A 138049-nucleotide genomic window follows, 5' to 3' on the forward strand; every position below is an offset into this window, starting at 1 on the left:
ACAACTCAAATGTCGAGTTGTCGTGTCTGTATTTGTCTGCATAATTAGCCGGCTGTGTTACTCTAATTGAGTGGTAAACAAGGGATTTGTAAGTGATAATTCAGTAAATCGACAACCTTATTTAACAGCTGACTGATCAGTGTTTGGAGCTGTTTGTGCGTGTTTTGACACCTGTGGGTGAACCACATTCTGCTGGAGGCAACGTGCGTGTGCATTTGTGTGTGCGCATGCAAAGTTGATACATTTTAAGATCCAGTCAGTGTGCAGAGGCAAGCACTTCCCACTGGGAGATGGATGGAGGTCAGGAAGCTGTAGGGCTCCCCTGCCCACCCAGGGATGATTTTATTGGGGATAGGAGGGCTGCCACGAGCTGCTTTACCATACCAGGATGCAGATTCCTGCCAAGATTCATGATTGCCCTTTACAGGAATGTGGTCAGGCAAATGAAGTGTGTGTTCGTGTCTGTATGTGCCTGCGCGTGTGTTTGTCATTAGGGGTGTGTTTATGAAGGACAAGCACATTCTTTTTATTCATGTGGCTCCTTTGGCGGTTGATTAATCCGATTATATGTTTGCATTAGCCCACGTCTCCTAAAACTGGATGGAGGGCTGACACTGAGAGATGACTTAGAAGGAAATGAAAGGCAGTTGGGCCTTGTCTTGTAAAAAGTACAAATTTGTGATGAGGGAGAGACGAACAAGCATTAGCGAGGAACGTTGACCAGAGCAGCTTTATTACTGCCAGAGATTTACACTCTACTTTATTTCCAACTGTCACTCGTAAAACTAAAAGAGAGAAGAAGAGACTAGAGGGAGTGGATGATATACTAGTGCGGCCCTATATGATAATCAAATGCGAGCAGGAAATCAAGCATGGAGGAGGATGTCATCATGCAGCTGGATGAGGGCAAATATTTTGATTGTCTTTTCACCTTCAATCACTTTGCCCCTGAGCTGTCTTTCCAGCAATCCCATTTGTCATTGAATCTATAGTGTAAAAAGAAATGCAAAGCAAAAGCTTTAATCATTATATATCTGTACCGTTGACTGCACGAATATACACCCAGTTCACCATGTGATTATCAACCGCTCTATAAGATAAACCTTCCCTGTCCCCACCACACACAAATAGTGTCATCTTCAGGGGACATCCACTCAAGTGATCTGTGAAAAAAATATTTTGACGACTTGAAGAATTTGAAAAAGTGTCCCGGGGTGTGTTTCTGAGAGAGAGAGAGAGAGAGAGAGAAAAAAAGATAAGATAAACCGTTGGAGGAGTTCAATGGGGCATTCAGGGAGATCCTCCCCGTTGATAAACTGAAACAGCAGAGATAGTGTAGGTATGTTTTGAGATAGTCAGATTTAGGTGATGCAGTTGGCAGGTTTTGTGTACTAGATTGTTGTTAGATTACTATACTCGATAGAGCAAGTGTCATTTGTGAGTGTTACTTGAGCCTGTGTAAGTGGCTGTGTGCTGTTGGTTAGCCACGCTTGGCTATACAGGCCCCCTCTCGGACTGCATTGTAAAATCACATTGATCTAGCCTGACAAGGCGTTGAGTCTTATCCCCGCAGCGCAAGCTTAGAGGTTGACGCTGCCGGCTGAGGAGCATAGCAGCGGTGGATAAGATGAGGGAGAAGCGAGAAGATCCTCTGCCTCATCGGCTGCATTAAGAGATGGGAGGAATCTAAAGTGTAAAATCGTCCTCTTTTGCGATCACTTGGGATTTAGTGCAAGTTTGTGGCAGTCGGCTCCAGAACTGAGTTCTCCCTCCTGACAGGGTAATCGCCCAAGGGCTTAACGCCACAGGAAGAACAATACGTCCCACTTCTTCTCATCTCATCTCACGGATGATCTGGACAAAGTACCCGTCGTCCACATCGACCATACTGTATCTGCAGCGGCGAAGCAGCCAAAGAGGAGGTTGACAGGCCGAAGCCTGAGAGAATCCTCTCAAGTCCACCAGCGTCCAGCATGTAGCATGTTTGTTTGTCTGGGGGGGGGGGGGGGGGTGACACTAACTTCTTTTAGTTTGTGTTTGTGCACATTCTATCCATCTTTATAAAACTCCTTCATCCACACGTGCGTGTGAGTGTTAGGATGTGTATTAAGAAACATCAACAGCATCTATGCAAGATCCACGGGGGTCAGTGCTAATCTTCCTCTGGTTTTAGTATCTAGAATCCCTCCTGTTCCCATTAATAAGCACCCTAAATAAAGCTTTATCTCTGACACATGCAAATGAACAGATGCAGCCGTAAAAAAAAAAGATCAAAAGATGAAAAGGCTGCTATTACAGTAATCTACCTTGGCAGAGATGAGAGGCTTTTATCTGTCCTAAATTAACTAGCTGATCCACAGTCCATCATCTGCCGGTCAGAAGGCGTCAGGTAACGGAGCACTGCACAAATGTGTTTAACATAAAGCACTACACAGCAAGTGGTCTGCTTTTATCAGCTAACACTGTTAAAGGAGTAAACTCATCTCCATTTTTAGTTTTTGCTTAGATTTCAAGCCGGAGGCTTTGTGGAGGACTTCATCATCAAAGCCGTGCAACTGCTGTAGTTGTAAAATGTAAATGGGAATGCAGACTGCTGGTCAACTTTTTCTCTAGTTTTCTCGACTCTACCCGTCTAGAATGTTGTTATATGTCTTTGATCGGGGCGGACATGCGTTCCAGCTCTCCTCGTTCCTCTCTGTCCAGGTGTAGGGCTTCACAGAGTGTCATAATCAGTTAAGCACAGTCTCACTGCTTTCTGTTTAGCTCCATGATAAGGAGCACGGTTTCCTGTCGCTACCTCACGCAGACAATCTCACATAACCCAGCGTTTATTTCCTATCATTGAGGTGTATTTTACCTGATATAAGTACTGTGAGAGCCTCTCTTTCTCTTCCCTCTCTATTTCTTTGTCTCTTGAAGTCCTGAATATGAGTGACTGTTGTGAAAAAACATCGACTGTAGGATATGTTTCGACAGACTGGCCCTTTTCACAAGGAGCTTAAAAATGACTGAATTTACAGTTATTACATGCCAGGCAAGGTACGTGTCCACCAGTGTACGGCGGTACCTTGACTTTTCAGCTTAATTGGTTGCACGACCAATGCTGTTGTCATACAAATGAGAGGCAACAACATCAAGTTTATTTCCTGCATTTCCGTTCAAAATGGTCCCTTTTAAAGGGCCACTTAGCTACGGTATAGCGGCCATTTTTACGACGAATGGCTGTTGCACTTAGCAGCTTGGTGCCAGGCTCTCGTATCACAAGTGCGCTCAACACAAAAGCTCCCCATTGTGCGCCTAAAACAATCAGGGGTAATTAAATGATCGTAAACAGATGACCCTCAGAGCGGGGGGGCGGCTGAAGTGAAAGTGTGTTGTTTTTACATGCATAAATCACCAACTCGCACACAACCATAATTATGTGCACACATGCGCATACGCTCAGTGATGTAACACAGCCTTAGGCTGAGACCTTTGCCCCGAAGGAGCTGCTAATATGGCCAAATGACATCTGCCTAGCACCAGTCAACTAGCACCGCAAATGGCCACCAGAGGTCCTGCCTGTCTATGTGTGGCCACATGCTTGCAGGTGAGACCTTAGTTCATCCACTGTAGAAAAAAAAAAAAAAAACATACATGTGCTTCATTAGAGTCTGACTGCTACATGTATTATTCCTGGGCATTACCTGACTACTTTGACTGGAAACTGTCACTGTCTCTGTCTAATCGGATTCGGAGAACACCAGCGGCTAATACGGCCTGCTGCCATCAAGTCTTCCTTTTAAAGCAGCTCTGATCTGATTGCTGGAGTTTATTGGAAAATAGAGAGCGCAGGGGCAGGACCAAGCTCCCTCTGTTCCTCTCAATCTAGACCTTTTCCCAAAGTGCTTCAGCTTTTACCTAGTTACCACTCTTATCAGTCATTGTGAGTTTGGGGTCACTTTGGACAAGGACCTAGAGGGAGATGTTTAATGTAATTTCACTGACAGGAAATGGTACTTTGAATGTAATTAAGTACTTGTGGGACAGGTAGAGGAGAAGTGAAGCGCTGTTTGGACTTTGTTTAAAAGCCATTTGAATGTGCAGGTTGCTGTCCTTGTATCACTTGCAATCAGCCCCAATCGCACAAACACACTTCTCTTCATGTCATATAGGGTAACTGCACTTCAACCTATCATTTGGTCTCAGCATGACTCTCCGCACCATCCGTTTGTTTTCATTTTCGCCAGAGGAGTGAGGGGAATAGTCAAAGGTAATCTAAAATCACACACTACAAATCTTCCTGACACATTTTCTGTGAGAAAACAAACTGAGTGTTTGGTGTTCTTAGCAAAAAAAACGAAAAAAAAAAGGTTCCTTTTTACATGCTCGAGAGACTTCAAATGGAAAGTGTTCTTTCGTGACATTCAAGTGAGTGAAAGTGTGGACAAAACATTTTCGAATGCCCACCTCCCCCATCTTTGACTCAACCCTCCCCCACTGTTCGCTTTGCAGCCACCACTCTCCAGTCTGTGTCACCGTGCGATTTTATCTCACTTCTTCTGATTTCATTTGACCGTCGCCGGCTAATCAGAGGCCAACATCTGGCTGTTTCCAATGGCAACCGACTGAACCAAATATCCCAGACCTCCAAAGGTGGGTTGAGATCTGAGGGGGGAGGCAATGAGAAATGTCCACAGATTGACAGCTCTGATGGACAGAAAGGAACAGAGGCCCAAATGGCATGACACTGCCACTGTTTTTGATTTGAATGTGTGCCTTGGTGGGTGTGTATGTGTTACCTCATTTCCCCTGAGTCCACTGCTCATCCCAGGGAGCCTAGTAGTAAAGGGTGGAGTTGGGGGGCTGTTTACTTGGCAGTCTGTGACTGGGAGAGGGGCTTTAGATGGGGCTATTTTGTAGCCACCAAAAGAGCCTTATTTTCCATAAACGTGGTTAACCTATAAATACTGTACATTCACAAGTGTTCTCGCAGTTGTAGAACAGAAGAAGTGCACTGTGCAGTATTTAGACGTCAAAGTTGAGTCAGTAATGCGGTAGCAGTACCGTAGCTTCATCCAAATGTGTTTAACTACAGCTCGAGGTGTATTTGTTTCCTTCCTCATTGTTTGTCTTTGAATTGGATAGTTTGACATCTGGTTAGTGAATTGACATATCACTTAACCTGTGAATTATTGTCACTGTTCGTGCATCACATCCTGTCCACGCAACTCTTCCTGGCCTTACTCTCTCCTTTATGTGTTCATTTAGCTGGCTCCATTAAAGTTTGCGTCCCCAGGGCAAGTAAAAACCTCATTTACCACAGCCTGGCCTGCCAAGTCGGGAAACGCCAGACCCCCTCAGCCCTAATTGGATTAGGAACCAGCCAACGGACAGAACTCCCTGGTCCAAGCACTTAAGAACACGCTACACTAAAATAGAGCCGTGTGGGATGTGAGGGGATCGATACAGTAGGCAGTGGGGGGTGGAATACTGACTAATTTCCACTGTAATAAGGTGAATCCGGATAGTATTAAGTTGCAAATTGTCAGGTCATACTGGACACATGCAGATCACTTTATCAGCTGCACTTGTAAAGTCTAATACGATCCTTGACAACAGCCCAAACTTTGAATCTGGAATGAATTGAACATGTTCATTGTATTGATACAGGCGATACAAGCATATTGTCATCACTTTTCAATACAAGGTACTTCAGTGCAACACCGCCAAACGCTACAACCTCAAAATTTGTTATAAATATCCCCCACTGACGAACTGACAATTTGGAATGTTGCATCAAAAGGAGAATTATTTACTATACATCCATCCAACCATCCCTCTATTAATACAGTATACAGTGATACAGTGATACATTGATATTGAGATGCAGCATACGACTAAATTGAAAGTAGAAAGCAAAATATAATACTGTGACCTTAATTGAAATAACAGGTGGATGAACAGGTGAATGCAATTACAGAGAAACACAAATACTGTATATGTAAAAAGAAAAGAAAAAGAAAATAACTGAGCAGAAAACAACAATCCAAACCGTAAAGTATCAACAAAGATTCCTTCACAAATTGTTGACATTTCATCTTGTTCTTTTTTTTTTTCTAGTGAAATGCAACATGGCTGCACATCTTCAGGAGAGTAAACTTTAATAAAACAACTCGAGAAAGGAAATGAAAACTGCTCTCAGCATATGGGCACAGAGGGGCCACAAGCAAAGGTTTGGAGGCACTGCAATTGTTTTTCATCCTTGTCTTTGTTCTTGTGTTTCTTTAAAGGTGTAAAACTTCACAACTCTAAATTGTGCTCATATTTCAGGGCATTCATAATGGTTACCTTATTGTCTAATTATGTAAAAATAGATTACACTAATTGCAGAGTTTAGTTTAGTTAGGTCCAGAAATATTTGGACAATGACTGAGTTTTTTTTTGTGTGTTTTTTTTCAGATTTTGTCATGATGCTACACAACATTAATTTAAAGGTCCCGTATTTTGGCTATTTAGACCTACGTAGAGTGAGGACTTAGTATAAAAGTGTCAATTTCATTTTAAAAAACATCATACGAGTGTCCAGAAAACGCCCCTCTGACAGCTACTTCTGTTTGACCCAGTTTTGTATCCGGTTTGTCCGATTGAACTAAGACCGTCCCCTTTCCTCTGATTTGTTGCCTCCGTGTAGAAGACCCACTTGTGAGAGCACACGTGTTTGTTATGTTGACAGCGCTGGCTCGGGAGCGGAGACGTAGGTGCAGATCTTCGCTAGTGACTCGAGATAAGCTTGAGAAATTCGAATGACCTGATTTCAGGCCTCTTGGCAGAAAAATGTCTGGAGCTCACGAATGGACCATTTTAATTCTTATTTCACGTTTACTGAGGCACCATAGAGTCAATATTACATCCCAAATAATAGAAAAAGTTGTTTTGGCAAAATAGGTCCCCTTTTTGTATTCGGAAATACAGACATTTTTGTGTTTAAGTTATGTGGCAAGTGTTATAATTGTATCTTTTCTAACCCTCCCTCAGTGTTCTTCTAAACTACCTCTCTCAATTTTAGGACCATTCTCAAATGATTTACGTATCTTTCCAAAGAGGCAGAAAAAGATCAAACATCAGTACAAGTCTGAACACCGTTATGTTCCGTGTTAGTCATGTGGGACGTTTTATTCTGCTGGTGGGCATCAGTGTGTGTTTCAAACAAACAAGTCATTTTCAAATAGTGTTTTCCTTTAGTTTACTTTTTGGCACTGAGTAGTCCTCTTTTTCTTCTTCTTTTTTTTTGGCCTCTGTAACATTGTCATGCTCTGGAGTTAAAGGTGGGGTAAATCGTTGGAGCCAGAGATAGGTTGGGACATTCCTTATCGAGCCTGGCATACCAAGACAAGAAGATGCAAAGATGAAGGGAGGAAAAAAAGAACACATTTTAGTAAGCCACTATCAAGATATTTTATCCTTTAACAATAAATTAAAACCGATAATCCTCCCTCTATGCCTTACTTGGCGTTTGTACCCAAATCGAGGTCATCATTTCCTTGCTAACCTTGACAGCATTGCCTTGGAGTACAAATGACAATAATTTAATATGCTGTTTGTGTTGAGGTCCCAAATATCTGTGATGAAATTTGGGTAATTGAATATCCTGCAGAGAAATGTGACTATTCATTGTGGAATTACATCATTGATGTTTGCAACTTTTCTATAATCCTGTGCTAAATGATGCTCCGCTCCGATATTCAGTATATTTACCATTTGCTATCTAATAACCCACAATCCAAAGCAAAATTAGGCCCTGTTTAAGCATGGACCATTTATAATGTAGTGCCCGGCAAAATCTGAATTAATTGTAAAGAGCACATTATTAGCCATTAAAATGCATTAACCCTGCCAACACCAGGCGGTCCCCACAAATGCTACCGTTAGAGTTATACCCCAGGGATCCCGAAGGACAGAGAATGGGGGTGATAACAGGAGAAATGGGGGAATAGCAGTAGAATGGGAATGTCATTAAATATCAGGGGAGTTGTATGGATCTGTTATGGTCTTGTTATAATTAAGAGGGACAAACAATGTGTAGAGGGAGTGTAGTGGGGTGTAAATGCATTAGAGCTGCTTAACCACACAGCCTGTTGGGATCAATAAGTATCCATTCACATCAAGCTGGACTGGAGCTGTCCAGCTCTCGCAGTGCTGAGGCACAGTTGCCCAATTGAAATAGGTAAACTAAAATGATAAATAATAAATATTATGAATTGCTCATTGTTGATCTTTCACACCAGACACCTGTTGAATGAAGCAAAGAGTCAGAGGTAACAGGCGGCGAGGATTATGATAGAAATGATCAAGTGAACATAAATGGGTTCCCTCATTGAGAAGATGATGACAGAAGAAGAGAAGGCTACTGATCACCTTGCTGGTTTAAAAGCTTCCTCTAGAGTTTAATCAGAGATCCCAATTACAAAGACAAGTTCACAATGTCCCCCCACGTCCAGCCACCTGATGTCCGCCAATGATAAACAGCTTTATTAATTAAAAGGCCCCAATTGAATCTGATCTGTGTCTGCTGGGAATCTTCGCAACTATTAGCTACAAGACCTGACAGCTTATTTCTGTGTCATGATCGACTATTTTGATAAATGAAGAGAGACAAGGTAACACACCGTCCACCTTGCTTCTCGCATGACATTGAATTAAACTCGGTGAGAGAAATTTTAATTTATTTGCAATTGTCCAAAACAGTACACATATCAACAATTGCTACTTCATTTTGAATTTACATTAGAGAAAGTGTAATGAGGGGCAGCAGGGTGAATGAGTGGTTAGCATGTCTGCCTCCCGGTTCTGAGGTTCGCAGTTTGAATCTGGGCTCCGACCTTCCCACGTGGAGCTTAGAGTACCCGTGAGAGTCTGTACTCTTTTCAAACCTTTTCTCAAGACATGGCTGGCAAAACGACAACAAAACGAATTTGAATACATTCATGTTCACATTACTTAAAAAAATGTGTTTGAAGGAAAAGTAACATTTTGCACTAGATAGGTAGGTAGGCAGGTAGGTAGGCAGGTAGGTAGGTAGGTAGGTAGGTAGGTAGGTAGGCAGGTAGGTAGGTAGATAGTAGATAGATAGGTAGATAGATAGATAGATAGATAGATAGATAGATAGATAGATAGATAGATAGATAGATAGATAGATAGATAGATAGATAGATAGATAGATAGATAGATAGATAGATAGATAGACTCTCCTTTTATTTTATTAATTTACAACTTCATTTTGGCACAGAATTGCATTACAAATTTCCCCACCGGAGCAACTTAATGCTCGCTGTGCTTTCTTCCTGTTGAAGATATCCTGGGGAATACACTGTGGTCAACTCGAACCATATGTTTTTATTCTTCCTAGTCCTCAAAGGTATAAACTGTAAAAGTTACAGAATGTTAGTTTTTTTGGCTATCCATCCAACCATTTTCCATACCACTTGTCCTTATTAAGGTCACAAGAGAGCTGGAGCCTATCCCAGTTTACTTTGGGTAAGAGAGAGGGTACACCCCGGGATGGTTGCCAGCCAATTGCAGGCTATTATGGCTATAATCAGGTCATTTTCATTGTTTAAGTACAGCATATCTCAACCACATGATCTATCTGGACTTTGTGTATTTGTATTCACTTCACCTCATACCTGCACACTTACTGTTGTAGTAGCTTGCACGTCACGGGAGGAAGGTTCTGTGAGGTCAGACACTTAACTGTTTATAGCGAGGTATGTGACCATGGCTTGGCTTGGCTTGGCTTGGCTTGGCTGGGAATGCTACCTCTTTAACCCGCCCCTGAGGGATCAGATATGACTGGGTTCCCAGATCAGGGTCAAACTGACAGTTGAGTGGCGGGGGAAGAGTGATGGGCTTGGGATTGAGCGGAGATCCCTTCTGTTTGAAAGGCCCTCAGGGACCTTTTGAGGCCGCCGTATATGTTGACTCTAATGATACATAGCACTTGATTAGGTGGAAATCTGGATATCATTGTTACATCGTTGTTTGGGCTTTACCTGGATGGCACTGGACACTCATCCTCATTTGCGAATTACGTACTACAATTGTATCCCCAAGCGTTTGCTTCTGACAGAACACGATATTTTTTGCTGTTGAGATTTGAACTTTACAGCAAAATTCTAGAGTCTCCTGGGACAGTACCTCTTCATTGTCTACGAGGGGACAAGATGGTGGCATATTGGGAGCTGGAGTTGTGGTTGATTCCCACATTTGTTCTGACCATTGATGAAGTGATACATTTTTAACAGGGGTCAAAGCGTAAATGAATGATTTTATCTAGAAAAAACTGGGAATCACCCTCAGGGCCGCACAAAAGTAGCCAAAAGATCTGGTTAAATGGCTAGAATGGTAATTAAAGCAAAAATAAAAGAAATAGTAATGCATTTGTTTGTCTTGAATAAACAAATATATTTCCTTTGACTTCATGGTGCTAAAAATGCCTTCTGAATTGTTCATGATAAGAGACACTTGATGAAAGCCGGAATATCCTTTTATCCCGCTTGCAAAATTCCTGCGCATCGATTCTGGGAATGGACTCGTATCGAAAAGAAAAACAAGGATGCCTTTGCAAGGCCATCAAGGACTCCTCTGGGGCATCTAACTTAACCAGAGAAGAAATGTTGTTGCAGACAGTGACTGTATTATTGTCTTTAGCCCACAGGCAACCTTTCACATATTTTCCCTTCTGGGTATTGATGCTTTGAGACTTCATGTCTCTGCTGGAACCGCACACAAACACACGCACACATACTGTACACTCACACAATTAGATCCTCTGTATCCATGAGCTGACCTATTAACCCAGTACATCGAAACATTTACATTCAGTCACACGCACTCACGTATTATTAGACACTATAATTGCATTGTGTGCACATGCAGACATTTGCAGAGACACTCGTGCTGTTTCCCTCAGCCACACTTCTCAGTAGAAACCTATACTTCGTTAGTCAGGCAGACTATCTGGCTCTCTTAATTGAGTAGAGTGTGTGGCCTTGTGTGACCCTGGCCTGACCCCTCTGTAACCAGGGACACCACTGAGCCTCTGCTTTGATACATTTGATACGGTTTAAGTGAGGAATGAAGACCTAAGTCTGTTTACATTTGAACTGGATTAGTGTTGGGGTGATGGCGCAGCAACTGAAGGGGTAAAATGAGATTGGGGAAAAGTAAAAGTGTTCAGTCACATGACAGAAGTCGTTTTTGAGAAGGAAGAGTCATGTTTACCAGTTTGTTTGCATTCCTTTGACTACAGAAATACAGTGTGAGCTTGTGGTGTAAACACAGTATGTTACGTCTTTAATTTAAGTTGAATAAAATCACAGTGTTGGATCTAGGGACGGAAACAGTGGTTAACACATCTGCCTTACAATTCTGAGGTTTGGGGTTCGAATCTGTGTGGAGTTTGTATGTTCTCCCCATGCTTGCATGGGTTTTCTCTGGGCATGCTGGCTTCGTCCCACATTTCGAAAACATGCATGTTCGGTCCTTCGAAGCCACTTTATTGTGTGAATGTGATAGGATACTATTGCAATATTTTGTAAACAAAAAACACATCACAACATCCAACTGAAAAAGGGAACACTTGTAAACAGTTTTCTCAGCATACTTGACTATTCAAGAACTGAAAAAAATACTGATTTCTCTCTTAACATTTGCATAAAAAATATAATCCAATGATAAACAAATCAAGTCAACACTAAGATTTTTTATAAAACAGAACACACATACTTATTTATTTACAATTGCAGTTGTTTGAATTACAATCAGAAGTGTTTTTTCATCACAGTATGTTTGATGTTTTCATTTGATAGCCTTCAGAAAGGTCGGCACGGTTGCCGACTGGTTAGAGCATCCGCCTCACAGTTCTGAGGACTGGGGTTCAATCCCCGGCCCCGCCTGTGTGGAGTTTGCATGTTCTCCCCGTGCCTGCGTGGGTTTTCTCCACGCACTCCTGTTTCCTCCCACATCCCAAAAACATGTATGGTAGGTTAATTGACAACTCTAAATTGCCCGTAGGTATGAATGTTAGTGCGAATGGTTGTTTGTTTGTATGTGCCCTGCGATTGGCTGGCAAGCAGTTCAGGGTGTACCCCGCCTCCTGCCCGATGATAGCTGGGATAGGCTCCAGCACGCCCGCAACCCTAGTGAGGAGAAGCAGCTCAGAAAATGGATGGATGGATGGATCCTTCAGAAAGTATGCATAGAAATTGTTTCTATTAGTGTTTCACTAAATACAGTGCCATGAAAAAGTATTGGTCCCCTTCTCCAATTCTTATGTTTTTGCATAGTTTCCCCACTTTGTTTAAGATAATCAAAAAGAATGTTCACATTGTCTGTTTCCACACCAGCCAAGAGCAGTGACAGTGCTCCTGTCATGCAGGGATCGCTGCAATTATGCATCATCCTCTTCCGCACAAAGTTGTCTCTGTCGAGACTTTCATTGTGCCACATTTAAAGGGATTGAGAGGAGCTACTTCGATTGGCGGCGAATGAAGTCTGGTGTAAACACACCCTGCCACACAGTTGCGCCGCCTGCCGTGCCGGATTTATGCCATTCACGAAAATAGGGCCCATTACGTTATCAGTGTAATGGCTTTGTAGATTACATTTTATATCACAAGTCATGGCTTTTCTGTAAAAATAAAGCTTTTTTTTATAGCTCAAAACATTACGTTCATTATCCCAGAAAGTTGTATTTTTTTTCTTTTTGGGGTTACAAGGAACAAGGAACGGCACAAAGTAAACAGCTGGACAGTATATTTGCATGTAAAACGCGTTTTCATTGGTCATTAGATGTGCTGTGTTGACAGTACATGGAAGAGAATGTGAAGATTAATTTCAGATAAAAAAAAAAAACTCAACTGCATGACGTTACAGTCTGTGTTGATTCTATGCATGATGTTAGACAGCAAAAGTATCTGATGTTTGAGTGCAATTAAATCGCAAGCGCGCCAGAAAAAACAAATACCGAATCAGAATTTTTGTATTCCAAACACAACGAAACAAAGAACAACATACTACTTACTTAATTTCTGACAAGAGTTGCCATGCTGCCATGCCGCAATTCCTTTCGTTATGGCTGCTGCCATTTGGACTCACTACCTATGCGCAGTTTAAAGTAGCTACTGTAGTCCTGAAACTGATCATGAATCAAGGATGCTCGTAGCCATCTCCACCGAGACTATCTCTGCAGAACAAGGCATCCAATGGCCGTGCTCAAGGAGCTGCACGGATATTCATGGCAGACTGACACCACGGTAGAATAAAGTAAAGTAAATAAAGTGGATACATTTGTGCAAGATTCATTCAACACGTCAAAAAAAAAAAAGTGCGTTTTGGAGGTTGTGAAAACGCATCAGCCAAAATGCCTCAGCGTGCTCTCGTTCTGGTGTTAAGTCAAAATCTGCGACCCAAAAATACTGCGACCAGGACGTAACCAGGGGGCTATGGATATTTTTCAAAAATCAAACTGGATTTTTCTTTTGTCGGACATGTCTTTATTTTGGAATAGTACAAGGAGTAATGATTCTATTCTTATTCATTCGTCATTCGTTGCCTGTCAATGCAAATAGTGAATGGGGATTTAGAATGCAGATTTTCGTCCCACCCCTAATGTGAAAGCATATTAGTACTGTTAGCTACTTTGATTCCATGTCCAACAAGACCATATAAGAGGATGAAGTATTTATTATATATATATATATATATATATATATATATATATATATATATATATATATGTGTGTATGTGTGTGTGTGGGTGGGTGGGTGGCTGGGTGTGTTTATTTCTTTATTTCTTTATTTCTTTATTTTTTGTTATTAATTTATTTTCAGTCAGGGATTCTGCACAAAACGGTTATCATGAAACTATGTATACATGAAATAAAATGTGAAATGATATTGTGTCTGAAAGCAGAGAGAAATCTGATCTCTTTGTATGGCCTATTTTACTCGATTTATTTATTTATTTTATTTCTTTTTCTCGCTCAAGCCACCTATGCGTCGTTTTCTCCCTTTTCCAGAAGTAATGACTTGATGCTCCTAATGGCTTCCTAAATTTTGGAGCAGGCAGAACCAGTACAGTCTAAAGTTTCAGCCTCTGGATGCCTGCCAGAAGACGAGAAGGGTGTGTGTTTGTGTGTGGGGGGGTGTAGGTTCAGGGGAGCATAGGCTGGGTTGGATACTCTAGGTAAGGAGGTCGAGTAATGCGTATGAGTGTTTTCATCATCATGGCTCCTTTTCAACACAATCGTATTTCGTATTGTTTCAACATCTATACATCATAATGAAGGAACCCTCTGAATAAATCAAGGTACTTGTAGCCCTCAACTGTCTTCTTTCCAAGAAATATTAATGGTAACAGTATCATTAGTGACAAAGCATATATGTTGAAAATCTTGATTTATAACAAGCTTAAATTAACTTGTCGCAAAAAAGAAAAAAGAAACAGAGCCTTTATTTGGCAAGGCTTTAGCTGGTAAATCAATGATAACGTTTTGTCTTTAAGGTGTGTCTGGCCAGTACCGTCTCTAAGACGCATAGACAAGCAACGACGATACTGCCAGTAGAAATGATTCTATTGTTGAAGTGCTCCATTGCTCATTCAAGTTGGCCACATGAAAGAAGTCAATGGGAGGCAGAATGACGAATGAATGTGTTTGCGTTTCTCGTGCACAGGCTTGTACGGCCACGCTGGCTGGAGTGTGTGTGTGTGTGTGTGTGTGTGTGTGTGTGTGTGTGGTGGGTGTGTGGGTGTGTGTGTGTGTCTGGGTGTGTGAGTGCGCGCGTGCGTGTGTATGTGTGCCTACGCAGGGCATCATGTTTGTGTGTTGCTTTGCTTGTTTGTCACATGATGTCCTGTGGCAATCTCTAACTAACCGTACAGGCGCCAGTAAGGATGGGTCGGCGGGGACGAGAGACGGCCATGAGAAGATGCAGAATTGTGAAGCGGAGCCATGGAGCCATGGAGGGGGGCATTCGGGCTGACTGCTGTCACATGACGGGCATATAATGAAGGCAAACTACGTTCAAACTGTTGAATAACTGAGCCATTTACTCGTGATCTCTCCTCGCATTGTGTAAACATGTTTTGTCCTCCAAAAAAGCCACCATCCCCATGCTAGAGGATGTACTTTGGATATCACAAAGAACACATTATCACCTGTACTCCCCATTTTTACGCAATACACACCCTACCGGGTGACACACATGCAGCAGTAGTTATCGACTACATCTACTTCGTGCGTCCTTGTCTACAAATACAGCATATCATTTTTGAAATTATTGGCCTATTTTTCAATAATCATTTGGTTTTCATCAAAATTGGGACTGTTGGCCTGGGGAGTCTATTCTAGGTTGTTATCTAGGAGACGGTCAGGGTAATAAAATAAGACAATATTCCAATTTCTTACCATAATGCTCAGTTAGTCAACTCATGATGATCTTAAAAGCAGAGCGCCTGTTTTTGTTGTCTCTCTATCACAGGAGCTTCTTACTGCTGTCGTACGGCATTCATCACACAGCTTGTGATTTGTGTTCACGTGTTAGTCGACACTCGATTTGTGTGTTTGTGTTTGAGGTTGTAGCATTTGCTCAGTGTATGTGCAGTGTGTGGCCGTGATAGACCACTGTGAAATGAGGCTGACAGAGGCAGTCGGTTGTGCTCGTGACTGCTTTTCTGTGTTTTTTGTTTGTTTGTAGTCTCCTTTGGCTATATATATACTGTATACTGTATGCGTCTGTGTGTGTGCGTGCCAGTGTGTCGTTCTGAGATTAATTAGAGTTTTACTTGCGTTTAACGCATTTGTGACTGATTTACAGTGGGCTCAGAGAAAGCCCTCGCATTTGACTGTATTCCTTTCATGAGGCAAGGAAAGAGGCATAATGCAGAAAAGATGAGCGAGCATGTAGTTGATGTTTGTGCGACAAAAGAGTGAGGAAAGGACAAAGAAAGAATGTTAATAGAGTAGGAGAGGGGAAATGAATCAATGGAAGGCACTGCCAGTCTGGCTTATTCAACAAGCTTCTCTCCCTGTCTGTCATCTATTTTTTCCCCTTTTCCTTGAGCTCTTGATCACTTCTCTTTCCCGTCTCCACAACATTCCGTGCAGTTTTGTCATCCTGCCAAGGAAACAAATCAGAGAGCCCGCTCTCCAGTGCCCCATTCTGCCTTTCTCCGCTTGTTCACTCTTCACCTAATGTCTCAGCACACTCCACATTGACCCTCGCAGCATGAAGTCACACCGGGTGCAAGGGCTGTAGGGATGTGATCCATAGTCACATGAGCTCGTATCCAGCAAGCATGGCTGCGTCGGAAAGGGTTTCATAGAATAATCCTTCTTCCGTTCCAGTAGACAACTTCCCTTGTTTGAATAAATTGACTCCTGTTTCAAGAATGCTGAAGTGCTTTCCTGATTTCTTATTTTGCCATTAAGCTCATACAAGTTTTTTGTATCTGCCTTTTATGATTTGTTTTTATTTGCACCAGTAATTTAATTAAGTCATTGACATGACTTACTTTTAAATTCATTTTCTAGTGTTTTTTTTTTTGCTGAAGATCACAAGATCTCCACTGAACCATAACAGTGGTACCATGTTTTAATCAGACTGACAAATTGAATAATTCTATCAGTCAATTTGGACTCGTCTTTACCTTTTATGTTGGCGACTAACTGTGTCACCAGTTGTTCGTCTGGTAGCGTGGATAAACTGGATTAGATGTTTTCCTTACGCAAATGTCAGAACGTGTACTTCTGTGTGTGTAATGTGTTCGAATGTGTGTTTGATGCCAATTTATGATGGGCTTGCAGGCTCAGAGATGATAAATGTGGCACAAAAAGGGATGGGACAATGAAAGAAACAGTATATTTTCTCACTTGACCTTCCTTTGTTGAGACAGGATCATCTTCTTCTGGTTTTCTCAGCTTCATAATTTTGCCACAGCTATGGGGATGAGATGTTTGTCCATCTATATCCTAGATATGCTGGGAGTAGGTAAAAGTCTAGTACAGTCATTCATAGGCTGGAATTACTCTGCAGGTCTTAGTGCCCAATTCCGATTTAGTGTACGTGTAGTTACATGTACATGTCAAGTAACACATATCCCAGATCACTGTTTTTACAGTCATTGCACATTCCCAGATGTCCAAAATGCAGGTAATAACTATTACTATCATGACCAGCAACAACACAGAAGGACACAAGAATTAATAGTAAATTTAAAAAATGTATCCACCTCAACATTACTCTTTTCCTTACTACTACTTCATTACAGTGTATTTGCAGGTGTGTGTTATTCACCCATAAATAGGGTCAGACTTGCATTTCACATTTGGAATCGGTCTGATATTCATATTCAATTTCATGTGTTTCTCTCTCTCTCTCTCTCTCTCTCGGGCTCTCTCGAAGAATCGGACTTGTGTCACTTGAACCATGCAGTTCTATTTTCATATACTGTAGGGCTGAATGGTTAATGGCATTTACAATAATATCGCAATATGATAAAACAGTTTGCTCATTGGAAAGGCTGCGATTTAACTGGTCATTGAGAGTGGTGTGACATAGGCAGCGAGTGAGGTCAACGCCTGTGTTTAAAGCCTGCCGAAGATTGCTGTGCTGGGTGCGTGCAATTTTCATGCACTTTTCTCTCTCACGAGGCCCTGAGGCGAATATCTAACATGTTTGTTGGATATTTTTCACCTCGCGAGGTAAAAAACCCACTGTGTGCACTACTGGAGTGCTGACCAATCAAAACACCTCCTCCGGTCAGATGATTTGAAGATGGCGCTCCCCTGCGAAGTTGTCAGCGGCAACATAGAGGATAAATTGGTGTGTATGTGGCCAGACGTTGCCTCGTCCGATTTCATGAATGAAACTGAAGACACTGACGAAGTGATGCTACTCCTCATTTAACTGATGAGGTGTCCCCAGCACCGCTTGGAATGGCTGCTGGCCTTTATCCCTGTTTTTGAAATCAGAAGATGTTACGTCATATAAGCAGGTATAAGCTTACTTGTCCTGACTGTCAATATTCTCATTGATCCAGATCATTTCATTCTCAGTTCACTGAATCGATCCCAACTGGACTGTTCCGGTTGTCTTAGAAGACGTTTCGCCTCTCATCCGAGCAAGCTTACTTTTTCTACACTTTAGTATATGTGTGTTGCCACTAACTGGAGATTGGTAAGCTTTTTTTCTTTTTTCTTTTTTTTATATATGCATATGTTATGTACTGCAATTGGCTGGCGACCAGTTCAGGGTGTACCCCGCCTCTCGCCCGAAGATAGCTGGGATAGGCTCCAGCATGCCCGCGACCCTTGTGAGGATAAGCGGTACAGAAAATGGATGGATGCATATGTTATGTACTTATTTTAGACTACTGAGATAAGTTCAGTGTTCAAGAAGAGCAGTCCACTTGTTTACATACCACTTTTCATGAAATACGAAAAGTTGGACATGTTGAAGTGGTAAAGCCACAGATTTGTTTGCATTATTGTTGAAATCTGCACTTTCTTTTGTGCGATTTATTACTTACTTATATACTTAGGTTTACGCCACTCTTGTTTGTCAGACTTGTGTTAAATCGTGGGGAACGATTACAAGACTGTAAGTTAAAGTGTTTAGTAAGTTTAAAACTGCAATTAAAGTACAAACATTTGTAGATAATAATATAAATATATTCAAATGCTTCATTTGCCTTTATTTTACCATAAGCCTAACCTATAAGGTTGAACCATGTCTGTATAGTAAATATGTCTCCGGTCACTCCGTTTTCCTCCCACATCCCAAAAACAAGCAGGGTAGGTTAATTGAAGACTCTAAATTGCCCGTAGGTGTGAATGTGATTGAGATTGATTGGTTTGTTTATATGTGCCCTGCTATTGGCTGGCAACCAGTTCAGGGTGTACCCCGCCTCTGGCCCGATGATGGCTGGGATTGGATCCAGCACTCCTGCGACCCAAGTGAGGAGAAGCGGCTCAGGAAATGGATGGATGGATGGATGGAAGTTGCACAAAATGTTTGTGTTATCCATTGCTCTTGCTCCCTCTCAATATATTAAGTTTCAGCCTGCCAACATTTTTAGGACGATATATTTTCCCAAAAACACAATAAATGATAGTATTGTTGTGGGAGGCTTTTATGCCACTGATATAATGATATTATAAAGCATAATTCAAGTACATCCTTTTTAAGAACAATTAACTTTCAATTGTAAAGAACATTTAACATTGTCATTGTAATGTTGAACAATAAATAAAATATCTTGGATAAATAAAAAAATATAAATAAATCACACTCAGGCGGCACGGTGGGCGACTGGTTAGAGCGTCAGCCTCACAGTTCTGAGGACCCGGGTTCAATCCCCGGCCCCGCCTGTGTGGAGTTTGCATGTTCTCCCCGTGCCTGCGTGGGTTTTCTCCGGGCACTCCGGTTTCCTCCCACATCCCAAAAACATGCATGAATTGGAGACTCTAAATTGCCCGTAGGCATGACTGTGAGTGCGAATGGTTGTTTGTTCCTATGTGCCCTGCGATTGGCTGGCAACCAGTTCAGGGTGTACCCCGCCTCCTGCCCGATGACAGCTGGGATAGGCTCCAGCACGCCCGCGACCCTAGTGAGGAGAAGCGGCTCAGAAAATGGATGGATGGAAATCACACTCAGGGTCTGTTTGCAAAAATTGCACTTAAACAAATATTAAACATTTGGCACATAGATATAGGGTTATTAAAGAGGCCCAAAAAATGTCTTAAAGCCTGCCAAATTTGTACAAGTTGCACAATAGGAATGGTGGATGACTGATTAGAGCTTCTACCTCACAGTTCAGTGGACCGGGGTTCAAACCACGGCCCCGCCTGTGTGGAGTTTACATGTTCTCCCCGTGCCTGCGTGGGTTTTCTCCGGGCACTCCTCCCACATCTCAAAAACATGCATGAATTGGAGACTCTAAGTTGCCCGTAGGTGTGAATGTGAGTGCGACTGGTTGTTTGTTTGTATGTGCCCTGCGATTGGGTGCCAACCAGTTCAGGGTGTACCCCCCCTCCTACCCGATGATAGCTGGGATAGGCTCCAGCACGGCCGCGACCCTAGTGAGGAGAAGTGGCTCAGAAAATGGATGGATGGATGGAGTTGTAGAGCTTATAGGTCACATACTGTATGAAGTGGTGGACAAGGTTTTGAAATGATTGCTCCTGTCTAATTTTTTTATATCAGAAAAGCCTGGCATTTGAACAGGAGGATCTATCCACGCTATGAAAATGAAGTTAAGTGTCACTCCATTGTTTGGTTGACAGAAATTCATCACTTGTATGCCATAATGGGAACAGAATTGTAAGGAAACATGAAACTAGTCTTCAATTTATCCTTCCATCACATTTTAACCAATTATCCTGTTCAGGGTCATGTTCCAGATGTCTTCCCTTGTTCTCTGTTTAAATCCACATTCATGTTAAACTAATTCATCTGAATTGATATTTTGAGTATACATGTGTTTTGGCAAATATAAACATATGCACTTTATAATCAGGTATAGAATCATGTCCATGCGAGAAAAAAAAAGTGCTTCCTTGAGTGTGTTGGACATGTCGGGCCGAAGTGCCGTCCTCGACCACTGAGTTGACACAAATAAGCAAATGATCATGGTCATGCAGAAACCACAGGGAAGTGAGTTTGTTACTGGCCCATAATTTTATTTTTATTTTTTTTTGCTCATCTTGCTCTCACCACGGTGTCTTTTCTTTCTGACAAATATGACAGATGCATATCACGCCGCAGTCTGCTCTGGAGAGATAAGGACCGGTAAGGTGCTGGGATTGCAACATCCCAGTGGGCCAATGAGTGAGCACAATGCCGTTTCATACCGATCATCGACAGATAGGCTAGCTGTGCGTGTGTAAATGCACATGATGCCACTGATAATTTCTGCCTCTGCAAAATTTCTGCACCCACTGTGTAATGGTGGCAAGTCTGCACATGCATTTTGAAACATATTTGAAAAAAAACAAACTATAGTTTTCCAGTCTGTCAATCCAGGTGATTGATGTCATTTGGCGATGGATACTTTTCCAGTCAAAACGGTATAACTGTAGTTGTGTGCAAATGAGTTTTTAAGACAACTACTCAGTTTTGTCCACTTTTGGTAATCAAATTATAGCCCTTTTTTCCATCATGATTGGCATCTCTTTCCTTGTGTTTTCCCAATAAAGTAAACCAGTGACCGAACAAAATAAAGTGGGGCTAAACACTCAGTTGTTAAGAATTGCCCTACAGCTCGGTGATAGTCGTGAACAATTGCACACTTATCCTAAGTATTTAGTAAGTAGTGAAAACAAACAAACTTTCCACTCTGTCTCCCTATGTAAATGTTGTCATCTTGTATGCGCTCAGCACAGAACCTGTTTGATGAGCAATTACACTGCTTCCCTTGCATTACCTTGCCAAAATGCAAGTTGGGTGGCCACAGGGTTCCCTGTCACAATTTTCGCATTTACATAAAGTAGTTGTGTTAACTGATGTTACTGCCAAGCAGCAAATGGCACCATGGGGGGGAGGTCATGGTGTGGAAATGCCTTAGTAGGTTACATTGTACACTACAGTTTTGGTAAAGCATTCTATCTCAGGGCATCAGTTCAATGCAGAAATATAAATTAGCCTCAAGCCCACTCTGTGTAGTGAGTCACTGTGGCGCCACTCACGGAGGAAACTCATTCCAACAATTTGTATGCACTATTTTAAAGCTTGTTACCATGGATGAGTGTCTGAATAAATCAACAAAGAAACTGAGAACACTGACCTTCCACTCGTGTTATTCACGAGATTCTTTTCAACTTCTCAAAATCAGACAATTTTCAGCTCTTCGCAACTTGTGTCACTGCCTCTTATAAAGGCAGCAGAGCACTTGCAGATACCGGTTGGCTCTGGTGACAGCATTGCTCACATTGGTCCGTTGTATTTGCAAATGATTTATTTACATGAACTTTCAGTTTAATCGCAAGAGGTCCGAACCCCCAAACCTTGCTCTGTAGTGGCCCTGTCTGGTTCCTAACTGCGCAAGCCCTTACTAGAATCCTACCGTTGTAATATTTTTACAACTACACAATTCAGTATGCAACTGTAGGATTTAAGCATCTGCAAAATGCCACATCTCCATTATTGTATCCCCTTAGACATGTCTGTTTTCGCTTTGGTCACTTGGTCTTTAAATGGAGCTGGGGCTTGTTGACAGGAAGTGCTATGAAAGAGGTAAGCTTGAAAATGACTTCAGGAGAGCCAAAGAAAGGCCATGTTACTTAATCCCTCACAACCGTCATTAGCCTACTATAGAGAGCTGAACAAGATAGGAGCCTCAGCAAGGCACGGCAGGTCTCTGTGGGTGTCAACACCCGCCCCAATGGGAGGGGATCCAGGCAGGGGATGGTCCTCCTCTTCTCTCTCCTGGCTACAGGCCAAGCTTTCCTAAACCCACTCATGCATTTCTCCAGTTACCTGCCAGTGAAAGTGATTTGGGTGGAAGGGAGTGCTGATAATGGTGGGGGACATTATACAGGCATGTAAGAGGATGGCAAGTTCTGACTCCCTTTCCCTTGAGCCCTCCGAGACTTGAGTACTGTACTTGCGCTCTGGTCTGAATGGGCTCATTTGTCTTCAGACAATAGGGGATGGGTTTGTATGCCAGAGCAGGTGATCAGTGGGGAACGTTCAGGGGGCTCAGGATACCCCAATGAGGCCTGAATACTACCTGTCCCAGGTGAACATCCTCAATGCTGCCTGTCCACACTGAAACAAGACTGACCTCCTTTATGGCCAAAGACATGGGGGGTGGGGGATGTTCTGCATGCATACACCCTGCTCTGACAGCTACCTAGCTTGAAGTTGATTTCACACTTGACTAATCGGGAAAAAAAAGGGTGAACCGAAGAGAATGTGAAAACCAGTCATATGACCAATTCATAATGTTCTTAGTTTGAATTGCTTTAAGTGCACGTGATTGGGGAAGCAGAATTATTCATTTGAGGCAATATTGTATATGAACAGAGAACACTTATGACTGGCAGTAAGAGCCCTGTGAGCACAGCCAGGTGGATCATTATTATGACTGTACAAATAATCATCAGGACAAAACAGCCACAAATATTAATTATATGCAATCATAAATGTCATTATTAATCCACTGAACGCGCTAGAAGTGGTAGAAAGTGGTAAAGGCCACATGGGTCATCGAAGGGGAAAATGATGCAAGATCTAAAACACATTTGACTATTTCTAACTAATTTCTGACATTCAGAGCGATCGGCCGTGAGATTTGCTCTCCTAGCAGGTCAGGATGTGGTTGCTTCCTGTCAACAGAGGTCATCAATGATTATCTGCTGTCAGCTCTGCTTCTCTGAATGTCACATTTTACTGTCAAAGTTTTGTCGATTACGTCACGTTTATATGGATTGATCTGAGAACTGTTTGGAGCTCTGTAATGGAAGATTTACATGAAAGGTGTTAGGTATTTTATTCAATATGTCTGCCTTTGCATCTTCCGGATACCATGACATGGGTACTTCTATGAATGTCTCTTCGTACTTGAAATGAGGATGTTCTGTTCTATTCACGGTGACGGGTGGCCACTACCCTTGAGACAGTTAAGCGCTTAGTCAGTGCTTCATCATAGCTTAAGTAGAACTTCTGCTTTTGCACAGTGTCAATAAACCAAAAGGCAGGAAAACACGTCTTTTGTTTGTATTCTCTCGATACTGTCCTCCATTGCTCCTTTAATATCCTTCTTGGGGTCTTAGGAAGGAGCAATGCTTTTTTTAGTTAGGCCCAGGCAAAGGTCAACCCCCAAATTGAAACACACACATGAAGACCTGCATCTGAACTATACTCAACTTCCTTTCATCTTAGGCGTCCCTCTCTCCCTAACTCAACTTAGTGAAAGGATGCCCGGGATACCTCTTGATTCCTCTAATTTAATTTGATGAAAAAACAAATACTCTGGGGGAATGAGAGACAAGAAATGAGTCGGAGTTCTGGGGAGGGACAAAGAGATTGCATATATATGCATTACATCTCGGGAAAGAGTTGTGGTGGCAGTAGAGTTGTTAAGAGCAAACTGGATGTGATGGGTGGGAGGCAGAAAGGGAGGTAGGGAGTCGGAATGAGCTGAAACATCCAGTTCCAGGTTGAGGTCGTAAACCTCTCTTTGCTCTGATCTAGGTGGCCGCCATGCTCACCCCGCCAATGCATCTGAGATCTCTGTACTTCATCTGTGCTGTGTAAGGCCACTGATAGCAGAGATAAGTAACATCCTATTTTATAGCTCTTTTGTGTCACGTAATTCATGAGGTGACTTTGCAAAGGATGTCTTGTTCAGTTTATCTGTTGCTCTACAAAGAATTGCTAAATGAGTACCATAAATTATCTTATTAAATTAATTTAGTGGGGGAGAAAGTTCAGCTGTGGTTGCACATACTGACGCTTGTACAGTGGTTCCTTGGCTTACAAGTTTTGCGGGTTACGAGCAAGCTTCAGGTACGCCGCCGCTCAAGTGAATTAAAAGAAAAAGTGGAGCCAGAGACGGCAATGCACTTTGAGCCATTAATTGAATGGGACAAACTGTCAAACACACAAATGGAAAATGAGAACACTCATCAGCATCTACAGTTGGCCTGAATTCACTTCCAGGTGCTCACACATTTACTCACTTGCCAACAGGACTTGACATTACCTTTTTTGGTCACCAGCCACTGTGGCTAGTGATTTCCCAGAGTTACTAGCCACGTCACTATAGCCACTGTAGGGTAGCGGTGATGACAGAAATTAAGGGGGTGTAGATGGATATTGATGGTCCAGGCTATCATAAAAACTTGTTTTCTTTAGTTGTGGCCTTAACATTGCAATTGGTTTGTTATACAAATGTCATTTGAGAAAACCACAATTATTAGGAAGACGTTACAATACTTAATGTCAAGCCCTAGGATGCCGTCCAAACAAGGTACCTGCCGGCTGGCAGTTAGCGGCAGAGGAACATGGTAGCATTAGCAGCTATCTGGCAGTAAAGATGGAACTTCTCGATCTGTTGAAGGAAGGTCAGACAGGCACAAGGTTTATGCCTGTCCGTAGCCATTATGGTATAAATGAATCTTTGCTCCGGTTCATAAAGAGACAAAAATAATATCAAGGTGACCTACAGTATAATGCTCTTGCCGGCTTTGCAGTACAATCGGCATTAACTTCAATGCTGAGTACATTCATTTTGTATGTTGCTAATATTATGTATGCTTAAGAGTATAAGAAGTGTTTAATAGTATAGGAAATGTTTATGAGTATGGTAGAGGGTAATAAGAGTGTGGGAAAAATTCATAAGTGTGGGACTGGGGAGATTCATACAGCTTTAAAATATATACAATAAAAAGAATGCTACATCACGAAATTCACTTATTGCGGGGGTGTTCTGGAACCTAACCCCGGTGAAAAATGAGGGTCCACTGTGTATGTGTGTGTGTAGGTGTGTGTGCGTGTGTGTGTGTGTGTGTGTGTGTATATATATATATATATATATATACACACATATATATACATGAAAAAAAATCAAGTGACCAATGAAACTGGAAATTTTTATATTTTTTTGTTTCTGCAAATAATTGCTCTAAATGACAGTAAAGTATATGGAAATTAGGAGTTATGTTGTCAGTAGTTTTTATAGATTGTTTTTTCATTTTACTCAAACATATACCCATAAAGAGCAGAGAAATTAATAATTTTGCAGTGGTCTCTTGTTTCCAGAGCTGTGTGTATTGTGTGTATATATATATATATATATATATATATCCATCCATCCATTTTCTGAGCGTGGGAGCGCTGGAGCCTATCCCAGCCATCATCGGGCAGGAGGCGGGGTACACCCCGAACTGGTTGCCAGCCAATCGCATATATATATATATATATATATATATATATATATATATATATATATACTGTATATGCTTAAAAGCATACATACAACAAGGCAGTTGTTGTTGTAACTTGGTCAGTCCATTCTCTTATATTATGGTTGATTATGTTTTTATACAATGCAGTGCTCTTTTTCTTTAATATAAACACAGGACAAGCGATATGGTGGTGTTTTTTGAGGGGGCTCGAATGGATTTATGGCATTTCGATTCATTTCAATGGGCAATGTTGATTTGATACACGAGTAAATTGCATTACAAGCTTAGTCACGGTACGAATAAAACTCCTAAGCCAAGGTACCGCCATATTATTTAAGTCTTCATTTCATGTGGCTGTGTACCTACATCTTACCTAAGTAATGAAACGTTGCCCTACTTCCGGCGAACGCCGGTCTCTCACACACAGTCACATGCATGCTCACATCTGTAGAGGCGTGTGCGCCGGGGATGCCGACTCTGGCAGAATGCTATAATATTTTTTGTTGGGCTGTTCCTTCTACCCTCTGGAGGGCCCCATTGAAGAGCGCTGGCTCTCTACTACCCTATCTCAAGCTCCGGGAGTCAAGCCAAAGCCCCGCCGAGCCGGCAAGCTGGCTGCAGCTGCACACCACCCTGGTGCATTCACAGTGCTGCACTCCACACAGAAGGCAAGCATGCTTATTGGCTGTCGGCTGTTCTATTTATCCTGGTGTTGCCACCCCCTCACCCTTCACACTCCCCGAAAACTGTTGTCAAGTAGAATTGTTGGTGCGTTCATGTCGAGGATATGAACACTTGACCATTACAAAGTTATGCCACTCTTTGGACATAAAAGAGCTCACACTCCTCTGGGAAGATTTTAGGGTATCAACCATTTTCTAGACTGCTTATCCTGTTCAGGGTCATGACAGAGGCTAGAGCTTAACCCAGCTGACTGACTACACACAAGACGAAAGACACCTTGCATTGTAAACACTGCACTGCGTGAGAACTGATCCCATGCCAGCGACATGAAAGTCAGCTATGTGAACCACGACACCACCAGTGGTCCTATTTTGAATATTTTGATGGATTATTCATCCAGACGAACATTTGAGAGAAATGAGAATGTGGTCCGGGCTCGATATGTTCAACCGCACCAAACTGCGACAGTCCGTCCTCTGTGCACCGGGGCACAATCATAGAAGAAAAGAAAAGGCCTTCCCCAAACAGTTCGCACAGTGTTTAAAGCAGGCCAAAGAGAGTGTCTTAGTCTTATATTGCCAAATGTCTAATTCAAAATGAAAACACTCAGAAGGACCGTAGAGGAAATAGCCAACCGGACCTGTAGTCAACAGTCCTGACGTCACTCATTACTAGGCCACGCCCCCCCCCCCCCCCCCCTAATGACACAAGTCAACACACGAATACACAATAGCAGTGTTTCCCAGCCTTTACTGAGCCAAGGCACCCATTTTACAAAAGACAAAATCACACAGCACACCACCAAACAGAAATGTTACAAGATGTATGAATACTGTAATAATGATCTTGTCTTAATTTACCCACAAATTTACATACGCAGTTTACTATTGAACATAAAGCAGATGTACTTTGAAGAAGCCATGACTTATTATTTTGTATGAATGACAGCTGGTGGATACACATTGCACATTCTTCAATCTAATGGGAAAACATTTAAGTCTTCTGCCTGTCACTATATGTCACCAGCATAGACAGATAAACAAAGATATATTTGTCATTAATAAATAATAATTTTCAGACAAATTAAGTGAAATTCTATCATTTCCAGCAACAGCCCTGATGATCTCTCACGGATGGAACAACCACAACATTATGAACACTTGCACTATATGATGATATCCAAGAGCTATATATAGAAAATTCTTTCTTTACAAAGATAATAATGCTCAAATTTGATTGGCACTGTCAGAGATGTATTCATGTTTATCGTTATGATTGTACTTTGCAGTGGCGTAGAAGTGTACTGCATTATACTGATAGCTGTTCCTAGTTTTGTTTTCTTACTCGCCCATGTAACTAATTGAGGTGACCAATATATTTTATTAGAACTAGAACATGCAGGAGAAAAGAGAGAATAGCATTCAGTGAAACACTCCAAAAAACATCATAAATTGAAGATACGGTATTTCATCGGGCATTGTAGGAGACAACCGAGTGCATGAGAAAACTGCAAACAAAATAACACCTTTATAAATCCCTCACTCTCCATTACAGTATATCCAATTGGAACTTATCAAGCCTGTGGGAAACTCCAGCGGATCAACCTCTGCAACAGATGTGAGTCGGGTGGAGAGTTCAAGGAGGAGGGGTAATAGTCAACTTGTAGTTTAGAGTCTTTAATCGGCCAGTTTGTCTCTTGGGTGTGTGAGGGCACACTGAACTCAATGACGATGACCTCTAATTGGCCCTAATCGAGGACTCATTAATGGCTGGCTCTGCTCAAAATCTCTTCAGCCCGTTATTTTACTGTAATCTTCCAAATGAGAGAAGAGGGGGGAAAATACCAACAAAAATAGAGAAGCGTTGCCAACAAAAAAAAGTACAAAAGAAAGCAATGAGCGAGAGTGGAAAAACAAGAACAAACCAAACAAAGAGAAAGAATAAAGGATGAGATGAGGGAGAAACAGTCGACGCCTGCTTCCTGGCAGCCTCAGCTGCGTGCACATCTGTGTGTAAACGGTCAGAGCAGACCCCCACGTGTTTGCTCAGGTCGCCTGATTGCCTTTCCTTCCTCTTCTCTATCCAGCTAAAGACCCGCTGTCCTTCCTCTCACTCCAATCACCACAGCCAAGAAAGAGGGCGGCGAGCACACGGAGACAGAGCGACTCCCGCTCAAATGTTCTCATGACTCAGTATTTGTCACTGCAAATTCTAGTGTATTGTGTGTGCTTTATCTGGTTAAATAATGGTCCAAACTTTGCATATGCGAGCATGTGGATCTGTATTTCTCTCACTTTTGGAGTCTGCCTGATGAGTAAAATGGACCAGCCTGGGGCTCAGCTCCACAAAGAAGCCTTCTCTTAACAACGCGTCATCACAGATCGAGGAGGAGCCTGACCAACCCATTTCCACGCTTTAGGGATCACAGAGCTTCCCTTGATACACTGGGCATCCCTTGTGATTTTAATAATCGACCCCTCTTCGTTGTTTATTTCGGTATATAAAACGACTTTAACACCAACCTTTCTGCTACGTCAGCATCTTTCCACTTCCACTTGTCTTACTCCTAAGCACTAATCTTTTGGAATCACCTCCATCAAGGTTCAGAGGTGTAAAAATGTACAAGTTTTAGCTAGTAGAGTCATGTGGTGAAAAGGCAGGTTAAGAAAGAGAAACAGACCAAATTTAATTAGCAGTGACATATCGTTTAAGTAATAAACTTTATTTTCGTCACTTTTTGTGAGATGGAAAAATGATAAAAACGTACAGCTCGGGGAATTTTCATCTATAAGTCAGTGTTTTCTGTCGCGTCATAACCATGAAATATAACTCAGAACATTTTCCATATGTTTTTGACAAAAGCTTAAAGAGTGAAAATAAATTATTGTAGCAATAATTATAACATCAAATATAACAACCATAATAGCCATTAAGCATTTATAAACACTCTATTTACTGTGTCTTTTTTTTCCATAAAAGGCCATTCTTAAAAATGGGTGACTATTGTGTTGGTGGACAATCCAGCATGTGAAGAGAGCACGGGTTTGTGTCGCTGCTTGTGTCCAGCCACGCCTTCATTTCCAGCACCGACGCATATGAAGGGCTAGGGAGGGTGCACATGTGTCAGAATATAAGGAAATGAGGTGAAGAGACAACTTTATAAGACCTCTCGTGAGCCTTGAGGAGAGGTGGGTACCAGAGCGACTTGACTAAGCGGAAAGAATGACAAACATCGCCATTCTCTCTCCATTCCTGCAATCCTTAGTCGCAGAGAACACGCAAAGCTCCTCACAGAGTCCGCCAAAGTCCCGCTCCCTGTATTTTTCCATCCGTGGGGTCCCACTGGACTTGCCGTGCAGTTATTAAGTCCAACTGAGCGCTGCTCGGCTACAACCGCTGTACATGACGCGACAAGTCTGCTCAGCTTCCGGCTTATTGTGAGGGAGGGTGGGCCTTTAATGATAATGGCAACATGGTGGCTCAGACAGGAAGAAAAGTTCAGTGGGGCTCTGCCCAAACCGGCGAGCGGTTGGTGTGGTGGTGGGGGCCGAATGAAGGGTGAATGGGCGTGGGAGTCGGCAGCATGTGTCCCGGGTGGCTGAAGGGGGGTAAGTGACCCATGTGGGTCATGTGGCTTGTGAGACCGGGGGCAGCGCCAAAGGGAGAGGCCTTGTCCTGCATGCACTTGGTCAGCTCTTCGAAGCCGTCGCTCGGTCGCTTGTTCCTCTTGGACTTGCTCGACATCTTGCGGTTTCGCGTCTGGATGCCTTCTTTCTTCATTGTCAGAGGTCTGTTGACCTGTGAGGAGCAGCACATTAGCTTGACACGTCTCGGACAAAAGCTACACTGACATCATGAATACTACATTTTAATTGTGCCCCCACACACACACACACATGCAATTTTTAAAGCTGCATTTCTATCTCAAATGCCTAATTCAAACCAGTATACTATAAATAATGAGCAGCTGTTTTGCATAAACTATAGTTGCATTATAAGGTGAGTCGGGGGAGTGTTTGGCTTTTGTTTAATTCAAAAGCAAACAGTCGTCTTGGTCAATTTGAATACATGAGGATGAGGGCCTGGCTGGATCTGAAAGGACCAGCCTCAGACAAATCCTCATCAGTGTAACCGACGCCGTTACCCTGAATGACGATCCCACCCCACAGCCTCTCAGGGGAGTGACGCCCCCCATTGAAACAACGATGGATTAATAATACAAAAAGGAGGACGGCCAGTGGGTTCCGCTCGAAAGGGCGAGCTGGCTTTGCTTCACACTCACACTTTCTCTGCTCCTAAATCGATACAAGCTGTCCACCCACTTGACCAGTTAACGACCGTCGGAACCCCCCGACCCTCTCTAACCACGCACGGTGTGGATTTTCGGGGGGGCTACTTACGTTGTGCAGTTTAAAGTAAAGTCCGCAGGCGTTGCACACTGGGTCTCCATTGCCATTGCGCCTCCACAGGGTGGTGGTGGTGGTCTGGCAGTTTGCGCAGCAGGTGCCTGCACGTCGAGCAGCAGACTGCGGGAAGTGCCGGAAAATGCTGTCAATCATCAATTGAGGATGCAACACACTGAACACACCGGTTGATCACTCATGAAAACCTTACTGGCTAACAAAACAAAAAGCAGTCCGTCTAATGAAATGTAAACATTGTGACAAACTTCTTTTAAGTAAATGCAGCATTAATTTTTGCAACTTTTATTTAAAGCCGAATAACCCAAACTTAATAATAGATTATCCTTACAACAAGGATAACCATTTTGGGGAATTTGCGCAGTAAAAAAGGTTTTGCATTGTAATGAATGAAAATATTGTTAGCATCTTATAAAGCAGGGAATGGTGGAAACCAAGCCAGGTAAAGTCCGTGGCCCCGCCCAACATTGGCGTGCTGTGTCCATTGCAGATCAATTCTACACACATAATGAGAAACATTAACTTTACATGCGAGAACGCTGCGGGGGCTGTGTGAGCAGCATACTTTTTTTCTCTCTTTAAATTCAATCCAGGTGTAAGTGTTTCTGTTGATGTACCAACCAGTCGCATTCCTATTCATTTTTTATGCAAAATAATACAATGAAGTTAACATTTTTTTTAAAAAAGCTATGCATCCCAGTTGTGCACATAGAGAATGATAAACACGAGGGGAACATAAATCCGTGTATTTTCCAATCCCCACCCCTCTCGGTCCATCTCTTCGGAGCGCATAAGCGGCTCCTCTAGTGTTGTGATAATCTCTTTACAGTATATGTCAGTCTGGCCAGAGAGAATGCAGCGTGCTGGGTGAAGGCGGAAACAGCCGGGAGCCTGACTTCCTTATCTGGGCCGGGCAGATATCCGGATAGGAAACAACTGGATGCCCCTTTGAACGCGGCTCTGACAAACACTTGAGTTGGAAACGCAAAAGCTGCAACCGCAAAGGCCGGCCCGATGGAAAATGGACTGGACTTTTCGCCTCGGAAGACTACCTCTGCGGTCAAGGAATTTTTCATCACAAACTCCACAGTGTGTGTGTGGGAAGTCTAATGGAAACAATGTATAGCTCATTTTAACAACGCTGGCCTCAGCCTACATCATAATTAGCACGATGAATGAAAAATTAGCAGCCCAGTTTTTTTTATTTTTGTTTCATTAATAATTGAAACTATAATTTCCAATATAAATATTTCCTTTCATTTAGACATACAGCACATAACCGAGTCTGTGTTACTAATTACTTATTATTTATGCATTATTAGTTATTCCAGTTACCTTTTCAAACCAGTATTTTTTTAAATATAAATTTGCCATAACTGTGTAATGGCTCCGCAATGGTCTCTGCACCATGCGTGTGCTGTCATTTACTCCAACGTGGTGTCAACAAAAGCAACATGGGCATTGCTATCAGTAACAGTATCAGAAGTACCAGCAATAATGATAGCAGGAACAATGGCAATAGTAGCACTATTGTAACAGGCCATGTAGGTAGATCGTCAGGGGGTGAGAGCAACAAACAATTCCAGGAAGATGATAGGGAAAATATAACTTTCCTGGAATTGTGTTGACAGCATCTGCTTTTTGCTCATATTCGGATTCCTTCAGATGTACGAGCGGGACTCACCAGTCTACGTTTGGGCTTGATGAGCGGTCGGTTCTGGCCGTTCATCTTGTGGTACAGTCCGCAGGCGTTGCACAGGTAGTGGCCGGTACCATCCCGCCGCCACAGAGGAGTGGAGGTGGCACCGCAGTTCACACATTCACGGCCCTCTGCATATAATTCAAGAGGGGACAAGAAGAAATTTTATATAATTAAACGTTTCGATTGGTCAACGACACTTTGGCGGCTGTTTACTGCAGCTGGGCTGGGTGACCCAGAGGTCAGCCTAGGTCTCGTGACATGTTCATTTCAGAGTGCATATGTGTGTGTCTTTAACTTAGTCGTGGACCGCTATGTAAACAGAACCAGCTTGGGGAGGCCAGAAAGGACACATCCAGAGGTGTCACCAACAAGAAAAAATGTGGCATAGCATCAAATTAGGACTTTATCAGCAGAAGGGACCCCCCAGATAAGAAATCATGGTCAACGTGTTCACACTTATGGTCTGTTGAGAGCTGATGGTAGGCAGTCCTGTCTTTCACCTAAACCTGACGCTAAACACGCTTTTCCCCTTTTGTCTCTTCTCACATACTTCAAACGGCCTGTTGCTCAACTGTTCCTCTAATTCAAGTATCCCACTATCCCTGGAGTATCGCCTCATTATTACTGATATAATACCAGCGACACCCAATGCCCCACCCTTTCGCTCCACAATGGAATCTGACCTGAGCGAAAACCTTGTTCCTTTTGAAATGCGCCTCGGTTCTTTTATGCCTCCCTCGTCTTTTCCTTGAACGTTTCGCAAGTCCGGCGACCACGTTAAAGAGAGGTCATTACAGCTTTAAATATTCATCAGCAAGTACTGATGTCTTATGCAGCGTTTAGTGTTGAAATTAAAAATGGGAAGATGAAAGCTGTGAAAAGGCAAGGGAAGTGGAGGGGTTGAGGCTAATTCAACAGGAAGCCACTCTAAGGTATATGTGTCGACAGCTGAAATGTCAGTGTGGCATTTTGTGCACCAGTCAATCAAAATTTACCGGAGCTGCACATCCACTTGAACAGATAAGCGCCTATTAATGCCACAGCTGATATGTTCCTGATTATGGGCTAGCTTCGATTAAAATGTTACAACACATTTACAACAACATTTTTGACCTACAAACGCTCACATCAGTCAGATGATCTGAGTGGCAGCAACGCCTAGGTGAAATTATTTTATTTTATTTTTTTTAGTAAATGATGACAGGTTACATGATTACACACACTGGGGAAAAAAAAAAGTACTTAATTTGCAGTTGCACGTGATTAAAATGTGGTAAACTGATATAATTTCCCTGACTTTTTAGTTTAACACATTTTAATCACGGGCAATTGACTTTTTCACTGCACTTGGAGCATTTCTTGTGTATTATTTTAGCTAATAAGAAATGAAAAATACTATTTAATGTGAGCAGATGAAATGTGCTACTCGTTACAAAATTTTGAAACATTTGGTAAAAAAAAAAAAAAAAAGTGTTCTCGTCATAACTGTGTAATACACAGAGCTGATGCAAAGGCGATAACGCTGCTGCTGCTGTGGTCTTGCTCGCCTCCACTTTTTGTGCGCCAAGGCCGTGCTTAAGAACACAAACAGCGGGGCTCTGTCGCCTGTTCTTTGTTAGCATGCGGGGAGGCGGGGGGTGGGGGGGGGTCGTGATTTGTTCACTCGGGGGTATACAGGATATGGCAGGAGCCAGGGCGTCGTGACTCCTTCGTTTTTTAAGTGCAATGAAGGGCACGTTTAAACGAAAACAAGCCCACGGCACGACCACCGCATATCTGCTCCGATGTCACGTAGCAGACGTGCATGCATTTTGTTCCATGATATGTTGTAGCTACATGGTCTTCCTCCTAATGGGCAATTGACGGAAATGTGGGTTATTGCAATAAATGAACATCTCAATGTTTGAAATCATGTTGATATATATATTTTATTTTTTTTTTTGTAATATTTTAATTGAATTTCTTCTTTCATTTCTTGAAAATCTCCATTTTTGCCTATGTGTCCGTAAGGCACAACATGTCATTTGCCCGTTATTTTTTTCTACTACTTGGTGCCAACTTTATTTATTCATAAATACTCCATAATATGTCTCGTGTGTACATAATTAATTATAATTACGTAAGACATTTACACCCCAAAATATTCTAGTACTTTTTTAAATTGCATAAGGTTGTTTTGGACTTTGGACTACACCTTTTTTTTTTTTTTACAAGGCAAGGTGTGTGACACTGAAATATACATTTCTCGATTTTTATTTTCACTTTAGGAAATGACATTTAAAACAACATTTCGGTTCAAACAATAGTTTTTAAAGTAACATTTGCAGGTTTTTTTTTTAGTTTTTTTTTTTACAATTTTAACCGTATTGAACTCGAACTGAGTGTTCTTTTTTTCTTTCTTTTTTTTTTCAGGTTATGAAACCGAATTTGATGCGACTCGAAAATGGGTGCGGTGCGATGTGATGAAGAGACTCACCTGAGGTCGACCGGGCTTTGCTTTTGCACTTTGGCGTGAAGCCGGACGACGAGCCCAGCAGGCTGCCGGGGTGGAAGAGACTGCCGCTGTACTCGTGGTGCGTGTGCAGAGGGTAGGCCGGGTACGTGGGGATAGGGTGGTGCGTGGCCGGGCCCTGGCCGTTCATCGACGCCAGGCCGCCGCGCAGAGGGCTGCAGCTTTCCATCTTCATTCCGTCCGTCAGCTGCACTTGGTACTTGAGGGACTCCTTCTCGTCCATCCTGGTCGACGTGGAGGTGGGCGACGTGGGCCCGGGGTCCGGAGACACGTCTTTGGGCGGGGTAGGGGGGAAACTGTAGAGGTGCGGGCTGGAGTGGGTCGCCGGAGTGAGCGATGACACCGGGGCCGTGCCGGTGTTGCTGCTGCAGGGGTAGCCGGAGCTGGTTGGGTGGAGGCCGGGTTTGCTGAAGTGACTCACCGCCCATGCGTTATGGTGGTGGGCGGCGGACAGGGCTGCCTTGCCGGGATCCAGCCAGGGGATACCGGGGCTGTGGATGAGGTGTGGTCGGCAGACCTGATTCCCGGTGAGGCGAGCTGAAATTGCAGACAGCTTACTCATATTTGTTGTTGTTGTTGTTGTTGTTTTTAACGAAATGCATCCACATAAATTCAGAAAATACCTGCTGAATTATCACAATCAACCAAAGTCAACATTTACGTTTTCCCCTCCTCAAAATAATCATGCAAAAATCGAATATTTCTGCCGTTGCTAAATTATCCGTGACTTACAGAAGACGAATATTCTATGGAATAAAACAAAAATGCGCATAAGCACACACACACACACACACACACACAAAGAAAAACGTGTCGACCCTTCGGCCCAGTATCTTTACATCGCCCGCAGCTCTCGGACTAACGATTGCTATTATTCATTTTGCAGTTTTATTTTATATCCGGGAAGTGTCTCTCTCTCTCCCCTCACAAATGCCTGCCCCAGCACAGAGGGGTTAAATGACACACTTCCCTTTCCTCCTGCTGTCATAAAAATTCCTTTTATGTTGCTCAATATACACACAAACGTCACCGAGGACTTTGGGGCCGGAATGCTTGTACACTTCGTGAATTATTATTGGCCATTTTTTCCCCCCTACAAATAGGAAAGAAAAAAAATCCAACCCTTCTAAGCATCTTTTGAAAATAATATTATCATTTCTTAATTTATTTATTGCTCCATATTCCTCCAGGCACCCACTATTTAAAAAGCTGCGCGTCTTACCGTGCGCTTGGCTGTAGGTGACCCTGGCCCGAGAATTGGTGTAGTAGGGGTTCCCCTGAGAGTCCAAGTGGTTCAGAAACATGTCTACTTCGTCTTGGGGCAGCAAAGGCGCCATGGGTTCCATGTAGTTGTGGCTGAGACCGTGATGGTGCGAGTCCGGGTGCTGGCCGTTGAGCACGGCGTGGTGGTGCGCCATCCACCGGGACTGATCTGCCGCTGCGACCTCCATGTCCTCCAATGGAAGTTTAATCCTCTTGATGAAAAAATTTATAAATAAAAAAAAAAAAAAAGGTCCCAGTGCGCTCTAAAAGTCTCGATCGAGTTTATTCAGGAAAAAAAAAAAAAAAAGAATCCTCAGACAATACCGTCTTCTTTTTTCCCCAGCTCGTCGTTATTACCTAGAAAGGATAAATAACGCTATTTAAAAACAAAGCGCAAAAAATAATTTTGGCTAATGAAAGCAGATGAAATAAAGAAAGAAAGGGAGCGGCTGTTTTTCTGATACGAAAAGCAAATGCCAAATATCTCTCGTGTCCTGCTACCTGTTGCCGTTTTCGATCAGCTGACTGCGGCTTGGATGTGTCAGCCTCCTGATCCGCGCACCGCTCGGGATCGTTAATGAGATGTGGCGCGGACTTGTGCGGCTGGCGCCAGTAAATTCCCCTATCAAGCCGCGCGGGGGGCGGGGCTTGGAGCTGCGGGCCAATCCCCAGCCGCGCCGCCGCAATTGGCTCGCAGCATCCAGGCTCCTCTCTTGCCTTTCTTTCTTTCTTTCTTTCTTTCTTTCTTTCTTTCTTTCTTTCTTTCTTTCTTTCTTTCTTTCTTTCTTTCTCTCTCTCTCTCTCTCTTTCTCTCTTTCTTTCTTTCTTTCTTTCTGTCTTTCTGTCTTTCTTTCTTTCTTTCTTTCTTTCTTTCTCTCTCTCTCTCTCTCTCTTTCTCTCTCTCTTTCTTTCTTTCTTTCTTTCTTTCTGTCTTTCTTTCCTACTGGGTGCCAATTGAACTGAAAGACTTCTCAATCAGCGGCGTAATATCTGCAGTCTCTCAACAAGCTTCACAACGGAAGACGCGATCGGCCGCCGATAATCTTTTTTTTCTTCCGTGCTTTAAGACACACATTCATATCCAGCTGATCCTCCTAATATGCTTATTTAGAAAATGAAATTCCATGCAAATTGGACTCTATATACCTTGTAGAATCTTTATAGAATTTCGCACCCACTTGCAGAAAAAATCATTTCAACTGCTGCATGAGCCATACAAAGAAGGCGATAATTGTGAGTGTTGCTTTCGTATGCTGCTGTTATGTAAATACACAACGTTTTTAGCACCTCTAAAACCAACAAGAGGAGAAGTCGATTTACGACCCCGCATTCTGGCCCATTGTTCCCAGCGTCTAATTGTCTTTAATTAGTAGCAGAGCATTCCACTTGTGAAAACAGAGGGGTTTTTGTCTCGGGGACTGGGCTATCAAACACTGTTTGCATACGAATGTCGACCTTTTCTCTGCTGCTGGCATCAGGGATGGGCGCAAGGCCTCGATCACCTATATGCTGATCCTCGAAGTATCTTCATAAGGGCCCCCATTCACAGTGCCCCAAACACACACGCACACAAAAAGAGCTGCCTGCGTTTGCTTGCTTCCAAATAATATCATGATTAGTCACATTCGTCAACAAGGCCTGTAAAAATACATATTTTGTCACATGAGTATGAAATGCAATGTGTTGGGAAGATTACTTTGGAAATGTAGTTGGTAACAACAACAGTTACCCTGTTGAAAATGTAATAGTGTAACTATTTCAATTAATTTCGCACAGAAATATAACTAATTACATTTGATTACATTTAGATAACTTTTCTCAATTTTTAATGAATGTGGCAACAAAACCCTTCGGTGTTTCCCCTATAAAAAAAGGGGATTAAAATCATAAATCATTATTTAGGAATTAACCACGTATTTTGTTTTTACACGATTAATTAGATGATAACAAAACATGATCAAATGAAAATAAATATGCATATGTGTACACCATGTGGAAAACCACTATACCATACCATGTTGACCTAATGACAAATTTGCACAATTTGGACAATATCGCTTCATATGACAATCCACAGAAGTGAATGTTCCATAAAAAAGTCCAAAATTATAAACATGGAACTGTTCAAAGGTAAATGTCCCATTATGTGTTCAAAAAGTGTAACTATGAGTCTCACCTTTTCAAAATGTCAGACAAACCAATAGATTGCATCACAAGGTGGCGCGTCGATGTTCATTTGGAAAACTGTATCATGTTTGAGACTGCGAAAATTGGTACATGAACAGAGAGAGCCAGTCACAAGCGTCGGCTTTCGAAGGAAGCAAGTGACATGAAAACAAATCTGAGCTTTTGCAGCTATTTTTCAAATGTACCTAAAATTGCAATCATGGAAATTTCCGAAAGCAACTGTAATTTAATTACACATTTTCTCCCAGTAATGTAACAGATGACCACTACATACATTTTGTAATTAAATTACATAATCTCATTACATGTAATGAGTTACTCCCCAACACACGTCTTAAAAACTGGCCTTTTTGTTGCGTGAATACGGAGGCATTTGATTGACAAGGAATAATTTGGAGGGTACAAGGAGGCCGAGAATGGCCCGCCGCCACGCCGACGCCAGGGGTTTGACGTCATGTGATCACGTGGGGTGGGGGTGTGGTGTGCTTATGATACCTTGACAAATTCTTCAGGTAAAAGACCCCTTCTATCTCCCCTTCTAACGGCCAACAATCACCGTGTGTGTGTGTGTGTGTGTGTGTGTGTGTGTGTGTGTGTGTGTGTGCGTGTGTGTGTGTGTGTGTCAGTCAGCACACAGACCTTAAATTACTGGCATGTTGCCAGAGGCAGGGAGTTGATGAGCTCAACCCTAAGAGCTTGTCAACCCCTAAAACCAACAAATTAGTGCAGTATAGTGACCACCTGAATAACTCACATTCCACCGGACCACGCCACACTGACAGGTGGAGTGGGAGCTCCTTGGTTCATGCGTTTAAATATACTCCCACTTCTAAATGAGTGAATTATGATGCAGGAAAAAAGGGCTGCACTCTCCAGTCTTGCGTGAGGCCTTAGAGGGAGGGAGTGTCAGACATGCTGCTGCATTCCCATTGTCGTTGGCATGTTTGCCAAATGGATTACTCAGCGGGATTTAGCCCTCTGTCATTTCTACCTTCATTAATCCCATTTGAATCTGCACTGGAACAAAAGACGAGTGAGGGTGAAGTGATTGTGAGGGTGGTGGGGGGGGGGGGGTGTCTTTGTCAAGGACACAGCAGCATTGTTTCACATAGGGATGCTATCCTATATGAAGAGAAGGGGCAGACATGCACTATCCCTTATGCAATGGGTTGGAAGTGTGTGTAACAACTGTATCACTGCAGCCACTAATGAACAACAAGATTATCATTCCCATCCACACTGGTATTATTATTAAATGGGATTGCCTTTATCTACCTGTTTGCTCCCATTGGCCACAGTCATCCATCATTATCCAGAGTGGAGGTGTGTGGCTGTTCAAACGTGTGCACTCTTTGTATGTGTTTTGCTTTGGGGGGGGGGGGGGGGGTGAAGAGCCATGTGGGGCTTGTGAAGATAAGCAGAGAGCGAGAGAGAGAATGACACAAAGCAGCTGAAGCATTATTGTCCCCTTTACTCACGCCTAATTAGATGGAGCCAGGGCACCCAGGGGCTTTGGAGCCACCAGCACCCAGTCACAAGCGCATCTATCTGCACTGAGCGAGGCCCGGGTGGTGCTATGAGAGACCCGTCAGCTCGCCATCACACTATTTCAGAATGCAATGAACTTTGCAGCCCGAGCCTCCTGCCATTTGGCAAGGTTAACTTTTTCCTTTCGTTTCATGCACATGCAGTGGCATTCTACAAGCATGCAGAAAGTAAGAAAAGGGAGAGTGACAACATAGTGTTATTTTGCCTGCAGCCTCACGTTCTGCTCATGAAAGATGGCTACACCACTCATTATTATGCAATACGGAGCGTGACAATTGGAAGTTTTGTCGTCACTAATATTTGGATGATGATACAGTCATCTCTTTCATGATAACTATTTTTTGTTCAAGCAAAGCCCAAGGCAACATATGCATTCACTAATACAAGATTTATGGTGGGAGTTTTTTTTTTAAGTCAGGAAAATATTTTAGATATCTTATGACAAAATGCAGTCTATAATATGATCCACAAATCATATACATTACTGTATATTTAAGGTACAATAATGTATGTGTTTGTTGGTGGTCAATTGTAATAACAAATACAATTTCAGATGAATTTTTGTCAAAAACCTAAACATTGAATCCACAAATGCTCTACATACAATAAATAATACAAAAATATATGTTATATAGTTGCATTATTTTTTAGCATAAATTGAAGGGCTTCATAAAAAAGAAATGCCACCTGATAGCAATTTCAAACCCTGATAGGTAGATAGATAGAAAGAGAGAGAGAGAGAGAGTAGCATCATGAAATCAGCAAAAAAAACATCCAAGCAGCACACCCAAAATATTGAGACGAGTAGGTGGAGAATTATTATAAACGGTATAATATCTTTAAAAAGTCCGAAACATTTCATTCAAATCCTCTATAAATAATACACAATACTAAACATGGGTATGCTCTATCGTTGAATTTTGTCTTAAAATGAAGGACTTAATAAACACCGAAATGGTCAAGAATAGATAGACAGACTGACAGATCAACACACTCACCCACTGCTCCAGGCTTCTCTCTCTCTCTCTCTCTCTCTCTCTCTCTCTCTCCGTTAAATGTCATCAAAAACAAACAAACCTAAGAGACATTCAGGTTCCCCTTTTTAAACGATGCCCTGGAAGAAATGGTGTCATTGCAGCTTTGCGTCGAGCGGGTCGCGACGACGCTATGTTTCTGCATGCGCGCGTGTGATTCTGTGCGCTCAGTTCAGTGTGGCGCGTCTGTGTGCAAGGCTGGCTGCAAATAGGAGCAGGAACTTGCGCATCCATACGAGAGGCCCGTATGGCGCGTTCAGGCGCGTCAAGCAGCAGCATTCGGGCTTCCGGTGTCCGCGACGGGCCGGCTGAATTTCAGGGAACATCCACACGTCCTCAACCTTTCATGATGGCACGTCAGCATATCAACTGTACGCACTTGCAAAAAAAAAATACAAATTAAAAATTAAGGAAGCAAATGAATGTCATTGAAAGGGATACCCTCCCACCAACAAGAGTTGTGTCATACATTCTGCTAAATTAAATAAACTAACTAAACGAATTTTTTTTTTGTACTCACTACAAATACCTATAGTGACAGGCAGAAGAATTAAGCGCTCTTTAATTATAGCAGTAGTGAACTGTGTATCCAATTTTTGGGACATTTTTCTTTGGTGGTGTGCAGTGACATTTCCCCCCCCCCCTCTCCCCCAAGTACAATATGTCGTTTAATTCAATAAAGGTTGGAGGAAACACTGAACTCCAGTTGCTATATTTCTGAACGCCAAATTGGCTCATCTGGTAGGCTCGTCCAAGGGTCAAATTTTTGTCGCCATGTACAATAAACATATAGTAAAAATGTAATTGTACTGTATCTCAAAGTAAAAAAAATGTGTGTCAAAACAAGTACTTGTACCGTGACTTGACAAACTATTAAATCTTAATTGAAAAATAAACAAAAAAACTGTTTGCTGCGGGTTCTCTCTCTCTTTCCCTTTTTTTTTTGTAAAAAAAAAAAAGAAAAGGCAGTTAGTTATTGACATTTTTGTCCAAAGATCCGACCGCCTTGTTTAAGAAGAAAGACAGTTGTCCCTCCCTCCTTGTCTGCGCATGTGTGCTTTATATCCCAGAGCATCTCGCAACTTTTGTAAAACATGCAAAGCCCCTCAAATCTCCTGCACGCGACCTGCGCTCGTGCGCGTCGCTGGTTCAGGGCAGGTGCAAAAAGAGGAGCCAGCAGCCCTGCGAGCCGGGCCTGTGCTCCCCACAGTGCACGCGCTCACAAAACAGGAGAAAGAAAAGCTCAACGGCTCAGTCACAAAATGGAATACAAAGAAATGCGAGTTTCGATTGAATTAAATGCTTTTGTTTCTGGCTTTAAATTCACCAGACCAATGACAGCTCAGACTGCTAAGCAACATTGGCGCCATTGGGGCCAGGAGAGCATAATTATACAGTAAACGTACACATCTAGAGAATGAAATAATGTTTTTTTTTTTTTAAAAGCTGAAATTACAACCAAAAGTTGTTTTGCAAAAGTTTGACTTTTGAAATGCTGCACTCCACCACCAGAGGCTTGCATATTAAAAAAAAATAATAATAATAAAAATGGTAATATTGCTCCAAGTATGCAATATGACCGTTACGGTTACTGCATATATGTCTTTGACATAACATATAGAGTGCACATATATGCACTCTATATGTATAGAAAAACATCGCTCCACACATTAAATCATATACACGTACTGTATATGATTTTATATGATTATGTGTATTTCATATACATATATACAGCAAATTACTATTTTTAGTATTTCTATAACTACTACCAGTAGTACTACTACTACTACTAATAATAATAATTCTGGATGTGTGCGCCTCTTTCCTCCTGAGGTGATACTAATATACAGACTAGGCTATATGCACTGCGTCAGATGCCAGTGCACTTCTTCTCCTTCTTCTCCTTCTGATTATTACCACGGGTAATATTTCATGGGCACCACGCAATCTTTGTTCCCTGTGAAGATAATAAATGGCCTAATCGTTATCAGCAAACTACTGGGGGTGTCAGCACCGACCGAGGCTGGAAGCGGGGGTCCAAAGTGCCGCTGAATAAATTGGTGTTCCTTATCTCTCGCTCCCAGATTATCGCCGCCTTTTCAAACTTGCACAACAAATACATTGAATGCATCTAATGCATCATTTGTGCGCAGGGGGAGATCGTGTAGGTCGATAGAGACAGATAGGCGCAGAGAATGAGAAATATTTACACGGATGCGAGCTGTGCAGCCAATATAAACTGCATTTGGCGTTTATTGGCCGGGTCATCTGTGCGCACACACTTAACATATCAATACAAGCTACAGTGAATATTAAACATCACGGTGATATGATGCCTATCTTTCTGATTAGTCCCATCTCGGTTTTTGAATTTCGGTTCACCTTTTCACTGTGCGTTATAGTTTGGAGGCACAACAATGCTTTCAAAATGAGATTTATGAGCTATATTCGAATCATTATTGCACAAGCACAATTTTGCTATTTATGGAACCGATTGCCTCAAAAATATTTACTTTGGTCAGTTGATCCATTTTCCATTCCGTGTGTCATCATACGCTGTCTGCTATACCAAATCCTTTAATTGATGTCAGGCGTTCAATGAGCTGTGTGGAGGACACTCCCATTCACTCCTTCAATATGACCTTTTCCTACGACAGCGCCTTTAAATTTGTATAACATGTTGCCTGCGAGCCAAACCACTGTGCGTTTATAGTAGACCATTAGATGAAATGCACTTTTTATAGGTTGCACTTATGAAAAAAAAAATGATCTTCAAAACACACACATACACACACACACGCACACGCACACACGCGCACACCTTTTAATACCGTGGCAGCCCCGGTGGTGCTCTGATGGTCTCCTAGACAACCGAGATAACGGTGCAGCAGTTTTCCATATCGGCCCTGGAGTCTATTATAGCGCGGGATTAGCTTTTCCGAAAAGGTCAGACGCAAAGTCACCAAACCTGTTTTTTTTTTGCCCCCTTCTCCCCGCACGTCCCCAGCGCGAACCCGCATTCATAAACACTACATGTGCCATTTGATTTGATGAAATTAGACTGAAAGTGCTGTTTGTGTCCGCGTACTTGAAAGTTGACAGCGCTAAAGACACGAGCCCACTGGTATCGCAGCCCAAGGCCGCAAAACCCTGCACGAGTAAATGGCCTGTTATGTAGCGACACCTGGTGTGCAGAGTACGCAACGACACCCCTGAGGAGCAGCCAGCCATGTGTGAGATTGATTCCAGTGCACTTTATGCATGGATGTGCATGAAGGATTGAGCCATTTAGGACTTGTAACAATGAAGCGAGCCCCAGAAAAGGGGAGTGAGGCTATTACACAGCTGGAATGTTCCAGCTGGGATTCCCGGTGGCTGTACAGGAAGTTAAAGGAGCCCTGACAGGAAGTGTGCTCTCATGGAGGGTCAGCGTTTGGGCGGTGAGAGAGGGAGCGAGATGTTTCCTGTTGGCGCTCGGCACATGTTTAGACGCCTCGCTCGCAGTCTGATGGCCCTTTTGCGTTTTCAGGTCACTCAATAGCTCAACCCACCAACCTTTTACAAGCTTTGTGGTGAGTCTGCACGGTACTAGAATTGAGAAGTGCTCTGCAAAGAATCAAGAATCATCTTTATTGGCCAAGTATGTTGAATACACACAGTAGGAATCTGTCTCTAGTACTACAACAAAAAACCCCTATTACAAAACATACAACTAGGACATAAAATCACAAGTACGGAGAGTCATTGAGCAATGTAAGTGTACCAGTATTTTTTTTTTTTTAATACTGATACAATGACAGTCCGCTGCTGATGCAGAACATCACGTGAACAAACCCAGAAAACGGGATGGCGGACTTCCTGTGTATGCTACGCGAATGAACGTGACTACGGTTTGATGACATGATTGTTGCTGAAATTTAGTTTTTCTTTATGGCTGGTTTCTTCAGACAAAACTGTACAGGTATATCATTTATTTATACAAATATGATATATGTAAACACTAACGAAGGCTAAAAATCCAATATTGTAACCTTTGGTGGATCTGTGGTGACATCTTGTGTTAAAAAAAAAAGACATTGTAGACGTTTAAAGTTCCGACGGTTGCTTTGTCATGGCCCCCCTTCACCATTCACCCAAACCGGGAGGAAGTGCTTAGACCCGTTTTGATGAATGCGGAAGTATATCGCATATACCAGACTGTGCAAATGATGCAGAGAGTCGTCAGGCATGTAAGTGGCCAATAGTAATCTGCAAATCACAGAGTATGAGTGCTACAATGAGTATGGTAATAAAACAGTGCTAAACTGGTCCACTTCTGATATTTTCACATTTCAGGCCCAATTCTACCCATGAAAAATAATGGCGGCAGCATGATGAACAAGTGGTTAGCACGTCTGAGGTTTGGGAATCCAACCTCTGCCTTCTTGTGCTGTCCACGTTCTCCCTGTGCTTATGTTAGTGTTCTATATGGGTAATCCAGTTCAGGGTGTACGCCCAAAGATAGCTGGGATAGGCTCCAGCACGCACGCAACCCTAGTAAGCGGTACGGAAAACAGATGGATGGAAAAATAAATAAATAAATAAACTTGCTACATTTGTTTAAAAAAAAATGCTGCTAAATTTTGTTTAAAAACAAAAAGTTGGTTGTTACATTTATTGTGATTACCAGATGATCACATTCTGAGGACCAGTTGTCCTAGATATTCACTTTTGACGACCAGTTGTGCGTCCACCAGTTCCTGCCAACATTCCCAAAAAAATGCATGTTTTTGGAAGACTGCAAATTGCCAGTAGGTGTGAGAGTGAATGGTTGTTTGTCTTTATGTGGCCGACAATTGGCTGGGAAACAGTCAGGGTGTACTTGGCCTCTCACCCAAGGTCAGCTGGAATAGGCTCCAGCACACCTGGGACCCTAATAAGGACAAGAGCTATAGAAAATGGATGGATAAATGGATGGAATAATTTGTTCCAGGGTCAAACTATTACTATAATGAACACATTTATTAACTGTACAGTCAACGTTTTAAGTCATATTTAACATTCTTTATCACCACTGACCCACCATTTTCTATTGTGTTCCCTCCGCATATTCACAATTTGCTACTTGTGAATTCACCTATTCACAAAAGTTTCGGTAACTTATCCTCCATTATTCACTGAAAAACGTAGCTTTTCGATGTTGTCCTCTGACCAAAGCCCTGTACAGTGGAATCTTGGTTTTCATGCTTAGGACACCGAATCGATCGCAACTGGACTGTCCTGGCTTTCTTAAGCCTGCCACACACTGAGCGACGTGGCCAAACTCTTGCCCAGTGTGCAGGGTTCTGCAACTATTTTCATAAGTGGCCACAGCTTTTGCTGCGATTCAAAATTTGCTGTGAGACAGCAAGATGTCTGTGTTAAGGGGTGTACCAGTTGCGTAGGGCAGAAGAAACTGCCTGGTCATGTGTTTATATTGAATCAAGCTTAGGAGGAATTGTGAGAACCTTCTCACCAGCAGCCATCCTCATTTTATTTGAACTGTGTTTTTGCATGCAAGTTTTTATCAAATTGTATCTCTCATTATTCTCAAAGTGCTTGTCCTGTCTCTTGTGTACTAAAGGTTTGACAGTTTTCTCGTGACAAATACTTTTATTGCTTTGGCCTGAGAACAAAACTCCATAAATAGGTGAATTCACAAATATGCAGGGTTTCATTGGAGGCTACCCCACTTGTAAGGACTTGCGTGATATATCAAATCATGGTTCTACCACTGAGTTTTTGTGCAACTTTTAAGGCCTTTGGCACCACTGGAGTTTTAATAACACACATCGAGGTGGGTTGAGTCACAGGATGCAGATGTGGCCACATGAAATGAAACTCCCGGCCCATCAAAGCAGTTAGTGTCAGTTTGATGGACTCCCGATCCGCAGGCCGCAGACACAGACGAGCGAATGTTGCTTCATGCGAGAAAAATCAAGAGGAAGGGATTTATAGGAGAAGGCGAGATTCGAAGCGGAGATGTGATAGCGAGATATGTGGATTGCGAGAGGAAAAATCTCTTTGTCTCTGGTGAGCCTGGTAGACAATCAAAGTTTCCTATCAGCTGTGGAGTAGGGGAAATTGGCTGCCCTGGGAAGGAGAGGGCCACTCTCACAGCTAATGGGAAGTGCCCCTGTCACTATACTCAGGTCCGATAGAGAAAGTAGGAAATGTGTGTGTTTGTGCGTGTGTGTGCGTGTGCTTCTGATCAGAGAGCAGCCTGACAGGCTCTGCGACTGTCACGTGATCCAAGATGATACAACATCTAAAGTAGAGCTTCATCTGCCGCTTATCCTCTGCACCAAGGGACTTCTATGAGCCGCGCAGCCTTGTTTTTTCGGCCAAACTTGCCCTGAGAGGCATGACCATCGCTGCTTTGATGGAGCGCCATGTGGCAGAGATCAGTGGGTCTTAGTGGGAGTTGCAAACAAGGGCGACAAGGGAAGAGGATTACTGTCTCGTCGATACAAATCCACACCGAGAAGGAGGTTGACATCGGCGTGCGCGCTGATAGGCCAAGATCACAGTAAAAGTGTGTAAACATCCGCATTTGGGAGCAAAATGGTAGCAGGCTTTTGATGCTTGTCTTGCTCGCCTCCGTTCCCCACCTCCTCCACGCAAGACAAGAATGCGTCTCTCCACACCCGAAGGCTCAATCCTCAGCTTGAAAGTCCCATCTCCATCTCTGCACTCCTTCCTTGTGTCTGTCAGAGGTGTCTGTCAGCCCCGCTCCAGGCCGCTTCCCTCCTGCAGCTGCAACGAGGGCCACAGACGCCCTCTTTGTCCTCCCCCCGCACTCGCCGCCACGTGTCCGCACGCGGGCGGATCACACCTGCCACCTGCCACGGAGGCCGGTACCTCAGGGGCGGGCTTTTCATCCAATGCTAACCTCTCATCCCAGCAGCCTGTCACTGAGGAATGGCGGCTCACAGAGGCACTGCTGTGAGGAAAGGGCTTCGTTTTAAGCAGAGCCAGGCATACTCAACATGGCCTAGGTGTGCTGGAGGGGAAGGTTTTAGGTTCAGATTCACATTTCCCCTTTTCGTTGACATCCTTTTATGCAGGGGCGAGAAGGATTGAATGAGTGCATGTCATAGCAAGTGTGTGTGCACATAATAACACGGTGACAGTGAGGATGGTGGCTCTGTCTCAGTGATTTATGAGCGTGTGCCGTGAAGGGTCTTCTGAGCAGGATATTGTTCCCTGACTGGTGACTTCTGCCGCTCGCTTTCTTTGTGCATCTAGGTGTGTACGTGGCCATTTTCTCAGCACGAGAAAGATTAAGAAGGAAGTAGCTGCAGGTGAGCCCCGCGTGTAATCAATCACCACCACGTCACCACGGCCAAAACCTTGTGGATTACCCTTTTAGCTGCAACATAGTTTGACTCGATAGTTGCTTTTATTTTTGCATATTCATTATATCTATCAGATAAAGAAAGAGCACACACTGCATCATTACTCCGGTTCAGGAAAGGAAGATAATAATCAGTTTCATGCATGTGGGTACCTTATAGCTCAACCACATGGGCCAAGTAGTCCCACACCTTGCACTAACCCCCTCATCCACCTCAAACACACGTAAGCCACATCAGGATACAGAGCTGTACATGAATTCCGGTTTAAACAGTATTTTGCTCGACTGACGCCAACAGATAAACCGCACTTCTTCTGCGACCAGTAATCACATCCTGGACCAGAGGACCTGGCTGGAAGTGAAAAAAGGCTGCAAAGGCCTAAAATCATCAAGACGAAGCTAAGCGGAGAAGCAAAAAGCCTCACCGTCAATACTGTCAGGTGACATAAGCCTCCAGGCTGCAGTCGAGCAGGGAGTCATGCTGCAAGCGTCACTGTGACATTAAAGTGGAGGGCTTCTCTGGAGTTAGAAGGCTTTAATGTGCAAGCGCTTGATATCTACTTATCAAAGTCTGCACTTCTGAATCAGCATCGATACCAGGCTTTAGGTCAAATGTTAGAAAGACTGAAAGAAAGGGGGCCACACTGAGTAAAAGTTAGGTGACATTTAATGAATAACTGAATAAAGATAAAAATATTTTTAAATCAAATAAACAATATGGTTTTAAAAAACATGTAATTTCAATACATCCATCCATCCATTTTCTGTACCACCTTATCCTCACAAGGGTCACGGGCGTGCTGGAGCCTATCCCAGCTATATTCGGGCGAGAGGCGGGGTATACCCTGAACTGTTCACTAGCCAATCACAGGGCACAAACAACCATTTGCGCACACACATTCACACCTAAGGGGAATTTAGCGTCTTCAATCAACCGACCATGCATGTTTTTGGGATGTGGGAGGAAACCGTAGTGCCCCGAGAAAGCCCACGCAGGCACAGGAGAGAACATACAAACTCCACACAGGCGTGGTCGGGATTTGAACCCCGGTCCTCAGAACTGTGAGGCAGACGTGCTAACCAGTTACCACCGTGCCGCCATTTTGAATACATATTTCTTAAAATTTGAATACCAGCGTCCCGAGTCGAGGTCAGCAGCACCCCATCCCCACTATACACAGTGTTGATGGTGCACTGCTTCCCCTTCCTGAGACGCCGGATGGTGGACCAGAATTTCCTCGAAGCCGTCCGGAAGTCGTTCTCCATGGCCTCACCGAACTCCTCCCATGCCCGGGTTTTTGCCTCATCGACCACCAAAGCCGCATTCCGCTTGGCCAGCCGGTACCCATCAGCTGCCTAAGGAACCCCACATGCGGCCGCAAGTCCGATGACACGACCACAAAGTCGATCATCGAACTGCGACCTAGGGTGTCCTGGTGCCAAGTGCACGTGTGAACACCCTTATGCTTGAACATGGTGTTGGTTATGGACAATCCGTAGTGAGCACAGAAGTCCAATAACAGAACACTACTCGGGTTCTGATCGGGGGGGGCCGTTCCTCCCAATCACGCCCTTCCAGGTCTCACTGTCATTGCCCACGTGAGCATTGAAGTCCCCCAGCAGATCGATGGAGTCCCCAGCGGGAGCGCTCTCCAGCACCGCCTCTAAGGACTCCAAAAAGGGTGGGTACTCTGAACTGCTGTTTGGTGCATAGGCACAAATAACAGTCAGGACCCGTCCCCCCACCCGAAGGCGGAGGGAGGCTACCCTTTCATCCACCGGGTTGAACCCCAACGTACAGGTTATTACATATAAACAATGCAAATATGAATTTTAACTGACCCCATAACATCTTTGTCCTCTGACCTTTAAGGTCATTATGGTTATGGTTGGACTTTTTGGCCATAATTTCAAAAGGTAATTTTGTTGCAAACACAACACTGCTCATCACCAAAAGAACACCATGCCTACAGTGAAGCATGGTGGTGGCAGCATCATGCTTTGGGGCTGTTTTTCTTCAGCTGAAGCTGCGGCCTTCTTCAAGGTGGAGGGAATTATGAACAGTCCCAAAAAAAGTCAGTGTTAGCAGAAAACCTGTAGAAGAGTGGGCAAATATTGTCGCATCATGTCTTGCAACATACTTGGCCAATAAAGCTGATTCGGATTCTAATGCTAATTAAGATGTGCCACACTAGTAGACGCCTATCCAAAAAGACTGAGTGCCGTAATTAAAAGCCAAAGGTGCTGCATCAAAGTATTAGTTTCAGGGTGTGCATATTCAGATTTTGCTTTTCAATTGAGTTGTACATGTTATAGGTCACATTAAAGGTGAAAAAAAAGTTTTGAAATGATTAACTTGGTTTATTTTTATTTTATTTTTATTTTTTTTACATCGATAAAACCTGCCATTTGAACAGGGGTGTGTAGCCTTTTTGTATGGACTGTACATACATTTTCCATTGCGCTTGTCCTTTTTAGAGTTGCAGTTGACTGGAGCGTAATAGCTTCAGCTGACTGGCGAGAGGCGGGGTAAACCCTGGACTGGTTGCCAGTCGATCACAGGGCACATATAGACCAACATCTATCCACACTCACACCTGTGGACGATTTTGAGTCTTCAGAACTTAACATGCATGTTTTTTTGAATGTGCAAGAAAGCTGGAGTACCCAAGGAAAAGGAGAACATGCAAACTCCACATGTGATGAGATTTGAAACCCGAATCTCAGAACTGTGAGGGAGACGACCACTACTCCACTGTGCTTCTTATGATAACAAATCATTTTAATTTGTTTTATGTATCTTGTAATAAAGAAATGTATTTTTTAGAAGATTGGTATAGTTTCAGAGACATAGCCAACCTATGGACTACCAGGTTTTTATTGGGTTGAGTAAAATCAATGTTGATTTCTGAGAAAATATTTTCTTGTGAAAGAACTCTTTGACTCCTGTATGTTTAAATAATTCATGTAACTAATATTTCACATACTGTATGTGTTATTGTTGTGGGAATGCATTTTTGTAAGTTTGTGGTACGGTGAAACCAAATTTCTGATTTTGGGCCTTGAGGTGAAATGTTTAAGCCATTGTATGGAAGATTTCACCACTGTTAAGTGACTAAGTTCTGAAAAGTAATAAAGTTTGCAATCAATAAAAATACAACATTTGACTGCATTGAAAAAGATTGAATGAATGATGTTGGATGTCTTTTAGTTGTAAGCAGTAAGTCATCTTGGTCCAGTTTGGCACTGACTCAGTTTTACACATTTTGCAGTGTGTCTTTGATGGATGCCTTTGTTTCTATAATAACAGTGATACTGAAGGCTGCTGATGAATTCCGTTCATCTATTATTCCAACGTATTTTCAGTGACATGAATCATTTCTCATAGCGATCCTAATGATTAGTTTTGTCGAACGTCTTTTGAATTCCTTTTAATCACTGCTGGCAAACCCTCATAATTTGTGGGGCCAGCACTTAAGTCAGAGCGGCCTGATAGCATCAGTGCATTGCAGCAAGCAGACATGAGCTCAGTGGTCTGTCGGACATTCTCGGTCATCGCAGTGCGCGCGTTCCAGCGGCCCGCCTGCTGTGAGAATGAGTGTGCCCCATCTCCCACTGCTGCAAAAACCCTCTGGAGCGCAAACAAAACTGCCATTGTGAGCATCGGTGCGAACGGACATTGTCTTTGCCTTCCCCTGCCGTGTACTTTCAGAATGATTATTGTATGCACATACAATATGTTAACATTAGCATTGTGACAGGAAGGGGGCCTGTTATTATGGAGCAGGAAATGACCTGCCAGCACCCATGATGACCTCAGAGGGAAAGTAGTGACCTCAGATTGACCTCTGTGGGCTTGATCGGTGCCGTATTCTGCTTCACTACTCCCACAACAATGTTCTGGAAAATCCCTCTGCTGTAATGAATGCTTGCTCACGTTGTAGCAATTTTTTTATTTTTCATGGTTTTCATCCAGAAAACAAATTATCATGTCGAAATGCAGTGCAGCATACTTCTGCTCTGCAGAGGAACACAAACGTCGGTTTCGGTGTTCCTTAGCATACGTGCGCCCCCATGTGGTCATTACGACCTCTGATAAGTATTTTGTTTACTGAACTTCCAAGTTGAGGGATCGTGGTAGACTGGTTAGCACGTCTGCCCCCAAGGCTTCAACTCTTCGTAGACTGGTTAGCACATCTACCCCCAAGGGTTCAACTCTTCAATCTAAATTTGCATATTCGTGCTGTACTTGTGTGGCTAAATGGTTGTCTATTTGTGCTCTGCAACTGAATGGCATAGAAAATGGATGACTTGCTCATTAAACTAAAACTAACGATGTTAGGCCAATGTTTATTTTTTATTTCAAATTTGACAGCTTTGAATTTTTTTCCATCCCCATGTCTTCTCACACACAACCTAGTCACATATTCACTAATTTCAGTGAAAACAACCCAAAACCTCTAAAAGTAGAAAATGGGACTAAATTACAGAAACAAAAGTGACAAAACATAAAAATTCAGAGCTTTAACTATCATGGGAAAGTAGAAAAATTGTACAGTTAAGTGCAAAACCGGAGAAAATTGGCCAAGAAAACCATCATGATAACAAACTGCTTGAAAAAACGTAGTATTGGTATATGTGAGCAAAGACATGAGAGAACACATGAGCTTGACTTTTTGTTATTCGTTTTGCAAAACATGAAACCTAAATCATTAAAACAAAAGTTGAGATTTAAACAGCAAACATGTAAAGTCTGAGCATGTGACAAAGGGAGAGCTCAACAACTTGTGATGAACCAGTTTTATCACAAGGCACAACGAGTGTTTGGATAAACCCACAAGATGACACGTTACTTGCTGTACATGATGTGAAAAGTATGTTTGTCACATACATTGGTGTACACATGGTTGGCTGGCTGTGGGATGAGTGTTGACGTCTTGTTTAGAGAGCATCCAGCAGATTGTCGATACGGCCGATGAGTTCTTGCCTCTTGCTGGCCAGAGTCTTGTCGTTCTCGATGTAAGCCTCTTTCTTCACCTTGCCGGCGACCAGTCGCTCCGCCTCCTGGCTGGCACGGCACACCAGCTCTTTAACCTGGCCGTCCAGCTTCTGCACCTCCGCCACCTGGTGAGGAGATAATGACGGTCACTCTACGTCAACTTTATTTAAACGCATCCTGGCAAACATACAATCGGCACGCACCTTGTCGGCCAAGTCGGAGCCTTCGGCCTTGAGGCGAGCCTGCAGCGAGCTGATCTCGTTGGTGAGCGCACGGTGGTCCGCCTCGAGCGTCTTACGGCCGCCGTTGAGCGCGCCCGTATCACGAGATTGCTTGTAGCGGTTGACCACCTCGTCCAAGTGTCGGTACAGGCCCAGACGCTTGTTGACCAGGGTCAGCACCTGCTCAGTGATGGAAGCGACCTTCATGCGCACCTCAGCCGCTGGGTCCTAAAAAAAAAAAAAACTTCTTGCATAATCATAGGACGGTAAGGGATGGTGTATTTTTCGTCATAAGCCTTGTTGACTCCTCTTTAAACAGTGTTTATGGTTGTGACCATGAATTTTGCCCCAAGCACTCCAAATAACTTTGTTTCAGAAGTTTTAAGGCTTGTCTAGGTGCTGTTGAGCATATTGTAAGTGGGCTGTTTTGTGGCATTGGCGCATTAATGGATTTTTTTCCTGTCAACTCGATCATGCAGCCCATTTTTGTTCGAATACCTACGTATTGTGCATCTTGAAACAGCCACACGACTTTGTTTTTTTGCAGAGAAGCCTATACAGTGGGTACGGAAAGTTTTCAGACCCCCTTAAATTTTAAACTCTGTTATATTGCAGCCATTTTGAAAAATCATTTTTCTTCCCCGCCCCCTCAGTGTACACACAGCACCCCATATTGACAGAAAAAAAAACTTAATTGTTCAAATCTTTGATTTATTAAAAAAAAAGAACATTTAAATATCACATAGCCATAAGTATTCAGACCCTTTGCTGTGACACTCATATTTAACTCGGGTGCTGTCCATTTCTTCTGATCATCCTTAAAATGGTTCTAGACCTTAATTGGAGTCTAGCTGTGTTTGATTATACTGATTGGACTGGATTAGGAAACCCACACACTTGTCTATATAAGACCTTACAGCTCACAGTGCATGTCAGTGCAAATGAGAATCATGAGGTGGAAGGAACTGCCTGAAGAGCTCAGAGACAGAATCGTGGCAAGGCACAGATCTGGCCAAGGTTAGGGAGAAGAGCCTTGGTGAGAGAGGTAAAGAACCCAAAGATCACTGTGGCTGAGCTCCAGAGATGCAGTTGGATGATGGGAGAAAGTTCTAGAGAGTCAACCATCACTACAGCCCTCCACCAGTCGGGGCTTTATGGCAGTGGCCCGACGGAAGCCTCTCCTCAGTGCAAGACACATGAAAGCCCACATGGAGTTTAATTAAAAACACCTCAAGGACTCCAAGATGGTGAAAAATAAGATTCTCTGGTCTGAGGAGACCAAGATATAACTTTTTGGCCTTAATTCTAAGCGGTATGTGTGGAGAAAACCAGGCACTTTCCATTACAGTCCCAACAGTGAAGCACGGTGATGGCAGCATCATGCTATGGGGGTGTTTTTCAGCTGCAGGGACAGGTCGACCCGTTGCAATCGAAGGAAAGATGAATGCGGCCAAGTACAGGGATATCCTGGACGAAAACCTTCTCCAGAGTGCTCAGAACCTCAGACTGGGCCGAAGGTTCAACTTCCAAAAAGACAATGACCCTAAGCACACAGCTAAAATACCGAAGGAGTGGCTTCAGAACAACTCCGTGAACGTTTTTGAATGGCCCAGCCAGAGCCCTGACTTAAACCCAATTCAGCATCTCGGGAAAGACCTGAAAATGGCTGTTCACCATCCTTTGCGTACTTTCCGTACCCACTGTATATCAGCTTAAGTTGATTTTGGGTTTCACTTTACAAGCCAAACAATCTTCATGTCATGTGGCTGAAATCTTTGTTGGTCCACCTGACTTGGCTTTGGATCAACACATTTTGTCAAATTCTGCTTTGTCAAAGTTTGAACACTACCAATTGTCATTTTCAAATCTTTAAATATATTTTTATACCCTTTTCTGGATTTCTAAAGTTAAACAGCTTTTCTCACAGGTCCTTTGACAGTTCTTTTGCTTTCCGCATGGCTGACGATCCCGCAAAGTCAGTACAGACTCGGATGAAATGTGCAGGGGACTGAACACTGACTATTCATACACAAGACACTAATTACAATCCAACAATTCATGGGTGTGGAAACGTATCCTTAATATCCATTTAAACCTGCGTGTGTCAACCTGTGCATGCTATCAAACATTCAAGGGTATGTTAACTTCTGATAGGAATTTGGGGGTTTTGATTACTCATCTGCTGCACAGTCCAGTTTGCTGCTAAAAACTGGAATTCCCCCATTGTAGTATTAATAAAAGATGTTCTTCTTAGTGGCTTAAACAAACCTTCGTTATGGCAAAGTCCATACGAACATAGATGATGACGGTGAAGAAGAGAATGTAGAAAGCTGCGACTACCAAGAGAGGCTCCTGCAGCATCAAGATCTTATTGAAGTTGTAGTGAACCTGTAAATTACAAAACATGAACACTATTAATAACACTTACGTGCTTTTTCAGTGGTTGTCTTCAATAGTTGATTGTTAAATTCTTTAAAAAAAAAAAAAAACAAGTTTTTTTTTTTTTTTTTTTTTTTTAAATGTGACCCTGCAAATTGCAAAAGCATTTTTAAAAAACAACTCTACTCTATTTACATTGGTTGAATCAAGGCAACTGGACTCGTTTGTTGAAGATGTTTCAACTTTCATCCAAAAGCCTTCAGTAGTAAAGTTGAGGTGTGGAGTCACAATATAGTTGTTGTTGGTTTTACCCGCCGAAGCTGGTGAACAACCGTCCAGCATGCCAACCGGTCGTTCAGTTATCTGGTGGAAAATCAGCTTGTTTATGGCCATTCTTCCTAAGGAATGAATCTTCGGGGAAGGAATGTCAAAACATTGGAAGCAGACGACAGTGATCTGTTCAGGGGGTGCCTCTCCCGCTTAACATATAGATTGCTTCTTCCACACCTCTTTCAAACCAGCAGTCTTCCCGATCCAGAAGTTGAACATCAATGTCTTCAAAGTAATGCCTCTTCCTTTTGAGAATAAAATGAAGTGCTGGACACAGCTGCTCTACGATGTTGTGTCATGCGTTTGTGTAAAGGCATTTTGGTCCGTCCAATGTAGAGCTCATTGCACTCCTCACTATAGTGCACTGTACTGCAAAAACAACAAACACCCCAGAGGTATAAATAGGGAGAGTCCACACTTATAATTTAGAAAGGTAAACCGTCTTCAACAAACAACAGGAGTCCAGCTGCCTTGATTCAACCCTCGCGAATAACCATGACCTGGTTGACAGAAGAAAGATCAATGCATGAAGCCCTCTTCATAAAAGCAGTCTTACCACAACATCCTGAATGTGCTGCTCCACAAGGTTGTTCTTGGTGACAACCAGCACTGGTCGGCCGAAGGTATCAAGGTAAGTGTAGTGCAATTCATTTGGCATGCGATTAATTTTATATGGTGTATCCATCTGGATGTTTCTAAAGGAAGTAGTAAAATTTGAGAAATGAGCATGAAGATTAAAAAATAAATAAAAAATAAAAAAACATTCTACTCAAATGTTGTTTACTCACTTAGCTCCCTCTGGTAGGATTATTTTCACAGTCATGTTGTCAACGACCTGGTCATCATAGATGTGGTCAACCAGTCTCATCTTCAGTGCATATTGGTCCCCTAAATGAAACAGTATGTTTAGGAACATACAACAATTAAGGTTTCTGTTCAACATCAATGTAGTATTGATGAGCTCTTCCAAGCCTCCCATGGCTGTAAAGTGAAATTTTCTTATCAAACCATGTCAGACGCTAAATACACAATTGCATAGAACTAGCACAATTAATACTACTCCTCACATTTAAAACCATGCATGCTCACGTAAGAAGACAAAGAACAATTAAATCATACAAATAAGATTGTACAAGAGTGCACATATATTTATTTCCTTTGACCCTATACCCATTTGTGAGTATCTTTACACAAATACACATTACAGTGAAAGTATGTATTGTCTTGTCAGCTAATCATATCCACATAGCAAGATGCAGTCCAAGAGTAACTGCCTCAACAACTTGCAGAATAATCTAATTTCCAAGGAACTGTAACTGAAAGTGTAGTGACCAGATGGGTCTCACAAGGTTTATTAAAATTGATATAATAATTGCTCATGCACATGATTGTTCCTCTTGCCAGAGTTTACTATCAACTGGCCCCAATCGAGGTCAACCACTCACCCAAGGGCGAAGAAGTGTCACTTTTATCCAAATATATACCAGAACTGCCATCCATAAAATGGCCAAATACTAATCTAAAGTGAAGACCAGCTATTCGCAGGAGATAGGGACTGAGCCCTCCCACTAACAGTGAAAACTAGGAGTAACTGATGCCACACCAAAAGACAACTGCTTATTGATGCCAGAAGATGGCAGTAAAGCACTATTTGTCTTAATCAAACCCCTCAACTGACTTCATCATAGTGAATTGACACCAAGATGGCAGCATTGCAATAGTTTTGTCTAAATCACTACTTGGGCACCCCTCTCTGCTTCAGGAGGCTGCCGTGTGACAAGTATAAGGAGGAGCAATCTAATTCTTCACGGTTCATAAGAAAAGAAAGCTGCTTTCTGTGTAAAAAAGATACTTATTTTAACACGGTCCACATTATTTAAGCTGGATGCATTTCCAATCCACTCACCCAGAGTGTAGAGATACTCATAGCTGGGCAGGTTGTACCCAATAATGTAGTGGGTCTTCCAGCCTCCAAACAAAGGGAAGCGAGGCCTGATCTCTACCTCCACAGAGTCATCCAGAATCTGCAGGTGGGAGGTGGAGATGTTCCCAATCTCATCCCTGTAGTAAACATCTTGCGCAGAAGCAGGAAGTATAGTCTGTTAAGAAGAAGGGGAGCTCATTGTTATCACAATAAGAAACCAGTAATTAAGCGCAAGCGCGTATACCTTGAAGGACTTGATAGAAGAGATGCCACTGTCTGACTGACGCTGGTAATCGTAGCGTGAAAATGGGCCCTTCAGGATTGCTCCAGTGTGCCTCACGTCAATGGTCTCCTCCACAGCGATGTTGCCCCAGTGAGACACCTCAATGGTGCGAGTAATGCTACTGATTGTGAGGAAAGGTGTGTTGTTCTCAAAGTGGATTTTCATTGTATCCTAGACATGAGAGGACATGCACGGTTAGAACTTCATGCCACTTTCCAGCACAGATTCTCACTGTGTGATGAGCAGCACCTGGCTAAACTGGGGAATGTCACTGTATGGACCGTATTCAATTATATCATCAGTCTTGCTGGGATTGCCCAGTTTGGTGTAGCTCTCCACCGTTTTGGATGCCAGGCGAACGCGTGTTGTCTGACTCTGGGTGGGGTATGGTGAGTAGAAGTAGTGGTTGCCTTGAAAAACTACCAGCTGGCGCTCAGCCTGGGTGATGTCCGATGGGAAGGGCTGGAGGACGTGGCTGAATGTCATTTCCACTTTTAGTTTGACCTTAAGGCCCACTACCAGCTTGTACGGAAGAGTTACTTTGAAAAGGAACCCGCTGTAAAAGAGAGCAGCACAAATGACTTACTTTTCATCAACAAGGATCCTAACTGCTTCTGCTACAAATGAATAACAATAGTGCTTTACGTTAAGCCGTTAATTTGTGTCTCCTGGATGTCAAGTTGGCCATCCTCCTCTTCATCACCTTGCACCTGTAAATCAATATTGTTTTTCACTGAGAACACTTTATTTAAACGTGCCAGTATATTGTAAGAAGTATTTACAATGTAAAGATGTACCACACGTAGTTTTCCGACTATCGCTGATGGGCGAAAATTTACCGTCAGCTCCCCCACCCCCACTGTTTGATGATAGGGGGCGCCATCTTGGGTCATTACACAGGGCACCATTCAATTCACCACCACTACTGTTCACTGCTTATACAAACACCATGGATGCGAGCAGAGACTGACTGAGGCTATGTCCACACGAAAAGGCCTTGCCTCCCCTGTACGACTCCGTATGAGAAAAGACAAAGTAGTTTGACGGGTCATTTTTCTTGAGGTAAATAAATTGATCATTTAAAATGTTAATTTATTAAGGATTGTGTTTACATACACTGCTGTTAAAAGTCTGTACTTAGACAATTTCATGCTTTCCATGAAAACACACCATTGTATATACACTAATGTTAAAAAGTTTGCAGGTCACTAAGAAATATCCTAATTTTTTAAAGTGAAACACTATTTTACTACCACATTAAAATTGTCTAGACTGTTTCTCTGATAGTCATTGATTGTGTAGTGGAACATACTTTGGTGCAGGCAGTGGGTTCAGTTTCCATTCAGTGACGGTATGAATGTAACAGTGAATGGTTGTCCGTCTCCATACAGTGCCATGAAAAAATATCGTCCGCTTCTCAAATTCTTATATTTTTGCAGTTTCCCCACTAATGTTTAAGATCATCAAACAAATGTAAATAGACAACTATTACCCAAGTAACTTAAAATGCTGTTTTTTTAAAATGGTGATTTCAGTTAAGGAAAACAAACTATTAAAAGTTACCCGGCCGTGTGTAAAAAGTACATACCCCCCTTGTTAAATCATGAATTAATTTTGGCTAACCACAATTTTTGGTTCATTTTCACTGATCACACCCAAGCCTGCTTACCTCTCGACCTGTTCAATCCCAAAAAAAAATAATAAAAAAATCACTTCATCTGTTCCGACAAAATCCGATCAGACAAAAGATCTAAAAAAGCTGCAAGAAAAATCACACGATCCAAATAAATTCCATTTATCAGTCTGGAAAGGGTTGAAAAGCCAATTCTGAAGCTTTAGGATTTCAGCGAACCACAGGGAGAGCAGTTATGGATGGATGAACATGGAACAGTGGTGAACCTTCCCAGGGGTGGCCGGCCTACAAAGATTACCCTAAGAGAACAGCAATGACTCATCCAGGAGGCCACAAAGGAACTCAGGACAACTTCCAAACAACTGCAGGACTCCTTTGCCTCATGATACAACAATAAGGAAGAGACTGGGAAAAAATGGCATCCATAGCAGAGTTCCAAGGCGAAAACCACTGCTGACCAAAATGAACATAAAGGCTCAGCTTACTTTTGCAAAAAAAAAAAAAAAAAGAAAAAAAAATTAAAAATTAAAAAAATATATATATAAATAAAATAAAATAAAAACATCTGAATGATTCCCAAGACTTTTAGGAGAATGAATGAATGAAAGTTGAGCTTTTTGCAAGGTGTGTCTCTCGTTACATCGGGCGTAAATGTAGCATAGCATTTCAGAAAAAGAACATACCAACATGGTGGTGGTAGTGTGATGGTCTTGGGTTTTTTTGCTCCTTCAGGGCCTGGACAACTTGCTGTGATTGATGGAACCATGAATTCTGATCTTTAACACAATCCCGAAGGAGAACGTTCAGCCATTAGGTTGTGACCTCAAGCTGAATCGCACTCGGATTCTGCAGCAGTATAACGATCAAAAACACAACCAGCAAGTTAACTTCTAAATGGCTTACAAATACAAAATGAAGGCTTTGGAGTGGTCTCGTCAAAGTCCAGACTTAAATCCGATTGAAATGCAGTGGCATGACCTTAAAAAGGCCGTTCATGCTCGAAAACCCTCCATTGTTGCTGAATTCAAACGATTTTGAAAGGAAGAGGGGGTCAAAATATCTCCACAGCGATTTGAAAGACTCAGTGCCAGTTATATAAAACGCTTGATTTCAGTTGTTGCTGCTGAGGATGGCACAACCAGTTATTAGGTTTAGGGTGTCATTACTTTTTCCACACAGTGCCAGATAACTTTGAATATTTTTTTTCCCCTTAATTAATGAAATCATCATTTAAAAAGCGGCACGGTGGGCGATTGGTTAGAGCGTCTGCCTCACAGTTCTGAGGACCGGACAAATCCCCGGCCCCGCCTGTGTGGAGTTTGAATGTTCTCCCTGTGCCTGCGTGGGTTTTCCCCGGGCACTCCGGTTTCCTCCCACATCCCAAAAACATGCATGGTAGGTTAATTGGCAACTCTAGATTGCCCGTAGGTGTGAATGTGAGTGTGAATGGTTGTTTGTTTATATGTGCCCTGCGGTTGGCTGGCAACCAGTTCAGGGTGTACCCCGTCTCCTGCCCGATGACAGCTGGGATAGGCTCCAGCACTCCCGCGCGACCCTTGTGAGGATAAGCGGCTCAGAAAATGGATGGATCATTTAAAAACTGCATTTTATACTTTTACACCGATCTGATCGGCATCGGCCGATAATTTGCATTTTATGCTGATTGCTTAAATGTCATAATTCGACCATCTGATCAATGACGATCCGCAAGACATTTACTCCACGTCGCCATTGTGTACAGTATATTTGAATCCAAAAGCTAGTTTATTTTTAGCCTTGTTGCGTGTCTTTTGACATAGTACTGTAAACATCTGACTGCCAATAAAGTTATTTATTTTTTAAAAAAATTTAAAAAAAAACATGGCAGCAGTGCGGGACAGACAACACGTCTGAGACATGAAATCGGATCGGTTATCAGTTTTTTAAACTCGCTGATCGGTCCCAAAAATCATGATCGTGTAAAGCCTACTGCATTTTAAGTTCACTTGGGTTATATTTGTCTGATATTTACATTTGTTTGATGAACTTAAAGTGGGAAAACTATGCAAAAATATAAGAATTGGAGAAGGGGGGCCAATACTTTTTCATGGCACTGTATGTGCCCTAAGTGGTGACCAGGTTAGGGTGTCATCCGCCCGAAGTCAGCAGGGATAGGCTCCAGCTCCCCGCAACCCTGAACAGGATTTAATTTAGATTTCACATGATATTTCTAAGTGACTTCAAACTTTTTAAAGGGGGGAATTTCACTCAAAATCCCCTTATCTTCACATTATCTAAACAATTTCTCCCCATTATTTTGTTGAAGTTGATTGATGCAAGTTAATGCTGGTGAAAAACTTTCAAAGCTTGCTTGGTATCAGAACAAATAAAGCAAATCCCAGGTCAGAAAATAAGAAGATTTTACGTTAAGACCACATTGCCCAGTCCTAGATTTAACATAAGAAGCTTCTGATTCAGTAAATGTCACAAAAGACTGCACTAAGTGTCCCCAGGAAACATCCAAAATGTCTGCTAAACTAAGTGAATACAACACTGGTTGATTAATTAGTTGTTTTAATGTACATCGCAATCTCATTTATTTTGTCCAAATGGTGCAGGTTACGAGGTCGAAAAAGCATTTTTACGTCCTTAGGAAGTGGGCGGGTCCCCTGCGCAGTCGTAACCGGAAGTACGCTGCCCAGCGCATACGTGTCATTCAATCACTAGAACAAACGTGCGCCGCTGAGGAAGTTCATGTTAAGCAAATTTTAAAAATCCCCAGTACATTCACAAAATACTAATCCAAACAGAGATTTGTTTCAAAACAGTTTAATTAACTGGAGGTTAGCAATACGATACTTGAGTGGCTGTTAAACGCTAAACCCGCCGGGCCACTCACATTATTAGCTCAAGTTGCGGTTCAACACACTTAAGATTATAGATGACACAATGGTAAAGCATAATATGAACACAATACAAACTAGTTAGACTAATAAAAGATTCGGCTGAGATAGGGGAGGGCCAATCGTGTGCCATCTGGTATGAAGTAGCCGTCAAGCTAGCCTGCTACTGCTAGCATGCAAGAGCCCGTGGTTGCGCCTTGAAGTTTTATTATTCGCTCATTTTCAACTCACCGAGGCTCCCATGTGCGCCAGATGTGGGTAAAGCTCAGGATCCACGCTTAATATCAAGCTTTGGATGTCGTAGCGTCCGTGGTTAGACATCGTAATGTCCGCGGTGATCTTAGCCAAATGAGTGCTCAGATCCACTGTCCTTTTGACGTCGTCGTTCACCAAAGTGGCCGAACATAGTGCGACCATAAGCAGCAGGAGCGCGCCTCGCAGTTGCCTTCTCGACATGGCTGCGAAGGTTCAAGACGACGAAAAACGGAAGAGTGTTCGGTTCGGGATGGAGAAAGTAGAAAGGCCAACACGCCTCGCCGCTCTCACATGAGAAAAGATGACGCTTCATTCATTTGAACGTAATGACGTCACAAGAGAGGCCTGTGCCCGAAACGACTGAAGCTCTTTGGGGGGGAAGACTCGCTCTTTGGACGTACGTATTTCTTTTTTAAATGACCGCTTTTAAAATCCCTTTTATTATACTGTATCTGGCCTTTAAAAACTCGGTGTTCTGACTGCAGTTTTGCACACAGGTGTTTGGGCGTGCAGTAGTATGTAGTTGCTCCTTTATATGTAACGTGGTGAACCAGACAGACGGGCCGAAATAGCTCAGTTGGGAGAGCGTTAGACTGAAGATCTAAAGGTCCCTGGTTCGATCCCGGGTTTCGGCAGAGGGTGGCATATTTTTGCAGTAGAACCCTTAAAAGGTGAAACTCGTTACAAAATAAGCAATAGAAATCATTGTAAATTGCAAACGTGGTGATAATCTGCGTTTACAGTAAATTGAAGCACATATTGGTGTAAAACAAGACACTTGGTAAGGGTAAAATTAATGTTTTACTTCCAAAGTTCACATTTTAATAACTTGGCACAACGGTTAAAAAAAAACAAAAAACTTTGGGCACAAAATAGTTTCATTCATGAACTGGCAATTGTTTGATGTTGCCAGCGAGCCATTTTTTATGACCATTTTCAAAAGTCCAGATCATATTTTAGGCTCTCAAATTTGAATAAGCAAAACAAATAATTCATGGACATCTGTTTGAGCATAGGAAAATTGATCAACATTTTGCCCATTTTCTGAGATGTTTGGAATTAAAACACTACTCCCCCACCCCCAACTCAAAATGAGTGCCAAATTTGCCAAATTTGAAATCTAAAAATCCTCTGTGGCCCACCAAAACTTTAAAAAAAAAAACAACCAAGATGAAACAGGGATAAATAATTCCTAAAGATATAATTGTCATACCTGTGTACCATTCCATTAATACTGCAGCACAAAGTCTGAGCAGAAAGTAAGGGGGGGTTGTTTCTAGCATTACTATATTGTAATGCCCTCATATGTGGTCAAGGATGACATGGTTGGCGATGCATTTTAGATTGCTTTATTGCCACGAGCGGCTGCTATCAGCTACAACTCACGATCAAGCTAACTTGAACCAACGTTCGTTGCACTTTCATCTGAAATGTTCCTTTGTGCTTTGCTCTATCACCTTTGCTGACGTCACAACCGCCAATCAACAGGCCCGCCCTTAAACAGCCCACACTCAGAATTAGAGAATCACAGTAATATACGAACTGTTTGCGTAAATGAATACCACACAATCATATATTTTTTTTCATATTTTGATAGAGCATGACATGTAAACATTCACAGGACAGGGAAGAAAAGTAACCAAACCCATGGATTTAACAAAACTATTGCAGTTTAGCAAAATTCCTGGCATATCAGTATGAATAGCAGTGTGAATAGCTCTCTTGGAGTTCTGGTACAGCATCACAATCGGGTTGAAGTCAGAACTTTGACTGGGGCACATGTATTTTCTTCTTCTGAAGCCTATTTGTTAATTTGCTTCTGTGTTTTAGATCATTGTCCTGATGCAACACCCATCCTCTTTTGAGCTGCAACTGTTGCACAGATGCCCTCAAGTTTTTTTCTGCAAAATATTTTGATAAACTTGTGAATTCATTTTTTCATTGATTACAGAAAGGTGTCCAGGCCCAGAGGAACCAAAGCACACCCATAACATGATGCTCCCTCCACCATGCTTCACAGTTGGGATAAGATTTTTATGTTGGTGTCAGGACACCTATAATTTATACCAAAATAAATGCTTGTTGTTTCTGTATTTTGCGCATGGATTATTTGAAATAGCATGTCCTCCAATTCTGGAACGACCCAAATCCATTTGAAAAACTTATCAATTCTGTGTGAAAGCGTGCGCCTGCCTGCTGTTATTATTATTATTATTGGCTGGGCTGGATGGAGCAGCTGAGCAAGGCGTAGCCAGCGTGTGACGTCGTCGTACCCGACGGCGCTTGTTTTGGAGGAAGTGGACGACAGAGAGAAAAGTGGACGACAGCGAGTAGCGAGAGTGGCTAACGGCTTGGTTTAGCTTAGCTCATTAGCTCGACATACAGGAAAAGCCAACGTCAACGACAACAAGACACCAGTGTAGCAAATCGACAAGTGAGATTACGCTGCCACTGACAGCGCTCACTTCGACTAGCAGAGTTAGTGAGGACGGATAGTTATCATATATTAGGACATTGTCGAGGCTTCAAAGGGGCACTCTTGCTACGACAGACATTTAAAAGGAACTGCTAGCCCCCGTTTTGCTAATCTGCGCGTTAGATAACGTTAGGAACGGAGGCTGAGGAAAAGTCCGCTTTTGGTATTTTTACCACAGGATCGTCTCACAGGTATGGTTTATGATATTTTCACACGTTGGTTCCGTCAATATCAGCGGCGAATCTTGTTAACATTTCCCAACATCCGTTGTTCTGCTAAACGTTAGCCGAATCGATAGCTGGTGGTGAAAACGAGCAAAAATGTGACTAAAAAAGTAAATAATCGCTTTGCACTCATGATGCAACGTTTCAAGATGTGTTACATAGTTTGTATCTATTTGTTGGTGTGTGTTTTGGTTTTGTTTTGTCATCGGGTGTTTTCACGGGAGTAAAATGATGACGGTGCATTCGCTGTCATCGAATACCTGGATGTACTTGTGCTTCTCGGTTACGTTTTTCTTTTTTTTTTTTTTTCTTTTCACACTAATGGCCGTTATTGAAGCCCTGTTTGCCGAGCTCAAAACTGCTTGGTAAGTCATGGTTCCGTCAGCCGTGTGTTGTCCAACCATGTGATCCGTCGCTGACAATGTGTCATGGGGTGCAGATTAGGAGCGCCGCTGCCCTCGCACTTTGGCACCCTTTACAAGCGTTGTGGTCTCTCTCCGTGCATTATTTCCCACGAAATAAGCCAAACGAAAAGTGGAAGTACACCTCCTGACTGTTTGTTGAGGAAAAATAGTTAAAACTCTAAAATTAATCCAATCAAGTGACACGAGTTTGGACTTTGGTCGGCCCAGCTGGATGTAGTGCTTTAATGGTGCATTCAGCACACGCAGCTGAAGTGAGGAATGCTTAGTGATGTTTCTGAACTCGGGTTAAATGTGATTATGAGTGCCTATTATGCTAGTATAGTCATTCCACCTGTAAATCACTACAATCGTCTTACTTTGCATGTAAATGCAGGTATTTCAATGCTTGCCCCCACCTCAGTGTTTGACTCATTTAGATACAATAGAAAAATAATACATTTATTTAGAACAAAAACATGCAGTCATCAGTCTTTTTTCTCATAGAGTAAAAAACGTGTATTGATTAACACTGGTTCCATTCTTAATGCTGTCTTGTGACTGTGGTTTGTTCATTTAGGTCTTTTCACTCTTGTGATCATAGTGCGAATTCGCAAGAACGTGATGTGCATTTGTCAGTTTGAGCTTATTATGCAGCTTTATTTACAAAGAAACCCATAGAGTTGGTAAAGCTACACATCGTCGCTGTCGGACTCGCATCGTTCAAGTTTGTATCATGGCTTATGTTGCCATTATATACTGTTGTGCACCAACATCAACACAACACCACCCCAAAATCATGATCACCTTGCAGCCTTTAGACTGGTCAGATGGCTCACATGAGCCAGCAGACTCTCAGTCAAAAGTCTTAGAGCCATGGGTGATGCAGTAAAACAATCAGAGTTGTACCTAAACAAATTCAATGAGCGAAAGTTCATGAACTAGTTAATATTTTGTGTGAACGTGAACTGAACTTCATTTCTGCCTAATAAACGTAATTGAGAACACACTCATTCTGGCGTCAAAGAATGGTTTTTGACGAAAGTTCATTTTCTTCAAGAGACAAAACCTGTCTGAATACACTTAAGTGCCTTCATATGTCAGCGGATAAAAGCTGTTTTTGGCAACCTATTCAGTGCGGCCACAGAATGCATAAGGGGAATAGGCCGTCAGGAATATATTGAGAGAAAACACTATGAATTAGTTCAGTTTTGTAATGGTAAATTTTGTTCAAAATTTTGAATTATGAACTAAGCTACAGTTTTTTCCAAAATTATTGCAACGGCAAGGTCAATTCTTTTGTTTTTGTTGGATGCTGAAGACATTTGGGTTTCACATCAAAAGATGAATATGAGACAAAAGTTCAGAATTTCAGCTTTTGTTTCATGCTATTTACATCAAGATGTGTTAAACTCGGGACAGAGCACCTTTTCGTTTGAAGCCATCTACTTTTCAAGTGAGCAAAAGTACTGGAACAGACTTATTAAATTAACTTAAAGTGATTACCATTTAATATTTGGTGGCATAACCCTTACTTGCAGTAACCACATCAAGCCTGCAACCCGTTGACTTCACCAGACTGTTGCATTCTTCATTTGAAATGCTTTTCGAGGCCTTTACTGCAGCCTCTTTCAGTTCTTGTTTGTTTCTGGGGGTTTCTCCCGTCAGTCTCCTCTTCAGGAGGAAAAATGCATGTTCTATTGGGTTAAGGTCCAGTGATTGACTTGGCCAGTCTAAAGGCTTCTTTATACTTGCGAGGATGGCAACCACGCTGACGTCACTGCGGCTGTCCCGTGCGTAGTTTGCCTTTTATACTCGAGCACAACCCACGCGCGCAGTTTTGAAAATGTACTGCAGTTCACCTCCAAGTCGGGGGTGTCGCTACGGCTGGTATTGGCTAGGACACCACAGGGTGGAGTTGCCGCTGCATTTTTTGGGTGATTTCCGGTAGCCGTTTTAACTTTCCTTTCAGTAACAAGGAACCAATCAACAACAATGGCGACTGTGGAACAGTGTCTGCAAGAACAAATGGACCTAGATGACCAGATGATGTTTAATTATGCTGCAAAATCGATCAAGAAGGCGGCGGCGTAGATGGTATGTAGAACCAAGGGGCGCTCTGAGTACGTCATCACAGCATGTGACTAAAACGGACGACTCACAAGAAATGATCTCCGCTGCGTTCAATGCCCAGCAACTATTTTTGCCGTGTGCGCGTCAAGCTACGCAGAGGGGCCACGCGGGGCAATTCGTCGGTCATGTGATGCAATGCGGGCTTTGTAGGCCGCACGACCACGGGAGTATAAAGAGGCCTTGAGACCTTCCACTTTTCCCCCTGATGAAGTCCTTTGTTGTGTTGGCAATGTGTTTTGGGTCATTGTCTTGTTGCATGGTAAAGCTTCTCCAGATTAGTTTGGACGCATTTTTTTTTTTGTAAATGGCCAGACAAAATGGTTTTGTAGACTTCAGAATTCATTCTGCTGCTACCATCATGAGTTACATCATCAATAAAGACTAGTGAGCCTGTTCCAGAAGCAGCCATGCAAGCCCAGGCCATGACATTACCTCCACCATGCTTCACAGATGAGCTTGTGTGTTCTGGATCATAAGCAGATTTTTTTATTCTCCATATTTTGGCCTTTCCTTCACTTTGGTAGAGGTTAATCTTGGTCTCATCAGTCCATAAAACTTTGTTCCAAGACCTTTGTGGCTCATCTCTGTACTGCTTTGCAAAATCCAATGTTGCCTTCCGATTCCTTTTGCTGATGAGTGGTTTGCATCTTGTGTTATGGGCTGTATATTTATTCTCTCGAAGTCTTCTTCAAACAGTGGATTGTGATACCTTCACCCCTGCCATGTGGAGGTTGGCAGTGATGTCACTGACTTGTGTTTGGGTGTTTCGTCACAGCTCTCATAATCTTACTGTCTTTAACTCCTGTTGATTCCCTTGGCCGACCTGTTCGTTGTCTGTTGCTCAGTACACCAGTAGTTTTTCTTTTTCGGGAAATTCCAAATTGTTGTATTGGCTATGCCCAATGTTTGTGCAATAGCGCTGATTGATTTTCCCTCTTCTCATCATCAAAATGGTTTGCTTTTCTCCGATATACAGCTTGTTGGTCTTCATGTTTGCGTAACAACAAATGCAATTTTCACAGGTAAGACCCAAAGCCAAAAAACAAAGCACTATCTAATGTTTAAGCAGTCAATCTAAAAGGCAACACCTGAGAAACTAGACACACCCATCAGTCACATGTTCCAATACTTTTGTTCACTTGAAAAGTGGGTGGCTTCAAACACAAGGTGCTCTGTCCAGAGTTGTTTTACACATCTAGATGTAAATACCATGAAATAAAAGCTGATATTATGAACTGTTGTCTCATATTCAATAGTCTTTTGAATATCTTTCTAGTCTTTCTTTTTTTAATCTGCAAAAAGTCAACAATTCCGTTTTTTTTCTGTCAATATGGGGTGCTGTGTGTACATTGATTTAAAAAAAAAAAAAAAAAATCACTTAAATTATTTTAGGAAATGGATGCACTATAACAGAATGAACAATTTAAGAGGGTTAAAAAAAGTTGACCTGATTGAGCAAAACCATTGAGATAATTGGATTAAGTGCATTAAAATTGTCCTTAATCAGCTAAAAAAATCTTGACAATATATTTGTTGACTAGTGTTGTATGTGCCTAGGAAGAGAGTATCTTCACAGAAAGACATGCATTAGATTCTTATTTAATTATTCTTGTCAACCTTGCCATATGATACTGAGCAGCCAGGACAGAGACGTGTGGACTGCTTTCCCAAATTAAAGTACACAGCGTCCTCCGTTTACGTCAGGTCCGACATACGACATTTCGAGATGAAGAACAGTGCACGACATAATAGAACTTTGTAACACAGCACAAGAAGGCACACCCATTACTGCCGTCCTTATTGTATTTCATTTTATTTGTTCCCTCAGTGTTTTTCATACAAATATTTACTCTAATTATGACTTTTATACTCCATGTAGGCTAGTGATAGACTATGGTAGGGAGTAGGAACGGAACTTTGACGTGATCCCCTCTGTAAGTTACATTTTGGTCATATTGATCTTCTGTGCCATAACTGGTGCCGTGTAGTAGGGTGGCATCACAAAAAGCCAAAGAAATTGCAATGTGGGATTATAAATGCTCACTGAACTAAAGTCTTATATGACATCATTCCTGACGCTGGTTCAAGATCGTATTTTTATTAAAAATTACAATACACAATAATGTGAATGAATTGCATGTCGAGGCTATTATTATCATCCTTGTCTGTTTGCACATTTTTGTAATATCTATTTTTCCTGTGGTGTTGTACGTATCTAGAACAATTGTGCTGCTTTGGAGCGATCTGTCCACTTTGGGGGAGTTCCTGCATATTTGAGTTTTAATTTCCCCTCTATGGTTTTTTTTTTTTCATTCCAGCTGAGGCACAATGACTTCAAGGAAGAAAGTCCTCCTCAAAGTCATCATCCTCGGAGACTCCGGGTGAGTGGTCCTGCTCCTTAAAGCTCAAGTGGCTTCCACTGCACCTGGGATGGATGCATTACTGTAAAGAGCACCACTTGTTCTGTTCTCACCACTCTACAACAAATGCACACAAACACAGAAATTAAAGAAATAATTTATTTTTTTTTGTCCCTGACCTTCAACTCGGCTTAATTTCCTGTGCTTGGTTCCTGTCTAGAGTGGGGAAGACCTCGTTGATGAACCAGTATGTGAATAAGAAGTTCAGTAACCAGTACAAAGCCACGATAGGTGCGGACTTCTTGACGAAAGAAGTCATGGTGGATGACAGACTTGTCACAATGCAGGTATTTAACCCATGCTGTAACTTCGGCAACAATTCCAAGAGATACTGTAAATACAATTGCATCTAATTGCACCCTACCAATCAAAAGTTTGGACACAGTTTCTCATTCAATAGCAGTAGAAAGTGTGTCCATACCTTTGATTGGTAGTGTACGTATTTGATATATAGTCACTGCACAAAGCGAAATATGTCATCATTTTATTTGTTATAATTTTGATCATTATAGCTTGCAGCTAATGAAAACCCAAAATTCACCGTCTCAAGAAATGCAGGGTCCGACAAGCCTTTTTGAGTGGTGGACTTAGATCTAACACAATCCTTTGTGAGGACAGTACTTGATTTCTGATTTTGTTTTTCTGTAATTTCCAGTTGGAAATATTAGTCCCTTGCAGGGTCCAACTGTCCCATCATGAAACCTTTATTAACTGTACACAAAATGGTTGAAGTAACATTTAATATTTGTAACTGCACATAGAAATGTACAAATAAGTGATGAACTGCTTCATAATAGGTCATCATTTGTTGATTCATGACCACAGCATCGTGAACATAGAAGTGACGTAAGGCATTCGCAGAGGTTTTTTTAACACCCTTAACAGTCAGACAAGTGTAAAATAAGTATTAAATGACTGTATATTAAAACAAAACGAACAATAAATAATGTGCTCACCAGTAACCTTATGCGTGGCGGACACAGTGGCACGTACAGAGGGGGAGGATTAGTGTCATTGTGTTTGGGAGGTGAGTCTCTTCCCAGTGTACATTTCATTCATCATCTTTTAATAAAAAGAATACCTAAGATGTATTTAGTGCCTTTCAAGGGACCCAAGGACACAGTAAAATTTACAAACCTCAATTCCAATAAGTTTGGACGTTGTGTAAAACATAAATAAAAACAGACTACAATGATTTGCAAATCCTTTTCAACCTACAGTCCCCTCCAAAGTGATTTAGTATTTGGTGGCATAACCCTTACTTGGAATAACTGCTTCAAGCTTGCAACCCATTGACTTCACCAGACTGTTGCATTCTGCATTTGAAATGCTTTTCTTGGCCTTTACTACAGCCTCTTTCAGTTCTCAGTTGCTTCTGAGGGTTTCTCCCTTCAGTCTCCTCTTCAGGAGGTAAAATGCATGCTCTATTCGGTTAAAGTCCGGTGATTGACTTGGCCAGTATAAGACCTTCCACTTTCCCCCCCTGATGTGGTCCTTTGTTGTGTTTCGGAGTGTATTGGGTCATTGTCTTGTTGCATGATGAAGCTTCTGCCGATTAGTTTTGATGCATTTTTCTGTAAATTGCCAGACAAAATGGTTCTGTAGACTTCAGAATTCGTTCTGCTGCTACCATCATGAGTTACATCATCAATTAAGACGAGTGAGCCCATTCCAGAAGCAGCCATGCAAGCCCAAGGCATGACATTACCTCCACCATGCTTCACAGATGAGCGTGTGTGTTTTGGATCATAAGCAGATCCTTTCTTTCTCCATATTTTGGGCTTTCCATCACTTAAAGGTAAAGGTTAATCTTGATCTCATCAGTCCATAAAACCTTGTTCCAAAACTTTTTAGGTTAATCTTTGTACTACTTTGCAAAATCCAATGTGGCCTTCCGATTGTTTTTGCTAATGAGTGGTTTGCATCTTGTGGTATGGCCTGTATATTTCTTCTCTCAAAGTCTTCTTCGGACAGTGGATTGTGATACCTTCACCCCTGCCCTGTGGAGGTTGGCAGTGATGTCACTGACTTTCTTTATCAGGACATTCCAAATTGTTGTATTGGGTATGCCCAATGTTTGTGCAATAGCTCTGATGGATTTTACCTCTTCTCTCAGCTTCAAAATGATTTGGTTTTCTCCCATAAACAGCTCTATGGTCTTCATGTTTGCTTAACAGCAAATGCAGTTTTCACAGGTGAATAAACAAGCACTATCTAATGTTTAAGCAATCAATCTAAAAGGCAACACCTAAGCAACTAGAAACACCCATCAGTCATATTGTTCCAATACTACTTAATTCCTTGCTGTTCCAATACTTTTGGAGGGGACTATATCTTCAATAGAATACACTACAAAGACAATATATTAAATGCTCAAACTGATGAACATTATCGTTTTTTTCCAAATATTCTTATTTTGAATTTGATGCCTGTAACATGTTCCCAAACCGTTCGGAAAGGGCCAACAAAAGACTGTGGGAAAGTTGAAGAATGTGAAAGAAACTGCTATGCAAAGTGTAGGCCACATATCAACAACACCCAGAAACGCGGACAGCTTCTGGGGGCCCTAATTAATGAGATGGAGTGACGAAAAGTGGAAAAGTGTGCTGTGGTCTGACGAGTCCACAATTCACAGTTTATGGAAATCATGGCTGTTGAGTCCTCCAGGCCAAAGAGGAAAAGAGCCATCCGGATTGTTCTCAGCACAAAGTTCAAAAGCCAGAATCTGTGATGGTATGCGGGTGTGTTAACGCCCATGATATGGATAACTTGCACATCTGTGAAGGCATCATTAATGCTGAAAGGTACATATGGGTTTTGGACCGACATATGCTGCCATCAAAGCAACTTATTTTTCAGGGATGCTCCCTTCTTATATCAGCAAGACAATGCCAGGCCACATTCTACATGTCTTACAACAGGGTGGCTTGGTAGTCAAAGAGTGCCAGTAGTAGACTGGCCTGCCAGCAGCTCAGATGTGTCTCCCATTTGAAAATGTGTGACTCATTATGAAGGGCAAAATATGACAACGGAGACCCCGGACTATTGAGCAACTGAAGTTGTACATCAAGCAAGAATGGGAAATAATTGCACCTACAAAGCTTCAACAAATAGTGTCCTCAGTTCCCATATGCTTATTGAATGTTTTTAAAAGCAAAGGTGATGGAACACAGTGGTAAACTTGCCCCGTTTCCAACTTTTTCTGAATATGTTGCAGTCATCAAATTAAAAATGAATGAATATTTGCAAAGGACAAGAAAGATTGTTTGAAGATTAAATATCTTGTCTTTGTTGTGTATTCGATTGAATATAGGTTGAAAAGGATTTGCAAGTCGTTGTATTGTTTTTATTTACGTTTTACATAATGTCCCAACTTCATTGGAATTGAGGTTTGTACGCAGTTTTATGGTTCTAATACAGTGCGTTGTTCTGCTGTTCGCAGTTTTTTATTTTTATTTTTTTAAAACACGCCTGACTTGCGCACCTTTCACCTACGTGCATTCTCCCATACAGACTTCTGACATCCACCGTGCATAGCTTGGAAATTTCTGCGCAACCACCAAAGGGGCGTGACTCATTGATGTCTGAGGTTGGCTGTAAATCATGGAGCATGAAGTTTTCCTGAGAACCATAAATGTAATTAAAATCTAGCGCACACTAAATATTAAAATACATTACAAAGCGGATGTGTCGTCAGCCAGTCATGACGTGAGCGTCGCTCCTGCTAGCACACACTTGGAAGAATAGCATGTATCTTTATTCTGTATGAAGTAGTTCGAATAAAAGTAATTTATTCAGAATACTGTGTTTATGGCTGAATACGTTTGGAGGTCCATCAATCAAAAAGGGAGTGTGCCTCCCATGTATAGAGCAGCGGTACCCAACCTTCTTTGCACCACAGAGCGGGCGAGTCACTTTAACATATTTGACAAATGATAAAGCAAATAAAAACAAATGATTCAATATATAATAAAAGCACACAGCTGCATGCCTTTGCTGACTCAAGCACACGAGAACATGGCCCATAGTTATTTAGCCGTAATATTAGTAATACATTTCATATAGAGTCAAATAGTATTATTAATACATTAAACATTACACTTGACATGTCATGCGAAGGTCACAAATACCTCACATTTTTTAAACATTTTTACAAGTGTAAAAAGTTTCCCATTGTTAAAACGTAAAAACACTACCCATGAACCTAACCTACGTTTGACTGCTCTGAATGTGTCAGCTTCCTGCTGATATCATTTGTCTTCTCTTACCCCTGTTGAGGCTGCTACTTCTTTTAGAGTGTCACAAAAAAAGTCGAAAAGCTTTAACATGTTTTTACATCTGAGGTCTTTTAATGAGAGCAGTTTGAATTCAGAAGATTTTCAGAGGTATAGTATATCCTCAGTTGTACGACCTCTGGCTTTTTGATTTACGAGTGCCCCAACTCAGGGATCTCGTTTTATGCGCGCCCCACATCTGAGACGCACAAAAATTAGTAGAGACACATGAAGCATATTCAATCTGCGTCTGTAGACGCATGGCTTAAGACCAATTTGCTGCGCGTGCATGTGGGGAGAGCGCTTCCACACACAGCGAATCAAAAGTAAGAATTCCGTCTTAGTGCTAGCCAATTAGAGGCAGAGTAGGGTGGGTTATCGTTCCATAAATACAATGGACACAGAGTTTTTTCTGGACTCTATACATTTTTATTGTTGTGGTGACACCCACACCGTCACTCACGACGCAACTAGCTGCTGGCAGAATGGTGTTTGCCCCGTAAATACACACAACTGGGACACTTAAGGGGAAAGTAACTAACTGTTTATTACATTTGCTAGCCTGTGAGGCTAATGAGCTAAGGGCTAGAGCTAAAAAGCCCACTCGACCGCAGTGACATCATTAAAACGTCAGCGCTCGGAGTTTGGTGTGTGTGTTCCTCACATAACGCACACACCCACACTCACACAACTGTTTCTAAATCATAACCACAGCGCCACACGTTACCAATATTCAGGCAGTAGTTGACTTCAGCAAACTCATTTTCAGCATAATTTGATTGACAGGTAAAGGTCTCACATCACAGTCCAGCAGTTCAATGGCGGACCTTAGATTACTTTTCATGTATCCTTTATTTAACCAAGTAAAAGCTTATTGAGAGAGAACATTTCTTTTTTCAAATGCCAAGAGGCTATACAAATTATACAGGCATCAGAAATGATACATTTCATAACACGACAACATTCATACAACATATAAAAATAAAGACTAACAGTGATATTAAAATGTAAGGCATCTGATTTACAAACCGTGACAAAGCTCAAACGCTTTCAAGTACATAGATGGTGTTTTTTTAATTCATTGAAATTTGGCAGGCTTTAATGGGTTAATGACTCCATACCTCTATACCTATTTAATATTTAAGTTCAATTTTTCCGAACAGCCTGAGTGATTTATGATATGATTTAATATTTTATTTATTGTTGTACATTAAATTGGCAGTGTTCAATGTTCTTTAGAATTGAAAGTGAATTGTTTTTTAAAATTTATTATGCTCTATAATATCATTGTCAGTGGTCTAAATAAAAAAAACATCAACAATAGTATCATTTATCGTGACAATTTTTGGGAAAATACATCGTCCTAAAAAAAATGCAATTGTGACAGGCTGAAACAATGTACTGAGCGAGAGCGATGAATAAAACTAAAATATTGTTCATATAAAAATCTGCAGTATAGGTGGGCGACAAAGCAACAACCGTCATATAGCGGAGAACTGTATCTGTACTCTGTGATAAGTTGCAGGTATTCATTATTCCAGGGCTGGGACTCATTGTTTCCATACGTGCATCCTGTGAGTGCCAGTCTCAAATATAAAATGATCTATGCAACTTAAGAGTTATTGAAGTTATGAGCCATCTCGTGGTTATTTTTTGTTTTTGTTTGGTTTTGCGCGCCAAGATTTGAGTTACAAGCGATCTTAAGATACACCGCCGGTCGAGTGAAGCGGAAACAGGTGTGAAACAGTTACCTGTTTATTTAATGGAAAAACAGTCAAAAGGGCAAATACAAAATGAAAACACTCACAAAAAGCATGGAACAAATGATCACACTGAACTGCCTGTATGGTGAATACTATACTTATACTAATAAATGGAGCAAGGTCAAGTTGCCACTGTATACGTTCTCAATCCCTGTCATTCCGTTGCAATTTCTTTTGATTTTGTGTCAGATTTGGGACACAGCAGGTCAGGAGAGGTTCCAGTCTTTAGGGGTGGCGTTCTACCGCGGGGCAGACTGCTGCGTTTTGGTGTTTGACGTGACGGCCCCCAACACCTTCAAGACTCTCGACAGCTGGAGGGACGAGTTCCTGATCCAGGCCAGCCCCCGAGACCCGGAGAACTTCCCCTTTGTGGTTCTCGGCAACAAGATTGACTTAGAGAACAGACAGGTGTCCCGACGGACTTCCTCTTTTTGTTCTTTTTAAGCTTTTTAACTCTGCCCTAAAATATTCCACATGCTCCTGTGTACATTCAGGTCACCACCAAGCGGGCACAGGCCTGGTGTCAGAGCAAAAACAACATCCCTTATTTTGAAACTAGCGCCAAAGAGGCTATCAACGTGGAGCAGGCCTTCCAGACTATTGCACGTAACGCTCTCAAACAGGTAACGCGTTTATGGTAAGATGACAACTCTGGCCGAACATTTGCAACTCCTCTGTCTGTCTTTATAACCAGGAGACCGAGGTGGAGTTGTACAACGAGTTCCCGGAGCCGATTAAGCTGGACAGGAACGAGCGAGCCAAGCCTTCAGCGGAGACCTGCAGCTGCTGAGGACCCTGGAGATTTGCGTCATGGCCCTCATCACCCCGTCATGCCTTGTCTAAATATCCTTCCTTCCCATGACCCACCATGATGACCCCTCATGCCCACCATACAAGCAGCGTCTTGCTCACCAATTTGACATGACCAACATGCTGCACCCTCCTCCTTATATATGGGAAACACGCATTTTCTATCAAGTATCGGTCTCCTAGCCCAAAGAACACCTTAAACATTGTATGCTTATTATTCCTGTCCAGTATTTTCCCACGTTTAAATGGCAACAGATGTTTTCAGTTCTATGAATATTGCTGCTTTCACAATCACTTGTTTTATGTTGAGCTCAAACATCCTATTCGTCTTTGTGTTTCAGAGAGTAAAACTGGATTGTTTTTGTTTTTTTTCTGTAGCTTTGGTGGTTATTGTCTTACATTCACAGGGCGCCACTACTGCAAATGCATGAATAGAGGAAACACTGCTCCCCTCCTTTGTTATTTGTGTTGTGGCTTTGAGTCACGCTGCACCTCACACAACCTTCAAACAGAATAAATGTTAGGGATCGAGATTAAAATTTGGATGATCAGACTGTGACAATTCCATTCCAATTGACCATTGATGTTCTCGTAATTGGTACACAATGATGAAAATTAAGAGAATTTACAAGTCCCGTCACTCAAGTGTGCAGGTTGTTGTTGTGTTCGTTCAAAATAACCCTATTGTGGAGCAACATGAAACTGGCCTATGGCTGGTTAGCGCTGTTCTTCTTGACTTGTACAGTAATTACTTCTTGGTGCAACATGAAACAAATCAAGATACTAAGGTCACTCCTACTTTGGTCCTGGAGAAGTAGTACAACTATCATTCATAACGCAGTACTCTTAGCCAATACATTTATTTTAATTGACAACAAATTAAAGGACTTCTGTACAATTCCAATCATTTTGTGGAGAAGACAAACATGTAAATCTCTATCTTACTGCCAGTTGCTTGAAGTGCTTGACATAGCCAATCGTCTGAATCATGTTAAAATGGAAATGAACTACATTAGAATTCTGATCGCTGTCAGACTAACTTTGAAAGCAAAAGTGAGATGGTGGAAGTAGTGGCATTCATCATTATATATAAATATGATAAATGCATAGTAAAGTTTCAAAATGTCTTTGCCTTTCAAATAAGGGTAATAAAAACCTTAAAATTCAGCAACCTTCTTATTTCTGAAATTCCATAACCACCATTGAACACTGGTACAATATATATATATTTGTGTGGCTCATAACGGTACAAGAATGTCATTTGAGGGCTGAAATACAAAACCGAGTAGTTCTCTTTTACTGGGTTCTTGGTTTTTTGTTGGCCTCCTGCAGACACTGCTGAAGCGCTCCTGTAGACTTGTTGGGAGTGTCTGTCTTGTCTCTTTCCTCCTGACTGTTCCAAGCCTCCGACTCTTTCCTCTTTGAAGAGCCGCTGGCCAGCCAGCTCATCATCATCTTGCTGCTGGCTGTCTGCTTGAGTACCTGTAGGGGATACATGGTCACATTTGTCAGCAGACTTTAAAGCTCAACCATTTCGACCACACGTATGCAGGGTCGTCGTGTTCGTGGGGGATGAGAGGTCTCCACACCCACTTTTTTTTTTTTAATAGCTTGCTTTGCCTCTTTACACTTTTTTTTTTTTTTTTTTAATATGTTGACCCAGGAGTTGAGAAAACTTATCAGACAACAGGGTGATGCTAAGAGGTTGATAACCTGTAACCCCAAGGTAATTTTAGCCAATGGCTGAAAGGCACAAGATAGAAAAATGTAATTTCTGGAAAAGGACAATCCATCCATCATCTCGTACATAGTATCCACTTTTTGCGACATTTTTGTTTGTTGGTGTCCCATGAGATTTTTCAATTGTAAAATATGTGCCTTGGCTCCATAAAGTTTGGAAATCACTGCTCTAGTCAGATCATGTATTCTAATCAGTCAGGTCAAACCAACATTACAACATGAAAGAAATAATTGGTGCTAACTTACTATAATTAAATTACTTTATTGTAATTAAATTACTTCACACACACCAAAATAGAGCAAGATTTCGACAGAACGCCTGCATATTCACAACTGTTAGTACTAGCACTAGCTTGCTAGGCTACAAAATGTTGCCTGCATGCAGGCCATTTCGCATTAAAAGTACGTGAACATACCTCAAGCAACCCTTAAATGAACGTCTTCTCCCGAACACGGGTGACCACCAATACACATTTTCCCCCATTTTGCTCTTACATAAACACAGCGCGATCCAATTTTGTTGTCGTCGCCATGGTAACGAGTGTATCCGGTCGCGTTTTGAGTTGACACAATGAAGCCCAGTGATCGTAAAAAATGGGATGCGGTGGTAACGGTATACAAGATTTTATTGCAGTAGTCTGACATCGTGCAATCGTGAAAGACCAAATTTGTCTTGTAGTCTGATCTGGCAGTGCAATCGTGAAAGACCAAATTTGTCTTGTAGTCTGAGCTGGGCATTACGTGTTGTCTGTCCCACACTGCTGAGATGTTTTTTTTTAACTATTGGTGGTGAGATATTTACAGCACTACATCAAAAGACAAGCGACAAGGCTAAAAATAAAATTGCTTTTGGATTTGAACATACTCTACACGACGGCGACGTGGAGTAAATGTCTTTTGCGGAGTCATTGATCGGATCGGCGAATAATGACATTAAAGCCGATCAGCATAAAATGCTAATTATCGGCCGATACCGATCAGACCGGTGCAAAGTCTACCCTATACTGGTTGCAAGTTAATCACAGGCCACATATGGGATAAAGAAATAATAATAATATGCACTATTGAAAGATGAAGATTTTTTTTTGACAAAATTGCGCATTATACACAAAGAATTATGGTATATTCGATACAGTATATATTGTTACGTGCCCCAAGGAGCCGCCAGAGACTATATATTTTATATACTATCCAGTATATATTATTTTTTTTAACATTTTTACGTGGTATTCATGTGGCTTAAGTAGCGCATTAAATTGAGTACCTTTTTCTGATTTAGGTCCACAGGCTGAAGGCACTCAGGAGAGTTGTTACGAGAATTATTGACAAGCGATGAGACGGGATGATAGGTCAATATGTCTTGAGACTGGAGCAGTTTCAAAGCATCCAGAGATTTCACCTCCCCAAAATCAAGCCATCTCCTCACTTCCTCCTCTCCAGCCAAGACGGCTGGCATCCTGTAACAGACAACATCTTCAGCTCCTAAGCAAAGCAAAGGTTTAAAGGTGTATCTTCAATCCTCACCTGTCATGGATACTGTGGAGATTTGGGGAAGCGCTCACAGTTATTACACTGTAGGTGTAGAGGGTCTCTCCTCCAGAAGGAGGTGTCCAACAGTCAAATAGTCCTGCCATGGTCAGCAACCTCCAGCCTGTCCACTCATCAGATGTTTTTTCTGGCTGCTAACACAACACAGAAAAAGTTAATGCAGTGAACCAGCATTTATCACAGACCCTAACCAACAATAGATGAAAATCGTCCAACTAGAGCTGTGGTTTCCAACCTTCATGGAGCCAAGGCACGTATTTTACAACTGAAAAATCTCATGGCACACCAACAAACAAAAATGTCACAAAAAGTGGATACGTTAATTACTATATGTACTTCCTGCCATCTAATAGAAAAGTATTTATCAGTTGTCTGTCACTATGCGTCACTGGCATAAATAGATGAACAAAGATACATTATTTCTTGTAAAAAAAAATTTTGAGCAATTAAGTAAAATTTTATAATTTCCCACGGCACACCTGAAGAGCGCTCACGGCACACTGGTTGAGAATCACTGATCTCGAGAGACCACATAAAAAATAGACTTGTACTTACTGTAACACACTTTTTAAATACATAAAACGTACTTGAATACACACAAAAACTTAAAAAAGGATATAATTTTTTTTTTGTATTGTAGTGTGCGTTAGACACGCATGTGCCTTTCAAGAGGCAGGGCCTGGTGGAATAATGTGACGCCAGCGAGTCTGTGTGTCAGTGTCTGGGCATGGGCTGTGGCTGACAGTAGCTTGTGCCTGAGTGTGATCATTGTTTCAGGTTTCGTCCTTCCCGCGTTCGATAAATCGCAAGTGCATCGGCGACTGTGGCGCTCCTTTCCCACATGCAAGGGCATTACAGTACGTATACAAAAATATATATATAGTGGGGAAACTATACTAGGGTGACTTCTGGCAAAAAATATTGACTTGCCTCAGTCGCATCATTGGCAGGATCTTGTTTCTCCTCACAGGATCTCAGAGTCTGAGGAAAGTAGATGAAAAATGGCTGCTTTTCTTTCTCCTGCCGCCTCCACTCGTAGAAGCCATCAGCAAGGATGACGCAGCGCTGTCCTTTCAGCAGGGTCTCCTTGGTGGTAAAGCAAAGCTATATGTTAAAGGGGACATCTTATGGAAGCTGGATTTTTTTAATAGTTTGTCTACAAATTGTTGGTCTAAGCAGGTTGGTGGACGCCCACTGTTCTCAGGTTCGGCGTTCAAAATTCAAATCTCAGCCCCAGCCTTCCTCTGGGGTTTGCATTTTCCAGGGTACCTACACATTTGAGATTTCAAAATTCCATACTTTTTCCAGACCCTAATTTCCAAACTTCTCAGTAAACAATTAAAATAATTTGTGACATTTGAGTTCTGAGGGGCGGCACGGTGGACAACTGGTTAGCACATCTGCCTAACAGTTCTGAGGACGCGGGTTCAAATCCAGCCTAGTCTGTGTGGAATTTGCATGCTCTCCCCGTGCCTGCGCAGGTTTTCTCCGGGTACTCTGGTTTCCTCCCACATCCCAACAACATGCATGGTAGGTTAACTGAAGACTCTAAATTGCCTGTGAATGTGAGTGTGAATGATTGTTTATGTGTTCTGCAATTGGCTGGCAGCGGGCTCAGGGTGTACCCCGACTCTCGCCCGAAGATAGTTGGGATAGGCTCCAGCACGCCTGCGACCCTAGTGAGCATAAGCAGTATGGAAAATGGATGGATGGAGTAAATAGATGATGATATATATCATTAGCCTAATAGCATAATTGCCTAAGTCATTTTCGTTAAACAAGATAAAAACAAAAAAATTCAACAAACTAGAAGAGTCCCGTTGCTTCGATTGAACCTTTGTGTACTTCCATGACCTGGTGATTGAGAATCTACACGTACATAAACAAAAGCATAATTTTTTAGCAAGCACACTGTTATTTTTTATTAATATTGTGACAGTAATTTATAAATGACTTGGGCTACTTATACCCTGCAGTGTGAATCCACAGACACATATCCGATTTAGCTCCACATATGAAAAAAGCCTGGGTCAGATTTGAAAAAAACAAAATCATGCATGTCACATTGGGGAAAAACATTTCAGAATTGACCTGCATTGTGAACACAGCTTTGGGAAATTATACAATTAGATAATAGAATATTTACGTTGTTGACGCAAGCTCTCAGGCTGGCAATGCTGTACTCTCGGTCAGTCTTCGTTGACTGGATGGCGGAATAAAATTGTCGCAGGGTATCATTCAAAACATCAGCGCTGAAGTGTTCAGTTCGTATTTGTCATTTTTTGTGCCAAGCGTTTTCATCGCTTATTTTTATATTTTGTTGTTTTCTTTGCGTTGATTTCATCCTGCTCATATGTGAGTTGAGTGAAATCTTACCGAGTTAAAGCTTGAGACGTTTGAAGGGTGTACATTATCAGCTGATACTGTACACTGATGGAATTTTCTGAGCCAATCAGAATCGAGGATTCACCAAGACCATCGTGTAATACTGTGCTCTCACACAATAATTGTAGCTGGGCTTATAAGTGCCTAAAAAAAAACACACACACAGATCGATCTATTTACTTTTTAAATATTCTCAATTTGTTGTTTCCCAAAAAGGAGCTGTTGTAACAGTCTTTGAAACACGAATATTTTTCCATACTATTGTTTCCATTTTCCATACTTTGAAAGGCCTGGAAATTTATGAAATCAAATTCCTTACTTTCTATACTTTCCATACTAGGAACTATTCTTTCCTGTGCCTGTTTGGGTTCTCACATTCCAGAAACATGCCTGTTCAGTTAATCCAAGCCTCTAAAATGTCCATAGGTGTGAATGTAAGTGTGAATGGTTGTTCATTTGTGCCCTGCGATAGACTAGTGATCAGTGGAGGGTGTACCCCACCTATCGTGGATAGATGGATGTACTGTATCTTTTAAATCTAATATATCTGTATTATATCTGTATATTTGCCACAAAGTACCTTGTAAGACTTTTTCTGCAGGATGTTTTCACTGCGACAGTTGCTGGTGCTGTACTGCATCTTGCTTGGGTCATTCTCTTTAAACCAGGAAGGGACCAGGCCCCAACGCATGGAAGCCAAAATACACTCATCCACGGGAGCATTCTGCACACAAATTGACATCATGTGAGCTACCAGCAAATGAGATTCAAAAGTATTGTATTAAAAATTATGTCTTTACAAAGATAATACTTATGTTATATGTAATAATATTATTATTGTGGTTGTAGTTTGCACTTGTGTATTACAGTGATTCACAACCATTATGAAATGACACATCAGTGTGCAGAACAGATCCACTTTGTGTGCTGCAGGAAATTATCATATTTCACTTATTTTGTCCAAATTATATGATATAATTACTACTAATAAGACTTAGACTTGCCTTATTGTCATTCAATAAACACACAGTCAGTGCACATATTAAACGAAATTTCGGAACACAGTCAGCACACAAACTGGAGTTAGGGAGAGACAGAGTGCAACAGAGCAACGTTATAGAGTGAGAGACTAAATACAGCTAGGGCGAAAAAATGAGCGTCAAATTAGTATGTAAAAATTGGACATGTTTTAAAGTTAATTAACAGTTCGAGGTCAGAGTACAGACTGCAAAATCAAAATTTCATGTCAGGCAGGCTCCACAAACAAAAATAAAACAATCTGCATTTAACATATGCCTTCTGTTAGGGAACTCGCGGTTAATGAATGAGTGTGTCTACTGCAACTATTGCTGCTCCTAAAATAGTTTAACAATACACAAAAATATCTCAGTTTTTTGATGGTCCTTTATTTAGGTATGTTACTAAATCCAGAAAACTGGCAGCTATTTTCTTTCCATTTCGCTGTGCTGGATTTCGGGCACGTGGATTTAGGGGAGGTCCACCAAAATCGCGTTTTCTCATTGTTTTGCACATTGTTTTGTTCTTTTCAGATTACGTTTATAAGAAATCAATCAAAAGCAACCACGTTTTTAAAAATTGAATCAGATGAGATTTTCTGTGGTTCTGACAAAGATGCAAATGTTCCTCGATTTTGGCGTAAAAAAAAAAAATCACACGTTCATAGGATTCGGACACGATACAAATCTAAATGGACGTAATTCACTTTTAGTAGTCAGGGTCCGACATTTACGGTGGCCCGGGGTCACTACGCCACTGTGTCGGGCCACCACCTACATATAGACACTGGCCCGTTTGGGCATGTACACATTTCTAAGTCACCCTTCAAAAATGGCCCAAAACTGCATTTTCTGTGTCGGCCTGAAATTCTTATCACCGAAACATCCCGTTCAAGGCAGGATGTTGAGATGAAATAAGGAGAAACTGCAATCAGCACCGCCTGACTGGATAAACGGGCACAAATTCGGGTTAGCCGAAGCTAACGCCACTAGCCACTTGCACTTTTCCATATTGACCCCCCAAGTTAGCGCTTACTGTAAAACTAAACGCACAACAAAAATGATTACCCACATTTTATATTCAAATACAAGACATCGTTTTAGAAATCGCCAGATTAATGCTAACAGTAAATAGAGCGTTATTAGGATTGCCACATAGTTTCTAGGCAGGACACGCCCTACTGCAACATGATGGGCTCCTGCGTTGCGGGAAGGGCAGGCTACGCAGATGTAACGAGATGACCATCCCAAACATGTATCGCATTTTTCCATTTCTGAGCTGCTTCTCCTCACTAGGGTTGCGGGCGTGCTGGAGCCTATCCCAGCTGTCATCGGGCAGGAGGCGGGGTACACCCTGAACTGGTTGCCAGCCAATCGCAGGGCACATAGAAACAAACAACCATTCGCACTCACAGTCATGCCTACGGACAATTTAGAGTCTCCAATTAATGCATGTTTTTGGGATGTGGGAGGAAACCGGAGTGCCCGGAGAAAACCCACGCAGGCACGGGGAGAACATGCAAACTCCACACAGTCGGAGACGGGGATTGAACCCCACACCTCAGAACTGTGAGGCTGACGCTCTAACCAGTCGGCCACCGTGCCGCTGTATCGTATTTGTACGAAATAAATACAAAGACGTTTGTTATGGTTAGGTTTAGGGCTAGGGTTGGGGCTTAAGGCGATAGTCATGGCTAAAAGCATTGGCATGTTTTTAGCCATGAATGTATTTTTTTTTTTGATATACGGTTATTTAGGGAAATTTAGAACCATACCTAGTTTATGTTTGTATTTTAAAGTTTATTTATTATTGCACTCTGAGTATGTGAATTAATAAAGCAATACAAGTAATGCATGTTCAATTTGTGTTTTCACCTTATCAAAGTGCCTGTGGGAGAGCAGCACGGGGCTCATAGACTGGGGGCTCTTGTTGTAGGAGGGTCGGTATTTGTCCGCGTCTCCCTCCTTCCAGCCAGGCTGTCTCCGCTCTCCGCGCCGGTTCCTGTACGAGCAGGCTCGGGTCACCTCATCCGGAGCCAGAGTGCACGCAGTTCTTCCACACATTTCACCGGCAAACCGCGGCGTTCTCCTAAAACAAAAAAATCGTGACACACAGGCTAAAAGTAAGCTAACATGTCTAGTGTTGTGATGATAAATTAGCATGTAATGTTAGTCTAACTATACCTTCAAGTCCTCGTTTGAAAAAGTTAAACTTACCTGTGTCTTATTTGGGCTGCGTAACTCTGTCGTGCGTACTACAGCGTGTTGGTGTTTGTTGTCAGGAATATGTCTTTTGACGGCTTGGGGAGGAGATATGCCCGGACAGATTGAATTGCCCCAGTGTGTATTCGTGACGTCATTGTGACGCGCCTCACTCTCACCGTTTTGAGCTAAAATGGCGGCGTTAGATGGGAAAGAAAATATTTAGTGTCAATAACTAAAAATGTGATAATGATAACTGTCACCGACTACGAAATTATTTTGAAAGTTCAGACTTGTACCTTCTTACAGCGATTGTTTTAGGTTGTTTGATATTGCTGCATAGTTTTGAGTTTATTCTATTTGTGCATGGTGCATTTTCCAAAAATATTGGAAGTAGGGAATTTCCGACATTGGATCGATATATGTGCGTGAGAAATTATAATTTATGTATTTCTATAACTCCAAATCATAGCACCGGCTATCATCAATGTGAAACACAAGTTCAAAGATCATATAAACTATATTCGTCATTATTTGGTTATTAGATCTTTTTTTTAAAATATATATATATATCACTATAGATTCCCCGTATAAAGTTATTTCGCAAAATAAAAAAAGTGAACGAGGCTGCCAATAAAATAATTAAGTTTGTTGTTCGACTAGTATACTGATGTCCTCATTCATGTTTTTGTTCACTTTAGACTGGAACGCTAACAGTCTAGACCTCCTAGGCTCCAAGGTGGATATGTACTTGGAATGCAGTATTTACCTTTTTGGTTATCCTAGTACGTGTTTGTTACAGTCTTTAATGTGTTGCAATATATCAATTAAAACAAGTTAATGATGTCAGTTTATAACGAAACTATATAATTCACTACCTTATAATCTTTTGAAAATCAAAACTAAAATTACATGAGATTTAATACAATTAAAGTTTTAAAGCCACTGGTTGAATAGCAGAGGCGCTCGATGTTGCCATGGCAACTGTAAACTGCGTTGGGGCAGAGCTTGCGTTCCTCCGGTGAAACCCAACAACAAAGTCAGCACATCTTTGGAACTCAGCAGGTAGGAACGAGAAACTTCTGTGCGTAAAATGGGAGTTTTCACAAATCTTATGTATAATATAATACTAAATTGTTTTTACTTGTTAATTGTATTTGGGCTGAACTGTAATTTGCGATGAGGTCGTGTATGTGTTTGTCAACATCAAACTTGTTTTTACCTATGGCAAAATCGGAATATTTGGAAATGTCGTTGGAATATATTTCCAGTTGTGTGACAAAAGTCTACAATTTGACCCTCTTAGACATTGACAACATAAACCTGCTGTTGCCATCAGAGTATTAATCACTGTATAACATTGTGCACCCCATTGAACACACCTTTTCCCTGTAAGATTATTGCACAAATACATTCTGGACCGTGTGTAACACCTGCATATAAGTTAATGTTTTTCTTTACCAGAGTGAAAATTATGTATGGACAAATCATGAAACAGGAAAATAAATAAAGGAGCAATTGTCTCAATGGTGGTTATGTGTTGAGAAAAGTGTTTGCCTTTGCCAGTGTTAACCAAATGTTTGTTCCACCGTTATATCAATCCATCCATCCATTTTCTTCCGCTTATCCGAGGTCGGGTCGCAGAGGCAGCAGTTTAAGCAGGGAATCCCAGACTTTCCTCTCCCCAGCCACTTCATCCAACTCTTCCGGGTGGATCCCAAGGTGTTCTGAAGCCAGCCGATAGACGTAGTCTCCAGCGTGTCCCGGTGGGACATGCTCGGAACACTTCACCAGGGATCTATTCAGACGGCATTCTAACCAGATGCCCAAGCCACCTCATCTGGCTGCTCTCAATGCCCTTTCAGATGAAAGAGCTTCTCACCCTATCTCTAAATAACCCCCGGACCCCCTCAACACCTCGGCTGCGCCTAGAAATTCTGTCCATAAAGGTAATGAAGAGAAGCGGTGACAAAGGGCAGCCTTGGCGGAGTCCAAACCTCCCTGGAAACAAATCCAACTTACTCCCACAGGATCCCCCGAGGGACACGGTCGAACGCCCCTTCCTCTGTTAAGCACTTACGACATCATCTATTTCCTACTTACAATATTGTCTTTTCGTCCATTCCAAAAAACTCAATAATTGTGTCTCCAACAAACAGCACGGCCTTCTTGACTGTTAGGTAACTCCACAACCACTTTAGAACTGAATGCAATATCAATATCGGCCAGGCGGTTTAATGGCTTTCCCCCTTTTTTTGCATTTACAAGAATTATTCCATATATGGTGTGGGGCATGGCTTAAAGTTGGAGCATAAATAGTTGAGTTTTCCACACAAACATTAGTGCATCCTAACTAAGCCTTGTTGCATGAACTGATGAAGCCTGCTCGGATGAGAGGTGAAACGTCTTCTAAGACAAATAGAACAGTCTGGTTGCGATCGATTCAATACCCTGAGAATGAAATGACTTGGATGAATTTGAATATTCACAGGTACCTGTATGTGAAAGAGTGCTCTTGGGTTTACAGGAGGGACAATTTGTGCGCCTGTCGAAGGGCCAGAAGCTAATAGCAATGGTCCAACAATGCCAAAGTCAAGTTGAAATCAAAACCCTGCAAACCAGTAAGTCGTCTTACAATACGCATGCACAGATGACTCACTCAGCATCCATACTTTTCTTTCTATTCTTGTGATTGTTTGTCACCATGGATAGCATGTTATTTACAGTACATGAGGGTGGAAAACAATTGTGTGTTTGTGTGTGTGCACGCGCGTGTGTGTGTGTGTGTGTGTGACAGCTTCACCTCCATGTCTGCACAGTGTCCACCTGCCTGCTCTCAACCCAGAGAAACTAAAGACAGCCAGGGCCATTGTGGAAAAACCTGTCAAGGTAGGTCAAAAATATTTTTTTATTGTGAAAATAATTGTTTTTGTGTTATTTTGGACATATTGATTTTTTATTTCACCTCATTTTTTGTCATGTCTATCTTTCTTCTTACTTTTAGTTGCATAAGGTGTTCTCTGTTCAGGGCCCTTACCCGGTCATTAGGGCCTCACTAAGAGCCAGAGGCTGGGTGGAGAAACGGATGTGTCACCCTGCGCTCCAAATGTGCACTCGCCCTGTTAAAGAGGCCTGTTGTAATGATGATGACAGCGATGGTGAAAATGGTCAGCTGATGATGTGATGTTAAAATTGCAGATTTTGTCTCTTTTATTTCTGTACTCATTCCCATTGATCCTTCTTCCCAGATGATGTCAAACAAGAGCAGGATCCGGATGGACTATACGGTCTTATAGTAAGGCCACAAATAAACATGACTTGAGGGCATCTGGTGTTATTTTGAGCCAAAGTTAGATGTCACCGTTCTCATTACTCAGTCTCGCCTGGTGCGGAATGAAATGGTTTATTTCTACTGGACAAACAGAAGAGATGCCATCAACACCAGCATTCTGCAGAAAGAACAGATGATCAACCATTTTGGCAAAGCAGGCAGCTTCACCACCAAGGTGCATTTGTGTTGTTGTTTTTGTGTCATAGGGTGGTACCTTGACTTATGAGTTTTTCTTGCGCCATTTGCTTCGTGTTGTGAGACAAAATTTTAATTTGGTCCAGGTAAGGCACTTGAGTAAAGTGGAAAAAAAGGAGATTTGCAGTCTTTTTGGGGGGCCAGATTGGATTAATGGCATTTGATTTCATTTCAGCGGGGAAAATTGGTCACAATGGTCACAGAACAAATTAAACTCATAAGTCAATTGTACCTTGACTATATGCAACCAGCACCTTCTCAGTAATATGTGTTACAGGTGGGCTTGTGTGTGAACCTGAGGAGTCTGCACTGGTTTGACTCAGCAGACCCGGACACGTTCTTTCCTCGCTGTTACAGGCTCGGAGCACAGGATGAGAAGCATGCTTTCATTGGTTAGACATTACAAATGACTTCCTGGGACAGAAAAATAACATAAAACCTTTAGCTGACTGTATACTTTATTTCCCTCCTGAAGAGGACTACAGGAGGACAGCCTGCACCAGTCTTTTAAAGTACGTTGTAGAAAGTGCACAGAATGTTCAGGAGCAGAAGAAAAGTGAGCACATTCAAGGTATGACCATTTTATCTCATATTGTAACGTGGATCACTAGGGCTCGACTTGATTGCGTTCCTCCATTTTCAGAACCGTTTGAACCTGTGATTGTTTCCAAAATGATCAGCACAGCTCTCAAAGTGTGCCAGGATTTTCTTGAGAGTTTGGAGCACGTTGACATTGACACTAGCTTGGAGACAACTCCATCCCTTGTGAAGGAGGAGTGGGGTGAATTTATTGGCAGCTACTACTTGTTTGTTCAGTGAGTAATACAATGTGCGTGCGTGTGTGTGTTTGTGTTTGCATACATACTAATAGAGGTTCTGTTGTTTACTCTTTCACTTAGTGGCAGAGCACAAATTGAGATCAGTTATCATTTAGTAACCTGCTGTAAGGCCATGCTTCAGAGGCTGGCTGAAGTCAGTCCACAGCTGGACACAGATGGTATACACAACATATGGATTGTCAAGCCTGGAGCCAAGTCCAGAGGCAGAGGTGAGAGGTCTGACCCTGTTAGACGCATACTATTTTAAATATGAATCAATTTCTTCTGTCTTCTAGGTATTAAATGTGTCAAGCGTTTAGATCACATCCTCAGCCTGGTGGACAGTGATCCAGCTCTGATCAAGGAAAGCAAGTGGGTGGTGCAGAAGTATTTGGAGCGCCCCTTCTTGGTGGAGGGCACCAAGTTCGATGTGCGCCAGTGGTTTCTGGTCACAGACTGGAACCCTCTCACCGTGTGGTTTTATAAGAAGTGCTACTTGCGTTTCTCTACACAGCCTTACTCATTGGACACACTGGACAAGTATGTTTGAAATACAATATGGTTGAAGAGGAAACTGCTTGTTACGTCCAACACTTGACTTTTCCTTAAGCCTCATCCAGAAACGCAGACTGGCCCATCAACGCACCACTGAATTCAATGATATGTTTTACGATTCTTTTTAAGTTTTTGCTCTAAAAAGTAATTCAAGAAAGTAACGTGTTATCCAGACTTTGAAGAAAATGTTGTTTTTGTTCCGTTACTAACAATCAAACTAGCCCAGATAAATGGAGCGTCTGCATAATGCAACCACATAGTCAGTTGAATCCCTAATACATTAACAGGAGCATCTTTTTGCCTGTTCCGAAGTAAGCAATGTACAGTCAGGAAGGGCATTTGTGTTCACTTCCTACATCCTAATCTATTAAGTAATTACAAATTGGGTATTTGTGATTTGATTATGACTAAATGCATCTAGACTTCAAGCGATGCCACAATGCATATTGGTCTTCTGTTTCTGAAACTTGATTTATTCCTTTCCATCAGCTCTGTGCACTTGTGCAATAATTCCATCCAGAAGCATCTGAGGCCTTCTCATCAACGCCATCAAACCATCCCACAACACAACATGTGGTCTGACGAGCAGTTCATGACCTTTCTGTCTGGTCAGGGCCACAAAGCTCAGTGGGAAAATTTAGTTGTGCCTGGGATGAAGAAGGCGGTTATCCATGCATTGCAGTCTGCACAAGATTTTGTGGATTCCAGGAAAAACACCTTTGAGCTTTATGGGGCTGACTTCATGTTAGGTATGAGCATGAAGAAACATGCTGTATGTTTGCAAATAGTGGCCTCCTCTATAGGAGATGCTGTGTCCCATTTAATCAGGCATGTGCCTCAACCACTTAAATAATCGCCTCTCCTTAAATTACAGGGAAGGCCACCAAGTAGCTTTACCTTTACTAGAGTCACATTCCCACCAAGCGCTAAAGGCACTTTAGTTTAATTCCTTTCATTCTGTAGCATCCCCGAGTATCACACAAAGCCGGAGGTCTTGTTTAAAAAAATAATGAACTACATTTATTCTTCAGACAAACCAATTCATGAAAACTGAAAAGAAACAAATCACTTAATTATTAAAACAACAAATCAGCAGGGTCTCCCAGCCATGCGGCAAGTGGAAATCTGTAATAGCTATATCTAATTGTGCTTATTTGCTTCACCCAATCTGTTTAAGGTGTGTCCCTAATAGCTGCCTTGCTGAAACTTACGTAGGGAACTATTACTTCTACCTCTAACTGCGCTGCATTATTGATAGGAATCAAGAAAAAAAAGACACACGAACTGGAACTGTTAATGCGAGGAACTGTTAATGCGAGGAATTACACATTCCATTCCCATTGTAACGCAGCGGTAACAATTCTCTGTCAATCAATCAATCAATGAGCAGCACTGTGTCTCGCTACATCCACACACAAGCATTTGTTCAAATAAAAGGCCTGCCCTCAAATAGAAGCTTGCTTCAAAGAAACGCCTGGTCTTCAGTTAAGGAAATAACCACCCCAAAAGCTATTTGAGGAAATGCTGTACATTATCTTGACTTGCAATTAAGGGATACTTTGGATTTATGGTAGTTTGTTCATTGCTACTCGCACAGAGATTTGTTGTGTGCAGAATAAAAGTTGCAACTTAGTATGGTGCCTCCTTCCTATTTTTGAAGCATATTTTCTCTTAATGGTTGCAATTCACAACCCTGTCAGTTAGATATAGCATCTACTGTACAATGTAATTGTGATTCATACACTTGCTTACATTACAGTTATGTGCGTGGCTTGCATCCATTCCTAGTTACTGTATATGGCTATTCATAAAGGAATACTTACTTATTGGAATTGAGATGAATAATAAAAAACAATCAAATGCAGTACTTGTTTCTCCAGGCTGTGACTTACATCCATGGTTGATTGAAATCAATGCCAGTCCCACCATGGCCCCCTCAACGCCAGTCACGGCCCATCTTTGTCCAGCTGTTCAGGAGGACACGCTGCGTGTCGTCCTAGACCGCAGAACAGACCAATCAGCAAACACTGGAGATTTTGAGCTCATATATCACCAGGTAGAGCAAGCTTATAAAAAAAATCATTTGATTGTATTAATTAATTTGTCTCTTTTTTCTTTACAGGCAGCAGTAGATGTACCACAGTACGTAGGAGCCAATTTATTTATAGAGGGCTTCAGGCTCAAAGGCACCTGTCTGCTTCCTCCTCTGAGGCCTTTGAACCGCTCAGCCCCAAAGTATTGTAGTACCAAAAAGGAGATGGCTACAAAAAAAGTAAAGTCTCTGCCAGAAGTGTTCAAGAGTGCCAAAACTGCAGTCAAAAACATCACAAACAGAGTTCTTCCACCTCCTGTTCTTCAGCCACCAGTGCCCATCCCGATTGAAACATTCTCCCTAGACCTGCAAAGGACAGCACACAGATCTGTCCACCTACCTCTTGATGCTTGCTCACGTTCTGTCTTTTTGTGGCGAAAGGGCTTGTAGGTCATCCTCAGTGAAATACAACTGAATGCTATAGAACAAGAACAAAAATCTCTTAGAGGTTATTATTCTAAAACAATTGAGGAAGGCATTGAAACTTGTTTAGTTGATGGTTGATATCCGCCATCAATATTTTGTAAAATCTACAGTAATATGTAATATAATTATTCCTGTGCAGGAGACTTATTGATCAAAAACCTTGACACACACTTCAAAGATATTTTATCTCATAATAAAGTCCGAATTTTGCTTTGTTTGCTGTGGACTAAACAATTATTATTCAGAAACTCTTAATAACTCACAAGACATGGTGCCCATACATATCCATCCATTTACTGAAGCGGTTATCCTCACCAGGGTTGCGGACATGCTGGAGCCTATCCCAGCTGATTCTGGGCGAGAGGCAGGGTACACCCTGAACTGGTCGTCAAACAATCGCAGGGCACATATAGACAAACAACCATTCGCACTCACATTCACACCTACGGGCAATTTAGAGTTTGAAATAACCTACCATGCATGTTTTGGAGATGTTGGAGGAAACTAGAGTACCCGGGGAAAACCCATGCAGGCACAGGGAGAACATGCAAACTCCACACAGACGAGACCAGATTTGAACCCAGGTCCTCAGAACTGTGAGGCAGACGTGCTAACAGTCGTTCACCGTGCCGGCCCATACGTATGGTATAATATATTATTTCATCACACTTTGAGGCGGCACGGTGGGTGACTGGTTAGAGCGTCAGCCTCACAGTTCTGGGGACCTGGGTTCAATCCCTGGCCCTGCCGGTGTGGAGTTTGCATTTTCTCCCTGTGCCTGCGTGGGTTTTTTTCCGGGCACTCCGGTTTCCTCCCACATCCCAAAAACATGCATTAATTGGAGACTCTAAATTGCCCGTAGGCATGACTGTGAGTGCGAATGGTTTGTTTCTATGTGCCCTGCGATTGGCTAGCAACCAGTTCAGGGTGTACCCCGCCTCCTGCCTGATGACAGCTGGGATAGGCTCCAGCACGCCCGCGACCCTAGTGAGGAGAAGCGGCTCAGAAAATGGATGGATGGATCACACTTTGACAACAGTCACCCATCTATTCATTTTCTATAGAATATGGCCTCATTAGGGTGGCAGGTGAGAGAGCCTATCCCAACTGACTTTGTACCTCAGCTGGTGTACATCCTGGATTGGTTGCCACTCGGTCACACATATTGACAAACAACCATTTAAACTGACATTGAATTAACCTAACATGCATGGTTTTGGAATGTGGGAGGAAGCCGAAGTACCCACAAGCATGGTGAGAACAGCTAAGCTCTATGTCGGCCAGAACTGAGATTCGTGCCAACCACTAGGTCACCATGCACCCACTTGAATTAAATTGAACAGTGTGTTTTAATTCAGTTATCATTTATGTACAGTATATGCATTACATCTATCTGTATACAGTGACACCACAAACAAGGTTGATTGTTTCTAAGCTGAACCAACTAAAAAAATGTAACGACACAAAAAAGACTACTCATACCTGTAAATTCATAATGAAAATTATTTTTGTTCTCATAACATTATTAATATGATTGATTTAACATAGTTTGGATTATAAACGAAAACATGGACAGCGATAAAGATAGCTGTCTTTTTTTGTGCTATTTTACCGTCAATAGTAGGTTTTGAACACGTGGCGGCGATAAATATTTCTTAGGCGGATGACACAATTTATCGTATGAACGAAGAAGAAGAAATGCACAAGGACAGCGGAAACTGTTGTCTTCTTCTCTGACCTGGGAATGAAAAATGGCGGCGTCTGTGTGCCGAGTCGGAAGTACCGTGGGTCGTGTCCTCGCCAAAACCCGCAGTGTGAGTAAGGCTACAAGTAACTCATTAAAGGAAAAGCCAAAAGGCGCTTTAATTAGCCCTTAATGTGCAAGTGAACCCACAATAAATAGGGGAAACAATTGTCTTGGTTAGCTTTCTGCAAGTGGTACTGTCAGTTAGCATTTTAGCATCGGCTAGCTTGGCGGTAATGCAAGGTCAACTGTCAAACAATAATACTAGTTTTGCCACCGCTAATTTCGTTGAGCTTTGAAGGTTGCATGTATAAAGTGATTGCCTTGTTTTCTTATGTGGGTTTTTCCTCATCTTCTACTGTTCTCAAAAATACTATGTCGCCGTTTGCCCTCTCAATGTAGCTTAGCTCCCTGGGTGAGAGCTTTAGTACGGGGACTTTTACTGAAGAATATCTATGAAGTATTCTGACTAACATGGCATTTGCCATAATAACCCAAAGGCTTCATTGTCACCTTGAATTCTGTAATAGTTGTTGTGCTTGTAAGGCAGCCAACATTTATGTTCCATTTATTCATTTTATTCTAAATTGCTTCAGGTTTTGCGACAGTGTAGGTATGTTACTACAATTTTCGAAATACCTGTATATCTAAATAGATACAATATTTGGATACAGGAGTGATGCATGAATAAAATGAGCCCTCGTATGAATTGGATAAGGATGAAGGATTTTATGCCACTTTTTATGTCACAAATCGGCCCAAATTTTCTTGCCCAGAAATCAGAGTAAATTATTAGGAAATTTGTGACCGAAACGTTGACTATTTGGTAGAAAAATCAAAACTGTTAGCCTTATTAGTTGAAATGTGATGTTTAAAATGGCCATTTTGTGATTTTTCAATGGTGCCATCTCATTTTTTTAAATTTAAATATACAATGTGTATAATTCTTTTTGTTCCGCGTTTAGATGTCACTCAAACAAAGTTATTACTATTCCATTTGGCAAGATCTCTGTACCTTTGGATTATTTTGTCACTTTGTGACATTTAAAATGTCAGAAAATGAATAAAGCTGTGGCCCAATGGTTAAGATCATCGCCTGCCACCGTGGGGGACCTAGGTTCAAAACCCCGACTGGACCATCCGCCAACATCCCCCGGACTCACGGCTGTGGTGTCCTTGAGCAAGACACTGATACCCCGAAATGCTCCCCGGGCGCTTCAGCTGCCCCCTGCTCCAGTGTGTTCCACTAACATGTGTATGTGTTCACTGTGATGGGTTAAATGCAGAGAACAAATTTCGTGTGCATGCATGCATGTTCATGACAATAAAAGATGATTATTCTTCTTATTATTATTTTTCACCCAATCTCGAGCAGCTGAAAATGATGTGATTGACCCTGATTTTCGATCAAGTGATCGTATCAGAACATCCCTACTATGCGTATTTCTCAAAGGCGATTGATGTGAACCTATTTATATTATTTGTATTAATAATATTAATTGTAGAATATGGGTGACTCTCTTACCCTTCTAGCCCCTCCTGCTGTCTCTGAGGCGTGGACAGGCCTCTGTCAGCTATGCTCAAAGCCTGCTGGGAGCCCCTGAAACCTGTCTCACTGCCCTGGATAATGGATTGAGGGTGGCGTCAGAAGAGACGGGACATGCTACATGCACTGTAAGGACTTCAGAATATGTATCACTGCAATAGTTTATGCCATTGTGCTCTTGATCAATGCTTCTTCTCTACATATCTCCTCTTCGCCATAGGTCGGACTGTGGATCAGTGCTGGTAGTCGCTATGAGAGTGAAAAGAACAACGGAACAGGCTTTTTCCTGGAGCACATGGCTTTCAAGGTAGCCATAAGGCGATGCTCTGAGACCTTTTTAGATGTTAATACTAAGGGTCCTCAGTTTATTAAGGTCCAGACACACAAGACTTCGAGGGTCTTAGTGGCTCGACTTGATTGCGTTCCTCCATTTTCAGAACCATTTGAACCTGTGATTGTTTCCAAAATGATCAGCACAGCTCTCAAAGTGTGCCAGGATTTTCTTGAGAGTTTGGAGCACGTTGACATTGACACTAGCTTGGAGACAACTCCATCCCTTGTGAAGGAGGAGTTGGGTGAATTTACAAAGAACTAGTTAGGGCAGCGGCGTAAAAAGAAGGCACGTTCAGGTGCCGTAATACTGTTTATCAATTGGATTGTTTTATATTTATCATCTAAATGTGTTTATCAGGGTTTTGCAAATACAGCTCTAAAATTTATTCTTTTGAAATGTTTGTGTAAATAACGTGATTTCCATTGGACGTGTTCCGTAGCAAATTCATATGTAAAAAGAAAATAACAATTGAATTTTTAAAAATCAAATCAAAATATAGTAGGCTACAATAAAAGTACTCATTTCTCAGAAATGAATAGCTACTTCTCTGCTTTGTGAAGTAAATTCAGTGGACTCATGCTGATGTTAGCCATGCTAGTCAGCTATGTTTTCTGCCTTGATTGCAAGTCTATATATTTTTTTCACCAATTTTAGACGCGTTCATTTTAAGACAGCTTTGTACAACCCCAGTTCCAATGAAGTTGGGACGTTGTTAAACAAATAAAAACAGAATACAATTTGAAAATCATGTTCAACCTATATTTAATTGAATACACTACAAAGAAAAGATATTTAATGTTCAAAGTGATACATTTTATTGTTTTTAGCAAATAATCATTCACTTAGAATTTTATGGCTGCAACACATTCCAAAAAAGCTGGGACAGGGTCATGTTTACCACTGTGTTACATCACCTTTTCTTTTAACAACATTCAATAAACATTTGGGAACTGAGGACACTTAATTGTTGCTTTGTAGGTGGAATTCTTTCCCATTCTTGCTTGATGTACAGCTTCAGCTGTTCAACAGTACCCAGCCCATTGGCACTAACACAGCCCCATACCATCACAGATGCTGGCTTTTAAACTTTGCGTCCATAACAGATGGTTCTTTTCCTCTTTGGCCCGGAGGACACGACGTCCACAATTTCCCAAAACAATTTGAAATGTGGTCTCGTCGGACCACAGAACATTTTTCCACTTTGCATCAGTCCATCTTAGATGAGCCCGGGCTCAGAGAAGCCGGCGGTGTTTGAGTGTTGTTGCTAAATTGCTTTTACTTTGCATAGTAGAGTTTTAAGTTGCACTTACGGCTGTAGCGCCGAACTGTATTTACTGACATAGGTTTTCTGAAGTGTTCCTGAGCCCCTGCGGTGATATCCTTCACACATTGATGTTGGTTTTTGATGCAGTGCCGCCTGAGGGATCGAAGGTCACGGCATTCAATGTTGGTTTTCGGCCTTGCCGCTTACACGCAGTGATTTCTCCAGATTCTCTGAACCTTTTGAGGATATTATGGACCGTAGATGATGAAATCCATAAATTCCTTGCAATTGTACGTTGAGCAACATTCCCCTTAAACTGTTCGACTATTTTCTCACATACTTGTTCACAAAGTGGTGAACCTCGCCCCATCTTTGCTTGTGAATGACTGAGCAATTCAGGGAAGCTCCTTTTATACCCAATCATGGCACCCACCTGTTCCCAATTAGCCTGTTCACCTGTGGGATGTTCCAAATATGTTTGATGAGCATTCCTCAACTTTCTCAGTCTTTTTTGCCACCTGTCCCAGCTTTTTTGGAACGTGTGGCAGCCATAAAATTCTAAGTTAATGATTATTTGCTAAAAACAATAAAGTTTATCTGTTTGAACATTAAATATCTTGTCTTTGTAGTGTATTCAATTAAATATAGGTTGATTTGCAAATCATTGTATTCTGTTTTTATTTAATACAATGTCCTAACTTCATTGGAATTGGGGTTGTAGTAATATATTATCCATCCATCCATCCATTTTCCTCTGCTTATCCGAGGTTGGGTCGCATGGGCAGCAGCCTCAGCAGGGAAGCCCAAACTTCCCTCTCCCCAGCCACTTCCTCCAGCTCTTCCGAGGGGATCCCGAGGCGTTCCCAGGCCTGCTGAGAGGTCTCTCCAGCATGTCCTGGCGTTACCTTTAATTGGGTGGCTCTCATAAACTAACTGCTTCCAACAAAGACAAGAGGGAGAGGCGTTATGAGTCCCACCAGTATGAGTTGCATTTGATCGTTTGTGAGTCATCAGTTATGAGTCCCATGTGAGTTTGCACACAGACTGTGTCCTACACTTTACTCACGCACATAAAAAAAAAAAAAAAAATTACCGGTGACTGAAACCTTGAGCGGTTTTGAAACAATGACTTTTTGAAACCGTGGTATAACCCGAAAACCCGTAGCCAGCCCATGCCTGCCTGTGATTGACTTGTGACCAAGGGTGTACCCTTCCTCTGGACCATGGCAGCAGGGTTTTTACTCCAGCTCACCCATGACTCTTATGAGGACAAGCACTACAGAAAATGGATGGATGGATAATTAATGTAATTATGACTTATGCCGTAACATTAGTTTGTGATAGACTAGAGCACCTTTAGACATACAAATTCAGCTTTTGTCACCCCATAGGAGCAGAATTCCGTTGTAAACAGCGGATTTGCTTTTGGTGAGTCAAAAGTCAAACAGTTAAACAAGGCACATTTTTTCCTCTAGGGAACCAAGAAGCACTCTCAGTCAGCCTTGGAGCAGCAGGTGGAGTCTATGGGTGCTCACTTGAGCGCCTACACATCCCGCGAACACACCGCATACTACATGAAGACCTTGGCTAAAGACCTCCCTAAAGGTAATGTTACTTCTCGCTTCCTGCTTTCTTGCATGCATAACGGTACAGTGGAATGTGTAAAGGAGGGAACAGTCTGTTCCGTTACGGCATCGTACTTCACTGTTAGCATTGCTAGAATAAACAATCACCTCCCAATCGCTTTCTTATGTTTGTTGAGAAATGAGCGGTCTGTGTGAACGGTAAAATGCTATCGAATAGCTGGACTGTGTTTACTTTGGATCACCAGCACAAATTAGTACTTGGTGAGAGACATTAATGACTCAAAAGTAACTATTGCTGGTTTGAAGAAGTAACTGTAGTCTAATTACTTTGCCGGGAAAAGTAACATGTTACTTTGCTCGTTATCCAAAATGGCGGCATTTTGGAGTAACGCGTTACCGGCATCTCTGCTTGGGGGTCTTAATTTGTTCCCATCACTCAAGCAGCATTGCATCCGAAGCTCGGTCGTAACCCAAATTCTGGTACGCAACAGAAAGCTAAAAAAAAAATAATAATAATCACTAGCTCGTAACTCTAAAACTAAGTTGGGGGATTCACAAGTCAAGGTATCACTGTACTTGTTTCCTCAGCTGTGGAGCTTCTGTCGGAGGTGGTGCAGAACTGCTCGCTGAGTGAGGCAGAGATTGAGCAGCAGCGGGGTGTTGTGCTGCGCGAACTGGAAGAAGTGGAAAACAACCTGCAGGAAGTTTGCCTGGACCTTCTGCATGCAACTGCCTTCCAGGGTACTGCTCTGGGCCACAGTGTGCTAGGACCATCCAACAATGCCAGGTAGAAGGGGTGGGGGTGGGGGTGGGCGGGGGGATTGGGGTTTGGGACAACTAAAAACGTATCAGCCATAAATTGTTCAATTTCATCACTTGGTCATTTGTCATAACACATTGATAAACAGATCCTCAAAGTTTCTAATAAACATTATTTATAATTATTTTAGAACTCTCACCCGTCAGGATCTAGTGGAATACATCAACAGCCATTACAAGGCTCCCCGCATGGTTCTGGCTGCAGCTGGAGGTTGGTCATTTTTGTGCTACCATGTGAAGTATTCGTGGAAAGATTGGTCCTTCATGTGATGTGCTAAATATGCAGGTGTGAACCACGAGGAGTTGGTTGGTTTGGCCCAATCTCACTTCAGTGGAGTGTCTTTTGAGTATGAGGGCGATGCTGTTCCTGTGTTGTCGCCGTGCAGATTTACAGGAAGCGAGGTGAGCTGTTAAAATAGTTTTGAAGACGGGATGCTTAATGTCTTTTAGCGCTCTGCTTGGCTCGCCAGAGTTTTGAGAAGTAGTAAAATTAAAATTAAAATTGCGGGCGTGCTGGAGCCGTCCCAGCTCAAATTATTTTCTAGCATTTTAGACAAAAGTTAAAACACCAATGACCTCTAGGGAGAATTCAAGGATTGGCAACTGACATAAATTTAGGACAAATCAACATTACAACATGTCAGAAATAATGGGTGCTAACATCCATCCATCCATCCATTTTCTGAGCCGCTTCTCCTCACTAGGGTCGCGGGCGTGCTGGAGCCTATCCCAGCTATCATCGGGCAGGAGGCGGGGTACACCCTGAACTGGTTGCCAGCCAATCGCAGGGCACATACAAACAAACAACCATTCACACTCACATTCACACCTACGGGCAATTTAGAGTCGTCAATTAACCTACCACGCATGTTTTTGGGATGTGGGAGGAAACCGGAGTGCCCGGAGAAAACCGACGCAGGCACGAGGAGAACATGCAAACTCCACACAGGCGGGGCCGGGGATTGAACCCCAGTCCTTAGAACTGTGAGGCAGACGCTCTAACCAGTCGGCCGCCGGGTGCTAACATACTGTAATTAAATTACTTTATTGCAATTGCTTGAACGCGGTATGCTTCTCGTGTACATTCTTCAGGTGCTCGATCAAATTTGTTGTGTTGAAGCATTTAGATGACGTTCCCCACAACGTACTTCAGTTGTTCACAGACTGAAAAGAACTTTCGTGTTGTTTGTCTGAGACACCGCAAAATAGTCCCACACTGACGATGTGTTTTTTCTCCGACAAGATTGAAAAGACTTCATTGGCTGTCAGATAGTTACAGTACTGCGCCACAAGACACGTGACAAGGCCGATCAGCATAAAATGCTAATTATCGTCCGATACCGATAAAACCGATCAGATCGGCGTAAAGTCTACTGTGTAGCTTCTTGCTGAATATTTACCAACTCTGTCTGGGTTTGTTAGTAAATAAAGCAAGTTGGAAGGGCTGATACTCTGACACTTGACACGTCACATTCTCTCAATTTCCCACAGGTAATGATGCAAAAATGGCAGCCCCCGTAGGAGAGTAGCTGCAATGTTTTAAATTTATTTTTTCCAATAAATACCGTATTTTGCGGACTATAAGTCGCTCCGGAGTAGAAGTCGCACCAGCCAAAAAATGCATAATGAAGGAAAAAACATGTCGCACTGGAGTATAAAGTCACATTTTTGGGGGGAAATTTATTTGATAAAATCCAACACCAAGAACAGATATTTCATCTTGAAAGGCAATTTAAAATATAAATGTAATAGAGAACAACAGGCTGAATAGGTGTACGGTATGCTAATGTAACACTTTCAGCTAACGTTACATGACGCATAACGAACTGAGAACGTGCCTTTTATGTTAACGTAATATTAACAGTGTCACTCCAAATCACAAAATCCAATGAAATCTTCATCCTCGGTGTCACTTCTAAACAACTCCGCCAACTCCGGAGATAAACGATGCGCAGCTTCCTCTTCTATGTCGCTTTCGTCAGTCATCGGCAGTTGCAGGTACAGATACACAGGCCTAGAGCGCCATCTTGCGGTTGTCAGTGTGAAAATAAAGTGAAATTATATAATAATGTGTTAATAATTTCACATATGTCTCACCCCCGGCCAAACTATGAAAAAAAAAAACTGCAACTTATAGTCTGAAAAATATGGTACTTTTTAGGTTTAAGTAAACAGCTTATGATATGCACATTTAAAATCTAAAGTTTTCACATCTTTGGTTTAGTGCCCCTTTAAACACACCACAGATACAAACTGCCATATTTTCTTTGGAAAAGGAAATCGTTTTATATAGTACAGTATACAAGAAATATTGCATCATTTCTTAAAATATTGCTCACTGCTAATGGTCAGTTAGAGATTTTGATCAACGTACTCTTAAAAGTGCAGGTAAATTGATGAAAGCATTGGTAAAATTAGACTAAATGCTAACTGGGATTTATATGTTGGAGCCAATTTAAAAAAAAAAAATAAATAAAAAAAAAAAAAAAAAGTTTGTCTTTGTGCTATGGTTGTCCTCAGATCCGTATGCGTGATGATGCTCTTCCACTGGCGCACATCGCCATCGCTGTGGAGGGCGCCAATGCTGCCAGCCCAGATATCGTGCCTCTCATGGTGGCCAACGCAATTATTGGAAGCTATGACCTCACCTATGGTGGCGGAAAGGTTAGACGCCAAAATAATGTCTTTTGTGATACCTCTAAAACATACTGATGTTTTATCATCCCCTTGAAGCTTTGCCAACTCGAGACTGTTTTTGAGTGGCCATCATGGAGGGATAAATCATGCTCCTCTCTCAAAACCTGGGTCAAGGGTCTCACCTGTCGGGAGGAACACCTGCAGTGCAAGCAGCAGTTGAAATTGTTTCAGTCACCCATTGTGAAATCGCACATTTTCTTCCAAACAATAGAACAGTGAAATGAACAAACAAGCATTTATTATTATTATTTTTTTACCAGTTTCAGTCTACAAGATGACAAGACAACACTATTCATTCATTGATTTTCCATACCTTATCATCACTAGGGTCGCGGGCGTGCTGAAGCCTATCCCAGCTATCTTTGGGTGAGGCGGGGTACACCCTGAACTGGTTGCCAGCCAGTCGGAGGGCACATATAAACAAACAACCATTCACACTCACATTTACACCTACGGGCAATTTAGAGTCTTCAATGAACCTACCATGAATGTTTTTCCAGATGTGGGAGGAAACCGGAGTACCCGGAGAAAACCCACGCAGGCATGGGGAGAACATGCAAACTCTCCACAGGCGAGGCCGGATTTGAACCCGGGTCCTCAGAACTGAGGCAGACGTGCTAACCAGTCGTCCACCATGTTGCCAAAGTCAATACTAATTATGCTTTGTAATAGGAGTAAATGACACTGGTGGTGGTCAAGGATCATTTTTATTGGCTGCGACTCAGTACCCAAGTCTTCTGAAATACACCTGATAATGAATGCAATATTCTTTATACCATACTAATGTCATGTATGGAAAGCAGACCAATTAAACACCGTACATAAGTTCCTTTCACACTGCTTTCCTGACAAATTGACTAATCAGAGGCATAACCGTAGAACCGCATTTTATTTGTCCAATGCTTGTTCACGAAGCTATTGCGTGACGATTGCTTTCAACACAAAGGGGTTATGGACAGTGGGCCTTAGTTGTTAAACTTCAAACTCAGTGTGCAGCGTTCTGCTACCCCCTAGAACATGGGAAGTATTTCCGTTCTGGTACTATGTCAAAAGCCGGCAAATTTGGGAGTCAACTTCAACTCCCTATTCCATAACTTTCGAAAAGGGGAATGAGTCGGAAGAGTCAGTGAAAAGGTTGGCTTAGATCACGGTGTCAAACTCAAGGCCCGGGGGCCAGATGCGGCCCGCCACATTATTTTATGTGGCCCGCGAAAGCAAATCATGCTCGTCAACTTCCGTGATTTTTGCTAAAATCTGTACCCAAATTCCAAATTGTCATAATAATAAGCAATAATGTTGAGAGATTGCATTTTTCTGTTACCAAACCCTTCTTCGACATTAACTTAAACAATACTTGAACAAACTATTATCCTCCTCTTCTGATTTAAAAAGTAGAAATGCGTCAATTTGTTGTCTAATGGTAATATGATTTGGTGATTAAACATATGATTTCACTGTTCTAACGGCCCTCTGAGGGAAATCATAACTACAATGCGGCCTGAGACAAAAATGAGTTTGACACCCCTGGCTTAGATGGTCAGTGTAAAGGGGATCATAATAGAAGACAAACCAAAATTTAAGCCAACTGCTGTGGCTTAGTTGCTTGAGCCAGTCATCCAGTGACTGAAGGATCGATGGTTCGAATCCTGGCTCTGACTGTCTGCTGCCGAAATGTTCTTGGGCAAGACACTGAACCCCTTATTGTTCCCATTGGGCCTGGCAGCACCTTGCATGGCAGCAGGTGCCCATTGGTGTTTGAATGGGTGAATGCGTGAACATCTGTAAAGCGCTTTGGGCACCGTGATGGTTTCGTTAAAGCGCTATATAAGTGCAATCCATATACCATTTAGTGTAACAGGTGTTGATTTATATACACACACACTTTAAGCTGTAGCAGAAAAGTAGATTTTTAAACAACTTGTTTGGCAAAACCTTACTATGTTTACTTCTTGTTTACATGAAGCACCTGAGCAGCCGTCTGGCCAGCCTCGCGGCAGAGGAGAACCTGTGTCACAGCTTCCAGGCATTCCACTCGTCCTACAGTGACACCGGCCTGCTGGGCATTCACTTCGTGTCTGATAGGCACCACATTGACGACATGATGCACTGGTCCCAGAATGCCTGGTGAAATATGACACTCGTGGCGCAGATCACTTCAACTGTACGATTAATTTTAACTTATGAAAACTGAGTCAAATTTGCCTCATGCAGGATGAACCTTTGCACCACAGTGACTGAGAGTGATGTAGCTAGGGGCAAGAATGCTCTGAAGGCCAGCATGGTGGGACAGCTCAGTGGTATGTGTAATGCCTCTGTTATTACACTAATGCAAACAAACGCATACTGAGATAGACCAATCACAGGTCTATAACACTGGTTTTTAAGGAACAACACCGATTTGTGACGACATTGGAAGACATATTCTGAACTACGGACGGCGCATCCCTCTGGCTGAGTGGGACGCTCGCATCGACGTGAGTCTCTTTGAAATGTAGGCGTTTGACAGCAAAAGCAGTCCTGTTGCGCTGAGCACACTTTCGCTGCATCTTTTCAGGCCGTGACCCCTAGGATGGTGCGTGACGTCTGCTCTAAATACATCTACGATAAGTGTCCAGCTGTGGCAGCTGTCGGTGAGTTCTTTTTTAAATCTGTTTGGAGGGTTCTTCTTTCAACCGCACTTTAACATTGATGACTAATGAATCTGCACTTTGGATTGATGAATCTGCTCATTTTCCCCAATCTCTCCATTAGGCCCCATTGAACAGCTGCCTGACTACAACAGAATGCGCAGTGCCATGTACTGGCTGAGGTTTTAAATTACATCGTGGTGTTGCTTCGTGTCTGCTCCTCATCCTCACATTGAGTTGTCCTCGCATAACGATCGTCCACACACACAGCCATCAATCCACTCTCCCCCCGGACTGCCCCCCTCTTATCATGCCAACTGCTTTAGCCCATGAGGGTGGCAGCTAACTAGTGTGAGTAGAAATCATGAATTTGTAACCTTGTTTCATCTGCACGACCACAGCAGCAGGCAAGGAGTTGTGGAGAGTGGGTGGAATCTACTGTAATCAGGATTCAGCACATCCTAAATACAACTATTGTGGGGCTAGAGCATATTTATAATTTCTGTAAGATTTGGTTCTGTCTTCTATTGTACATAACAGAAGCTCTCATTCTGCCGAAATTAAAAACCGTAAAACACTGTCTTTTGTTGTATTTAGTTTAGTAAGTTCGTCTTAGTTGTTCTGCAACATATGTGCATGGAGGCGAGCGATGTTTTTATTTTTAGTTTTTTGTCACACACTCAATGTACACTGAGATGCTCTCTCGACAACTGTTGCTGCAGTCTGACATGTTTTGTCCTTTTAAATTTCATCACGCCAGCAAAGTGGAATAGTGGTTGGGAGGTCTTCCTCAGTTCTGAGGTTGAAGATTTGCCCTCCAATTGCCTGGTGGCCAATCCAGTGTACTGTATTGGCTCCAATTACCCTCAACCCTAATGAGGGCCAGTAGTATAGAAAATGGATGAATAAATTTCAGTCAAGTATCAAGTATTGATAGGGTAAATCTGTATAAAAGGGCAATTGTGTGAATGCTTGTACTGGAGGTGGCGTAACCGGACATTACAAACATGGTGTAGCTGCCGTCCAAGGCAGCTATCATATATTTCTTTCATTTAATACGTTTTGATTTGGTTTAAAAAGACAATAAAGAAAGACATTATTTCATGTCAAATGTTAAATACTGAATAAGTTATACAATTCAGGTGATTTATTTGGATTAAAAATGCATTGTGAAGCAGGGGAACTTATTTTTGTTTCCACGGGTATGCATAGTGTGTCCGGGCTCTCCCTTAGAGATAGGGTGAGAAGCTCGGTCATCCGGGAGGATCTCAGAGTAGAGCCGCTACTCCTCCGCATTGAGAGGAGCCAGATGAGGTGGCTGGGGCATCTGATTCGGATGCCTCCCGGACGCCTCCCTGGTGAGGTGTTCCGGGCATGTCCCACCGGGAGGAGACCCCGGGGACGACCCAGGACGCGCTGGAGAGACTACATCCTTCGGCTGGCCTGGGAACGCCTCGGGATCCCCCCGGAAGAGCTGGATGAAGTGGCTGGGGAGAGGGTAGTCTGGGCGTCCCTGCTGAAGCTACTGCCCCCGGATAAGCGGTAGAGAATGGATGGATGGATGGGTATGCATAGTTAGGGGATAGAGTTAATTGAAACACTTAAGAAGGAGACAAGTTCGGAGTTTGCTCAGAGGACAAGATGTATTTTTTGTTAAGATTTGTGGACCTTTTCATTTTGAGTGTATGTTGCCAATGAGGTAAATATTTAAGGACTTGCTTTCGTAAAAGTTGCATTTATATCCACCTTTGTGTGCTAATTGAGTTTTATGCCGCTTTTTTCTTCGTTCTGACGGCATTGATGGGGTAATGTTTGGACATTTAAAGACATGTTGGCAACTTTAAATGTATGTTAAACCCTAAGAACGATTTTGAGTCTTGATTGAACTCGAAAGGAGTAACACGGTAAAACATTGTGGATAATCACAAAATGCTTAATCTTAAATGTAAAATAGTGACAAGTGGGTGTTAAAACTGTCGCTGGTGTAGTCTCAATGATTTAAAAAACACACAAAAAAGGAATTAAGTGATAACTAATATTTGGATCACCTGAGAAAGACAAAACACTAGCACCTCTGAGCAGTATAATTCATTAAATGCAGTTCTACACTTACAGCACACCTTTTTATCATGATGTGTGACTTTTTTTTTTTTTTTTTTACGGTAGTTAACGGTCCTTTTTTAACGTTTGTCCCCCCTTTTTCTTGTATGCGCTTTGATTCCGACAATAGGAAATCACAGAACTCAAGAACAATATGCCGGGTTGCTACGGTATGAATAATAATCTCAATAATAATCTGGGGCTGTTTAGTTGAACACAAATCTGATATAGTGACATGAAGCCATGACTTCTGTTGTAAAATAACTGTTGTTGTTGTACCTTTTGGTAAAGCGTTTAATTGTTCTGCTTGTTACTGGCATAGATATGAACAAATGTATATCTGTAATAAATTTTCAGTCAAGTAAAATTAGATCATTTTTATTGGCACCCCTGAAGATATTCTCACGGCAATCCAGTGTTGTCGTTATGCCTATTTTAGAGGGGCTTCAGCCACCAATAAGCCTTCTTGGGATTGGTTCCCCCCAAAGAAAGAAAAAAAAAAGTCTACAGATAGATGAATTTGAGGATGATCAACCACAAGTATGTAAGGGAGGGTCCTCTCTAATTGACAAGCTACTTCGTAGTAGCAGGGGAAACAAATGGTTTCTACCAGTAGTGATGAAGAACCCAGTTTACATAAAGATAAAGGAGGCTATACAGTCAACCGTATGCATAAATTCCCATCATGAAACGTAACCTGAGGTCATTCACTTATAGTTGTCATCAATGGGTAATAATAATAAATCCTTCACCCATATTGAACTAAGGGTACTGGATCTACTACTGGAAATATGAGTCTACAGGATTTCACAGAATAAAACCATTAGGGATGCAGCCCGTAATCATATGAATATGAAATATGAAACATTTAAGGCAGATATGAAAAATAAAACATTTCAGTCAAAGTGTGAATTTTATTCAGGAGAGTAATGATTAGAAAGTGGAGAGCCAAGAGATAAATACAAGCCAAATTAACCAATCCCAGATAAATAATTTTTTTTCTTTATATATATATATCCTCTTTATATATATTGGTTTCTTCTCAATGATTACGCCATTCGTGCACAATCTTTTGCGACTTTTATTTCAAATCACCAATTTTTTTAATGTGCAATGGTCACCAGTAGGTGGCATTGTTTGTCTATATGTGGTGTGACATTGGTGACCAGCCCTAATACTGAGTGGTGACAGGGCCATTGTTTTTTCAAAATGTGCCCTCAATGATGCCAGCAATGCGTTACTAAGTAACGTGTTACGGAAGGTCCTATCTCACTGGCGGAGACGTCGTTACGACTGCCGATGCTTGAGCAGTCGTGACGACTCTGGTGACCCGGGAGAGAACAAATATTGCCTGCGCTCTCACCAGGACGATGTCTCTGAGACTTTCCTGACAATGTGACAACAAAGTAGCCTACAGAGAGCGACACATCGGTTTCCACGTTATTTATGATTGTAGACTCACAGGGTTAATAACAGCTCGCAATTCAGATGAATCCGTTCACACATTCTTTCGGGGAACACATACAGTACATAAATAGTTGGTTTTGTGCTCCGCTTATCATGAGGGGCTAAGCCAAAAATGCCAGGGCCGATTTATTTGTATTTTTTTTCTTGTCCCAGTCCACCCTTGTTCCCAGGTCAACCAAAATACAACCAAACATAATGTTGTGCGGCAGTAACAGTGCAACCACAGGATAACGGTCTGGTTGGCTGCTTCCCTCAACGTTAGTTGTTGGGTTTTGACTCTAACAAACATCCGGATCAGTGTTTCCCAACCTTTATCGAGCCAAGCGACCTATTTTACATGAGAACATTTTCACGGCATACCGCCCATCCAAAATACTGAAATAATTATGTCATCTCAGTTTACTCTGTGAAATCTGGGCCTATTTAATCGAACTCAAATGCTCGCAGGAAGCCATGATTTATTCTGTTGTATGGATGGCAGCAGTCAGGTTTATTGTACCTTCTGCCATCTAATGAAACAACTGTCTTTCACTATATCCATCCATCCATTTTCTGAGCCGCTTCTCCTCACTAGGGTCGCGGGCGTGCTGGAGCCTATCCCAGCTGTCATCGGGCAGGAGGCGGGGTACACCCTGAACTGGTTGCCAGCCAATCACAGGGCACATCGAAACAAACAACCATTCGCACTCACAGTCATCCCTACGGGCAATTTAGAGTCTCCAATTAATGCATGTTTTTGGGATGTGGGAGGAAACCGGAGTGCCCGGAGAAAACCCACGCAGGCACGGGGAGAACATGCAAACTCCACACAGGCGGGGACGGGGATTGAACCCCGCACCTCAGAACTGTGAGGCTGACGCTCTAACCAGTCGGCCACCGTGCCGCCTCTTTCACTATATGTCGGGACTATTTTTGGTACAGTAACATTTCTTTCTTTTTTTTTTTTTGTCAAGCTGTTCGTCAATGGCAATAGATTTTTAAATAGGAAACACACTAATTCCTCACGGCTCATGAAAGTGACCCGGCTTGACTCATTTTCATCACTATGACAACAATGTCACCATCAAGCACACTAGCATGGTAAGTTTGGATAAAAATTTAAACTTGTCAAACATTTCCAAGCCTTTTTAGATGTTTTTACAATAACTTAGCACTGTAATGGGTGTTTTACGCCACGAAAAAAGTACAAAACAATTTTGTACTTTACAGTAATATGGGTGCATATGGCAGAAAAAATAAAAATGCATCAGTATAAAAGACAATTGGCTGTGACGGACGACCCCCCCCTCCCCCTCTATTAGTCTCTTAAATCAAGGTCCCACAGTACATCCAAGTTTGTGATTGTAAGGTCAATGTGAAAAGGTTCAAGAGTATGAATACTTTTACACAAGCAGATCTATGATACATACGATGTAGTAAAACGCATACTGACATATAACTTTTATGATAAGTTCTATGTGACTCAGCTGCATGGATAATGGGCCAGGGTCTGCTTTGAAATAGGCGTTAGGCTTTGAATCATGACCTCGTCTTGTATTAATGTGAAGTCTTGCTGTATCTGTGACAGCGATGCGACTGACTGGTACGACTCATGAGCATTTGTTAAGAAGAGGGGACAACCCATGTTTGTTTATCTGTGGCCATCCACGATGACTCCTCTTGCTGCAGGGCCCAGCCATCATAATCATGTTTAACTTTAAGTCATTAGTGAGATGAAGATTGGTCCGGTGATGGGATGGAGTAGAGGTGCTTCAGGAAACGAGGTAGGTCTCGGCCTGACATCTTCCTCCACGTTGTTTTCCAGGGGCCTTTTTCTTCTTCCTACTCTGTTTTACAGTCTTTCTTGCTGCCTTTATGCTCCTTTAAAACAGGATCTTAGGCATCCATCATTGGGATGGTGTTATGCAAATGGACTCACTGAAAATGTGATAATAGTAGTTCAATTGAAGCTCATAAAACTGAAGTCATCTTAGATGAATAATTACATTTGCATTACACAACCCCCCCAAAAAATGCAATTTCTTTTTTAAAGAAGCAACAACATGGTTCAGCAGCTGCTGCTGTCAACCTAATGAAGCTTGTAAAATGTCCTCACAGTATTTGGGCTTGCTCCGTCATGTAGAACTGCTTCTTTTAGGGTCGATGACGTAAGCAGCTCCGTTCTGGAGATGTTATTTGGGTGTGACAGGTGAAGAGGGATGTTTAAACATTGTACTAAAGTCCAAAAGCAAAACAGGCACAAGCTTCTTCTGTGTTGGCATCAGCCATTTTACCTTTATTTTATAACCAGCATGGGTTTGGTGTTAGCCAAATTGTGTCTGTTGTTTTCATGTATTGTGTGGTTTGTTATGTTAGTTCTGTAGTTTGTGATTCACTTAGATGAGACTACCTGACAAGGACTTCTTGATTGTCAGTGTGATTTTGTTCAGGGTCACGAGGAGCTGGATCCTCTCTCTCTCACAGGCGACAGGCAGACTACACCCTGGACTGGTTGCCAGTCAATCACAGGGCGTATAAGACAGACAACCATTCACACTCACGTCGTCACTGAGTGGGAATTGAACCCATGTTCCTGTTTGTAAGTCAGGCGAGTAACCAGTAGACAGAATGAGTGACTCTATAGGTCCATTATGCCTTTTTTTCAATGTGTTAATGGTTTTACTACGCTGAATTTAAGTTGTCAGTGGCTCTGGATTAATAATAGGTGTTTTATTGGATTGACACACTGATCCTCAACATATAAGACCTGAAAATGAATGTGAACACGCCAAGGAATATTGGAAAACATGCATATAAATGATGATAATATCTATGGTCCGTCTTGTCACTGTAATCACATTTGATATGTTGCTCTTCTGCATGATGAATCAGATGAATGCATAAATACGGCAGTGATCATATCTCTCTTCACACGTCCTCTTTTTTGGCATCAGAGGTTTATTAGTACATTTGGATAATGGTACTTTTCTTTGTGTTGACTGTCCATGTCATTATGGGCAAATTATTGTGATCGTGTTATTTTTAGATGGGAGAAATACATAGCAATGAGTGTGGAGGAAATGAGATTAAAAGAAGGGAGGGGGAACGCGACAAACAGAGAAAGGGGAACGGCGAAAACGGACAGCAGTGAAGACGGGGTAGTGCAGGACTCTCAGCCACTAGAAGGTCCTGCTGCGTGACACACTGGTCGCTCCTGTCCTTGCTGAGGAGGAGACAAAAGACATTTTTAGTTGATTATTCAAAAATCAAGATTATCTCCAGCACAGGAAGTTTTAGTGCCTTTTTGTCAAGTCACCAGCAATCCACTGTAGTGACACTGAGTAAGTATTACTCATCAGTGACACTTTAGGCAGAAGTTGATTGTTTCTCTTGTACTGTATTATTAACTGTATATTGTAATACAGAATGTCAAGATGAGTGCTTTGTAACAATTTGTTAGACTGACTTCATCCCTCATTGCATTCTCTGGCTGGTGGCTTGCAAGTGCTTTTAAACAATTTGCGTCATCTTGTGTGCCTTCCAGCAGACCTGCGAGCATGAGGACGGTGAGGTTGTGCTTCTGCCTGGCTCTGCTGTTGCCTTGCGGGGTCCACGCTCAGAGGAGCAGCCCTACTCTTGCCCAAATTGACAAGGATACAAGGAGCGGCACGCTGGCCGTCGACATTGTGAATCGCAGCGGCGTGTTGAACTCGTTGCTTCACTCCGAGCAGCGGATGCTTCTGCAGGCAGCGCGAGCCCCGCGGGCGGCCCAGGTGACAAAGAGAGCCCAGCCGGGGTCTCGCTTTGCCCTTTCCCTCGATGTCCCCACCAGCATTCTCAGTGTCCTCATAGACCTGGCCAAGAACCAGGACTTGAGGACCAAAGCGGCCGCCAATGCTGAACTGATGGCGCGAGTTGGCAAGAGGAAATAGTCTACCAGTGTGGGAGAGAAAATAGCTGGAATTTGAGAAAAAACACACTTAACCTTAACACACTTTATCACTGACAATGTTAGCTCAGATACAATTAGATATTAGATCTGCCCTCCTACTTGTAGCACTAGTTAATACATGCACTTTGATGTCACTGCACTACTGTATCATTCCTCCATGGGTCATATTCTTCTCATCAGAAATCTATTTCTTGTTTTGTTGCATGTCATGAATTAAAACAGCTTGTTGAATTAAATGTGATGATAACGTTTAATTATCACCCAAGTCTTCCTCCTTTACGTCTGCATCGACAAGCATCAGCAAGCGATTAAAGACAATTGAATGCGTCACCCCCAACACCGGGGATGGCCGATAAACACGACAAAGACACAGCCAGGATATCGATCTCAGAAAGAGCAGCGCTTTCATATAAGCCTTTGTTCACAATTCTTGTCGCATTTGACACTTCTGGGCTATGCTAACTAAGTCTTTGTGTTTTATCTGCTCTGCTATAGAAGACTATCTCGTGGTGTTATTCATTTGGAATCCTGCACTGAGCATGAAATGTGACTCAACAGAGTGAACTAAACTGTTCATCTGATTCACACTGGAATTGGTTCTGTTGTACGCCGGTCATGTCCTTGAGACTATTAAAGCTCATACAGGCGGCAGACAAATGAAACTAACAAGCAGAGCAAACGCCACACAAAACTTCCTTGATGGAATAAAGAACAATATTTACTTACAATAAAAAGCAAGGTGCGGCACGGTGGGCGACTGGCTAGCACATCTGCCTCACAGTTCTGAGGACCTGGGTTCAAATCCGGCCTTGCCTGTGTGGAGCTGGCATGTTCGCCCCATGCCTGCGTGGGTTTTCTCTGGGTATTCCAGTTTCCTCTCACATCCCAAAAACATGCACGGTAGGTTAAGTGAAGACTTTAAATTGCCCGTAGTTGTGAGCGTGAATGGTTGTGTGTTTATATGTGCCCTGTGACCAGTTCAGGGTGTACCCCGCCTCTCGCCTGAAGATAGCTGGGATAGGCTCCAGCACGCCCGCGACCCTAATCGGGATAAGCGGTGTAGAAAATGAACAAAAGGCAAGGTTTGGTTTGTTGAATGCCTCCTGTGGAAGATCTCTTCTTGGCCATGTTGTGCCATAAGCCTAAATGCCAAGCTTAAATGACATACGCTCACTGGACATTCATTGTTAACATGTACCTGAACTACTAATTCTCTATAGCTTTTTGTCAAGCATGGTGAGCTGGACCCGACTGGCAGGGTGCACCCTGAACTGGTTGTCAGTCAGTCACAGGGCACACATAAAGACAAACAATCATCCACTATGAACAGTTTGAAGTCTTCACTGAACCTAACATGCATGTTTTGAGAATATTCGAGGAAGGTGAAGTAACGGGGAGACATGCAAACGCCACAGGAAGGGATGAGCCTTGAGCCGAGATTCAAACCCAGAACCTCAAGACTTTAAGGCAGACATGCTAAAAAACACTATTAAACCTTGCTGCCCAATACTACTAATTTTGACGATAAATGAATATATAGCATAATCTATTGTAGGCCTGTGCACTGACGACATAATTGCACATAAGGCTCCAGCACGCCCGCGACCCTAGTGAGGAGAAGCGGCTCAGAAAATGGATGGATGGATGGATGGATATATATATATATATATATATATATATATATATATATATATATATATATATATATATCCAATGGCATATATATATATATAAATTATATATATATAAATTCTCTAACGGGTTAGCCTATATTTTATGAAACAAACACATATTGTGGCAAACGTGGAAGTTAAACGAGTTAAACGAAGTCAAAGGAGTGACTGAAGGTAGCAAACAAACCTTGCAGAAATGACGCACATCAATCGGCAACTCGTCGCCTGAAGTCATTCCAGCTGTTGTTTTTCCACGCTATAATTTATTGTTTCTAGTTAATGATTAAGTGGTTATTTTCTATTGAGAGTGACTTCTGTAAATAACTAAATATATAAAAAAATGAATACATAAATATTCCATAATAAACGAGAAATTCCGGTTAGGACCGGAAGTCACCTGACTTGCTGCAATCAGTTCGAAACCTGAGGCAGGTGAGTTAAATTCAGCGCCGTATGTCGGAAACGGCAGCAGCACACAACTGACACGTAAGTATGAGTTTACCTAAAAAAAATAACAATATATACTCTATACGTAGCTTTTAACACTCGTTTTACGTGTCTTACTACGTTGAGCGTACTTGAAACAAAATGTGTGAGACGCATCTAGTTCCCTGGACACAATTCATACAGACGTTCTTCAACTTTGTTTTTTTTGTCATTATATTTACGTTTACAGTTTACACTTTACAGTTAAAAATTGCCTGTACAATTAATGGTTTTGATTTGACAGTTTATCTCTGAAGCAGTATCTATTATATGGGACAAACATTTCTAAATTGCTTCTAATATATATATATATATATATATATATATATATATATATATATATATATATATATATATATATATATATATATATATATCCCACACAAAAAAATCACAAATTTCTGTTCTTATTGTTCGCAAATTTATTTTCAAAGTGCATTTCATATGCACTATAACCAACTCAATGTGCTTTACATGATTAAAAGCATTTCAAGCTAAAGAACAACAGACGTTTAAAAACAAAGTACCAAAAAATAAGACCGCTTACTAGTGTAGTAGTGTGGTGTATTTATGAAATGACCAACACAGCACACTGGGTGGCAGCTCTTTTCCAAGTCATGTCTATTGTGGTGAATGAGTTAGAGGACGCATTACACAAATGCTCAAGTCACCCATAGGGTGCCTTCATTTTGGAAATCTCCCAACATTACTTTGTTCCATCCCATGTGATAATCGGGGAGTCATTTCAGCATTGTTCACGAATGAAACAATTTCTACTGTAAATATTAAACACATTTCACATTTGATTGTCAGCCCTAAGACTTGTACAAGCATATTTGGGAGAACAACAAAATCACTTTCAACACATCCCACACTACAAGAAAATCATCCAGGATCATGTTTGGATCCCTTATAATCAGGCCTTTACTGGAACTGGTCAGAATGGGACAATTGGGCTCTAAATCAGACAGATTATCATTTGTATGTACTTGTTTACAAGCATCCCTGAACAGTTTGTGTTGGACCTTACAGGCTCCACTGTATTTGTTTATTATGACAACAGAACTTAACTCATGACTGTGTTGACACTACTCTTGTCAAATGGACTGTCAATTCAACATATTTTGTGCCTAAACATTTTTTTTTTCCTTTTTGTAAAATATGCTGCAGTGTCGCATTTACTGTTGTGAAGATATTCTTAAGAGTGTCAGCACACGGAGCTCTAAACGTTTCTGAATAAAGCCAAACTCATGATGATTGAAAGGCAATTTTGGTGAACTTTATGCACTTAGAGATGGTGTCAGTCCAGGACATTCAAGGGGGATGGCCATGCAGTGCTGCGCAATGACTCTGATGACATGCAACTTGCTTAACAGTACAAGGTTCACTGGCCAGATGTTGCAGTGATTCACAGTTGTCTGGAGAAGGAAGGGCGTGTGTGTGTGTTCTCTGAGAATTAACGTCACAATTGAAGATAACTGCGACAATAGCAAGGATTATTTTGGAGAAGTCAATTGGGAGAGCCGTTCCAGCTTTCTGTTTACACTGTAAGAGTTTTTGTGTACTTTTAAATGCTACGTTACTTGCATGACTTGTGAATGGTGTGTATTTCTTAACATTTTTCAAAGTCAAACAACTTGTTCATTGCCAGGTTTGTCAGGCAGGTTGTGGTGCTCTCTCTCCAGTGATGGATTATGCTAGGAAGTCTCTCGACCTCCTGACCCTGTCTTCCTTCTCCAAGTAAGATAACACTTCCTTGAAAGAAATTAGAGGAAAAGGTATCTGGCATCATTCTTATCTGTTAAGAGCAACAAAATCTCCCCCCCACATTGTAATTCTCCATCAGGTGTGTGACTGCCAGCATGTCAGCCAGTGCCTCCATGACCCAGCAGCTTCTGTCACGACGACCACCTCGCCCAAAACCTTTCCGGGTGACTAATGCTGACCGCAGTTTGAAGAAGGGCATCATGGCGGATGCGTTAGAAGACCTGATCAACAAGGTGGGGACAGAGAAGAGCAGAGGGGGAGAAGAAAAAAAGAAAAGAAAAAAAAAAGCAAATTGCCTGACCCGTCACCCACTTTATACAGCATTAGTAGTGACACGAAGCCTCATGCTGGTGAAAGTTCACAAACTGATATCTTGAATATGCTTCATGTCAATATGCGCTGTAGCCACAATTCCAAATGAATTGATCTATTTCTGCCCTGTATAATAGGTGAGCGATTCATTAAATGTGCTGTGTGCCAGTGGCTTGGTGCTCGATGAAGATGGCACAGGTGTAGACACGGAGGAGTTCTTTGCAACGCTGCCTGAAAACACTGTCCTCATGGTGCTAGAGAAAGGACAGAAGTGGACCCCATCTCAGGTACAGTGTCACATACACCACTAGGTGGCACAGCAGATCAACTTTATCCAACACAAGATTTGGAAACAAATGCGGTAGTAGCTCATGACTTGGCCAAGGTACTGGACGGTCTCGGGTTCAGTCTTAATCAGACTAGTTGTTGAAGAAATACTAGTCTGCTTCCTTACTGCTGTCTATGTGCCCTTGAGTAAGGCTCCCAGCTCACTGTTTCTGTGCCCTGACTGTCCTTGAATGCCTCAATGTGTGTGATCTGGTTTTCTGTGCTGTGTGCGACACAAAATATACAGCTGAGAGTAAGGTGAGTTTCCTCTTGCGGGATCTTAATCGGTAAAATAAAGAGCAGCAGCAAAGTCTAAAGGGGAAAAATCTCACTCTACTGTAATTCTTCATTGTAATAGTTTGGAAGTTTCATGCATATTTGGACTAAGAGTGCTAGTTACCATAAAATAAGTCAAGGGTTCAAGGACTTTGTCATACGAATACACATTTACACATATGGCATGGAATTTAATATCCAAAGTCCAAGTTTAGCCCAATAAGTCTCAAGACTTAACGAATGAAATTTTAAATAGAAGACAAGATAAAAATACTTAACGAAGATGCTGCAATTGGATCCACTGAAGAGTAAGCCTTCTTCAAAATAGGTTTTTGTGACCTTGCCCTTATTCCCGCCATCATGCAAAAGCAAAGTTGGCGGCTCTTTGACCTGGCTGTGTTTTTCCAGAACAGCCCCTCCAGAGACGAGCTCTTCAAACGCAGGGCGCAGCACCGGACAGATGTGGCCAAGCTGACCTTTGACCTGTACAAGAACAACCCCAGCGATTTCATTGGCTGCTTGAATGTCAAAGCAACACTGTATGGTGTTTATTCCTTGTCCTATGAAGTGCGCTGTTATGAGGCCAAAAAGATGCTGAAGTGAGTGAATGAGATCCTGCTCGATCCTGATGTTTAGGTATCACTCAATTGAGCCCTCCTGGCTTCTTTGATTGCTGACACAGTAGTAATGATAACACAGCAAATACAATTATTGCAACAACTGCAAAAATAGCATTTGCACTATTCTTTGTGAAGGGGAACAAAAATTAAGTCGTATACAATCTACTGTATTACTCGTCAACCTGGTGTGGGTGGTAGAGTTGAAATGGGCTAGATTTTCCTGAGATTAATTTTGTGAGGAGTCGTGTCATAACCAAAGAGGTGGTGGTGTTCAACTCTGACAGACCTTGTGGGAGAGGATTACATTTCAGAATTGTTTGTGCTGTAACACTGGAGAGCAAACTGTTTGGCACGTTTGCCACCATCTTCTACACAACCGGAGTCGCCGACTGTGTCCTGATTTATTTTGGCTGACAATTACTCAAAGGATATTAACTGTCTCAAATATCATCCCCACTATGCATATTTATAATGCATGTTTCTCAAATCAATGTGTCTAATCAACTGTCTCTTGTGATGAGAATAATTGTGTGTTTGTGGCGTGCTTTAAGGGAGGCTTTGCGGTGGACCGTTTTCTCCATGCAGGCCACTGGCCACATCCTGCTGGGCTCCTCCTGGTACATGGAGCAGCTTCTGGAAGAGGAGAGAGGAGAGGAAGGCGCAGAGGAGAGCCTGATCCTGCATCGGGAGAGCCGAATCGGTCAGCTGCAGAGCTTTCTGTTGGGTCGAGCCACCTATTGCTAATGGAATTTGACACGGTTTCTGTTACATTTGCTGTCTGAACAAGTGGCTGAAATGACGTATTCTTCTTGGATGTCAAATGGAATCTGCTGGAGATTAACAAATAAAACTTTTATTTTACCACTTCTCTTGTCTTAAGGCTGTGTATGGCAAAGTGGTGCCTGGTCAAGTCGGCGTAATTGGCAACAGGTCCAGCGGTCTCTCCCCTGCACTCCTAATTGTTCCCTGGCTGCCTCTGTCCTGTCGGCTGGAGTGAGGGCTCGTGGAAATGAATATTACTGAATGAAAACTGGCTAGTGCAGTTGGTTAGACAAGTGCCACGTTGGCCATCTTGTCAAAGATGGTGCAATAAACTGGATGGCTCTGACAAATTGCCTGTGAGGTTGACTGAGTGGAAAGTCACGATGGGAAGTCTAATTTGTTGTTGTTTTTTAGTATAGATGCTCTATAAACAGTGGGGACAACACAGCAAAAATGAATTTGAAAGTGTAAACCGGTTTTATGTTGAGCTACAGATACTAATAAAATGAGGCAATTGCACCAACAGTAATGTGCGCATCTTTTTCTTTGTGGAATTATCTAAAGACTTATTGCGGACTCATTTCATAAAAACAATCCCCGTGGGTGCTGGTTTAATCTCATTTTCCACATATTTCTACTTTTGAGTTGGACCAAATTCAAATTGGAGGAAACCAAACAATTTTCACACTGAGCCATGAAAATTGTGAACCAAAGATCAAACCATGAAGACGCTTGGAGTTTAGAGTGAGCTGCACTAACTGATGATGGTGATGGCACCTACTGGCCCCTCCCCCCCTACTCCGTGTTCTCTCTCTGTGCAATGTGCATGCATTAGGAGACTGAAGACTGCTGTCGGTACGTGTCCATCCCAGCTGTAGCTCAACATGTGCTCGGACGGAGGAGCGACTTCCCATCCACAGCTGGCTTGCGGACATGGATAGTGGCTAAAAGCTCGGCTTCAAGGTAGGAGTGCACCATAAGTCTCTTCACCATGTGTACTGTACAGTTTGTGCTTTCACAAAGTCCACGTTACAGGTGGGTGGAATTGTGCACTGAACGTGCAGTTGTCACAGTTGGGAAGGGTTTGCAACTTTGTGTGTGTGTATATATATATGTATATATATATATATAATTATGCGTACTTGGAAATCGCGCCAATATGTATAATATATATTGCAGGGATGTAGGTGTGCCGTGGGAAATTCAAAAAATTTTACGCAATTGCTCAAAAAAATCTTTATTTAGCAGTAGTAATGTATCCTTGTTCATCTATTTCTGCCAGTGAGGCGTAGTGACAGACAGAACAAACAAATGCTCTACTATTAGATAGCAGGAAGTACATACAGTAATTATTGTATCCACTTTTTTTTTTTTGGACATTTTTGTTTGTTGATGTGCCGTGAGATTTTTCAGTAGTAAAATGCCTTGGCTCCATAAAGGTTGGAAATCACTGGGCTACACTATTGACTAGTACATGAATTTAGCTGTGCTTTATAGACTACCTTTGCAGAGTTGGAGTGATTTTCTTTCCTCCCCCCCCTCTCTTTTTTTGCACGGTCCGTGGTGCACAGCCTTGCTCGCTGCGTATGCTGTTTGCTCTACAAGATATAAAATATCGATTTGCTTGATGGGCACTGTACATACGCTTGACACGCTGCGTGTTGTTCATCTTTTGTGTGTTGATTTAGGCTTACTCTAAGGTCACTTAAGAAACTCTCAGTGTACGACAGAATAGAGAAAATGGTGCGCTCACTCTTGTTTGCCTATCGAAGTCATTTTAGACAAAGTCACGTTTCTAAACGAAGTGGAGTCATGAGATTGTATAAACAAGCTTGCAAGGCTCCATTTAGCCACACAAACCTAACTTGGTTATTAGTCTATTGTCCAAATAAGAGCCAATTTAAAACAAACTTTTTTTTTTCCCACTACAGTGAGCCCTCTCTATTTGTGGGGTTAGGGACCAAGGCTTGATGCAAATAGCAAAAATCAGCAAACAATGGATGTCCCTCTTATAATGTTTAGACTTGCCTATATAGAGGCATTGCCAAGCAGAGAGAAACGATCTCAAAACACTAGGGTCTCAAAACACGGTAATATAATGTCAAACGCATCTTCCAGCATCACCCGTAGGACGCTGGCATGTATGTTGCTGCTTCTCAACCTGTAAAAAGTCCAATAACTACTTTCCTATTTGCCATTTTATTATACTTACACTACATAGATACTTTCATTTAGTAAATGCATACAGCATATGCAGAGGTGGGACTAAGTCACATATGTGCAAGTCATAAGTCAGTCTTACAGTAGGTTTTAACCTTCAAGTTTCAAGCAAATGTGATGTTACTATAACAAAAATCAAGCAAGTCAAGTCCTGTCCCCACTAAATTTCAAGCAAGTAGAGTCAAGTCATTTCTTGGGTGGAAGGGGGAGTTTGCAATTTAAAAAAACACTTCTTGTCATATTGTCACTATGGCATGATGGTAGTTCTTGAGTAAAATGATCAGTTAAAAAAAAACAACAGCAGCAGCAGCCCCATCTGGCACCATTTTGTGCCTGTAATTTGATTTGCAAGCCACCACCGTGCCCGAGGAATAACAACCAATCAGAGACAGAAGGGGTTTCTTGTGCACATTTAGAGTTATAGGAACACTCCATTACGAATAAGGTGCCTTTCCGGGGGTAACAAGGTAACAGGTCAGTGCGAGGCCGTGCCTACAATGAGTGTGCCTGTGAGTAGCTGACAAATGAAGTCATTTTTTAAAAAATTGCAAACTACCTCCTTAAACCAACTCATATAATCTTGCGCCACTAATCCCCCACCTCCCTGCGTCTCTGACCGCGCCCCCTCACTGACGTGCACCAGCGCGATTGTCAAACATTGCCATTCATAACAGCATGGTATTTTGAACGTGTGTACTTGTGATAAAGTCGTAGAAAACACTTTCAGGCTTCAACGAAGTACTGTACTAAGCAAGCTAACGTGATTTTACATCATATAAGCTAGCACCCAATCAGTATGTTTTGATTCCTTTTGGCGCATCCATTCGACATGCCGACAGCGTCTGAGAGCTGAGAGGTGGCCCTTATTCTTCAAGTTTTGAAACCTGATTTTATATACTTAGTGATTTTTTTTTTTTTTTAAATCATTAATATTTAGGAGACTTGTTAACATGACTCTTCTCTGTGGTGTGTCGAATTTACATGCCATTTTTTGGGCCTGCTTAGTGCCACTTTAAAAATCTAATTTGAGGTACAAGATGGGGCCAGAGGAGGATGATTTTTTTCAGATCATTTTACTAATGTACTACTGTCAGGTTTATACTAAAAGTAACAAATTTGACAAAAAGTGAATAGTTTTTTTTAAACTGCAAATGGTCCCTTAAATCATTCACAATCATGTGTTTTTAATAGTCCCAAACGATTATTCATATTGTCTCTGACTTTGTCCTCTCAATTAAATGCATAACCAGTGACTGATTCTTGTATGTGTGATATGAATGGTACACAAATAGTTTTTTTTATGGCTATCATAATAATTCACTTTGTTTGTATGGGGAATTTGCGCCCCCTTGTGAAAAGAAGGGGCATGCAAGGATTTGGCGAGAATAAGAGGTGAGAGGTTATCACAAGAAAGTAGGACATCTTTGTTATTCAAAGATGTCTGTATTTGGGAGAGGAACTAAAGCTAGTACGTTGTTGGTAGAAAGTGACTGGGAGAGTCATGGCTGCGTATATATTGTGAAAATGTTGAATCGTACAAGGAAAAGTTTGGGGTGGGGCACTTTTGCCTAGCTTAATGAGAGACTCTTTTATTGAGCACACCTACCGCTTTATCTGTTCTTACAAAACAAAATAAATTCCATATTATCACAGTACAGAGTTAATGAAAGCATTTTGATACAAATAATTTTCCTATTAATCTATTTTTACAATTATTTCAAAATAACACATTCACTCCCATTTGCGCAGTGTCCCTGAACGCACCTCGCACACTCAACGTTTCATTCTGAAAAGCAAAATAGGAAATGCAGCAGGTGTACATTCTTACCTGTGTCCTCATTCATAATTATCATACAAGGAGAGATACAGTAAGTATACAACACTCTGTGGCCTTCTCTGTGTGTTGTTTGAAGCGTTATAATTTACCCCAACATGCTAATGCTAATAAGATTAGCACTCCCAAACAGGTCCCTCTGCTGGTCAGTTTTAATGTTACAGTTGATTCACTGTATTTTACAGTACACCAACATTGCAGCAGACCCTGCGATGTGACTATCAAACTCAAACAAAATATCTTGCAGCCCTACTAAATATACTATTTTTCTCCATTGTCCATTCTTCCGAATGAAACATTAAGCTGCAGCAACTTAATAGGTTTTGGGCCCAGGAGTCATTTGGAAGAAAAGTGTGGCAGTTCCCACTATGTAGAAAGTCACAACGAACAGCGTGCTAACACGCGGCTAGCTAGCAAGAGGAACTAACTTGCGTCACGGAACCACAAAGGACAAGCAGGCTGCCTTGACTGATGTACGTCAGAGATGCGACAAAGAGCTTTGGGAGACCAAAATGTTGGAACATTTTCATCTAATAGGACTAAAGGACATGGTATAAGGGGAAAAAAACAACTGACGCTGCAAGAGCAAGAGACAAATGACAAATGGAGACCCATTCACGAAAATTGTTCTACTGTTTGCTGACAAAAGCCTCTTATTAATTATGATGGATGCGCCTGACGATGGAAGAAAAGCTTTGAAGATCTTAAGGGAGTATTATGCCGGGAAGGGAAAACCCGGAATAATCAACCCGTAGGCTTCACCATGCTTACATTGCTTCACAAGGGAAACGATGAAAGTATAATGGACAATATCATCAGAGCAGTAACTGCCGTCACAGCATTGTGGAACGCAGATGAGACGTTGGGAGATGTCCTACAACTAGCTATGGTCTTAAAGGGACAGTCTGAGCGTTTTAAGCCATTCACAATACATGTGGCACATTAGGATCAAGTTTGCAGACTTGAAAACTAAGCTATGAAGTTTTGAAGAGATAGAAAAGCTAAACCGAGATGAGTCAAGGAACAGTGTGATGAAGACTCAGGGGAGAGACGGGGACGGGGTCCCGCCAAAACAAATGCACGTGACCGGAACAAAGGCAACACAGAGATTTTGTACTTCAAGTGTGGCATCAAAGGCTACCGTATGAAAGCATGTTGACAGAAGACACGGTGTAGTCGTTGCAGAAGGACTCCACGTGCAAGCATAAGGACAAGGACAGACAGGTAAAACTCTCAGAAGATGGCGACGCTGACTTCGTGCTCAAGATGAGACGGACAGACCGGTACAGGAGAGAGGCATGATGGTGGACACGGGGGCCATTCACAGGAACATATAGGGTAATTACAAATAATTGTTGTTTTATGTTCAGTGGTCTTATTGCCTGAGGGTAAAGACAGTCTTTAATCAATTTAGGGTGCTTTACAATTAAAGTCAGCATACCAAAACTGCAACCATGTAAAATGAAGTAACTTGTGTCTCATCTGATTATTCATGCAAATCACCCGAGGACAGAAAAATACACGTCAGGGGGAAGGCAGCATGATCAAAAGCAAAAGGATTAAAAAAAGAAAAATCAGCTTATAAACATCCATCCATCCATCCATTTTCTGAGCCGCTTCTCCTCACTAGGGTCGCGGGCGTGCTGGAGCCTATCCCAGCTATCATCGGGCAGGAGGCGGGGTACACCCTGAATTGGTTGCCAGCCAATCGCAGGGCACACATAAACAAAGTATAAAAGTCCAGACAGAATCTCATTAAACGACTTGGAATGAACAACCCTGCTTGTCTTATTGCCGTGATTGTGTCTAGACTGGAGAGATGTCATCATTGTTGTAATCAATAATATTAACAGCAAGTCGTGGGGTCTGTTGCATTTACTCCCAACTCAAGTGAGCTTATGTCTCTTTGAGTTCATTGTTTTCTGATTTTTGGGACGCTCAACGTGCGAACGCTAAATGACGATTCTCGATTAGAAGAGCTACAACATGAGCTAGAAGCCATCAAATAGGATATAATTGGACTTGGTGAAATACGTCGGAAAGATGAAGCTATGTTGACTCTCGATAATGGCCATCTATTTTATTACAGTCCTCACTTACGGTAGTGAAACTTGGACTACGAATGCCAAAGTTATACAAAGGCTACATGTAACCCAAAGGAACATGGAACGCCAAATGTTGAAAATAAGCATTCATGAAAAGATGCAGTTGGATAAGACAGCAGACCCGAGTTACCGACGTCATTCAAAAAATAAAAAGCCTTAAATGGAAATGGGTTGGCCACGTTGCGCAAAGAGCTGACAAAAGGTGGACCACAGAAACTATCAACTGGATTCCACTGGACACAAAGCGACCACGGCGAAGACCTAAAAGTAGATGGATAGATGAAATCATTAAACACACCGGAATACACTGGCAACAAATTGCAAAATGTCGTAGTAGTTGGAAACTTGAAGAAGCAGCCTTCATCCTGCAGTGGATAGATAATGGCTGATGATGATGATCTATCCATCCATCCATCCATTTTCTGAGCTGCTTCTCCTCACTAGGGTCGCAGGCGTGCTGGAGCCTATCCCAGCTAACATCGGGCAGGAGGCGTGGTACAACCCTGAACTGGTTGCCAGCCAATCGCAGGGCACATACAAACAAACAACCATTCGCACTCACATTCACACCTACGGGCAATTTAGAGTCGTCAATTAACCTACCATGCATGTTTTTGGGATGTGGGAGGGAACCGGAGTACTCGGAGAAAACCCACGCAGGCACGGGGAGAACATGCAAACTCTGTGTATGTGTGTATATATATATATATATATATATATATATATATATATATATATATATATATATATACAGATACACACACACACTGTATATATAGTAACAAAGTTTTTTGGACCAAGGTTTTCTGGACTGATGACATCAAGATTAACCTCTACCAAAGGGATGGAAAGGCCAAAGTATGGAGAAAGAAAGGATCTGCTTATGATCCAAAACACACAAACTCATCTGTGAAGCATGATGTATGTAATGTCATGGCTTGGGCTTGCATGGCTGCTTCTGGAACAGGCTCACTAGTCTTTATTGATGAAAGAATTGCTAGGACTGATGGGAGGCAAATTTCATTAAAAAAAAAACAAACAAACCAAAAAAAAACCTGATGGAAACCTTGAGAAGCGGGGTTTTGTGAAAATTTTGCTAAAATGTGTTTTCATACCACCGAAGCACTTCAACCCTTCGAAATGTGATCCAACTTTGCAAAAAAAATTAATCGAGTCCCCCCCCAATCCCTAATATATATACTTACAGTGCTGTGAAAAAGTATTTGCCCCCTTCACAAATTCTTTGATTTCTGCACAGTTTCCCCACTTTAATGTTTAAGATCGTAAAACAAAATAACCCAAGTAAACATGAACTCCTTTTTTTAAATGGTGATTTTCTTTATTAAGGGGGGAAAAAAACTATTCAAAGCTACCAGGCCCTGTGTGAAAAAGGTTTGCCCCTCCTCGTTAAATTGATAAATAAAATGTCTAATCTTAATTAGATGCATTTCCACTGACCACACCCAAACCTGATTACTCCCAGACCTGTTAAATCAAGAAATCACATAAATAGAACCTGTTTGACCAAATGAAGTCGGCCAGAAAAATCCCCAAAAGCTGCAACAAAATGCCAATATCCAATGAAACTCAAGAACAGACGATAAATTAATTATCAGTCTGGAAAGGATTACAAAGCCATTTCTAAAGCTTTAGGACTCCATCGAACCACGGTGAGAGCCATTATCCACAAATGGCGAAAACATTGTGGTTAAGCTTCCCAGGAGTGGCTGGGCTGGCCTACAAAAATTACCCCAAGAGCACAGCGACGACTCATCCCGGCGGTCACAAAGGAACCCAGCATAACATCTAAAGAACTGCAGCCCTTCCTTACCTCAGTTCAGGTCAGTGTTCATGACACAACAAATACAGAAGAGACTGGGCAAAAATGGCATCCATGGCAGAATTCCAAGGGGAAAACCACTGCTGCCCAAAAAGAACATGAAGTTACTTACTGTCTTACTTTTGTAAAAACAAGACAAAAAAACAAACATCTAAATGACTCCCAAGACTTCTGGGAGAATATTCTATGGACTGACGAGACAAAAGAGGAGCTTTTTGGAAGGTGTTTTTCTCGTTACATCTGGCATAAACAGCATTCAGTTTTTGTTTAAAAAAACAACAAACAAACAAAATACAAAGAAATATTGTTCACATTGTTAAGGTCAATTGTGCATCGAAATCTACATAAGCCAAACCCATAAATGGGATAAAGTAGAACATGAAATAGTAGGTTTCCTTCACATTTAAAGGTGAAAGTTGTGGCCCTCACCCTCCACACAGGGTAGCTGTACTAAAGCGCAGGCGCCTTAAAAGCAGACATCCAGCTGAGAGTCACCCTCAGTGGGGATTATGTGTTTAATTCCTATTTGTTTTACCTTTCATGCACGAGCCTTAACATTCGCAAGCCTCAAATGTTCTCCAGAGCTGCATCGGATAAGACTATCATCCTTTCTCCATTCGACTAAAGCTGTAATTGCTCTCAGTGGGTGCCCAATGGTACAGGAAGATGTGTGTGTGTGTGTGTGTCTGTGCCTTTCACGCGCTGCTTGACTCCAAGCAGTGGAGAGCAAATGTTATGCTCTGACATGACAATTGTCTCCATCGTGGCGTGCTGACTGGAGGGAAAGCGCTTTAATAACAGCTTGATGTCTCAATAGGGATCCTATTTACACACCACACACACACACACAAGCATATTGAGATGGAGAGTACGTTGTGTGTGCTTGTATCTGCTGCAGCCATTCTCTTCTCTGTCGTCGACCGCCCTCTCACATCGCAGTCTTTTGAATGCTGCTGTTTCTATTCGTGTGCATTGTTTCGTCCTGAGTGATGAGCATTCTTGGAATTAGTGCTTTGACAGGGTAAAGTGACTGACACTTTCTTTTATGACACAATGGCAGCATGATAAGAGGAAGCACAATCTTCCACCTTTTGGATCTTCAAAAATCACTGCAACACTTTACCATTAATTGTTTTACCAGTCACAGCACTGTCCATTTTGTTGACCACAATGTCTTCATAATTTCTTCCTTTGTTGAGGAACACGCGTTCAAAATTTAATTGTGGGATACATTTGATTTTAAGGCAGAATGTCTACTTGATTAAGTGTGTTTTGATTAACGATTTACAACTCTTCGCAAATGGAAATTTTAGTGACTTTTTCCACATATCTCAGTTGTTCTGACACCAAAATCTTTGTTTATTGTCAGATAACATTGTATGTAAATTATTTTCTCAGTCCTTAATTACAAACTTATTTTCTGTATTGTTTTTGAGTTTTCAAATGAAATTAGGGAAGCAGATTTATTTATATATTGTTTCCCTTCCTCACAGTTTTGAGAACCTGGGTTCAAATCCGGCCTCGCCTGTGTGGAGTTTTCATGTTCTCCCCGTGCCTGTGTGGGTCTTACTCCCACATCCCAAAAACGTGTGGCAGGTTGATTGAAGACTCTAAATTGCCCGTAGGTGTGAATGTGAGTGAAAATGGTTGTTTGTTTATATGTGCCTTGCGATTGGCTGGCGACCAGTTCAGGGTATACCCCGCCTCTCGCCCAAAGATAGCTGGGATAGGCGCCAGCACGCCCGCGACCCTAGTGAGGATAAGCGGCTCAGAAAATGGATGGATGGAGGGATTTTTTTCTTTATACTACTCAACGTCTATCTCCCCTGGAGTCTTCTTGCGCCCTCCAGGGGAGGCCCGCCATGCTGGTACAGTATAATTACTCCCAACGCATGTCTAATTGGGTTGATATGAACATTCTAGTAAGAGCAATACGAGAGCTATAATAAAACAAATTAATCTTAGATAATATTGCTCAATTTTGAGTGACACCATCACAGAGGATGTTTATTGTGGTTTTCATTAGTCAGTACTACAACTGCACTGCATCATACTGAGTGTTCTTTCTAATATCCTTGTTACCTTATTTAGCTGCTACTTCCTTAACTGCTTAGTGGTGCAAGACATTTACAATGTATCTCTCCACTTGTACGTGACCATTCGCCAGTACTGTTGTGTACATGTGCATGTAAAATATGAATCTGTAGTGTGTAAAGTCATTGGAATTAGCTGCAATTGGAAAATTAATGGTGGGATGTCCTCATGGCCACAATCAATGTGTTGGTTAGCTTCTTCAACATGGGGGGAATAATATTAGAACGACCCACAGTAAGATGGAGTGTAGTGCTACACCACGTAAACTACCAATTAGAAATCAAACAATATCAACATTTCATACATGATCATCATGACCAGAATTATCACGGTTAATGGTATCAGAACAATACTAGAACAGATGTAAACACAAAAAATAACAGCTACACTTTCTGAAAACATTACAAAAGTTTAACTTTGAAAACAGAAACTATAAAATCAGCAACCGTATGTACTTTTTGACATTATCAATTGTTTTCAAAGTCAATTTTCACACATGAAAGACCCCGTAAAATATACTTTAAATGACTAAAATAACAGTGGGTATTAGTGGGACCCTATTGGAATGTTAATCTAACGAATTAGGGACTATATGAATTCTTCTTGGTTTAATCAAATACAGTCCAAATATTTGACACATTAGTGGCGAGGCTAGCCCTATTTTCGGTCATCCACCAAATGGTCTTTTTCAAGTTATAAAAAGTTTGATCAAATTTCAGAGGGGTACTTTCCAAAATTTGGTCATGGGCTCAGCCCACCCAAAGTACTCGACTTAGACTCGCCCCTGCTGGATGACATGATGTCTGGCAGTTCCAAAGCATTATGGGGGGTTGGGATCAGATGTGGTTCAAAGTAAATAGTTCTGGTTGTGTTATGATGTATGTTACTTGTGTTGAGCTTGTTATTGTTGTAAGGGCAGAATTTTTCTCACTAGATGTACATGCATACCTAGTGTTGCCAGTAATTTGATAAACAAAATGATCATTGCTGAACCATTTATTTGTCCACGGTATACTGTAGCTTGTATGCTAATAATGTTTGCCTTTAGAAATTAATGGAATTAGAAATAATCTATAGCACAGTCAAGCTGTGCACCAATGAAGGCTGGACCCCTGGCAAACAAACCCTTGCATGCCATTGACCAAGACTGTCATGAGTATGTGTTCCGGGTTTTGTCTCCCCCCCCTCGTTTCACACACACCTGCTCCTGTGAACATCTTCACCACCTGTGCCTCGTTCACCCTAATTACCTATTGTATTTAACCTCGTGTCTCATTCCCTCTCGTTGCCAGTTCGTTGTACCTTGTCGTGGCGTTCCAGCATTCCTTGTTTCCACGTCACAGACTCACAGTAAGACTTGACCCTGTTCCGATTATCGACCTTGCCTCTTTGCCTCATGTTTTTGGATACTGTTGCCTTTCTTGGATTGCCTGTCTGTGTACCGACCTATGCCGGTCTATTAAACCTCTCTTTTTGGAAACTATCCATTTGTTTTGGAGTTGTGCATTTTTGGGTCCTATCCTCTGTTCCGTTCATGACAGAACGAACTGGCCATAACATGGACCCAGCAGACTCAGACCCGGTGCGCAAAGCCCTTCCAGCGCAGGGTCAACGCCTCTCGAAGCAGGATGAGCAGATTGCTGCCCTCCACCTTCATCTAGAGGGACTGTCAAGGCATCAGGACAATATGATGAGACAGGTGGCCTCGCAGTTTGAACTTCTTATGAAAATTATTCAAGAGAAGGAACCAGTTGGCACCACACCCAATATCGCCACGGTATTTCCATGTGAAGCAGTCACCATGCAGCCACCTGCCACCTCCGCTGCTGTCTGCCCACAGCTCTCTTGACCGGAGAGGTTCTCTGGAAATTCTGGGAACATTAAGCCGTTCATCACGCAGTGCGAACTCCACTTTGAGCTGCAGGCAGCTGCCTTCCCCACCGAGCGGGCAAAAATCGCTTTCGTCATTTCCCACCTGACTGGTCGTGCGGAGGCGTGGGCTACTGCTGAATGGAGCCGCAATTCCGCCGCGTGTCATTCATGGGCTTTTTTCGTAAAGACTATGGAGCAAATTTTTCAATTTTCCACTCCAGATTGTGATGCAGCTCGCTCCCTTGTCACCTTACAACAAGGCAAGCGCAGGGTGTCAGATTATGCGATTGAGTTTCGCATTCTAGCAGCTGAGAGTCATTGGAATAATCGAGCACTACTTGATGCCTTTTTTCAAGGACTAACCCCCACCGTCAAGGATCATTTAGTCCCGCTAGACCTGCTGACCGACTTGGACACTCATCGCTCTCGCCGTTAAAATCGACGAGGCTGTTGGATCGCGAGCTGGATGGAGATCGGCGGAGGGCTGCGTCACCGCGCACTTGGAGGACGAGCCTCGGTGACCAGCCAAACCAAGGCAGATCCCCTGGTTCCGGTCTCAACCCACTGGCTAGCGTCCCCACGGATGAACCCATGCAACTGGGCAGGTTCCGTCTCTCCCCTGAGGAACGTCAACGCCGGCTGAGGGAAGGGCGGTGCTTCTACTGCGGTCAGTTGGGTCATTCCGTGAGCAACTGTCACGTCAAAGTTGCCGGTGCCGGTAGCCAGGGCACGGGAGAGGTGAGTCTGAATTTTATTAAGGAAGACCCTACACGGGTTCTTCCTAGAGTGACACTATGCTCTCCTGATCAAGAAATTCATACACCTGTATTAATTGACTCTGGTTCTGACGCAAACTTACTCAACTCCATCCTCGTTAGACGTATGCACCTTAGAACCTTTGAAATAAAACGCCACCGCAACACCTATGCTGCAGACGGCAGTTTTATGGGCAAGATCACTCACCCCACCCAAACACTCACATTGACATTTCCTGATTCTCACTCGGAACGCATTAGTTTTTTTTTGATGCCATGAATCATGACCTTATCTTAGGGAACCCATGGTTGAAATTACATAACCCCCACATTGACTGGTCCTCTCGGCAGGTTATATCATGGGGCAGCAATTGCGCCTGGAACTGTTTCAAGCCGCCATGTGCTGTTCAGGGCTATGTTTCTAAGGACAATCCACAGACCCCATCTGGGGATCCTGATTTATCTCAAGTGCCCACCTGTTACCAAGATATTAAAGACGTTTTTTCCAAGTCCAAGGCCAAATCCCTTCCACCCCACAGACCTTATGACTGTGCTGTCGACTTGCTGCCTGGAACCACACCCCCACGAGGGAGGTTGTTCTCTCTTTCAGGGCCGGAACACAAGGCCATGAAGGAGTACGTGGAAGAATCACTGGCAGCCGGGATCATTCGCCCATCTTCATCCCCTGCGGGAGCAGGATTTTTCTTTGTGGACAAGAAAGACAAGACCCTGCGACCCTGTATCGATTACCGGGGTCTCAACGAGATCACGGTAAAAAACCGGTACCCTCTTCCTCTCATCTCCACCGCCTTTGAGTTCCTGGAGGGAGCCAAGATTTTCACCAAACTGGACTTAAGAAATGCCTATCATCTCGTCAGGATAAGGGATGGGGATGAATGGAAAACAGCATTCAACACACCAATGGGACATTATGAATATTTGGTAATGCCTTTTGGGCTTACTAACGCTCCAGCTGTTTTCCAAAACCTTGTCAATGAGGTCCTGCGTGACATGTTGAATGTTTACATTTTGATATTCTCCCCGGATGAGGAGACTCACATTATTCATGTCCGCTCTGTTTTGCAGCAGTTACTGCAGAATCAACTATATGTCAAGGCTGAGAAATGTGAGTTCCACAAGGCGTCCGTTTCTTTTCTGGGTTTCGTCCTGGCTCAAGGTGAAGTCAAAATGGACCCTTGCAAAGTCGATGCAGTTATTAATTGGCCTACTCCCACGTCACGCAAAGATGTACAAAAGTTCTTAGGGTTCGCAAACCTCTACAGAAAATTCATCAGAAATTTCAGTTCTATAGCCTCTCCTTTGCATGATCTTACCTCGCCACGCAAACCTTTTGTATGGAACCCGCTTTGTCAGGCAGCTTTTCAAAAACTTAAGTCGAGCTTTACCTCCGCTCCCATCCTTACTTTGCCAGATCTCAAACAGCAGTTTGTGGTAGAAGTCGATGCGTCTGATGCCGGAATAGGAGCAGTGCTCTCCTAGAAATCTCTCAAGGATGATAAATTACATCCTTGTGCTTTTCTCTCCAAAAAACTGACCCCAGCTGAGAAAAATTATGACATTGGTGACCGTGAACTGCTGGCAGTCAAGGTGGCTTTGATGGGAGTGGAGGCACTGGCTAGAGGGGGCACAGACTCCGTTTTTAGTATGGACAGATCACAAGAACCTTGAGTATATTAAAACTGCTAAAAGATTAAATGCGAGGCAGGCTAGATGGGCTCTGTACTTCACTAGATTTAATTTCACGTTATCCTACCGACCTGGTTCTAAAAATGGTAAGCCAGATGCTGCTGCGCCAGGGACGGTCCTACAAGGCCGCTGCTGACCGTCGGAGGACACCGGCCCCGAACTACAGCGAGTTTGGCTCTCGACCAAGCATATTCCACTCCGGGTGGAGTCCAAGAAGCTCGCTCCCAGGTTCGTTGGGCCCTTCCCCATCACAAAAATCATCAACCCTGTCACCGTGAAGCTGAAGCTCCCAAGGTCGATGCGGGTCCACCCTGCTTTTCACGTCAGCCTACTCAAGCCAGCCCGGGAGTCTCCTCTGGCCCCGCCTTCCAGGCCCCCTCCTCCCCCCCGGTTTGTGGATGGGGGGTCCTGTCTTCTCTGTGAAGCGGCTGTTGTCGTCTCGTCGGAGGGGGAGGGGGTTTCAATATCTGGTGGACTGGGAGGGCTATGGACCTGAGGAACGTTCATGGGTACCGTCTGCGTTTATCATGGATGATTCGCTCATTCGGGACTTCCACGTTGCGCATCCAGGGGCCCCAGGGCCGTCTGGGGTCGGCCGTTAAGGGGGGGGGGGGGGTACTGTCATGTGTGTGTGTGTGTGTGTGTACCCTGTTTCACACACACCTGCTCCTGTGAGCATCTTCACCACCTGTGCCTCGTTCACCCGAATTACCCCTTGCATTTAACCTCGTGTCTCATTCCCTCTCGTTGTACCTTGTACTTTTTTTATCCTCTGTGCCGTTCATGACAAAGATACACAGAATCAAAGCACAGACTCTGAATTTCTTCTTTATTTCAAAGGTTTTTACAAAATGTGCATAACCAATGAATTGCTTTTTTCAAATAAATGTTTACAATTGTACATACAGTGGCTGAAATAAGTATTGAACACGTCACTATTTTTCTCATTAAATATATTTCCAAAGGTGGTATTGACATGAAAAGGTCACCAAATGTTGGGAACAACCCAAGTAATCCATACGTTCAAAGAAAGTAGAATAAATAAGCTCAGAAATTAAGTTGTGTGTAATAATGTGAAATGACACAAGGAAAAAGTATTGAACACGCCAACTGGTATTTATTTCATACTTTGTACAAAAGCCTTTGTTTGCAATGACAGCTTCAAGACACCTCCTGTATGGAGAAACTAGTCGCATGCATTGCTCTGGTGTGATTTTGGCCCATTCCTCCACACAAGCAGTATTCAAATCTTGACCGTTTCGTGGGCTTCTTTTATGGACCTTGAGTTTCAGTTCTTAGATTTGCGATTGGATTCAAGTCAGGTGACTGGCTGGACCATTCTAGCATTTTTTTTCCCCCCTCTGAAACCAATTGAGACTTTCCTTGGCAGTATGTTTTGGATCATTATCCTGGTGAAATGTCCACCCTCGTTTCATTTTCATCATCGTCGTTGATGGCAGCAGATTTTTGTCAAGAATGTCTCAGGACATTTGTCCATTCAACCTTCCTTCGATAATTTGAAGTTTACCAGTACCATTCAGTGAAAAGCAGCCCCACACCATCATGTTCCCACCTCCGAACGTCCCTGTTGGTATGGTGTTTTTAGAGTGATGTGCAGTGCCATTACTCCTCCAAACGTTGTGTGCATTATGGCATCCAAACAGTTAAATTTTGCTATCATCTGATCAGACTATGTTCTCCCAGTATTTAACTCGCTTGTCCAAATGTTGTTTATCACATTTTAAACGAGCTTTGATATGCTTTTTTTTTGTCAGAAATGGGGTCTTGCGTGGTGTGAGTGTGCATACAGGCCATGGCGTCGGAGTACATTGCTCACTGTTTTCCTTGTGACAACAGTACCTGCTAATTCCAGGTCTTTTGGAAGCTCTGCACAGGTGGTCCTTGGCTCTTGGACAACGCTTTTGATTATTCTTTGCACTCCTCTGTCAGAGCACCTGATCGAGGCAAAATCTATGGTGGTATGATTGGCGTTCCACTTATGTATTATGGCCCAACCGTGCTCACTGGAACGTTCAGAAGCTTAGATACGTGCCTGCAACCAATGCCATTGTTATGTTTGCAACAACAAGTTTGCGATGGTCTTGAGACAGCACTCTGCTCTTACCCATCATGAGATGTGTCTTGACTCACACCTTGGCAATGAGACCTTTTTGTGGGCTATCAATTAGGACTGAACCAGCTGATATTCATTTGCACTGACAAGGGGCTCGATTGCTGTTTGCTTATTGATAGATTTTAGGTGTTTGTCTTGGCTTTCCATGCCTTTTTGCACCTCACTTTCCTCGTGTTCAATACTTTTTCCCTGGGTCATTTCACATTTTTACACAGAGTCAAGGAATTTATTTGTCATACCAACACCAAACCCAATTAGTTTGAGTCTGGTTACATGGAAATAAATGTCAAATGGCAGAACAGTATGTCTATGAAATTTTCGGAGATGAAAAAACATTTTTTTTACCTGCATTTACCTCAGGTTTCTGCTTGCTGAATAGCATTAGCAATCCCCTTTTATCACTTCGTAATGTGTACAAATACATCTCAATAAATTAGAAAAGTTTGTGTATCTCAGTACTGATATCTATTCATTAAACACAAGGAAAATACTTTTAAAAAGGCTAACTGCTGCACTTTTTCCACGTTAAAAATCACTGATCTCATACGAAGGTGAGTTTCTTTGATTGTTAAGTAATATTTGAATTTATTGAGCTGATACATTTTGGATTTTATTTTGCTGTAAGCTATAATAATCAAAAATGTACATGTAAAAAAAAAATCATTAAATATTTCACTTTTTTTTCAAGCTAAAATCGCTCTGACTGTTGCTTTGCACAAGTTTTGGTCACTCGTTTTGAACATTGTGGCTCTTA

General features: G+C 42.2%; 9 protein-coding genes, 1 long non-coding RNA gene and 1 other non-coding gene across 19 annotated transcripts in view; 7 read left to right on the forward strand and 4 right to left on the reverse strand.

The window, feature by feature from the left end:
- Positions 1-29320: 29320 nt before the first annotated feature.
- Positions 29321-37146, reverse strand: gata2a (GATA binding protein 2a). Its single transcript, XM_061785759.1, has 5 exons — positions 36494-37146; positions 35236-35808; positions 32742-32887; positions 31037-31162; positions 29321-30434 (listed from the first exon to the last, which is right to left on the reverse strand). The coding sequence occupies exons 1-5, from the start codon at positions 36720-36722 to the stop codon at positions 30135-30137; spliced, it is 1374 nt and encodes a 457-aa protein (XP_061641743.1). The 5' UTR covers positions 36723-37146; the 3' UTR covers positions 29321-30134.
- A 15871-nt stretch (positions 37147-53017) lies between these two features.
- rpn1 (ribophorin I) lies at positions 53018-63909 on the reverse strand. The gene is made up of 10 exons (XM_061785503.1): positions 63564-63909; positions 59463-59527; positions 59067-59373; positions 58779-58988; positions 58517-58709; positions 57399-57498; positions 57167-57305; positions 56170-56289; positions 53884-54129; positions 53018-53805 (listed from the first exon to the last, which is right to left on the reverse strand). The coding sequence occupies exons 1-10, from the start codon at positions 63786-63788 to the stop codon at positions 53623-53625; spliced, it is 1788 nt and encodes a 595-aa protein (XP_061641487.1). The 5' UTR covers positions 63789-63909; the 3' UTR covers positions 53018-53622.
- Positions 63910-64149: 240 nt separating this feature from the next.
- On the forward strand, positions 64150-64222 carry trnaf-gaa (transfer RNA phenylalanine (anticodon GAA)). Its single transcript has one exon. It is a non-coding gene; the product is annotated as a tRNA-Phe (tRNA).
- A 1635-nt stretch (positions 64223-65857) lies between these two features.
- rab7a (RAB7a, member RAS oncogene family) lies at positions 65858-79255 on the forward strand. Its single transcript, XM_061784672.1, has 6 exons — positions 65858-66254; positions 71140-71202; positions 71402-71528; positions 77468-77686; positions 77773-77901; positions 77973-79255. Exons 2-6 carry the CDS (start codon positions 71150-71152, stop codon positions 78066-78068), a joined length of 624 nt encoding a protein of 207 aa, XP_061640656.1. The 5' UTR covers positions 65858-66254; positions 71140-71149; the 3' UTR covers positions 78069-79255.
- Positions 78933-87148, reverse strand: hmces (5-hydroxymethylcytosine binding, ES cell specific). 2 transcript variants are annotated; one of them, XM_061784671.1, is made up of 7 exons: positions 86995-87148; positions 86653-86866; positions 84342-84485; positions 82307-82462; positions 81353-81507; positions 81093-81285; positions 78933-79570 (listed from the first exon to the last, which is right to left on the reverse strand). In XM_061784671.1, exons 2-7 carry the CDS (start codon positions 86839-86841, stop codon positions 79385-79387), a joined length of 1023 nt encoding a protein of 340 aa, XP_061640655.1. In that variant the 5' UTR covers positions 86842-86866; positions 86995-87148; the 3' UTR covers positions 78933-79384. The 2 variants fall into 2 exon arrangements, with proteins under 2 accessions (XP_061640655.1, XP_061640654.1); XM_061784670.1 differs by having other exon boundaries at positions 81353-81510.
- Positions 87149-87285: 137 nt separating this feature from the next.
- Positions 87286-94606, forward strand: LOC133483432 (tubulin monoglycylase TTLL3-like). 4 transcript variants are annotated; one of them, XM_061784667.1, is made up of 14 exons: positions 87286-88044; positions 89507-89600; positions 89777-89868; positions 89984-90146; positions 90228-90274; positions 90357-90485; positions 90783-90897; positions 90981-91076; positions 91149-91320; positions 91405-91553; positions 91620-91863; positions 92368-92627; positions 93759-93934; positions 94001-94606. In XM_061784667.1, the coding sequence occupies exons 2-14, from the start codon at positions 89552-89554 to the stop codon at positions 94358-94360; spliced, it is 2052 nt and encodes a 683-aa protein (XP_061640651.1). In that variant the 5' UTR covers positions 87286-88044; positions 89507-89551; the 3' UTR covers positions 94361-94606. The 4 variants fall into 4 exon arrangements, with proteins under 4 accessions (XP_061640651.1, XP_061640650.1, XP_061640653.1 ...); XM_061784666.1 differs by having other exon boundaries at positions 90981-91320; XM_061784669.1 differs by having other exon boundaries at positions 89799-89868; positions 90981-91320.
- Positions 94607-96081: 1475 nt separating this feature from the next.
- On the forward strand, positions 96082-107593 carry LOC133483721 (cytochrome b-c1 complex subunit 1, mitochondrial). Its single transcript, XM_061785316.1, has 13 exons — positions 96082-96210; positions 97674-97814; positions 97907-97993; positions 100760-100889; positions 101459-101657; positions 101821-101900; positions 101976-102091; positions 104210-104353; positions 106350-106510; positions 106598-106683; positions 106772-106860; positions 106941-107016; positions 107138-107593. Exons 1-13 carry the CDS (start codon positions 96148-96150, stop codon positions 107200-107202), a joined length of 1437 nt encoding a protein of 478 aa, XP_061641300.1. The 5' UTR covers positions 96082-96147; the 3' UTR covers positions 107203-107593.
- A 5231-nt stretch (positions 107594-112824) lies between these two features.
- On the reverse strand, positions 112825-114248 carry LOC133484205 (uncharacterized). The gene is made up of 2 exons (XR_009790325.1): positions 114109-114248; positions 112825-113782 (listed from the first exon to the last, which is right to left on the reverse strand). It is a non-coding gene; the product is annotated as an uncharacterized LOC133484205 (long non-coding RNA).
- On the forward strand, positions 113704-114771 carry ucn3l (urocortin 3, like). Of its 2 annotated transcripts, none has more exons than XM_061786440.1 (2): positions 113704-113900; positions 114104-114771. In XM_061786440.1, exon 2 carries the CDS (start codon positions 114117-114119, stop codon positions 114489-114491), a length of 375 nt encoding a protein of 124 aa, XP_061642424.1. In that variant the 5' UTR covers positions 113704-113900; positions 114104-114116; the 3' UTR covers positions 114492-114771. The 2 variants fall into 2 exon arrangements, with proteins under 2 accessions (XP_061642424.1, XP_061642425.1); XM_061786441.1 differs by having other exon boundaries at positions 114107-114771.
- Positions 114772-116557: 1786 nt separating this feature from the next.
- On the forward strand, positions 116558-121259 carry LOC133484200 (lipid transferase CIDEC-like). Of its 4 annotated transcripts, none has more exons than XM_061786436.1 (8): positions 116571-116670; positions 117963-118217; positions 118322-118410; positions 118517-118670; positions 118887-119036; positions 119761-119951; positions 120524-120672; positions 120853-121259. In XM_061786436.1, exons 3-8 carry the CDS (start codon positions 118358-118360, stop codon positions 120993-120995), a joined length of 840 nt encoding a protein of 279 aa, XP_061642420.1. In that variant the 5' UTR covers positions 116571-116670; positions 117963-118217; positions 118322-118357; the 3' UTR covers positions 120996-121259. The 4 variants fall into 4 exon arrangements, with proteins under 4 accessions (XP_061642421.1, XP_061642423.1, XP_061642420.1 ...); XM_061786438.1 differs by having other exon boundaries at positions 116575-116670; positions 118335-118410; XM_061786437.1 differs by lacking the exon at positions 117963-118217 and having other exon boundaries at positions 116558-116670.
- A 235-nt stretch (positions 121260-121494) lies between these two features.
- LOC133484198 (G-protein coupled receptor 22-like) overlaps positions 121495-138049 on the forward strand; it is a 26006-nt gene continuing 9451 nt past the window's right edge. The window contains exon 1 of the mRNA XM_061786434.1: positions 121495-121697. The gene's annotated coding sequence lies outside the window, so the exon portion shown is untranslated. The remainder of the gene's footprint in view (positions 121698-138049) is intronic.

This window comes from Phyllopteryx taeniolatus, chromosome 9, assembly GCF_024500385.1.
Source record: "Phyllopteryx taeniolatus isolate TA_2022b chromosome 9, UOR_Ptae_1.2, whole genome shotgun sequence".
Classification (NCBI taxonomy): domain Eukaryota; kingdom Metazoa; phylum Chordata; class Actinopteri; order Syngnathiformes; family Syngnathidae; genus Phyllopteryx; species Phyllopteryx taeniolatus.

Excerpts from the sequence above, each read along its gene's own strand:
- gata2a (XM_061785759.1), bottom strand. The coding sequence starts at position 36,722 with ATGGAGGTCGCAGCGGCAGATCAGTCCCGGTGGATGGCGCACCACCAC. Across the intron at positions 32,888-35,235 it reads CAAAGCCCGGTCGACCTCAG|AGGGCCGTGAATGTGTGAAC; the intron begins GTGAGTCTCTTC and ends AATTATATGCAG. Across the intron at positions 30,435-31,036 it reads TTTACTTTAAACTGCACAAC|GTCAACAGACCTCTGACAAT; the intron begins GTAAGTAGCCCC and ends TGCTCCTCACAG.
- rpn1 (XM_061785503.1), bottom strand. The coding sequence starts at position 63,788 with ATGTCGAGAAGGCAACTGCGAGGCGCGCTCCTGCTGCTTATGGTCGCA. Across the intron at positions 58,710-58,778 it reads CTTCTATCAAGTCCTTCAAG|ACTATACTTCCTGCTTCTGC; the intron begins GTATACGCGCTT and ends TCTTCTTAACAG. Across the intron at positions 54,130-56,169 it reads TGGACTTTGCCATAACGAAG|GACCCAGCGGCTGAGGTGCG; the intron begins GTTTGTTTAAGC and ends TTTTTTTTTTAG.
- rab7a (XM_061784672.1), top strand. The coding sequence starts at position 71,150 with ATGACTTCAAGGAAGAAAGTCCTCCTCAAAGTCATCATCCTCGGAGAC. Across the intron at positions 71,203-71,401 it reads ATCATCCTCGGAGACTCCGG|AGTGGGGAAGACCTCGTTGA; the intron begins GTGAGTGGTCCT and ends GTTCCTGTCTAG. Across the intron at positions 77,687-77,772 it reads TTGACTTAGAGAACAGACAG|GTCACCACCAAGCGGGCACA; the intron begins GTGTCCCGACGG and ends GTGTACATTCAG.
- hmces (XM_061784670.1), bottom strand. The coding sequence starts at position 86,841 with ATGTGTGGAAGAACTGCGTGCACTCTGGCTCCGGATGAGGTGACCCGA. Across the intron at positions 82,463-84,341 it reads TGCAGAAAAAGTCTTACAAG|GAGACCCTGCTGAAAGGACA; the intron begins GTACTTTGTGGC and ends TTTACCACCAAG. Across the intron at positions 79,571-81,092 it reads TGGACCTAAATCAGAAAAAG|GTACTCAAGCAGACAGCCAG; the intron begins GTACTCAATTTA and ends TATCCCCTACAG.
- LOC133483432 (XM_061784666.1), top strand. The coding sequence starts at position 89,552 with ATGGTCCAACAATGCCAAAGTCAAGTTGAAATCAAAACCCTGCAAACC. Across the intron at positions 91,321-91,404 it reads AGCTACTACTTGTTTGTTCA|TGGCAGAGCACAAATTGAGA; the intron begins GTGAGTAATACA and ends TCTTTCACTTAG. Across the intron at positions 91,554-91,619 it reads AGCCAAGTCCAGAGGCAGAG|GTATTAAATGTGTCAAGCGT; the intron begins GTGAGAGGTCTG and ends TCTGTCTTCTAG.
- LOC133483721 (XM_061785316.1), top strand. The coding sequence starts at position 96,148 with ATGGCGGCGTCTGTGTGCCGAGTCGGAAGTACCGTGGGTCGTGTCCTC. Across the intron at positions 101,901-101,975 it reads GGTTCTGGCTGCAGCTGGAG|GTGTGAACCACGAGGAGTTG; the intron begins GTTGGTCATTTT and ends CTAAATATGCAG. Across the intron at positions 104,354-106,349 it reads TCACCTATGGTGGCGGAAAG|CACCTGAGCAGCCGTCTGGC; the intron begins GTTAGACGCCAA and ends GTTTACATGAAG.
- ucn3l (XM_061786440.1), top strand. The coding sequence starts at position 114,117 with ATGAGGACGGTGAGGTTGTGCTTCTGCCTGGCTCTGCTGTTGCCTTGC.
- LOC133484200 (XM_061786437.1), top strand. The coding sequence starts at position 118,358 with ATGGATTATGCTAGGAAGTCTCTCGACCTCCTGACCCTGTCTTCCTTC. Across the intron at positions 118,411-118,516 it reads ACCCTGTCTTCCTTCTCCAA|GTGTGTGACTGCCAGCATGT; the intron begins GTAAGATAACAC and ends ATTCTCCATCAG. Across the intron at positions 120,673-120,852 it reads GCATCGGGAGAGCCGAATCG|GCTGTGTATGGCAAAGTGGT; the intron begins GTCAGCTGCAGA and ends TCTTGTCTTAAG.